The following is a 133,224-nucleotide window of genomic DNA, read 5'->3' as shown; positions in this document are numbered from 1 at the left end:
GCACGAAATCCCCCAGCCACATCTGTTAATCCTGAGCCATCCTTGTAAAGACCCTCTGAGCCTCTGCATGTGGCTTTGGGGAAACAGGTCACCCCAGCTGCTTTTCTGGCCCACCCCAAGCAGGCCGGGGGCGGGCCTTGTGCATGAAAGACAACAGAGTTCCAGGTCCAAGAGCCACCGTGGGTCCCCCAAATTTGGAAAGACCACGAAATAACAGTTAACATCTGAACAGTGCCCCGGAGTTTGCCAAAAGCATCTTATAGGACATCATACTTGATTCTCACAACTGCAGTGAAATGCAGCTCTGATTATTTCCCCCTTTCGAAAGAAAGCTGGTGAAACCGCTGTTCTTCCAGAGAAAGTAACTGGTCCAGGCTCACACAGCATCGTGTCCTGGGGTTAGGAGTTCAGTCCAAGTCTTGGATTCCAAACCAGAAGCTCTCTCCACTTCATTAAGTTGCTGTGGTATAAACACTCAGTGTGTTCCCCAAAATTGATCTCTTTTCCCTGGGCAAACAGCTAGATTACATTTCCCTGCCTTTCTTACGATTAACTGTGTCATTGAATTAAACATGTCTCCTTAGTCTGATGTTTCCACATCTGGAGTTTTAAGATGCTGGGGAAACTGCCCTCCCAGACTTACCAGATTTCTAGAGACAGGCAACTCTTCCAAGAGTATGTCTGTCACCTGAAAATTAACCTGCCCAACCCAAGCCCCTACTTTCTCTGCTCTAACACTGCAGGACATTATTTCTCTGCCCAAATCACACCAGGGCCATGTATTAGACAACTAGGGTCAGCCCCTATACCTTGAACCCCTAAAACTATTCAAAGTAGCCAATTCTAAAGCAGCTTACCCTGCCTCACCCATCCCCCTCCCCATGAAAAATACAGTTAAGGCTTTTCACTCTCCCTCTGCCTCCTCACTGACCCTGCTGCTTCCCTGTGTGGTCCCCATGGTGCGGCATAACAAACTTGACAACTATGGGCAACAAACTCTTTTCAATGGCAGCCTGCTCCTTTACCTCTTATCTCTTGGCCTCACCGATGAGATGTGATCAGCAGTATAAGATAACACACTTCCAGGGCTGATCCACCAGAGCCCCCCTTATAAGTCTCTCTCCCTCTCTCTGTCTCTCTCTGTCTCTCCCTCCCTGCCTCCCTCTCATTCCCTTCCCCTGTCTATTAGCTGGATATAGAGCATCCCAACCCAGCAGAGAGTACTTTGAGGCCCTAGGGGACGGTGGGGCTGCAAAATGGAAGGTGTTTGCATGCTTGAATTACCACATGGGAGGCCACCTGTCAGACACACATCAATACTGCGATCTAAGCAAAAACTAAACCTCTATTGTGTTAAGACATTGCAGCCTTGAGCTTCTCTACTACAGCAGCTGGACTATCCTGACAAAATATGTTGCTTCCACCTCCTACCACATCCTGGCTTCTCAAACCTCTGCCCCCTCCTCCCTATTCCCCCAAGGCCTTGAAGCTCCTCAGCTCCCCTCAGACTGTCTAAGTCTCCCTAGAAGAGCATCCAATTATATCAAGTATATTCCCCCAAATTCAGCTTCACAAATGCTGCCTAAATACCTATCCCATGCTGGGCACAGAGCAAGACATGAGACCAATGTCACAGTCCTATGAGAGGGCTGGCTATCAGCTCCTGGAGATCAGGAGGTAGGATGTGCCCCGAGGACACAGGGCTGAAGCAGAGAGTATCTGCCACCTTGTATTATAGACTCTTTGATTGCTAGGTGTACAGATCTCAACATCAAAAGAAAAGGAGAAGGAGGAGGAAGAAGAGGAGGAAAGAGTAGCAGTGCAATTGATTGAGACTCAAAGAATAGAGACAAGACCAATCAGGAGCTAAGGGGGGCTGGGGAGCAACATGAAGAACTCCAATCACAGGAAAAGGGGGCCGTAGGGGCTCTAAAAGCATAAGTAAGAACAGTGTAGACCAGCAACATTCCAGTCCCATGTGGTTCTGGAGAGGATGCTAGAGCTGTTTGCTTTCTGTCACTGAAACCAAGCCTTCCATAGGAAATCCTGGAAGCATCCACAGCTCAGCCCTCCCTGGCCTCCCCTGTCCAGTTAAGAAGCATTTGTGTCTTCACCCTGAGTCTCCGCCTTGGGCCCACCGGACTACCGAGGCTCCTCCGTCGCAGCCACACGGCACTCAGAGGCGTACATTTGCCTTTGGCAAACAGGCAGGGTCTGCTGCAAGGAGCTGGGGGTGCAGGAGGTGTGAGATGCTGTCCTAATTGAGGAGCATTTGGCCGCAAGAAACAGAAGTGCCTCGACTAAGCTCAACTACTAGAGGGTTTTATTGAAGGACGATCAAGAAAACTCAAGTAAGTACCAAGCAGGAAGTGAGTCTTTTTCACAGGAGCTGGAAAATCGTTCCTCCCATTCAGAGCTTCTCACTGCCTCCCTCTCTCCTGTTTCTAGTGTCATGACTGTGTGTCCAGTTCTCGCTGTATTACAGCTTCGTCTAGCCACCATGGCTCAGACTCACCCCCAACACAGGTTTTCCATGGGCATCCGTGTGCCGGGCCCACTCAAGCTTGGACTCTGCAGGACTCCCCGGCTCAACGCCCCAGAGCTCCTCAACTCAGCCCCTCAGAGTCCTCATTTCAAATTCTTAAGAGCAGATGTGATCACCTTAGGTCACGTGTCCACCCTTGGTCTAATCAGTTAAGGTCAAGGGAGAGAGACTGCATGGAACAAATGAGGTGCCCCTTCCAGCGACTAGGAGCCCCGTGAGATGAATAAGTAGATTACAGAGGCAGAGACACAAACCCACTCACATGTCCACTACAGACTGGCTCCAGCTCTCAAAATCCTCACCATCTCCCGGGAGAGCTTGAGCTCAAGTAGATTCTCCATCAAGGAAATGAGAGCGAGGCATCAGTCCCATTTCCCAGAGAGGAGCAATGAGTCCAAAGCAGGAAGTCCCTACGGCAGGTGAGGAATTCAGCTGGACCCTTACTGGCTCCTTATTGGAGCCATCTACCCACACTTCACACAGAACTAATCTTTGTCCCCCAGTGACAGCCTGACGTTTGGTCCACCCGGACCTGTAGCCCAAAAATAACCCCCTCCCCATCCTCAGTCCATCGTCAGAAACCCCTGCTGTACTCTTGTGTGAGCAGAATGCCAAATTAGAGGTGGCCTTCTGACCCAACCAAACAATACCATGCCCGCTCCCTAGGGGCATAAATGTCAGTACACGCCACACGAATCTAAAAGCATCTGAGATGTCACGATGTAAAAATACAGAATGTAAAGGAAGAAAAGCTATTAACAGTGGTGGCAGGAGGGTTGAACTAGAAATGCAGAGACCTGGTTGCCTGTCCTGACCCTGAAACTAGCTCACCAAGTGAAGGTGGACAAGGTCCTTCTTCACTTTGTACCTAGATGACCTCTATGGCCTGCCCTTGCAGCTTCTTTGGTGGAGGGTCATCTTGGACAGGGTTAGAGGGGTGGTGTGTAAAAAGGAAGATGGTTCATGCTTTCCCCTGCTTAGAAAAGCGTCCCTGCATGAGGTCGGGTCCAAGAATTGGTTACAAGAGAGAGGGAAGAGGGCAGTAAACTGGACAGAGTTTTCAGGCCTGGTGCCATCTGGGAGCAAGGAGCTGCATCGCTGTCATGTACATGTGGCTGAATAGCGGCCTGGTATCCTGCTGTTGAAAGATATGGTCAGTTGTTGGGGGCGCCTGGGTGGCTCAGTCGGTTGAGTGTCCGACTTTGGCTCAGGTTATGATCTCACGGTCTGTGAGTTCGAGCCCCACGTCGGGCTCTGTGATGATGGCTCAGAGCCTGGAGCCTGCTTCAGATTCTGTGTCTCCCTCTCTCTGCCCCTCCCCTCTCATGCTCTGTCTCTCTCTCTCTCTCTGTCTCTGTCATAAATAAAAAAACATTAAAAAAAAATTTTTTTAAGATATGGCCAGTCGTGAAAAAGAAGGAAATCCTACCATTTATGACAACATGGTTGGATCTTGGGGGGTGTCCTGATAGGTGAAATAGGTCAGACAGAGAAAGACAAATACTGCATAATCTCACTTATATGTGGAATCTAAAAAAAGCCAAGCCCATAGAAACAGAGTAGAATGGCCGTTGCCAGAGGCTACAAAGTGGGGGAAATGGGAGATGTTGGTCAGAGGGTACATATTGCCTATTATAAGATGAGTAAGTTCTGGAGTCTAACGTACAGCCTGGTGACTATAGTTGACAATACTGTATCGTATGCTTGAAAGTTGAAAAAGTGAGCGAGAGTAAGTGATCTTAAGTGCTCTCACCACCACCACAACAAAAAAGGGAAGTATGTGAGGTGAAGGATGGGTTAACTAACCTTATTGTGGTGATCCAATCATCACATTGTATACCTTAAACTTACACAGTGTTTTACATCAGTTATATCTCAATAAAGCTAGAACAAAAGGTCCTGATGCTACCTCGGGTCGCAGGTATGGGTATGTACAGAGAGGAGCTAGAGTAGTAGAAAGCACACATGAAGTGAAATATTTGGTTTGTGTGGTCTTCTCGGTAGGGTCTCCAGGGAGCCTACTGGCAAGTCTTCATGGTATTCTAGTGTGAGTTAGGGTCATTTCTGTCACAAGGCACAGAAACCCCACCCAAATTGTCTTAAGCCCCAGAGAGAATTTAGCAATACATGTAACTGAAAGTTCAAAAGTTCAGGGCTAGTGCTAGCTTCAGGCATGGCTGGATACAGGCGCTCAGAGTATCACCAAAATTTGGCCTTCCATCTCTGCTTTCTCTGGATAAGATCCATTCTCAGAAGGGCTCTCCTGACAGTTACCACAAGATGACTACAGTGCCTCCAGCACCACATACTTCTAGGTTCAAGGCCTACATGAAAGTGTGAGTCTACTTCCCCAGTACTGAAACCAATAAAAATCCTAGAGTTCAATCTGACTAGCCTGCCTTCAGTTATGTGCCAGTTCCTGAAGCAATTACTGTCAGCAGGGGAATGAAATGTACCCATGATTCAAGCCACAGCTTTATGCTCCACCCCTGGGGCTGGGGATGGAGTCTACTCAAAGTGGAAAGAGAGAGAGAAGTAAACCCTCAGAGGAAAATGGGAAAATGCCATTACAAGAAAAATGGGGAATGGATGCTTGAGCAGCAAGTGACTTGTGGCCACTAGAGCAAGCAACCCAAACTGGACATACTGCTAACAGTGCATTTCCACTGCAGACATAAATCCACGTGGAAAAGAATTCCATCACCGCTACTTTTGACACGTCGTAGCCTCCTCCCAAGAGCTGATTCTTACTCATCATTCTAACACCTGAAGTGCATAATACAGGATCCGCCTGGTAAACAGTAGTGCTTACCACCTGCTTCTTGAATTGAACTGAGTATCTGCAGTGGACGTAGTCACCATTAGCACTGTCTGCAACCTTTAAATAATTTCCCAAGCTCTCTTGTATCCGTTATCTAAAAACCCAGTAAAAATAGGCATTACTGGCCTTGTTTTATAGATGAGAAAACTGAAGATCAGTGAAGCTAAGAAACTTGTCAACTCTAAGTGACTTGCCCAGCTAGTGAGTATTGGAGCAGGATCTCACCCCAGGATTTCTCAGCCCAAAGTATGGGCTCTTTCCCCTCCACAGTGTGGTCAGCCAGAGGACCAAAGACAGGACACAAGGGCCAGAGTTTGGGTCCCTGCCGCCCCAGCCCAGACAGATTCAGACACGATAAACCACTTCCCCCCACCAAGGTGGCCAACAGGGCCTCCTTCCCTAGGGATGGTCCTGCTGCCATGTCATGTGGCCTGGGGACAGCAATAAATACTCAGCTGAACTCTGTGATGCCAAGTGACCTAATGGATCCTCTCTTAGTGCCCCCATCTCCTGCCACCCTTCAGGCCTCTACTGAGGCTGGGGCCAGGGCAAGGTTGAGTTATAAAGCCCATTTAGTGACATATAAAATCCAAAGGTTTGTTTCCTCAAGATTCCGCTGAGCACACATTTTTAAAATAATGACTCCAGCCACTGGAAAACATGTCTCTCCATTTGGTGACTGCCTTTGAAAGGACTGATATGCTTCTGAGCATTTGTTGACTTAATACTTACAAATTAAATTTAGAATTTTTACAGCATTGATATTAAATATGCGTCACCTATTTTGAACTGTATATAAAAGTGTTGATAAGAACTGTACGCATTTCCGAGTATTTACTTAATCTCCTAAATTAACCTTTGAATTTCTGCAAAGTGCCTCGCTAAGCAAGTCACTTTTTTTCCTCTTAATGTAGTACATAAAAATATGCACAAGAATTGCATTGTTTTTGAGCATTTATCTGCTTAATCAAAATTTGTGTGTTGGCGCATTCATTTGACTAATTGAAGGTTTTTAATTCTCAAGGAGGGTAAAGATGGCTAGCCAAATGTAACAACTCTGAGCAACCACAGAGTAACTGCTTCTACAACCTTGGAGCAGCGAAATAAATGCTAACGCTGACACGAGGCGAGGCGGGGGAAGTGAAGGTGAGCAGAGGCCTGGGGGTGGAGGGGAGAAAACGAGAAACAGAAGAGAAGACGCTGCAGAACTGCTAGACAACGAGACGTTCCATTGATAAGTATCAGTAAGTGTTACGGGCCAAACAAAAAGCATTTATGTCCTCTCCAAATTCATGTGTTGAAGTGGCACCCCCAGTGTGATGGTATGAGGAGGTGAGACCTTTGGGAGGTAATCAGGTGTAGATGGGGCCGTGAGGATGGAGCCACCATGATGGCATTGGTGCCCTGATCAGAGGACAAACGCACACCAGAGCATCTTGTCTCCACCCTATGAGGACACAGCGAGAAGGCCGCCATCTGCAAGTGAGAAAGAGGGCCCCTCACCAAGAACCAAATCTGCCAGCACATTGAACCTGTACTTCCCAGCCTCCAGAACTGTGAGAAATCAACGTCTATTGTTTAAGCTCCCAGTCTATGCTATTTTGTTATAGCGGCCTGAGCTATAATAAGCATGGTTGGGCCCAAGATAGGAAGTGTGTAACAAATAATGAGTGTCACAGTGAACTCAGACACTATTCACCTCTGACTCCCCCTGTTGCCCTCCATATTCAAAAGGACAGGTTCCTGGTTTTTTCTCAATGATCACAAACCCAAAAGAAAAAAAACTTTTCGTAGAATTTCAAATCATGGAGAATAATATGCTCTTTCAAGACCTCGGTCATTGAGCTCATTAAAAGTTATATTTGAGGGATGCCTGGCTGGCTCACTTGGTAGAACATGTGATTCTTGATCTCAGGGTCATGAGTTCAAGCCCCATGTTGGGTGTGGAGTCTATTTTTAAAAAAAAGTTATATTTGAGAAGAATAAGATTAACCTTCACAATGAGGAAGATAAAAATAACATGGTTATATTAATAGCAGGTGAGATCTGCTAGAATGAAGTATGTTTGTTATACTGGGTATGGCTCACTTCCCATCAGTCCCTGCCCCTAGAGCCATTCTCTACCCTTTGGGTCCTTCTGACAGACTTCCTGACTTCACTAGACTTGTAGAAAGGATGGCCTTGCATTCTGTCCGGGTCTGTGGGATTATACAACACATTGGACTTGGTGATTTGGATAGCCCTACCCAGCTAATTAGTTTCTCCAAGTGCTTCCCACCAACACATAACACACACACACACAAACACACACACACACACACACACACACACACACACACACACACACACCCCTAGCAACCTCAGTTCCTTCTCCTCTTCACTCCAGGAGATCCCATCCTGTTTGTATTCAAGGTAATGCTTGCTGTGATCCAAGGATTTAAGTGATTGAAGCACTATCAACCTCAAGCACCAACAGCACAAGCAGATTTATCAAGCCAATTCTTACCATTTTCACCATCATAACACTTGTGAATGATGTGAAGAACTTAAGCATGATAGAGTTTAACAAAACCCTCAAACTATTTTTCAGGGAAATAAGTAGGATATTATAGTAATTTATAATTATTCCATCAATGATTTTTTAATCAATATATAATTTTAGATCAGAGCTATAAATGTAGGCTAGAAGGGGTCTAGCTCACAGAAGTATTTCCATTAGCCTTCATAACATTTTTTTAAATATTGCAATTTTTTTTCTACCTTGAAAATGAGATGATTTCACACTAAAGGAACAATCATCTGGGCTTCCAGTTAAGATGGAGAAGGTCAGGAAATACCATCACTCTTACCATAACAACGAGAAAACATCAGGTAAACCATAAAATCGTATCTTGTAAACCCAACAAAGAGCTAAGGATGCAAAGAAATCTACATGAACTAAATTCTAAAGAGAGACAAGCCTTTAATAAGTGAACAGAGACTAGTGGCTGCTTTTATTCTTGGGGACATGGGCAGGCAGAGAAGCAAATCTGCAATAGATAGGGGAGTTTGCTGAATTAAGAGGAAATCGGATTAGCTCATAATGACCATAAAGCCTGGCATGATGGATTGGATTCTGACTGAGCCCTCACGTAGAGATGGCACTTGCTGCTCACCAATTCTCCCCCACAGGATGTTTGTCACGTGCACAGCAGCATGTGATCTGGGCTGGAGAGCAGAGCAAGAATCTCCCACAGAATGAAAATGTGAAGGCAGGAAAGGAAATCAGAGAGAGAGCTTATGATCATTTACTATTGAGATCCCAAGGAGAAGCATCATCCCATTCTCAAGGCATTTGAAACCAATGGTGATTAAACCATTATTTTACTGCTGAAGGAAGAAAGGACATCGTGTTTCTGGGGATAAACCTTACTCACCTCAGTTTCTACTGTCTTTTTACACACAATATCTAGTTTGTGATCCAAAATTACAGTGAACACAAAAGAATGACAACTCTCAGCAACAGAAAAATGGTCAATAGAAGCAGACCTATAGATGACCTAGATAATGAAATTAACAGATAAGAATTTTTATAAACATTTTAAGAAATAAGTGTAAAGTATAAACATCATGGGTAATAAGATGAAGAATTTCATGAGAGAAACAGAAACTCTAAATAAGAATCAAGTGGAAATTTCAGACCTAAAAAAGATATATATATCTGAAATGAAATCACTTCATAATGGACTGAATAAAGTAGAGGAAAGGATCAGTAAACTCAAAAATAGGTCAATGAGAAAAATTACAAAACTGAAGCACAAAGAAAAAGAATTTTAAAAACAGAATATAGCATCAAAGTTCTACAGGGAAAAAAGAAAAAGACAGTGTATATAAATACAATTATACAAAAAGAAGTAGAAAGAGAGAATTGGAGCAAAAGAAGTATTTGAAGAAATAATGGCCAGAATTTTCCAAATTTTGTGATATATACCAACCTACAACTCCAGGAAGCTCAGTGAATCCCAAAGAGAGTAAATACAAATAGTACCATTAAGCAAGTTATAGTAAAACCAGTGAAAAATAAAGATGAGAGAAAATTTTAAAGTAGCCATAGAAAAAAGGGACATTAAGTTTAAAGGAATAACCATAAGATTTACAGCAAATGTCTCAACAATGTAAATACTGCTTACAGCAAACAATGGAATGCAAAAATAATAGGATGACATTGTTTAGACACCACAAGAAAAAATGGTCAATCTATAATTCTATATGCTGTGAAAACATTATTCAAAAATGAAAGCAAAATAAAGCCATTTTCAGAAAAACAAAAGAGAATATTCATCACCAGCAGATTGCACTAAAAAAAAATACTAAAGGACGCTCTTCAGGCTGAGAAACAGATGGAGGCCCAGATCTTCAGGAAGGAATAAAGAGTACAAAAAAAGGGTAAATATTGGCAGTCATATACTACATATATGCCTATTGAAAGCAAAGAAATAATAGCACTGAACTGTGGGGTTTATATCATGTCCAGATGTGAAATACATGAAAAATAGCACAGGGGCACCTGGGTGGCTCAGTGGGTTAAGCATCTGATTTTGGCTCAGGTTGTGATCTCACGGTTCCTGAGTTCAAGGCCCACATCAGGCTCTGTGCTGACAGCTCAGAGCCTGGAGCCTGCTTCTGATTCTGTGACTCCCTCTCTCTCTCTGCCCATTCCCTGCTCATACTGTTTCTTTCTCAAATATAAAATAAACATTAAAAAAAAAAAATACCACAAATGGTGGGAGGTAAAGTAAAAGGTAAAAAGAATCATACTTTCTAAGATTCTTGCATTATTAAATGTAATAATACTGATTATATATATTATTTATTAAATATGAAAAATTAAAGATGATTATTATAATTTCTACAACAGACATTTAAAATGAATATGAGACAGGCAACAACAGATGTTGGCGAGGATGCAGAGAAAGAGGATCTCTTTTGCATTGTTGGTGGGAATGCAAGCTGGTGCAGCCACTCTGGAAAACAGTATGGAGGTTTCTCAAAAAACTAAAAATAGAACTACCCTACAACCCAGCAATTGCACTACTAGGCATTTATCCAAGGGATACAGGTGTGCTGTTTAGAAAGGGACACATGCACCCCCATGTTGATAGCAGCACTATCAACAATAGCCAAAGTATGGAAAGAGCCCAAATGTCTATCGATGGATGAATGGATAAAGAAGATGCGGTATATATGTACAATGGAGTATTACTCGGCAATCAAAAAGAATGAAATCTTGCCATTTGCAACTACATGGATGGAACTGGAAGGTATTATGCTAAGTGAAATTAGTCAGTCAGAGAAAGACAAAAATCATATGACTTCACTCATATGAGGACTTGAAGAGACAAAACAGATGAACATAAGGGAAGGGAAACAAAAATAATATAAAAACGGGGAGGGGGACAAAACAGAAGAGACTCATAAATATGGAGAACTGAGGGTTGCTGGAGTGGTTGTGGGAGGGGGGATGGGCTAAATGGGTAAGGGGCATTAAGGAATCTACTCCTGAAATCATTGCTTCACTATATACTAACTAATTTGGATGTAAATTTTAAAAAATAAAAAATAAAGTTAAATTTAAAAAATAATAAAATAAAATGAATATGAGAAAGTACAGTTTAAAATTCAAAAAAAGAATAAAATGGAATAGTTAAAAATGCTTGGTTAATTCAAAAGGCGGCTGGAAATGAGGAACAAATATATAAGAAAGAAATAGCACACATATTAAAAGGGCAAACTTAAAGCTAGGTATAGCCTTAATTATACAAAATGTAAATACATGAAACACTTCAATTTTAAAAAAAAAGAATGTCTAGATAAAGAATCAAGCTCAAATTATTCCATTTACAAGAGACAAACTTTAAATATAAGGACATAGTTTGAATGTAAAAGGATGAAAAAAGACATGCCATATAGAGGTTAATCAGAAGAAAGCTGGTATAGTTGTATTCATATCAGACCAATAGATTTCAAAACATGGAGTATCACTAGGAGTAATAGGAACATGTTATAATGATAAAAGTGTCCACTTATCAGTTAGACTTAACAATCATAAATGCATGTGCACCTAATAAGAGAGCTTCAAATTATATGAAGCAAAACCTCACATATATAAAAGGATAAATAAACAATCCACAATCACAGATGAATATTTTCATAGAATAACTAGTCAAAAAGTCAAGAAGTATAAAGATTTGGGGCACCTGGGTGGCTCAGTCGGTTAAGCATCTGACTTCAGCTCAGGTCATGATCTCACAGTTCATGGGTTCAAGCCCCATCTTGGGCTCTGTGCAGACAGCTCAGAGCCTGGAGCCTGCTTCAGATTCTGTGTCTCCCTCGCTCTGCCCCTCCCCGCCCCTCTCTCAAAAAAAATAAACATTAAAAAATTCTAAAAAAAAAAAAAAGAAGAATCTTACAAAATTAAAAAAAAAAAGTATAAAGATTTGAAAATATTATCAACTACTTGACCTAATGAATATCACAGAAAACAATATTCAACACTACAGAATATAACTTTTGTTAAATTCATATGGAACAGTCACCAAAATAACTATATGCTGGGACATAAATCAAGTTTTGATAAGCCTCAAAGGGTTAAAATCATACAGAGTATGTTCTATGACCACAGTGGATTAAAATAGAAATCATCAACAAAACAAAACCTAAAATATATAAATATGTAGGAATTAAGTAGCACTCTTTAAAACCACAATAATAACAACTCCAAGAATCAAAAAATAAATTTCAAGGAAATGAGAAAATATTTTGAACTGAAAATACAGCATACTAAAATCTGTGGGATGCAGGTAAAGCAACATTTAGAGGAAAATGTATAGCTTTAAAGGCATCTATTAGGAAAGAATGAAGATGTATAGATCAATGGTCAATGATTCTACCTCAAAAAGCTTTAAAAAAAAAATTAACCCAAATAGAAGGAAGAAAATAAATGAGCAAAAATTCAATGAAATAGAAAAGAGGGAAATAACAGAGAAGTCCAACAAAGCAAAAATGTATGTTATTTGAAATTAATAAAATTGGTTAATGTTTACCAAGAAGGAGATAAAAACACAATACCAATATTAGGTATAAAAAGGAGAGTATTATGATAGATCCTTAAGATGTTGAAAAGATAATAGGAGGATACAATTAAGAACTTTATCTTAATAAATTTGACAACTTAGAAGAAATAAAAAATATCCTTTGAAAACACTACATTATGAAACTCATCCAAAAAGAAACAGAAAATCCCATATTTGTTAGTTGTAGTTAAAAACCTTATACAAATTAAACTTCAGGCCCAGATGGCTTCACTGAGGGATTCTTTTCTTTCTTCCTTTTTTTGGGGAGTGGGGGGAGAGAAAGAGTGTAAGTTGAGAGGGGGGGCAGAAGGAGAGACAGAGACAGAGAATCTCAAGTAGGCTCCACACTCAGCATGAAGCCTGACACTAGGCTCAATGGAGGGCTCGACGCAGGGCTCTATAATATGACCCTGGGAACATGACCTGAGCTGAAATCAAGAGTCGGTCACTCAACCAATTGAGCCACCCAGGCGCCCCTTCACTGATAGATTCTACCAAACATTTAAGGAACGAAATAATAACACTATGAAGAATGTGAAAAGGTAAGCAACAGACTGGGAGAAAATATTCGCAGCACACATATCTGACGAAAGGCTTGTACTCAAAATATATGAAGAATAGAGAATAAATATATATAATACATAAATACATATATAACATAATAATAACTCATCCCAATTTAAAAAAGAGAAAAGGGAATTGAAAAGGAACTTCATAAAAGAAAACACTGAGTGGCCAATAGATACATGTAAAGGTGCTCAATATCGTTATTCATCATGGAAATGCAAATTAAAACCATAATGAGGTACCACTCTACACCCACTGGAACAGCCAAAAGTGCTGGTGAGGATGTCGAGCCACTAGAACTTTCATACACTGCTAATGATGATGTAAGTTGATATAACTTTTATGGAAAACTGTCCATTTCTAACAAAGTTTCATAGACCTATTTAATGTCCTAGCAATTCCTCTATGTAGATACATATTAATATATATATTAATATATGTACATACATACATATGTACAAATGTCCACATACAAAGTACATATGTCCAGAAAAAAGACTTATACACGAAGGTTCATAAGCAGTTGTATTCACAACAGGCAAGAAGTAAAAACAATCCAAATATCCCTCAATAAGAGCATGAATAAATAAAATATGACATTTGGTACTTCCCAGCAATAAAAGGAATGAACTACTGATAACATGCAAGATGGACAATCTCAAAAGTATTATATTGGGAAGCCACATACTGTTAAGATTTTATTCATAGGAAGTTCAATATAAGACAAAACTAACTTATGGATATAGAAGTCAGTGGTTACCTTTGGTGGGAAATAGGAAACTATTGACTTGGAAAGGAGCATAAGAGAACTTTCTGAGAGATGGAAATGTTCCCTATCTTTATATGGATGGTGATTACAAATGTAAAATGTATACATATGTAAGAATTCATTAAAATTTGTGCATTTTCGGGAAAAAAACAGTCTCTTCAACAAATGGCATTGGGAACACTGGACAGCCACGTGCAAAAGAATGAAACGAGACCACTTTCTTTCACCATACACAAAAATAAATCCAAAATGGATTAAAGACCTAAGGTGAGACCTGAAACTCAGCACCAAAAAAATCTAAATAATCCAATTTAAAAATTGGCAGAAGACATGAACAGACATTTCTCCAAAGAAGACATCCAGATAGTCAATAGACACCTGAAAATATGCTCAGCATGACTCATCATCAGGGAAATGCAAATCAAAACCACGAGATATCACCTCACACCTATCATAATGGCTAAAATCTACAACACAAGAAACAACAGGTGTTGGCGAGGATGCGGAGAGAAAGGAACCCTTGTGCACTGTTGGTGGGAATGCAAACTGGTGCAGCCACTCAGGAGAGCAGTATGGAGGTTCCTCAAAACATTAAAAATAGAACTACCCTATGATCCAGTAATCACACTACTGGGTATGATTTTTTACACAAAAAATACAAAGACACTCATTCAGAGGGTTACATGCACCCCAATGTTTATTGCAGCATTATTTACAAGAGCCAAACTAAGGAAGCTGCCCAAGTGTCCCCTGATAAATGGATAAAGAAGATGTGGTTTCTATATACAATGGAATACTACACAGCCATAAATAAGAATGAAATCTTGCCATTTGCAGCAACATGAATGGGGCTACAGAGTATTATGCTAAGCAAAACAGGTCATATGTGGAATTTAAGAAACAAATGAAATGAGCAAAGAAAAAAATAAGAGACAGACCAAGAAATGCATCTTATCAGGGAACAAACGGATAGTCACCAGAGGGGAGGTGGGCGGGGGGATAGCTGAAATAGATGATGGGGATAAAAGAGCATACTTATCATGACGAAAAAATTAAAATTAAAAAGTACAAAATTAATCATAAATATTGTTCACTTTATTGTATATAAACTATGTCTCAAAAGCAAAACCCAGCATACATCTTGTTTCTTTTGAAAGCATGTGAAACTCTGGCAACACGGAGCCCACACTTGGCCACAGTTGGTTGAGGGAGTGCACATGCCGCTTCACCACAGACCCCACCACTCTCTATTGCACACCCCCAACACATCACACTCACTTCCACTACCCACTGGGCCCAGATCCAGGCACCTTAGCACACAAGTTCAGGAGGGGAGCCTGGATGAGGACACCACAGCCACCACCCACCCAGACTGCTGGCGAGCAGGCTACTCAGACTCTAGTTGTTGTTCTGCCTGGTATTTGGAAGTAGGTCTCCTTCCTTCATACGGAGCCAACAATTCAATGGGGGCAGGAAGCCTCTAAAGGGAGAACCTGAACTTCTGAATAATAAAGACTGCTCAAGCAATTAATTGGAGAAATTAAAGAAATGTGACAGTATTTTCATTCCAACCTCGTGAAGCAGTTCGTATGGACTGCATTTTTCAGTCATTTCAGCAAATCATGCGCAAACTCTGTTTTAAGAGAAATGCGCACTCCCTGTAGCCCAGTTCAACCTCCAGACGCAGAGATCCGTCTTTGTCTAGTGGGTGTGCTGGGGAACACTACGGGCAGGAAGTCAGACGAGGAAGACAGTGGTGGGCCCGGGCATCAAGTCCACAAGCCAGAGTCACTCAGCTCATTGGCCGGGCACCTCTTGGTTGCAGACTTGTGATATTCGATTAATTCGCCGACTGGTCTGGCCCAGGCTTGACCTATCAGAACAGATTTTGACCAAGTGATGGGAACTCTTTTAGTTAATGGGCCTGTGGGAGGTCTGGGAGGAGCCTGAGGGAGAGGCCAGAGCTAACAGATCAGGAGGTCTCTTAAGGCAGGGTCTATTTACCAGCCGGTATGAAAATTTTCTAGTATTTATTAACCAAGCTTATCACACCAGTGGTGCCGGGCCGGGGCTGTGCTGTGACTAGCTCCCGTCACCTCCGGAGAGCCAGATGTGGGCACCTCTTCCCAATTCCCCATTCAGTGACACCACAGTGGCGGCTCAACACCGGCCACAGTGGGAGTGTTTACACCATGGAAATCGGCGAGTAGTACAAAACAGCACTCCCCACCGACTGCCCACACCTCCAAACACCTGTTGGCCAGCACATTGCTGGGACTAAGTATCAGCTACAACCCCACACTCGGGACAGTCTCTGGACTCACGGACCTGGTGCCAGGCAATCTTCCAAGTGCTTTAAATACATACTTTCACTTACCTTACAGCAACCCCACGGGTATGTCCTATTTAGATTCCCATTTTGCAGATGAAGAACGGAGGTGCAGAGAAGTCAAACGACTTGCCCAAGGCCGCTCAGCTACTGACTGAAACACAGCTGAGTTCAAACCTGACCGTTTGGAGCCAGAGTCTATAGGCCTCACCTGTACGTGACACGCCCTCCTTCACTTCTTCTTCCCTCAAAAGCTTAAGTGGGCTCTGGGCTTTCGGTCAGCCATGGAAGCAGAGCCCAAATTACTAGCTCTAGAAAATCTGACTTCCCATTCCTCACAGGCGGGGAAAGCCCAGGCCTCCGGAAGCACACTCCATTCCTCAAGCTGCACCCCTTAAGGAGGCTGGGAGATATTTGCATCCAATTGAGAAAAATCCCCCTCCGGCCTCCCCAACCCCAGAAATGTGCCCAATGATCCCTTCTAAAATGAGTTTCCACTGCACACACAGGTGGACCATCCACACGCAGTATTACAGGCAATGAATGGGTATCCACATCCCTGCCTGAGCTCCAGCTGCCCCGTTCCTGCCTTCCCCCTCACCAACTCAGGTAGTGGGTGCAGAGGCCCATCCAGGCCCCTTGGAAAATCCTGGCCTGGCCTAGGGCACAACGATCTTGTCCAGCCCTGGCCCCAGCCCTGCGTGGGGACCTGAGAAGGTTTCTGGGAATTCTGGCTAATGGCGCCAAGACCAGATGGCCAGGGAGATTACTACAATTTGATTTCCACAAAATCCATAAACTTGGATGAGCTAATGTTCCTTCATATGCCTTATCTTGTAATCCCAGGGAAAGCTGTGCAGAGCCATGAGTCTGGCTCCTCTCTACCTCCACAGGCCGTGGTGTGCTGGGTAATCCCTGCTCTCCTGGGAGGGGGTCATGAAGACCAAAGAGCCCTGCCAGGGGGCTGAGGAAAGCCCATCACCATGGTCATGCTGGCTCCTCAGAGCCTGGAATTTGAGGACAAGAGGAGAGGACCCTAGGTTCTCAGAGGCTGCCAGAAGGTCCTGGATCTCATGCTGAGGCCTGGCAGACTCCACATGGTGTCTAAACAAAAGCCCCAGGGGTCTCTGGCCTTTGCCTCTGGCCTCGTGTGAGGCTCAAGACAAAAGACTCCTCCTCTGGGCCTCACGACTCTAAGCGCCAAAGAGCTCCATGTGAGAGTCCGGCCAGCGCCACCTCCTGTCACATGTCAGGAGCTGCTCACCAGCTAGAACCACTCGAGGCTGCCCTGAGGCACGCGACCACCCTATTAACTGTGCCCGGTTCCCAGGGGTGGCCCTCGCAGCTCCTAAGGACTTGGATTGGAGCCCCAGCTCTGCCACTTCCCAGGTGTGTGACAAGGGTCGTGCCACTTCGTGTCCCCAGCTCTCGGCTCCCCTCGTCTGTCAATTAGGAATATTGACACGGCCCTGCCTTCCTCAGGCACATTGTAAAGCCCACATAATTGTAGGCCACTGGGCAACAGAGGATGTAGAGTAACAGTTGGCTCAAAGCAAAAATATGTTAAATTGAATCAAATACTTGTGAAAGTGTTTGGATGCTGACATTATTACTTTTTTCCTTGGCTCTGTCTTCCCTTTCAAATTTTCCCTCCCCTGGGTTCCCACAAACTCTTCATAATTCTGCCTAATCCTCATGAGCTCACTCGAATGTGTTAATGCCTTAGTTGGTGACTTCTGCCTCACCATATCATTGCATGTTTGCCTTGGCCTTCAGTGCTTTAAGTCAATTTGCAACAGGCAGATGGCTACTCAGAGGCACTCACACGCAGGGAGGCTCGGCGGAAGGACACCACGGGCTTTTGGCCCCCAGAGTCTGGGGCTGTGTATGCATTTGCATGTAGAGCCTCCCTGTGGACAACGCATGTACTGCCTGGGACCCACCCCAATCACCAACACCTAACCACCAGCCCGTGGCAACCTGAGCAGCATCGTGAATCCAACCTCCTTATGTTACAGATGGGAAAGCCGAGGTTTGCACGGAGGCATATTACTTGTTCAAGGTCAGGCAGTTCTTTTGACAAGTTGTAGACAGGAGTTAAGTGATGGGTGACAGTTCCTCATGATTCCATAAGTAAGGAAGCTAAAACAAAGAACACCTTGCCCCAGTTTCAGAACTAGGAATTTAGATTTGGGGGTCGGTGCACCCAAACCATTAGAGAAAGAGAGACACCTCCATCCTCTCTATTTATCACAGGCACTGAGAGTCCCCTTGTTTCTGAAACCATGTCTAGCCTGCTGATGCAAAATCTGGTTACACATTAGGCTCCTTGAAAGTTTCCATGACTCCACTCTCCAAATGGGCCCTGGCTGAGATATCCTGGATCCCATGAGACCGGGCTCACTGCTGTCATTTGTGATCGCCCAGAGAGGGCTGAAGATGCCCCTGAGCCACTTAGTTCAGGGATACAACATGCTCTGTCCCAAAAACCCTGGAACAGGGAGGAGAGACCGCCATGCTCATTCATTCAACAAATACTGAACACCTACTCCGTGCCAGGATTTGATCCAACAAAGATCTGAGCACAGTTAGAAGAAAATCTGTTGGCCACAGCAGAGAAAATCCTAACATGTGGACACCAGCCGAGTAGCCGTCGGGTCCAGGTAGGGAAAAGTCACCCGTGCCAGGTAGTTCAGAAGAGGGACTGTAATACAGGTGACTACTGACACAAGTGTTTGGAAAGACTGAACAAAAACAGGGGAGGGTGAAGCCACCCAGAGATGAGTGGAGGGACACGGGAAGGAGGGGGTGCTCTCTGGAGTCTTGGCCATCCTGCAGGAACTGGGATCAACAAGGAGGCTGCTAGTGGGAGGGAGTCCACAGAAGTGATGCTGGGAATACCACCAAGGCAAAGAATATGGAGAAATACATGGCCCTCCCCTTTACCCTCCCATCTCTCACCAGTACCTCCTACTGGACAAACCCAACTGGAACCCAGAGGCAAGAAGGCTTGGAAGATGCAATTTTCAGGGGGCAGCACCTGCCTCGATGCACATGAGCGCATGCGTGTGTGCAGGCGCTTGCACGCATGCAAACACACACACACACACACACACACACACACACACACACACACACACACTGTAGAGCACAGCAGGGAAAGGGTGAGGAGCAGATCTGAGAGCAACAGGCAAATGCCCGAACAAGCATGTGAGGTGAATACTCAAGTCTGTGTGTGATGTGAATGCTCAAAAATGTGCATGTCATTATCAGTTTCAAAGGTGCGTGTGTGCATGTGTGTAGAGTGTGTGTGTGTGCTAGTGTGACTGTTCGAGGGTGTGTGTGCATCAGATGGATTTCAAGGTTTTGTATAATGTGTGATAGAAGCAAGCATCCAAGGGTTTGTGTGTGATGTGAACATTCAAGAGTATGTGTATGTGTGATAAGAATATTTAAAGCTCTTGGGTGTGTGTGTGTGTGTGTGTGTGTGTGTGTGTGTGTGTGTGCTGTGAACACTCAAAGCTGTGTGTATGTGTGATGTGAATCCTGAAAGCTGTGTGGCATGATGTTCAAGGGTGTGGTGTGTGTGGCTGTGTGAGAGACTGGTGAGAAGTGGGGACAGGAAGGAGGAAGGAAGTGTACAGAAATGTTCTCAATGGACATGGGAGGAAAGGTGGCCATGTGTCTTTGTCGGGGATGGATATGCATGCAAAAATTTTCATTGTCTTGTATGCACACAAAAAGGCTAGGAGGACAGTGTTCGGAGAAGGATGTATATGAGGTGGGACTAGAGGACACGTAATTTTTTTTAGCAAAAAATAATTCTTAATTTATTGATGGAACCACACAGCTCAGTGAAGCTTTGGGACCTGCTTTCCGCCAGTTTGTGTGCCACACATAAAATCTACAATCATCGCTACAGTCGCCCCATAGTCTTAGAGGCTGAGGCCAGAATTACCTTAATCACTTAAGCACTCCCATTGCTGGCTTAAGAACTTTTCCAAAACGCAAATTTCTCTTCTTAAAAAAGAAACGAAAAGAGAAGAAAAGAAAAGGAAAAGGAAAAAAGAAAGTGCTAATTTGTCACCTTTAAGGCCAAGCCTCTTTGGGGTATGAGTTAAAACACAAGTTTTGTTGTTTAATAATGAGTCACTGCCCAGGAGATTGCTCAGGGAGCTACGGAAACAATTGGGAACCAAATAAATACGATGGAACCGCACCATATGCACCTGACTTTTAAAAATTAAAATTACTGGGGCTCAGTCAGTTGAGTGTCCAACTTCAGCTCAAGTCATAATCTCACAGCTCGTGGGTTCGAGCCCCACGTCAGGCTCTGTGCTGACAGCTCTGGAGTGAGCCTGAGATGGGTGAGGAAACACCACCTTGGATCCTGAATGCCTAGCTTTGTGGGAGCACCTCCTGATGACTGAATGTGAGTCTAAATCCCTTTTGTGTTCTTCCAAATTGCCCCAATTTGGGCCTCTCCTCAGGAGACATACACTTGACTCAATTTCCTGTTGGCAACAGGTACAGGAGTCCTAGTATTTTATTTGACCTAGACCCTAAACACAAGCCATTGGGCAATCTTAAGCTCAACCAAATCAACCATAATTGATTCCATCACTGGAAGAAACACTAGCCGTGTTGGATTCCCGTAATGTGACCTCTTTCTAAAGGATAGTTCAACAGGAACTTTGTCCATGATTTGTGCACTGACTTTACAGTTCCAGCCCCCAGGATGGATGTGGCTTCACTGTAATAAGAGATCATGGAACCCATTCTCCTGTCTGGCAGGATGGAAGTAATGAACATCCTTCCAACAATGCAACTCTTAAGCTGTCTTTAAGACACTGTAAGATAACACCCACATGTACTGCCCTCCAGCCCCACAGAACTTTAGGGCCTCTGTGGGCACCTGCTCGCTACTCCCTCCCCCACCCCAGCTCACATGCCTTTATTCTTCAGGCCTCAGCTTCATCGCGTGTGGCCCGGATGCCCTCCCTGCCCCAGATCAGGCTGGGTAACAACCACTTGTGTTCCCATGGCAGTTTCCCTTCGCTGGTGGATGAGTCTGCTTCCTGAATCCCACCCGCAGCACTAAACCATCAAGAAAACGTTGGCCAAGAGTATTTTGATCAACATTTTATTCCCGGTGCTTGGCAGTCAAACCACCTCCTCCAGAAATATTTGTTGAACGGTCACTGGAATGTTTCTGGAATTCACTTTGATGTTTAATAAGGCTAAATGTCAAGGAACTCTTCTCATGTTGTAGTCTCCCTAAAATTCCTCCTCCTGCATTTCAAGCTCACCACCTCCAATCCAAAGGAGACTGATCACCTTCCCTTGTAGAAGTAGCATGCAAACTTGAGGACCGTGACTCTTGTCATTCTCCGAGTTCAGTGGCTTCAACCTCTGCAGTCTCATTGTTCTCAACTCCAAATCCTTTCCATATTCTCCCAAACGACACCAGTTCAGGCCTTTCCAGGGCTCCACGGGTCTGCAGCAGACCGCCCCTGGGCCACAGATGCGGGAACTAGATGATGCAAAGGTAACTGTCTAGGCAGCACGGCTGTGGGTTCAATCATGGCTCCACCACACATTGGCTACGAGACCTTCACAGAGTCCCTTCACCTCCCCACGCTTTTCTGCTGATCAAAACGTGGTGAGAATACAAGTTGCCACGTAGGGGTGGGTGACAGGAGAATCCAGTGAGGCAGAGTGGGAGAACATGCCCCACATCTGTGCTGGCCGGTTGCATGTCAGCTTGAGGCTACCCCCCTGATCCCAGGGGACATGGCACTGGGGGTTCTGCAGAGCCTGGGCAAGGAGCCTCTCCCAGGTAGTAGCCTGAGGCCAGGCGCAGGGAGATTGAGGGACAAAGTGGTTGTCAAGCAAATTCTGCCACCTTGTGGCGCTCATGCAGAAGATCCAACCCCAGCTGAATCCCAAAGCCCTGCCTTACTCCTCTTCCCCTCCACCCACTCCACCTCTCCTCAGCCCCGTCTACCCCAAGACTTCCTGACCTGGAGGTGTCCTCCCAAACCCTGTACTTCCAGGATGTTCCCAATTTCGTCCACCAGTCCTGTTGTCCTCAGTGGTCCTGATCTGACTGTACTAGGGCCATTTTCCCCCTTCTGGGCCAAAGGAGAACCCGGGGGTCTCTCCCCCCTCCCCTCCCCTCAGCCCCTTCTTCAACCGCTCAGCAGCTACTTGGGGCCTGGGTATCTGATTCCTCAGCAACCAGTGGTGTGTCTGTACTGCCGGATCCCCCAAACAAAACCTGCTGCTGTCTCCTTCAGCCCATCTGAGGGTGACTTGAGACAAGGTAGCTGATGTGTGTGTGTGTGTGTGTGTGTGTGTGTGTGTGTGTGTGCGCGCGCGCGCGCGCACCTATCCCCTGCTCTGGACTAGTGCCTCCCTGGCCGTCCCCAGCCAGACTCACAGGGCACCTCCAGCTTCAGGCCCTGGGCTGTGGCAGTGATTCAGCTGTCTGGACCTATCCCTGAGCCTGTGTATACGGGACACCTCTCCTGGAAACAAGAGCAATTCCCCCCTTCACTTCCTGTGGTCTGAAGCACTGACATTCCAAGGTGGGGTGGGGGTGGGGGTGGTGACTGACAGCCTGCAGTGACGGGTTATCCCCCAGGTTTCCAGGAAACGCAGTGAAGGGGGGGTACAAGGCCACCCCAAGATTCTAGGCAAATGGCCTCTATCTTGCTGTGTGTACTTGCAGCTTAGCGACCCGTGAGCTCTTAATAACTGGGTTGCTGACCTTTTAAGCTGTGTTTTCCCCCTGCTGGGGTAAGAGGATGGGCCCCCAAGTCCACTCTGTTGTTGGTGCCCCACAGGCCAGCGCCTAGCAATAGCTCCGGATTTCCTGGCCCGGGTGGGACAGTGCTGGCATGCCCAACCAGTCACATGTGCGACCCACCCAATTTGAAAAGGGCTACTGGAATCCATTAATCTCCAATTTCCCATGTCCCTTTCCAAACCGGTCAGAAACGCTTGGTTGCCACAAGGTAGCACCTGGACAAGGTGGGAAATGGGAGCTACAAAAGCTAAAGAGGACACAGGGGGCTCCAGAGAATTCAGGAGCCTAAATACACTGGAAAGGGGAAACATTCTTAGTGTTTACGAGCCGTGCGCAGTGCTAAGTATTTTCACATGAAGTATCACATTACCTGAGAAATAATACCGTCTTCCTCTGACAGATGAGAAAGGTAAAGTCAAGAGAACTTAAGAACTAGTTTGGTGCACAGATCGGAGTTCAGACTCTGATCCCACGATGCACTAGTGAGTCACGCTACACACATTAACCAGCCCCTTGGAGTCTCCTTCCTCATCTATAAAGCAGGGATAATAACACCTGCCCTACTGGTTTAGACAGAAACGGATGCTGTGGGTACAGACACTAGTTCAGTTTCTCCACCCTGTCAACAGAGACTTGTGTAGACTTCAGGATGGAGCAAGCCAGCCTAGCTGAGAGAACGTCCTTTCAAATAGGGTCGGGGGGTGCCTGGGTGGCTCAGTCGGTTGGGTGTCCGACTCCTGATATTGGCTCAGGCTGAGCTGTGATCTCACGGTTGTGATACGGAGCCTGATTGGGATTCTCTCCCTCTCTCTCTGTCCCTCTCCTGCTCATGTGTGCAACGCTCGCTCTCTCTCACAAAATAAACATTTTAAAAATGAAATAGGGTCGAGGTGCAGGCCCGTCCTCATGGGAGAAACTGGGAACTTTCTGCCAGCTACAAGCCCTCAGCGGGGACTTCACTTACTCATCACCCCATTCTTCACTTTGAAAGGAACCAATTCAATCCCTCATTTGCATATTAACCCAAGTAATCCCAGCTAACCTAGCATTAATCCCTGTTTTGCATAAAGGACCCTGAAGGAGAGCTGTACTTGTGACCTTTCCCCTTTTTCACTCCGCCCCTCTGTCTTCCTCAGGACAGTCAGGTTTTTGACCTGAGACTGTGTATCCCAAGTTGCAGAACTAATCGCCCAAATAAAATGCCTGTTTGCTTAAATTTTCAATGAATTCCTTCTTGGCTGACACTTGCCTCAGGTCATAAGACAAATCCAAACCCAGGTTTCCTGACCCCCAGGAGGAAGTTCAACACTTAAGGGGAAGGAGGCTGATTCACTTAAAATATATTTTTTTAAGTGTGGCCATAAGGCAGTCTCTGTCCTGGGATTTGGAAGTTCAGTTAGGTCTTGGAGCCAGACATACAACTCCTTGTCTTATAAAGTGCTAAGTACAGAAGCAGGAAAGGCACAGGAGGAACTTACTCGTGACGATAAATTACCAGGAAAACAAGTTTATAAGAGTGGTAATATTTCCTCCATAGAACCAGCAAAGGTAAACAAAAATGAAGTGACTGGAAATCACTTGGGGAGCAATGACCAGGTCGGGGCTCAACTTCCAGAGAGGCTTCTAAGGGCGTTCTCACTTCTAAGTGGCATTTTCTTCTAAGGGTGCACAAACATACCTCAAACTGCAACTCCTAACCCCCAAAACCCACAGCTTAAACTTCCTCCTACCATTTTCCTGGAAGGTGCTCATCCCCTAAAACACAGAGAACACCACCTCTTGGCTCCCTGGAGATCTTGTCCCTAAGGATACACTAGGAACAATTTTCTGGTCATGTCTGGCAGCCAATGGAAGATTCAGGCTGGCATTCAGCATACACAGTCATTTCAACTCTAATGCCAAAAAAGCTTGCATTTTGTAAAATCACACTCCAAAAATAACAAGGCTTCTGGGGAAAGGGGGTTAGGGCAGACCACGCAGAAGCTATGGGATTTTGTAGCCAGAGCACAAATAAAACAGAACCAAACCGAGTGATACCGCTGCAGTTAAACTCCCACTGGCGTGTGCACTGGTTCCTCGCACCTTTACTCCCCGGCCTCATGCTTCTTCCTGACGTGCAGAGACTACTTCCATCAAAATAAAAAACATGATCCAGGAAAGGGCTTTCTCATCAGTATTGTAAAACAAAGGGGATGCCTTCCCAGCATCTTTCTTTCCGCGCCATTTCCCCAGACAGCCTAACACGGTGGAAACACTAATAGTGCTTTTTGAAGCTACTAAACCAGCCACTATTCGTAATAAAAGAAGGCACTTCTATATAATTCGTAGCTTTTTTCTTAAGGTAATTCAATCCTGTCCCTGAACACTTCAAAATATTAATGCTCTGGGGAAAATGTTATAGGAGCTAACCTAATTTTGGGTTATCCTGACACCATTTCTCTATTTACCAATTGTATATATGTTACTTCCCATTAAAGAAGCAACTTTATAACAAAACGGAGCATCTTAAGAACAGTCATTAAGATTCTGGTACCAATTCCAACGTGTGAGTTTTTCCCCAACACAAAGCAATTCCTCAGATACCAGCTGCACGTCCTACAATTCAGCTCAATTCTGATACCATCTACCTGGAGGGAACATCAGATCTCACAGGTTAAGGGCTCCATCCTACCAGATTCCCCCACCCCACCCCACCCCCTCCAATCCCTGAGATGCCAATCTCCTGTCCAGGTACTTGTGCTTCCAGACAACTGGTTCAATCAGATGTTCCAAGGACCTCCCATCTTGGGTTCCCTTAATTTGCTAGACTGGCTCACAGAACTCCAAGAAATACGTTACTTATTAGAATACTGGTTTATTATCAAAGGACCTAACTCAGGAGCGGCCAGATAGAAGAGATGCGCTGGGCAAGCTACGGGAAAGGGTACAGAAACACCATGCTGTCTTGGAGTGCGCCACCCTCCCCAAATTCCCATGTGCTCACCAACCCCAGAAGCTGTCAGAAGACCATCCACTATCCTTTCGGATTTTTATGAAGGGTTCATTTCATAGGCAAGACTGACTACATCATTGGCCACTGGTGATTGAACTCCAACTCCTGCCCTTCTCCCTCCTAGGTCACGGGGTTGGACTAAAAGTTCCAACTCTCGGTCACAAGGTTGGCTTCCCCAGCAATCAGCTCCCATCCTTAGGTTACCAAGGGGCTTTCTAAACTTCACCTCGTTAACATAAGACAACTTGATTGCTCTCAAAACCAGTAATTGCATAGGAGTTCTGTGCAAGGAATAGGTACAGAGAACAAAAATATACATTCTTATACACACGCACACACACACACACACATATAAATCATGACATCACAGTCTTAAAAACAGTCTCCACCTCACCCTGGGGATCCCTTCCCTTCTAGGCTGGAGTTCCCTGAGGTGGCAAATATGTTTACCTCTACAACTCACTCCAAATCCCAGAAAGAGAAATGCACTCCTGGTCCTGTCTGGACTTACCCTCTCCTGGTGGCCAGGTTTCACTCCCAGGGTGGCACTACTGCCCATGAAATCAGCAAGCCTCAGCTAGGGGACATCTCCATCTGCAATGAGGGGAAAGAGCACGTGCAGGAGGTACATGGGAAGGAGGGCATTGTCAGGAGGAGACACCTCAACTTTGACCTCGGAAAGCAATCTCCCTGACCCCGGGGAAGAACATAAGGCTACGTCTGAAGCAGAAACAGAAATCCCAGTCTGCTAGCTTACATCACACGGGCCCATCTGTTCAACCCAGAAGGCTGTGTGAGAGGAAACCAGGGAGCTGGGAGCCAGGACTGGGAGCCAGGGAGCCTTGCTAGTGGAACCACTATCCTGTGCAGACACAGGCAGGCCTGAGACGCTCCCTCTCTTCCACTCGTTTAGCAAATGTTCCCTGGGTGCCCTCCGTGTGCCAGCGACCAGTGATGACTCAAGCAACACAGGGAGGAATCAAGAGCCCCAACGCAGAGGCAAGAGATCAGCATTCTCCTCCTGCACCCTCAGTGCCGTTAAGACTTGGGGCCAAGTCCTGTGCGGCCAAGATTCCACCATTGATAAAAGGGAGATAAGTCCAACCTGCTTATTCACATGACTGTCTCAGAACAGATATGATTAAATTCTGCTTAAATATAAAATGTTTAAAAAAAATGAAAAAAGAAAATAAAAACCAAAAGAAAAAAACAAAGGAAGAAATTATTTCCTAGGCTAGACTTTCATATCAAGTACAAAGGGAGAAAAACACAAAATGGATAGAGGCTAAGACACTGCACAGAACTCGTTTTTTCTTTTTTTGCCTGAGCCTAGAAGCTTTCACAGACCTCAGGGCTTTTAGAAGTTCAGTTTCCTTCCCTGGGTTCTTTCTGGGCCCAGGGAGCCAGCTGATTCACTATGAAGTAACGCAACACTCAATTATCAGCTTGGACACAAGCGAAAGGCGCCCTAAGAGACGGCCCTCTCTTCACAGGGAAAAGCCAGTCGTTCTCAAAGGAGAAATCAGCCAAGACCCACACAAGAATAAACTCGTTTATTTCTGAGTTGGTTGCACGATGTTCCCTGCAAAGACGGAGCCAGCACATAGTGTCCTTGAGGCCCCGGTCGCAGGCCTGTTCGAGCACTGTCCACAGCAGCACTGTTCGTCAGAGGTCCAAGAGAAATCTCCTAACCTGGGCCAGGTACTTCGGTTTCAAATAGTCGCCCAGCTCTTCCTTACAGACCCAGACATGCTGGCCCTTCTTCCAGGCCTGGGAGAAGTCTCCTCTGGTTAGGAGCAGCGCTTTGAAGAAGAATACTCTGGCCCCGAGGCTACTCTCGGTCCGCATTGCCTGAGGGAACTTGAACTTGTAGTGGCCACAGGGGGCGTTTCCCAGGAACTTGGCTTCCACTTTTTTTTCTGAAGGGGGGGATGGGGAAGAAACAGAATTGGAAGATAAGGACACACCCACCTGTTCACTCTGGCTCCCCAAGTCACAGGGGGTCTCTGTGAGAGCCATTTCCCATGAGAGGTAAAAGCAATCCCTGGGAGTGAGGAGTGAGGAGTAAGGATGAGGGTCATTCCTGAAGAGCCTCTTCCCGTCTCCATCCAAATGCTCCTGGCCCGTGGCCTCGGGCTCCGGCTCCAGATGCGCTGGGTCCATCACACTTGCCAGGATACTGCCTTCAAACTGAAGTCAGCAATGCAGTTCAAATGCCACTACCTGGAGTCACAGCACCAAGCTTCTAGACTCAGCCCGGCCACTGTCTGCTGATAAAGGACCGAGACACTTGGTATCTGTAAAGCAAAGCTCATTAGCCTCTTAAAGGGAGGGTTACTTGAAAAGCATGAAAAAGACCCAATTTGACTTCCGTAGGGTGAAAACATAACCAAAGTTAAAAGACAAAGACAGATGGATAGATATTATCTGCAATCTATAACGAAGGGTTAACCCCAACCAAGCATTAATTACTAAATGGCATCTGGAGAACTGGCTGAAGAGGAAAAATAAAGCTGGATTCCACCAATCTCAGTCCTCATATCAAAATTGACACCATACAGATCCAAGATTTAACAACAGACATTTAACTTTCATAAAAGCATTGTTCATTCTGGATCACGGATGTTTAATACTTCCTGAATTGTTCTGTCTCTTCAAATTTTTCATTAATGAAAAAAGAAGCCAAAAGAGTACTAGAAAAAACTGTGGGATACTTTCCGTATCATTTTCGAGAGGGAAAACCCTAACCAAGACACAAAATTCAAAAAATCCGTAGAACAGAAAACTATGTATTTACATAAAATTTCTACCAGGAAAAACAAAGCATAAAAGTGAAAGATAAAAATGACACACTGAGAAAAATATTTTTGACACGCTCCACAATAGAATATCTTCAGGTGTAAGAAGTACTTAGAGATCAATGAGGAAGAAGCCAACAAATCTAGAAGAAAAATGAACTAAGCATATAAACAGGACCTTCCACACAAAAATAAATATCACTGACCTATAAACTCTTTGAAAGATGCTCAGTCTTATTCAATTAAAGAAACGTAAATTCAAACAACAACGTGTCATTATTACCCAAGTCCCAAAACTTTGAGCTATAAGCTGCCTGTCAAGGATAAGAGAAAAACCAGCACTCTCGTGTATGTTGCCAGGGTAGAAATTAGTATTAACCGTCACCTTTGATGAGAGTTATCAATTTCAAGTAGGCGTACCCTTTCATCCAGAGACTCTGCTTCTAGAACTTGATCCCCCCAGATGGCTTCTCTGCGCACATGAGCAAAGGCGAGTATTAGTGGATGCTCACTCCAGCTTATTTGTAAAAAGCAACAGACTGGTAAGGAGAACTGCGGTACAAGCCTATTATGAAACCACTGGCTGGTGTCAGAAAGCGTAAGCTATGGCTTCCCGCGCTGATACAGAGAGATGCTTACGAGCTGAGAAAACGGAGGCATGGAACCGTGTTCCTACTACTTGGAGAACAAAAACCGGACAGGATATGTATGTGCTTGTGATTTCTTTTTTGTTTTCTCATTTTTTTTTTAATATTTATTTTTGAGAGAGAGACAGAGTGTGAGCAGGGGAGGGACAGAGAGAGAGAGAGGCACAGAATCTGAAGAGGGCTCCAGACTCCGAGCTTTCAGCACAGAGCCTGACGTGGGGCTCGAACCCACAAACTGAGAGATCATGACCGGAGCCAAAGTTGGACGCTCAACCGACTGAGCCACCCAGGCACCCCTGTGCTTGTGATTTCTAACAGGATACACCAAAAAGTGTTAATGGTGTAACTGCTCTGAGACAGAAAATTATTTCTTATCCTATATTACATTTACTAGGCACCAGATATAATGAATTGCTTCTCTCAATACTAAAACCAAAACAAACAAAAAACACTATTAGCATCACATGAGGAATTTATGTATGAGGTGAGCTCACCTGCAACACACACACACACACACACACACACACACACACACACAAATGTCAGCAATGGGTATCTACCAGTGATGGAGTTATTAGAAAGTTTCTTTATACTTTCCTGAATTTTTCACTTATTTCAATGAATATGTATTATTTCTCTATAATCTGGAAAAACAGATTAAAAATATAAGCCAAACAATATGAAAAAAGAAATGGTTCATTATAAAATGAGCAAAGAATCTAAATACGCACTCACAGTGGAGCCGTGGTGCTCAGTAGGTTAAGCATACGACTTCGGCTCAGGTCACAATCTTGCAGTTGGTTAGTGAGTTCAATCCCCACATCAGGCTCTGTGCTGACAGCTCAGAGCCTGGAGCCTGCTTTGGCTTTTGTGTCTCCCTCTCTCTCTGCCTCTCCCCAACTCAAGCTGTCTCGCTCCCTCTTCCAAAAATAAATAAACAGGGGCGCTTGGGTGGCTCAGTCGGTTGGACATCCAACTTCGGCTCAAGTCATGATTTAGTAGTTCATGACATCTGAGCCCTGCACTGGGCTCTGTGCTGACAGAGCCGAGCCTGGAGCCTGCTTCAGATTCTGTCTCCCTCTCTCTCTGCCATGCCCTGCTCGTGCTCTGTCTCTCTCTCACTCTCTCTCAAAAATAACAAATAAACATTTTAAAAATTAAAAAAAAAAAAAAAATTAAAAAATAAACATTAAAAAAGTTTAAATAGGCACTCACAAATAATAAACACTTGAAATGCCAATAAACACTTGAAAACATGGTCAATCTCACTAGCAATCAGGAAAACCCTAATCCAGAAGAGATGTTTTACAAAGATAGGCAAAAATTAAAAAGAGATGATTACATATGTTGGTGGGGTCTAGACAAACAGACGCTCCACTACACCACTCCTGAAAAGGTCAAATGTTACGGACACTCTGCAGGACAACTGGGTCGTACTTATCAAATCGTTAAGTGGCCATCCTTGAGCATTTAGCCCACCTCTAGGAATTCCATCTTGCAGAAGGACTTGGGAAGGGAGGTGCCAACAAGCAGGAAATAAATGGACTCCGACTTTTACACGTACATATACTTTTATATTTCGTGAGCTTTTCTTCGCCACTTTAATCATTTTGTATTATTTACCATTTTAATAACTTCGCAATCAACACATTTTGTTTGTTATGCACCCATTTAATGTCAGTACCTCTTTTATACATTTCCCCTCACATTTAATTATTGCAACAGGAATATTAAAAGGAGGAAAGTGGGTGCCGAGATGGAAGCCTGTCCACGTGGGTCACAGGAGGCAGAGCTGAGCCAGCATCAGTCATGACTGTGTGAGAGAAGCAGAGGATCTGAACACAGTGATCCTGGCGAGAAACCCAGATGCCACCTCCTAGGTGACAGCTGAGGACATGGGAGCACAGCTAAGGTCCCCACCCACTCCATTCTGTCTCACCCCCTCTCTTGCAGATTGGGGAAGGCCCGACGGGGCTGCTGCTTCGTTAGCACATGCTTGTGCCGGTGGCAGGGCAAGTAAGGTGACTGGGAACCGATCCTGCCAAATCTACATCCTCGGTAAACACGCGAGCAGTGAGCCAGGTACCTGATGGGAGCTGGGATGATGGGGAAGAACAGATACTGTCCGTCCCTCCAAGGGAGTCAGAATTCTAGCTGGGGAGAGAAATGTGTCGATAAACAATTGCCAAGCGATGGAGGAAGTGAAAGGGCGTATTCTCCACTAGAACACAAGCTCGCACAGAGCTGGGGTAGTGTCCTGTTCGTCGCTGTGACCCCACTGCCTGAAGAGCATCCGGCAAACGGCAGGCTCAGAGTAAATGTTTGTTGCATAAAATGAATAAAGGCACACACAAATTCTATGGAAGCCTAGAAGGAGGAGTAGCTCTGTCTACCAAGGGGCTTGGAGAAGGTTCTACCACGGAAGGTACAATGTACAAGCTGAGTCTTCAAAATTGAACAGTCAGACCAGGGAGGAGTAAGCCGCTCCGGTCAGAGACCAGCATGCCACAAAACAGAGACGCACACATGACCACGTTATTCGAGGAACGCAGAAGGTCTGCTGGGTTGGAATTCAGAATATACGGCGATATGCGGCCAGATGGAAGACCGGCAACCTCAGGACCAGAGCAAACGGATTTGTGGGCCATGCTCCAAAGTCTGAACCTTTATGGGAAACCCAGGCAGAGAAGGGACAAGGGACCTGTGTCTGAACGCTCATTCTGGCAACACTGAAGAGCATGACATGAAAACAAGGGGGAACTTTCTGGGCAACTATTTCAAAGGTCCAGTGCAGTGGTTCTCAACGACCGTGACTTGACTCCCCAGGTAATACGTGGCAACATCTAGGGACATTTTTGGTTGTCATGGCTGTCACACTACGGGGAGTGGAGGACAGGCGAGTGCTACTGGCATCTAGCAGGTAGAGGTCAGGGATGCTACCGAATTCTACAACGCTCAGAACAGCCCCCACAAAGAATTACCCAGCCCCAATGTCAACAGTGCCAAGGCTGAGAACCCCTGATCTGGTGAGAAGCAAAAGGGGTGACAGCTAAAGCTGTGAGAATAAAGAGAGGAATATTCAGACCAGATAGGACTCAAGAAGCTCTGGAGGTCAGACCGAAGCCAAAGAGAACTCTGAGGTTTCTAGCTGGGTAACTGAGTTAAGTGTTGGGCCAGTAAGCAAGGCTGCCAGGATAAGAAGAGGTGCAAGCTGAGCGTGGCAGGATTCTCACTTTTGAAAGTACACACTAAAATTTTAAAGGGGGGGGGGGGGGAGCAGAGAAGGAATAGGAATGGCGCCTGCCAGCGTCCCCAGGGGGTATTTGAGCAGTCCCCTAGATTTGTGTTGAATTGAATGCTTGCCCCTCAAGCCAACTATTTGAAGATAAGCAAATAAGCCTCTTTCATAGAAAGTCTGGGTACTTTTCAATTGGCTGCCTCTGTGCTGGGCCCTGAGGCAGAACCTAAATCTGAGGGGAAACAGCTTCATCAAGGATAATACAGTCTGTCAAATACTGAGCCACCAAAATATCTTCCTCAAAATGACAGCAGACAGCCAAGGAAATGAAAAATGTCCTCATTTTCAAAGAGACACTCAAACTTCAAAGCTAATTTTAGAACACAGTGACTTAGAAACAGAGGTTCTAGAAGGCTGAGTACTTCTTCAAGATCTGAAGTATGGGCTAAAGAGTGAATCTGTGACAGACCATATTCTAAATATGAAAGAGCTAAAGACACTTCATGTCATTTAGCCTCTCAGCACAATGCTGTAGCTTAAAAAAAAAAAAAAAAAAAAAAAGAGGAAAAGATAACTCTACACAAAGCAGATCAGGAAAACATCCATCCTATGCAGAGATTAAAGAAAATCCACTTCCTCAAGAAATCCAGATTAAAATAATCAAAAATGTGGGAAAAGAGAAAGCCAAACAGCAACTCCTGATCTGTTTTATGAACAATAAATAATGAAGCTTTCAGTGGTGTAAAAACTGAAAACCATTTTACTGTAGACATTGATCCTGCAAATACTGTCTGCACTGTTAGTTTCACTGGTGTTCCAAACGGAGACAGAAATCCCACAGAAGGCAACGAGTAGGACCCACCAAGACGGCAGGATCCATCGTAGCTACCCACTACGATAAAGTATTTCACAACAGTGGGCTCAAGAGAAGATCTGGGCCAACGAAACCAGGAAAAGTACTAGAACAATCCATCCCTGTGGAATACGTAAAAGCGTGGAAACCTGAAGATGAATGTTTTATACTCTGTTGGGAAGACAATGAGTCTTACTGAGAAGCTGAAGCTCTCCGCTCTTCAGCTATGAAAGCAGTTGTTAAATTTACTGATGAAGGGCAACCACGAAGAATCACCACTTTGCAACAACGGTCCGCGGAAACAGAGGCATGCGGGGAGGAAGGACATACAACCACACTCCTGAGTTCCGCAGACGAGGTGAAGGCCAAACAACAAGATCCACTCGGCCAAGCCAGCAGTTTCTCCAACCTTCCTGGTTTGGCACTAAGACCCTCAGAGTCTTTATAAAGAAAAGGGCCACTGACTGAAACTTCAAGATCCAAACCTGTAGATGGACCTCTTCCTTTCCCTTCAGAAGCAACTGCCGGGGCGCCTGGGTGGCGCAGTCGGTTAAGCGTCCGACTTCAGCCAGGTCACGATCTCGCGGTCCGTGAGTTCGAGCCCCGCGTCGGGCTCTGGGCTGATGGCTCAGAGCCTGGAGCCTGTTTCCAATTCTGTGTCTCCCTCTCTCTCTGCCCCTCCCCCGTTCATGCTCTGTCTCTCTCTGTCCCAAAAATAAATAAAAAACGATGAAAAAAAAAATTAAAAAAAAAAAAAAAAAAGAAGCAACTGCCATGTGGATGTTAGTAGTTAGAGAATGAAAATGTAGATTTTAGGGGGGAAAAAATTCAACCCACACAAAGCGTAGAAAAAAATATATAGAGTTCAATAAAGCGAATACATTTTACAAGTGAAAGAAAGAATTGTTTCTTCTGCCATCAATAAGACCGATGTGCTATAATATAAAGAAAGAAAAGAAGACATAAGAATTCTTTCTAGCTGAAATGTTTAGAGACATCAAAGTTTCCATCAATGACCCACCTCCAACCCTTAAAGCCATCCTCGTAAGTCAGCCTGGGACTGAGTCGGAAGGGAGTCTTGTGAGGTTCAGAGGAGGGCAGAGAACTCACCTGACAGTGTGGCCAGGGTTCGCTCAGCTGTTCCTCGGAGGGTCTCCCCAGGCTGCCACTCGGCCTGGGGAAGTAGCCACACATCCTTGTCTCCAAGCTTCTCTTTGACCAATAGAACAAGGTTCCTGTCTAGCTTCCGGTGCAGCGAGGTTCTGTCGTTCTTTTCATCAGCTTCTGTGAAGAAAAGGGGGTCAAAAAAGACAAGAAGTCTGTGATCTGCCAGAACCAAGGAGAACAGAATTTTACAATCTTCCTTTGAGGCAGACTGTACCTCGAAGCCACAACATCTGTCCTCTTACAATCAAATTACAACCCTGACACATCTAATTCGTACCTCTTTCAGGGCAGGGTCTCACAATCTTGAGAAAACTACAATGTAAGAAGAGAAGACCAAAAGCTGAACTTCTCCTTTGAGGAGCACAACACAAAGTTCTTTGAGCCTTTGGAAAAGAAGCTACACCCACACTACTTCAAACCACAACTTCGCTGGGTTTGACACTATTACTGACTTCAGTAGGCCCGACTTTCTCTGTTTTTCAGTCTTCACATATGAACTAAGATAAGAGAGCTCAATCCTCTGCTTTAGGAAGGATTTCAGATAAAACACAGGAAACTAATGGGAAAGGTTTAATCTCCCTCCCGTTCTCACTCCCAAACTGGAGTTAAACTCAGGTAACATTCATGAAGTTCAACTGAGACAGAAGAGGCTATCCCACCAGCACCCTTACCTCCCGCTCAAAAATAACAAAGGCCTTTAAAAATGATATTAGCATAGATGTGAGGAACAGGGAAAATAATTTATTCTTCGCCAACCTGAAAGAAGTTTTGCAATTACTTGTTACTTACAACACAAAGTAACGGCTAAGCAAATATTCTCTGTCTGGGAACCAAAATACCTAACCACCCCCTTCCCTTGTCTCTTGCTGGCCTGAAAAGACCACACACCTGTTATGCGAGCTCCAGGTTTGAACTGTAGGAATTTCTGCTCCCATACATCTTCCAAATCCTGCACCAACAGTACATTCTGTTCATCTGCTTCTTCATCATACAAGTCAGCTTTCCTCTTTGCCAGTCGCTGGGCTTCATCCAAAGCACGAAGCTCATGGTCTGAATACATACTTCTCTCTACCTCAATCTGGGAAAATTAAAAGGACAAAAAAAGAAAACCACAGGCAGAGTCGAAAACAGAGCTATAGCACGCTTGACAAAGAACTTTACCACTCATCATAACCAGACATACAATCAAAACACCATGGAAAAAGAACCAAAGAAGAAAGGTCACCTGCACTTTGGGCTTGGGCTACATTTGCTACAATGTTAGAAGGTGACTGAAGGTCAAGCTGCTTCAAAGAACAGAAAACTGGGACAGGCATTTCCTGCCCACTTACTATGCTCCCGTCCTGTCAGTCTTCTATCAAAATCTCATCATGGGTTTTCCTGCCTCACAGAATTTGTACAGGCACTGTCCCCTCTTCCTAGAATGTTGTCCCTCGTGTTTTTCTAAGAAATCCCTGCTTATCCTTCAGATTTCAATTTAAATATCACTTTCTTGGGGAGATATTCCTTGACACCACCCATAAAATCAAATTAGATACCCCTGTTAAACCTTTTACAGTATCCTGTATCTTCCTTTATGACACTTAACAAGATCTGCAGTTATACAGTCATGTGATTATTTGGTTACTGACTTGGTCCACCTCCGCTAGACTGAATAGTCTGAAAACCAAAGGCATGTCTGTCTTACTCACTACTGCGTGCCTACCACTTAGCACAGTGTCTGTACAAAGCAGGTGGTAATGGGTTATCTATAAAATGATTAATAAAGTGTTTGCAGAATAAACTAACAAACCAAGTAAAAAGCACAAACTGAAGTTTCGAACTCTCAGTAGCCAAGACGCAAAACATCTCAGACTCTGGGAAAACAACCACCTTCAGTCAGTATCTGAGGGGATTTAAGCCCCTCACAGCCACTACACTGAATACTTGCCCTTGTTTTCTCACTTGGCCCTCAGACAGCCTTGATCGCACCATTTTATCGATGTGCCCACTGCCTTCTCCTAAAACATCACATCAGACTCTCTCCTCTCTAAATTATTGACGACCTAGGAGAGAGACGTCCGTCTTTTTCACCACCGCATACCTAGCGTGTGCAATGAAAAGGGAAACCATTCTCCAAGAGCTGCCTAACGTGACAATAAAGAACAAGGAAAACAAACTATCTTTTAATGAACGCCTTCTATGCACCAAAACAACCAAGGAAGGTAGATAGATACCAGTGCGCAGGTAAATACCCTGAAGTTCTGAGAGGAGATAAGACTTGCCCACGGACACTCGGACTAACTGGTGCCGGAGTCGTGATGGAACCCAGGCCCACGTGTCTCTATTGGTTCCCCCAAGAACCTCCTAGAAGCCGTGAGCTGCGCCTCAATCCTACCTGCTGTAGCAGAGCCGCCATCTCTTCCTGCAATGGGGTCAGCGGCTTCGAGACCAACGGTGGCCGCTGCAGGCACAACGCGCCCACCAAGCGCCATGGAGACCCGCTGCTCAAGGGTGCGGCCGCAAGGGCCAGGCTGCGAGAGCCAAGGCTACCGGCCCAGTGCCCCTCGAACCGCCGCCAGCCCTTCGCCGCCTCTAACAGAGTCCGCCTTACGGGCGCCGCCATTCTTCTGCTCTCCCACAAGGTACCGCGGCTCCCCGCGGCATCCTAGGCCAATCCCATGCTCCCACAAGGCAGCGCGGCAGCGGCAAGACGGAAAGAGCTCCGTCCCGGGACCTACTAGAACGAACCATTCCAATATGGGGGGGAGGTGAGCGAAGATATCATGTTAGACGATTAGGGAAAAGGGAAGACACTCCCAGTTGGTACTATAAACTGAAGTTATTGCGGAGTATTTAAATTGGAACAAAAAAATCTTTAATGAACCCTTCGAAGAGGAATGAGATGACTTTCCTTCTAAGCCCCCCCCACAAGCGCTCGTGGTGCTGGCGCCGCTCCAGCTACGCCAGTTTCCGGGGTCGCGCGGACGGGAGCTGACAGGGGTCAATTCAAGTCATGCAGGTGGTTCGAAAGACGGGGTCTTGGCTCTTGTGGCCTTGGGCTCGGTCACCGACGCCCGGGTAAGAATGATCACCCCCTCCGAACCCACCTCTACCCCCGCGACTGCGCTGCTGCCCGTGTCCCTGAGCCGCCCGGACTGCAGTCGCCGTTAGGCCTGGACCTCACCGAGATTTCCTTCCCCGCAGGGTCGTGGCTGGGGCGCCAGCCTCCATCATCCGCACCGGCGCCCGGCAGCTACAAGATGCGGCGGCCAAGCAGGAAGTTGAGGAGAAGGCGGCCGCTCCGGCTCCGAGCCGCAGCAGCTTCAGGTGAGCGCCATTTAAGTCTAGCCCACGGAAGACCCATTCCACCGACCAAAGTCAGAGAACCAGTCAATCCCCAACTCTGCCACTTGCCATCTTTGGGACCTTATGCAAATTAATCTCTCAGACTCAGCTTTCTCGCCTACGAATGGAAAGGATACCGAGAGACGCTGTGAGGATCACATGAGATGCTCCTGGGCACAAAGTGGATGCTCTGTTAACAGTCTGATGAATGAATGAGTGAATGTCGGAGGTGTAAAGTAGATGTCACCTTGTTTCCCTCTGAGGGGTATCCCGGCAGACTAACAATTTTCCCTGGGCTCGGATACAAAATAGAAAGCGGGGGAGCGGGGCGGGGGGTTGGGGGGACAGGAGGCTCTAGGCTGTGGTGTAGATTGTTGCGTTGGCGCAGGGTGGCTTTTGTGCTGAGCCCTAGGGATTGGCACCTTGCTTTCCATCAGTGCCACCACCCCTGTGTGCCATCACATGCATTTAACACGCGTTTACTGAAAACCTATTTGGTGCCAGGCACTGTGCTAGGTGCTGAGAACACAAATACAAAAGATCATTCTAACGCACAAGCAGTTCCCAGAGTACTAGGGAAGACAGATGTGCAAGAATTTTCAGCATAATGTGGTCAGTAGTGTCCTGGAGGTAAAAAATGGTTGCTTGGAAGTGTGAAGGAAGAGATGCCCCACTCCTGAGGAAATCAGGCAAGTTCTGCCAGGAAGATAACATGGGGCTAAGAACTGAATTGAACGGGAGTTCAACTGGACAATGTGAAAAGGATCATTTTAGGCAAAGCTAATATTCTGTGTAAAGGCATCGGTATGAAAGGACGTGGTATGTTTGGGGGCGGGGGAGAGTGATGGCAGAGGAGGGCAGCAAAAGAAGGAGTAAGAATGCTGAGGTCTTCTCTGTAACAGTGGGGCTTTCACCCTGAGCCGCTGAAAGAATTTAAGCCAGGATCCTGCTGGAGTCTTTCAGCAACATCAGGCATTGTTTGAGGTGTTGGGACACATCAGTGACCAAACACCCCAAAACCCTGCCCCCATAGAACTTAAGTTCTATTGGATAGGGGACCAATAAATAAGAAATACGTACAACACGAGGACATGACATGGCGAGAGTGTGTCTGTTGTCCAGGAGGAAGAGTAGGAAGGTCAGTGTGGAGTGAGGAGTAATGCAAGAGATGGGGGAAGGGGGTGAGTGGTGCAGCAGGCATGCAGGGCTGCATCTGTATGGCCTTGTAGGACTTCGTGAGGACTTCAGTCTTGACACTGAATGAGTTGGGAAGCCGCTGGAGAACTTTGAGTACAGGGTTGACATGATGTTTCTTCATTTCCAAGAGTCCCTTTGGCTGCTGTGTTGATATTGAACTATGGGGAAGCAAGGATGGAAACTGGGAGGAGTCCTGTAAGCGATTAGAAGATTATTGAAATAATCCAGGCAGGAAACGATGGTGGCTTGGACCAGGATGACAGCTGTCTGGGTGGAACACACAGAAAGTGACGCCAACAGGATGTGTCCGCGTAAGGTGTGAGAAAAAGAGAGGAATGAAGGAATGCTGTATAATTTTTGGCCTAAACGGCAGGAAAGGTGGAATTGTACCTAAGACAGGAAGATTGTAAGAGTTTGGTTTTGGGTGGTTATGTTTGAGGTGCTTAATTAACATCCAGTGGAGATACAGTGTAGGCTTTTAGAAATGGAGTTCAGGGGACTGCTGGAGCTAGAGACACACATTTAGGAGATTCATCGTATAGATGGTGTTTAAAACCACAAGACTGTACAAGGTCATCAAGAGTATAAGTGTAGGTAAAGAGAAGAGGTCCAAGGACTGAAACCTGGAGTCTTCTTATGTTTAGAAATTTAGGAGATGATGAAGAACCAGCAAAAGAGACAAAGAAGGACATTCCACAGAGTAGTGAGGAAACCTAGAGGGATTTTTTTTTTTTTTTAATGTAGTTCAGGGGCAGAGAGATCAGCTGTGTCAGATGTTGTCGATAGGGTAAGTCACTGTGTTGATGGCAGATCTGCTTATGGGATTTAACATCGTGAGTTGGTTAGTGACCTTGCCTAGAGCATTTTTGGTGGAGTCATAGGGCTAAAGTCTGATTGGAGTGGGTTCAAGGAGAGCAGGAGATGGAAAAAAACGGCAAGTACAGTCAGTTCTTTTAAGAGGGAATCAAGACATGGGCAGTAGCTCCGGGAGGCTTTGGGATCAAGAGGTTCTTGTCTGTTTTTAGGTTGGGGAAATGACAGCATGCTTTACCGACGGGAAGGATATGGGGTGGAAACGTTGCTGGAGTGGTGTCCTTGAGAGGCTAACACAAGTGGAGCATCCAAAGAGGAGAGAAGGCAAAGATTGTGGGCACAGATGTTTGGTAGAGGAAGCTGGCAGAAATTCTGATTGCCTGTATTTCCCTGTCAAGGTCATCAGCTGGCTGTGAGGAAACAGAAAGCAGGCGGAGGTTGAAGGAGACAAAGGAAGGTATAAAGCATCATCCAGGAGAGTGGAAGAAGGATAATTGAACTGGGGACATGCATACAGAGCCGGTCGCCAGGCAGTGCTGAGGGCCCACTTGATGTCAGAAGTCATTAAAATAAAGCGGCGGCTCTCAACTGGGGCGATTGGGCCTCCAAAAGGACTTTTAGCAGTATCTGAAGACATTGTTGATTGTCACAACTCAGGACACTGGAGGGACAGCGGGTAGAGGCTGAGGACGCTGCTGTACACGCCACAGCGTGCAGGCCAGCCCCTCACAACAAAGAATTGTCCTGCCCAAAATGTCACTAGTGCTAAAGTTGAGAAACCATGATACGTGGAGAGGCCAGTCGACACTGGTGTGTATTTTTCTCTAGTCAGCTGTGCAAATGCACGCCCAGGCTCAGAATGGCTGCAGAGATGGGTCGGCCGGGGTTAGGGTTTGCCAGGAGGGTACGATGGAGAGGAGGCAGAGGATTGAAGGGGTACGCGAGGGAGTGATTGTAATGATTGGCCGGTGGTGGAATTTACTGGAGGACAGGAGAGAAGTGAAGGCCTTGGTGGGGGGAAGCATACGAGTGGGGAGAATCAGTGGGCTTGAAGGGTTCCCGGCGTGAGGTTCTGCGGGTGCGCCTGCAGCCGGTGGCCTGAGTGGTGCTTGAAACCGAGGTGATGAGGCTGCAGACGTGGTAATGACAAAGGCCAGGTATGACCACAGGAGTAAGTAGCCAGGCTAGGATAGAGGACACAGCGTCACTGGAGAAAAGGAGGTCAAGAAACAGAAGCCGTATATACCATATATACAATTATGATAGGAGTGGTGAGCCAGGAGCTATGACCTCTGCGTTTTTCTACATTTATTTACATTTAAAAAAAAATCCTCTCCAGCCGCAATGAGAAAGTGGGCTGAAGAGCGGGAGGCCAGGCCTTCTTTATCTGGGAGCAGAACTGCAGTCTCCCCTGCCCAGGTTCCAGCACCTGCCAGGCTGTCAGGGTCAGTTTGGGTTGGTGGCATGCAGGGCCCAGCACACACCCATGCCTCAGGTGCTTGCAGTGGAAGTCAGACCCCCCGCCCCCACTTTCCAGCCCTTCAGCAGAGAGAGCAGCGGCTGTTTTCAGTCCCCACCCTTCCAAAGAGACGCCGTGTGTACAGGCCTCTCTCCCTCTCCCTGGTATGAGGACGGGTGTGAAGAGACTGCAGACCGGCACCCGAAGGCTTTGTCTTTCCTTTGTCTGGGCTTCCCTGCGGTGAACCACTCATTCATCTGTACAGTGGACCTGGTTGGCTTAGAGGCCCGATCTTGTCCGTGCCTTCGATTAAAATGGTTCACATTCCAAACCCTCCCTAGCTGAGAACCCTTGCTGTGTATAAAAGGCAGTGCACTGGTACATTCAATCTTGGGTAGCCTTAAGTTTTTGGACCCCAAGCCAGTAGGGGAAATGATGATGTTTTAAACATTGATGTCATCGCAGAGCCTCATCCACATCCTACATCCGTCTTGGCTTGTAGGTTGAAAAGCCAGTGACCTGCTGAGGGGCTGAATCACCTCCAAAGTCTGCCCTAGCAGGAGGGAGCACACTTGTAACTCTTGAATACCGTTGTGTTATTTTCTGTTTTGTTTTTTGAAACTATCTAGGAAAGCAGGTGGGGCTCCGGGGCAGGACCGTGATCCTCTAGTAGAGTATTTTCTAACCCAGCATCCACTGGATTTCAGGAGGCTGTGGGAGGTACAAACACCGTCTGATTCCTGCGTGTAGGCGGGATACAGCAGTAGGTTTACTCAGGTCTGGAATGTTGAGTCACAGCTGTGTGTGTTTGAACAAAGAAAGCACAGCATGGTGAACAGAGCTTTGAACTGAGGCAGGTCTCCTAAGCCCAAAGCCTGGCTTCCCTTGCTCACCCTGCTCCCCTGTTTGTACCTCCGTGTCTCCACCTGCAAATAAGAGTACTGACCTAGAGATGGCCAGAGGACAGATTTGACTGAGCTAGAGAAAGAACTTGAGCCCCACACAACGTCTAGGTCACTGCTCTCAGCCTGAGTTCGTATCTGCTTCACCAGGGATATTTTAGAAATAGATTCTCGGCCCCTTCCAGAAGTCAGGCGTGGGGCCTAGGCATCACAACCACGTGATTCTGCTGTTCAACCAGCTTGGAAAACTGGGCCCCTGCTCAAATCTGGCCAGTTTCCTGGTTTTTCATAAATAACATTTTACTGGAACATTGTCCCACCCATCAATTTACCGTAGTCTGTGGCTGCTTTTGTACTCCCAGCGGCAAAGCCGAGTAGTTGCAACAGAAACTTCATGGCCAGCAAACCCTAAATTGTCTATTATCTGGCCCTTTACAGAAAAGGCATGCTGATGTCTCTCATAGGGGATACTGGCTTTATTTTTTTTTTTTAATAGTAATGATATTATATTGTCTTTTTTTTATTAAATAGAGAGTCAAGATGCCACCTAAAACCAGAAATAGAGATTTTACCTTATTTTTTTTTAATTGCAGAGAGTGGCCCATAGAGAATTGAAAATAGAGATCTGATCGTACAAGAAGGGACGGGGGAGGGTCAAGAGCGTGGATGAAATTCTCTTCTCCTAGCAGAAACTCACTAGGAGTGTCCAGAGTCAGCACACAAGAAAAGACCACTGAAGCATGGTGTTCACCCATAACGGCAGTGGCACCGGACGGACTGGGGGCAGCTGCCACAGGAGCAGGTCCGGGTGGCAGACTGCTGTTCTTTGTGGTCTTAAAACAAAAAAATCAGGATTCACCTAAAGTGTTTCTTTAATTGCAGCATTTACCCTCCAGTTCCAGGACAGGAGAGCCCTCTGAGGTGGGCAGGAAAGAAATTCGAGGAGATCCCGATCGCACACATTAAAGCATCCTACAACAAGTAAGTGGTAGGAGCGCCTGGGCAGGTCTCGTGGGGGCTTCTGTCCCCTTCGTGGGGGAGGGCAACCCCGGCGGGGAGGGAGGGCCGAGTTCCACAGGGCAGTGTTGATGCACACCCCCCCCCCGGCACTCCTCCCTCCTTTTTTGGGGGGAATCCACCTCTGTCTTTATATAAAGTTTATTCAGGGTGCCTGGGTGGCTCAGTCATTAAGCTCTGACTTCTGCTCAGGTCATGATCTCACGGTCTCATGGTTCGAGTCCCATATCGGGTGAGATTGAGCGTCTCTCTCTCTCTCTGTGCCCCTCTTGGGATTCTCTCTCTCTCCCTCCCTCTCTCTGCCCCTCACTCACTTGCACCCTCTCTCTCTCAAAAAAAGTTTATTCAAATTTCACGAGAGTGTGAACTAGGTCGGGCATACTACGTTGATAAGCTTTCTTTGCCTTTCTTGGGAGTAGTATTTCCTGGTTCTGCTCCAGAGCTGGAGAGAGTGTTTATTGAGGTGTTTGTTTAGTGTTACTGTGCAATGGGGAACAGCGAATGGGTGATACATAAATGAGAGAGGCGGTTGAAGAGTATGCAATTTATTTACAAACTAACCAAAATGTCCATCTCCAAATAAGCATTGTCCCTTTGAAGTACTCGCCTTGGGCCACTGTGCGTTGACCTCTCACCTTGTAGGGCTAAACAAGAATAGTGATTTAATGTGACAAGACTAGTATTCTGAGTGGCTGACGGGTGGGTGCCCAGGGACTTCCCGGCTGTGTAATGGCAACAGAAGCCTTGCTGACGTTGAGGACAGCTTTGCAGGCCAGGCCCCCACATGGAGGTGGGGTCACTGTTTGGTCTCAGCCTGCCCACGACGCGATTCAGAGAACCACACGGAAGACTGTTGGTGGTCAGGGATGGGGCGTGGGGCACACGTGAGACGCTGCAGGATTCACCCAGCATTCGTCTGATAAGCTCAAAATGAGAGCAGCCGGATTTCTGGCTCCCCCTCTCAGGCTAATAAGGACGTGGGTTAGCTGTGCTTGTTCGAGCCTCTGTGGCCCACCCTGTCCGTCTGCTGAAGTTGTGTCGGGGGCAGGCAGCTCTCTTGCGCTCTGTTCAGTACAGAAAACCCAGGAAGCCCTGCCAGGGGAAATGGCAGTTCGTAGCCGGGCCAACAGGGTCATAGCCAGGCCAGCAAGCAGACTGCCCGAACCCGGGGCCGCCTAGGGTCCCCTGAGCCCCTTCAGGCCAGAAAGCAGAGCAGTGTTGACCGAGGGGAAATAAGTATGTCTAAGTATTTCTTTTTTTTTTTTATGTTTATTTTTGAGAGAGAGAAAGCACGCGCGTGTGCAGGGGAGGGGCAGAGAGAGAGGGAGGTCGGCTCTGCACTCACAGCAGAGAGCCTGACACAGGGCTCGAACTCATGAACCACGAGATCATGACCTGAGCCAAAGTCGGACACTTAACCACCTGAGCCACCCAGGCACCCATGGCTATTTCTTGAAGTCAGTTAGAGATGACTATAAAAAAAGTTTCACTTCTCTAAAAAAAAGTTTTTTGGTCATGGAACAGAGTGTCATTAGCATTAAAATTGTCCAACAGGAGGGTCGCCTGGGTGGCTCAGTTGGTTAAACGTCCGACTCTTGATCTCAGCTCAGGTCTTGATCTCAGGCTCATGTGTTGAAGACCCACGTTGGGCTCTGCACTGGGCATGAAGCCTACTTAAAAAAAATTATCCAATATGGTAATATTGCTCACTTTTTTAGGTATGATCATGGTTTTGTGGGATTTTTTCAAAGTCATTATCTTTTAGAACTAAATACTGAAATATTTACCGATGAGATGTTGGGTCTCAGATTTGTTTCAAAATAACCCATCGTGGGGGAAGACCAGAGTGGAAACAGGATTTATAGATGAGACTAAATTGGATATGAGTTAATAATTCCTGAAGCTGGGTGTTGGGCCCATGGGTGTTCATATACTTTTCTATTGTTTTTGTGTATATTTAAAACTTCCCCTAACAAAAGCCTTTTTTGGTTTTTTTTTTTTAAGTTACCTGATATAAAACATCTAACTTCTTAGGGAAAAAAGCCAAACAGGGATATCAAGTCTAGACACTGGCCACAGGGAAGACACTAGGAGGGAAACGTTCCGCCCTTCTGGATGACACTTGCCCACTCCAGACTGTACAGCCTGTGTTAGCTCGGCCTACTAAAACCACCACAAACAGGGGCTTAGACGGCAGACGTGGATGCCTCACAGTTCCAGAGGCTGGAGTCGGGCATCAGGGAGCCAGCGCGGTGGGGTTCCGGTGAGAGTTCCTCTGAGTCACAGGTGGCCGGCTTCGCGTTGTGTCCTCACACGATGGAAGGGGTGAGGGAGCTCTCGGGGTCCCTTTTATAAAACAGAGCACTGACCCTGCTCGCGGGGGCTGTACGCTCGTGACCTACTCACCTCTCAAAGTCCCCTCCTCCAAATACCGTCACATTTGGGATTAGGATTTGAACATGAGTTTGGGGAGGACACACACATGTAGTCCATACCTGAGCTGTCCTTAGATTCTGTGACGTGTCAGATTTTGATGGGGTTCAGGGGGTGATTGGGACCCTTCCTGACGCCTCCTGTAGGAGTTCAGAACATTCATCTGACAAGTTCAGAGGGCAAGCAGTCGAGTGCCTTTCTCTTTCTCAGCCAGGCGTGCAAGGGCCTGGCTTAGTGTTATTTCCCTGACCAGTGCTGTGTCCTGTGTGCCTCCCTGCTTTCCCAGCACGCAGATCCAGGTGGTCTCTGCCGCCCACCAGCCCCTCGCCCGCGCGTCCTGTGGCACCGAGGGATTCCGGAATGCCAAGAAGGGCACCGGCATCGCCGCACAAACAGCAGGCATAGCTGCGGCCGCGGTAAGCGTGTGTCTCTCTGGCGCCCCCTGCGGTGTGTGCTGGTTTGTGCAGGCCTGATCCCTGGGAGGGAGCTTCTCCTTGAACTAGTCCCCCAGGAGCAGTGGTGTTTGCCAACTGCTGTTCCATACCCTAACATCGGGGGCAGTTTGAAGGGACCTCTTTTCTCTCACGAAGTACCAATCTGATTGTGAACTGCTGCAGACCTCTCTAGAAGCAAATTGGCAGTGTGCGCCTATTTGTATATTTATTGACCATCTGCTGTACAGCGGGCACTCTGCTTCCATGATCCTTCCTCAGAAGATGCTCAGTATTACCCACGTTTTTAAGAGCCAGTTAAGATCCAGAGTGTGGGCCTCGCTCAGGGTAACTGGTCTAGGACCACGGCCTGTGCCCGGGCTGCCGTAGCACGGGCCTTACAAAGATTCACACTCTGCCAAATTGGAAGTATTTCCTGAAGGAAAACTTCAGCCTGCAAACAAAGCTGGATGCCCCAAAATAGTATTTGCTATGTATAAATGACCATCAGAATGTGTTAAGTGTCCACCACTGGACAGACTGTATACACTAAAATATGCCAGCGTTAACAGTGACCTCTGCGTGGCAGGTTGAGTGGACTTCTTTGTGTTTTCCAGACTTTCTATAACGAACAGCCTTTATAATCAGGAAAGAAACTTTTCAATGATAACCCTTAAAATTTAAAATAACACTTTTTAAGTGGGTTACTTAGTATTTAGGCTCAACCTTAAAAATCTGCATTCGCTCCCCTGAGAACACGGAAGCGATATCTAGAAATCTCCATCAGGTGGCAGTGCTGACCTAGGGTTTGACAAGTTCCATGCTCTCTGCCGGTGTCTGCCCTGCACTGTGGCCTTTGCTGCCTTCCCTGTGTTCTGCCTCTTCCCTGGAGCTCATAACCCTCTTGGTCCATAGCAGTAGCAACAGATCTGATGGAGCGGTTCTCTCCCTGGAGCACTGACACTCTTTCCTCCTCTCCAGAAAGCTGCCGGGAAGGGCGTGACCCACATCCGAGTGGTGGTGAAAGGCCTGGGGCCAGGGCGCTTGGTAAGTGAGCCGGGGTCTCCGCAGGGTGTGCGCTTCCTTCCTGAGAGAAACGGGGCTTGAGCGCAGAGTCAGGAGACTGGGAGAACCCTGTGGTGGATTTCCATGAGGGCTTCAGTTTCTTTCTGGTCTTCGAACCTACTAAGCTTCTCAAAAGCATGCCCAGATCACTTAGTTTAACTCATCAGACACTTATTGAGTGCCTGCTGTGTGCCAGGCACTGGGAATAGAAAGGTGCTCCCCGGGGGCTGTCACAGACGGACCCCTCGGCACAGACAGCAGGTGCCGTGGTAAAGCTTGTGCCCAGCGTGTTGGGCGCCCACGGGGTATTCCCCCAGAGGTGACATCTTTACTGACTTTTCAAGAATAGCAAGGTATTAGCCAGGTGTGGGGGGAGACAGAGGACGTTCCAGGCAGAGGAAACAACAAAAGCGTAATGCTTACAGGGTGTTGGGGTTTACAGATAGTCTTAGTTGTCAGATTCCAAAGCACACGGTGGGAAGTGGTCAGTGCACCTAGAGAAATGGAAGCATCGAGGACGTGGTTAAGGGGTTTGGTCGGGAGTCCTTTGGGAGAGATCAGAGTCAGGATTGTAGGTATGAAAGCCCCACCCCGCCCTCTCCAAGGCCCGTCTGGACATGCTGGGTCACCGTCTCTGGGACCATGCCATTCTACTGTTCCTTCTGCCCCTTCTAGTCTGCCATCAAGGGACTGACCATGGGGGGCCTGGAAGTGATCTCAATCACAGACAACACCCCCATCCCGCACAATGGCTGCCGCCCCAGGAAGGCTCGGAGGCTGTGACGGAAAGGAAGCCTGCCCCTGAACGTGACCTCAAGTCCCGCCTCCAGCTGGACCTCGTAGAAAGCACACTGTCAGAGCTCTCTCCAGAGGAGGGCTTGCCGGAGACCCTCAGGGAGTAAGACAGAGCTTTGCCCCCTTATGTGGTCTTCTCACTTGTTCCTTCGACTGGAGACCGGTACCCAGAAGTGACTCAAGAGGAGCCCCAGGGTGGCTGATGCCCAGACTCCAACCAGGAAATGCCGCCTCTGCTCTGCAAAAATAAAAATGTCTCCACACTTGCAGTGGTTCGTGCGTGCTCTCTTCCAGAGTTGCAAACAGCGTTCCCCGCTGCCTTCTGACAGTGAGAAAGTAATCGTGGATCGAGGTGAGAGCCTAGACAGAGGCTGAAAAGGGAAGTCTGAGCTGTCGTTTATCAGATAGCCTCCTCATTGGTTTCAGGTATTTCCTTTCGGGCCCCAAACCGAGGGCTTTTTGCCTCCTACCTCTGGAGTATCGTGGGAGTAGAAGATCCTACTGTTAGCAGACACGTCTAAAGTTCGCGCCCGTGGTGGAGGAGGACCCTGCCTGAGCTCAGGTTCCATAAGTGTGGACAGTCACAGCTTCCCCACAGCGAAGTCACCTGACGCCCACCCAAGCCCTTCAGCATCCCCAGCACCCAAGATTGGGGGACCCTAAAGGGAAGAGATAGAGGGGTGTAAGATGGGATTCTCTAGAAAATCGGGTGGGTGGAGGGGTGGGCAGGAGCAGGAATTGGTGGGGAGCCCAGAAGGTGTGGACACCAGTGGGCTCAGCCTGGGAACCCCAGGCAGGACTGGCTGCTCGCTGATGGGCTCTGGGCTCCCCGGATACCACGCGGGAGCTGAGGGTGAGGGGTCTGGAGACCCGGCAGGAGGGACCCGGCCTCCCTGGACAGCCGGCCAGCATCCAGAGCGTCCACACACGCCGTTTCTCCCATGTGAACAAGGCTGCAGGAAGGGCCTGCCGAGCACAGAGAGGTGGGCGCCGTGCAGTCCCACATCTGGGCCCAGCCGGCCAAGCAATGTCATCTGCCTGAACTCCTGGGACTTCATCCACAGGCGCTGTCTCAAACAGGAAAGCACCTGTGATATGCAGGGTTAGAGGGGAGAAAGACCACAGGCTGGGTGTGAGTTTAGAAGGAAAAACTGTCTCCCTACTGCCTTCTCTTCTGTCCTCGGAAGGACCTGAGGCTGACTTGTGACCCTTGACTGAAGAAACCCAACCGGAGGCTTGTCGGGTTAAGGCCATTGCTGGAAAGTTGCTGTTGTCTCAGCAAAAGCACGTAAACAGGATTCATGAAAAAAACGAGCGCTCACACAGCCCTTGAGAACGGCTCTGTGATTTGTTGGGGTTTAGCCTTTATTCAGGTGGGCAGAGGACCATCGGACGGTTTATCAGGCAGGGCCCAAGCAAGAAACAAATGGTTCCAAAGGTTTAAGAGAGAAGTTTAACGAAGGTTCTCTACAGAGGTGTGGGCGGGGTTGAGGGAACGAACACGGCCGCGTTCCCGTTCTGGCAAGAGCTGGAAGCCCTCCCACCCGCAGCTGCCAGGGGCAGGGGGAAGCACGGTTCCCAGAACCTGGCCGCGGGGACGCAGCCTCGGTCCCGGAGGCTCAGCCTCACAGGCCACAGTGGTGGTCCCCATCCTTCCTGAAGAGCAGTCCTCTGTACGCTAGTTTTAGAAAACGTTCTCTTAATCACAGCAGGGCTTTGAACAGAAGATCACGCCCAGGAGCACCTGCAAGCACAGACAGGACACCGGGGCCCTAAAGGATCGATGGTTTTGGGTCCAGAAACAGATGCCTGGCACTGCCTCCAGAGCCCACGGTCAGGGTATGCTGGAGGGTACACGCCGCGTTGGTGTGAGCGCTCCGTGCACGCCGTGGCGTGCAGGCTCTGTGAGGCCAGGCCAGGCTCCGGTGCTCTCTTAAACTGTAGTATGGTCTTGACCTCTCAAAGACCTGCTCCCCACCCCTCCCTCCCCCCACCCCCGAGAAGCCTAAAGCGCGTGCACCCAAGTCTGACTTAGTAAGGCAGTTAACCATTGACCTGAACTGCTGGCCGCCCCGTCCCCTGCGGCTGCAAACCCTTCCGAGCATCGGGCCCCACGGTCCTGAGAACACAGGCGGGCCGTGTGCTCGCACCTTCCTGGGGGCAGAGAACAGGCAGAGCTGGGCGGGGGGTCCCCACTCTGCACCAGCAGAGTGTCGGCATCAGCTTGTGTGACAACTTCCTCGTTTCCGGGCAGCAGGGCCCCCGACTGTCTATGAGGCACCTGCAGTTTTGCTCTAACCGCCTCCGAGCTGGTGGCACAGGACTGGCTCCGTCACGGAAGCCTCTCTGCTCCCACGCAGGCAGAAGGGCAAATACGACTTCTCTCCTTTCCGCAGAGACCCAGTGTTTTCCCTTTTTCCAGCCAAGGTCATCACCTGACACTGACATGTACCGTCACCGCCGAAATAAGCCTGCTTCACGCTAGAGCACCTGGACGCTGGCAGAACATCCCTGCACGTTAAGGAAAACCATTCTCCAATTACCTCTGCCTGCAACCTTGCCCTGACACGTCCATTCAAAAAAACCCACAAAACACGCGTATATGCCTTCCCCCTGGGCTCCCTTATTATTTTTCTCTATTCGTTTTTCCTCTAGTGGATAGACACACTGCTTTTTAAATCTGAGTAGTATCAGCCCCAAGCAGAAATTACCCATTCAACCGAATTAAGCAAACATAGGTTATTTTTTTTGCACAAACAGTTGGGCACCGGGGGAACAGAAATGCCATGACCGTCCTGCATGAAGCTCACAGTCTGGGGAAGCTAGACAGACACGGGGCCAAATCAGAAAGAAGTTCCAGAAAAGAGGCATGAATGGCCTCGGTGTTTGAGTGTAAGAATGGCCCCCTCAGTTTCAGGGACGGAAGGGAGGGCTTTATGGGGGAGATGGCAAGCAAGAGAAGCCACCGGACCGGACTGTGTCCTTAGGATGGAAAGCTGGCAAGGCAACACAGCCCAGGTGGAGGGGTCAGAGATCATCGGGTTACTGGGTGTAGCTTGGTTGGCATGGAGGGGGTGGTCCCGGGGTTCAGACCGGATAGGAGGACAAATGGAGGAAGAAGCTTATGGAAGGAGTCAAACACCTTGTGGCTACACCAAGAATAAAGGGTAAGTTCAGCAGATGCGGAGAAGGGGAGGTGGGTGTGGAGAAGGCAGGAGACAGGAAGGAACTCCAACATTAGGAACTTCAACGCTCGCTGTTTACCGGCGATGAAATTGGGTAGGTAGGCATCGTCTAAGATCAACTGGAAATAAGAATCCCAGAGGTTTAAGGCAGGAAACTATGAGCTGCAGACAGAGTTGTCCGTCTTAATGCTGAAGCCACAAAGGGAAGTCGGAAGGGGACAGAGAAGAAGGCTGTGAGAGCAAAGGTCCCTAAACGAAGCCCAGTGGCCCAGAGAAGAGGAAGAGCAACCCCCTCCCGTGGCTACCGCTGTGTGTGTGAGGTGCAGGGTTGGGGGAGCGGAGCTCGGGGCCAGGGAGGAAAGGGAGGGGTGGCGGGCGTCCCGAAGCAGAAAGCAGGCTGCACGCTGGGATTGGGGTGCGGGTGGGGGGGAGGGGTGCAAACGGAAGGGGCCTGTCATGCCTGGAGGAGGCAGGGACAGGGACCCACCATAGCCCCGGTCTGCACGGACAGAATCTGGGTCCAAGGTCTGCTCTGCTTCTAACCTGCTTTTATATGGAATATAAAAGGTCAAAAAGCATGAAGAGATGCTCAGTCTTCCCAGCAAGCAGGAAATGGGAGTTAAAATACATGACCTTCCTTCCCCAAATGATGCTAATCAAAGCCATGGTGGGGCAGAGACTGCCCAGGAAAAAAGTAGAGAATGAGGAAAGCAGGAGGCTGAGTTGTAAGAGTTGTAAATAGTCCAGGAGGACAAGGCTGCAAAGCGGGGGTGGGGGTCAGAGAGGCAGCAGGTGTGGTGTCTCGGGAGCCAAGGCACAAAGTGCAGGCTGTGGCTCAGAGCTCTAGCCAGGTGAAGACCAGCCAACAGCCACCTGGATCTGGCAACGCGGAGGTCACCGTCCGCCAAAGGGAGAGTGGCTGGGGGAGCGTGGGAGGTGAGGAGAGAGGCGGAGGATCCTGGTAACGTCTGTGTCGTGGCCACAGGGAGCGTGCCAGAACACCCGCACTCTCCCCTGAGAAGTGGCGGGCCAGGAGTCGGGGTGTGGAGGCGCCCCGGACCTCGGGGAGGAGAGGGAAGTGGCTCGGAGCTGGGGAGAGGCAGCCCTCAGCAAGGTGGCAGGAAGCCAGGCCTCAGGGGAGAGGCAGCCCGCGTGGGGCTCCCTGTGACAGGCGTGCCCACTGTAAGTTGGGGACAGCAATGCTTGAATGGTCACCAGCAACTGAAACAGAACGTCCTTGCAATCAGCACACAGGGAACGTTTCTCCCCCCCCCCACCCCACCACCACTGCCCGCACACGCCATACAATCGTTCTGAAGTGACATAAAAGCACTATTCCTCTCTGAGCCCTTACTGGGGGGACTAGAAATGGCTAGAGCCTCTTCAGAAGGAAGTTTGGGAGTATCTGTCAACACTTAAGATGCACAGACCTTTGGCTTCAGAATTCCCTTCGAGGAATACATCCTGGGGAGCGAGCGGCGCTGTCCCAGAGCACATTGTCCCTGTGCAATACAAATGCTCCACCACCCCCCCCCCCCCCGCCGCTGGCTTGTTGGCCACTGGCCCCATGTAGCTCTTGAGAACCTGAGATGTGGGTAGCATGACCAAGGAGCTGAATTTGGGGTTTTATTCAGTTCGGATTAACGGACACGTGAATAGAAACGTGCTGGTGGTACCTACTACCTTGGACAGTGCAGTTTAGATCCTGTTCATGGGTGTGGCAAATATATGCAAAGATACAGATTTCCTGAAGCACCGTGAGTAAAGGCCAAAAACTGCAACCAAAATGTGCATCAATAGCGGGCCAGTAAAAGACATCACGGTGCATCCATCATAATGGAGCGTTAACCCTGAAACAAGCCAACATGTATCGCTGAGTGAAAGATAAAAGGGTCCAGGGGACAGCGTGCATAGGACAGTCACTAATTTTCGTACAAAAGGGCAGGATATGGGGCTCCTGCGTGGCTCAGTCGGTTGAGCATCTGACTTCGGCTCACGTCACGATCTCACGGTTCACGGGTTCGAGCCCTGTGTCGGGCTCTGTGCTGACAGCTTGGAGCCTGTTTTGGATTCTGTGTCTCCCTTTCTCTCTGCCCCTCCCCTGCTTGTGCCTGTCTGTCTCTGTCTCTCAAAAATGAATAAACAGTAAAAAAAACATTTTTTAAAGGGCAGGCTAGGTGTACGTAAATGTATATGCATTAAGAACCTGAGAAGACATACCCCAAAATGGCAGTGTCTCTGTAGGGAGAGAAACGGTAACTGGGAAACAGGCGGAGAGGAGTCTTCACTCTTTATCTTTTTCACCCTTAGGATAGGGTGCCTTGTAAACACTTGTGCTTGTTCAGATTATTTAATGAACCAACTACAATAAAATAGAAATAAAAGACTGGTTTGTAAAAAAAAAAAAATGTATAAAAGCTGAGAAGTTAGACATTATATATAAATTATCTGCTAAAGTATGCACACAACATCATTAATGGATATTTTGACCCACTCGGACCCTGTAACGCACCCCACCCCCATCCTGCAGGTGGTCTGGTATTTGAGGGAAGACATCTGACTTGGCTCAGAAATGTGTTGTGGTAATTAATCTGGCTTCTCCCCTCTGCCTGCCTGGGTTCAAATTAAATTGTGCACACGCTCTGCGATTTAGCATAACAAGTCTTGCCAGAGAAGCCAGCCTCTGTGTCATTATTGCTGGGCTGGAAGGAGGGGGCAGACAGAGCGAAGTGCTCTGTTTCCATAGTGCCCCGTGGCGGCTTAACCACCATGGATTTGCGTAATCCCCTTGAACGGAAACGAAATGTCAACGAAGGGGCAGCCTAGTGTCCAGGGGGCCCTGGCCGGCAGAACAAATGTCATCTAGACCCAGATGAGCACTGACTCAGCACACAGGCTGTCAGGCCACACTCCCCACCCCACCCCCTCCAGACCTCAGGGTCCCCCTCAGGTCAAAGAGGGGGTGAGTGGGACGCAGCAACGGCATCCCAGGAGCCCACAGCTCATTCATGGAAGGCCCAGGTCCTGACACACTAGTGGCCACACTGAGGGAGAGCCTCTGGGGTGTGACAGAGGCCTGACTGTGTGTCCCAGAAATGCAGTTAGCCCTTCTCCCCCTAATCCCGTCTCCCAGGGGCCTTCAGGCTCCTCCAGCTGCCCGTCCCTTCCAGCCTGCTGAGGTGGGAAGGGCTCGGTCGTTGGAGACCAGCTCTGCCTCAGTCTGAACCTCAGCCTCTCCACCTCCCAGGGCTGTTAGGGGCATTCACTAAGACCACCGTGTCTGCTGTATACAGCAGGTGCTCATCCAGGGTGCCTGCGTCCCTCTGACACCTCCTGTGAGCTCTGGGCAGTGTGGGCACCGGCTGGGAACACGGTGGTGAACACAGGTGTGGGTCCAGCTTGCTGCCATCATCATTATTACTTTTTAAAAGCTTTTTTTTTTTCCTGTGATTTTTTAATCAGAAAATGTTCTGTAGGAGCCAATCACCTGTCCTCCTGCTCCCTTAAATCCACTCAACTGTAGATTAAGCCAGATTGTTAAAAATTTGCAGCCAAAAATTAAATTAAAAAGCCAAATGACTCAAGAGTCTATCCCTCAAGGGTTTTTCTTCCCTCCTTCCTTCCTTGAAAATCTATCAACACTCAGACACAATATGCCTAAAACCTGGTACCTGCCCTAAGCAGCTTTGAGGAAAAGACCATTGTAATACCACTGGTGCTACCACAGAACAGGGGCACCTGTGTGTGTGTGTGTGTGTGTGTGTGTGTGTACAAGCACGTGCATGCGGGAGCATATGTGTGACAGTAGGTATCAAGGAACACTTCCTAGAGGAGGTGACATCTGAGCTGAAGATAAGAGTAAGAGAAGGCATGGGGCGCCTGGGTGGCTCAGTTAAGCGTCTGACTTCGGCTCAGGTCATGATCTCACGGTCCGTAAGTTTGAGCCCCGCGTCGGGCTCTGTGCTGACAGCTCAGAGCCTGGAGCCTGTTTCAGATTCTGTGTCTCCCTCTCTCTGACCCTCCCCTGTTCATGCTCTGTCTCTCCCTGTCTCAAAAATAAAAATGTTAAAAAAAAGAAGAGTAAGAGAAGGCAAATGTTGAGGGTGAGGGTGAGGGGGACGTGTCGAGCAGAGGATGGCATGAACCAAGGGCAGAGTGCGGAGATGACAGCCTGCAATAAACTGCACACTGTTCAGAGCATAATGTGAGAGAGGGAGGCTGCAGGGGGCTGCATCATGGTCCCCAGAGGTATCAGATCTCAACCCTGGAACCCGCACTTGTCACCCTATATGCAAATAGGGTCTTTACAGATGTGCCAAAGGATCTTAACATGGGAAGATGACCCTATCTGGATGGACCCTAATGAGATCACATGTATCCTTATAAAATGGAGGCAGCGTTGGGGCGCCTGGGCAGCTCAGTCAGTTAAGAGACCAACTTTAGCTCAGGTCACGATTTCACGGTCCGTGAGTTCGAGACCCGCATTGGGCTCTGTGCTGACAGCTCAGAGCCTGGAGCTTGTTTCGGATTCTGTGTCTCCCTCTCTCTCTGCCCCTCCCCTGATTGAGTTCTGTCTCTCACCACCACTACAGCCCCCATATTCCATACGATTGTTCTGAAATAAAAGCAATATTCCTCTCTCCAACTCTGACTCTCTCTCTCTCAAAAATAAATAAACATTAAACAAATAAAATGGAGGCAGCGTCTGATTGCACAGACAGAAGAGGGGAGGCCGGGTGGCCACAAAGGCAGAGATTGGCAGGGATGCGGCCACAGCCAAGGACCACCTGGGGTCACCAGAAGCTCGTAGAGGCAAGGCGCAGACTCTCACCCTAGAAATGAGATGAGAATCTGGTAGAAAACAACAGCAGTTGAGACTGTCGGGCAGGGCTCATCCAACAGAGGTCCAGGAGGCAAAACTGCTATTTCCAGGTGAAAGAGGGCCGAGAAGCACCAAGCTGTCACAGGTAATGTCTCACGGAAGGGACCTGGAGGGCGGCAGTGGCCCCAGCTCCTCACAGGCACCCAGGAACAGATGGGCCCCAAGAGGGCCCTGCACTGGGGGGCAGAAGGGGCTCCCTTCTCGGGCTCTACTTCCCGGGCCCTCTGAAAATGAGCCTCAGCCATTGGGATGACCCATCTCTAGCCCCTCAGTGGCGCGAGCTGAAGACAAAGCTGCTTTTGGGGGAGGAAGGACAGTCAGGGGATCCTGACAACTGTCCCTGGGAGCAGGCACATGTTTTCGTCCTGCTGGGATTGGGATAATTGGGGCACTAACAGAAATGCATTTCTCGCCTATTTCCTGTCTGATTGAAAAGTACTTTGCGGTCATTTAGAGCCCATAATCAGAGCTCAGTCGCTCTGGCAGAGGCAGGAAACTGGGTCACCACGTGGGCTCCAGGACCTCCCAGGATGCAACACCCACAGAGTGCAGGCCCACCCACCCTCCAGACCCCCCAAGGACATGCCTAGCTCTGTGCAAGCCCTGGGTGAGGGACAGGTTCAGGAACGGGCTGGACTTGGATGGAGTCTAACAGGGTCCGGTTTCCTTTTTCTCCCATCACTGCCTCAAATCGACTATGTCAGACCTCCTTTTCTATAGCCCTGAACCCCATCACAGGAAGATTCCATGGCTTCCTGGTTACTTTTTTTTTTTTTAGTTGGCATACAGTAATTTTAGTTCAGGTGTACAATATGGAGATTCGGCACTTCCATACATCAGCCGGTGCTCATCACGACAAGTGCCCTCCTTAGTCCCCATCCCCTATTTAATTGTAAGAATAAGTCCCATTTGGGGGCACCTGGGTGGCTCAGTCAGGCATCCAACTCTTGACTTGGGTTTGGATCATCATCTCACGGTCAAGGGTTCAATCCCCACATTGGGCTCTATGCTGACAGTGCTGAGCCGGCTTGGGATTTTCTCTGTCTCTCGCTCTCTGCCCCTCCCCTGCTTGCTCGCTGTCTCTAAAAAATAAATAAAAATAAAACTGAAAAACAAAAAAAGAGTAAGTTCCATTTGGATAGTTACCACTCTCTTTCAGAGACTCAAAGTCCAGCCCAACCCATAACAAAACTTCAACCTCATGGCAGCCCAGAGCTTCTCCCCCACTCTCCACCCTGTGTCTGCAGCCTGTCTCCACTCCCCCGAGCACAGGGTTGAGGGGAATGCAACGTGGGGGCGAGGGGCTTAGAGAGTGCCTTGTCCTCCTGTCTGGGGTTCTCTTGGCCGACGCTAGCATTCACACCTCCATGACAGGCTGGTGCTTGTACAGGTCCATGGAGACCAGTCCCATCCACCCAGCCACCGATGCAGGGACCTCAGCCCTGGGCCCGTGGTGGGCATGGAGTTGTGCTGTCCAGACCCCCTCAAGGAAGGGGGTTGCCCAGCTGCCAGGAGCTCCATCAGCCTCAGGGTCGCCTGCAGAGAGCTGCCTTGAACCAGTCACACCCTTCCAAAGGCACACCCACCCACAACGACCTATCTGACACGAGTGATCGAGTGTGCACCTAGCCCCCTCAGCTCCAGGCTGTGGGGCCTGCACCACCTCTGCTCAACCCTGCTCCTCCCCTCCCTTCCACAGGCCTCAATGCTGGGCCACTCCCTAATGAACAGTTTGTACCCAGGGCTGTCACAGAGTCTGCTCCTCAGAGAACCCCAACACGACTGCTTCAGCGACAAGCATGTGCACTCCGTGACTGACCTCTCCCACCATCTCAGCACCCAGCCTCCTATGGCAGGGACCCCCCTGGGCCCTGGCGGATGAATGGGGTACCAGCAACGGTGGCTCAGGCCCAGCTCTCTCCCCAGTGCCCACTGAGCTGCAGGAACCTTGGGGATGCCCCATTTAGCCCAGCCCTACCAGATGCCAGCAGCGTGGCTTACCCAGCCACCACCCCCTGCCCCTGCCCTGCTCCGCCAGCCTCCCACCGCCTGGCTTCTCCGGCAGGAAGCAAGACTGGACACTGTTCTCTACGTCCACATATATGTTCCACCTGAGCTCCTGGAGACACATCAGTAGGTTGCTCCCAAGAACCTTCTTGTAAGACCCTGCCTTAGAGGTGGCGTGGAGCAGGTTCACAGGGTTCCTGCAGCTGGGCACGCTTCCCGCCAAGGCACGAGACCGCACCCTCCTATTCCGATAGGCACCCTGAACTCTGCAGCTCCCCCCATCACTTGACTTCAAAGCCCAGTCCAGGTCCTAGATAAGGTGTCACCAAGTAGAAGATACGGAAGGAAGATGAGGCCATCCCCTCCCCGCTGCTTTGGTTAGGGAGATACTAGACATTTTCCAGTTCTGCAGGTGTTGAGGGGTGGTGTGGCAGGGGCGGGGTCCCCATCCTTAGGTCAAGGAGAGACAGTGGTCTGAGGTCACCCACGCCTGGGCCCTTCCAAAGGCACTGTAAACACCTAATTTCCAGTAACAAATCCTTTTCAACTTAGAGCAGCCAGAGTAGTTTCTGTTTCCCGTGACTGTATACTTTTTTGAATTTCTAATCTCTTCCTTTGCCCGGATGGGGGGGACAGTTATTGGGTTGGTTCTGCTATCTTTTATTACATCCCACGTGGATGTGACTGGTCCTCCTCCAGGACCATGTGCGTGACTCTCCAGGAGACCCTTGTTAAAATGCAGGTTCTGATTCTGTCGGTCTTGGATAAGGCCCAAGAGTCTGCCTTTCGAGCAAGTTCCTGGTAACAATGCCTTTGCAGTAACCGGACCCCTGGCCTGCTGAAGGGCACAGCTGCAGACTGTGACGGAACCTGGCATCTACTGTCCTCAGCTGCGGGCCTTTATCACAATTCCAAGGCAGCAGGAAGTAGCCCCCTTACTGTCCCGCACAAGCGGGACCAGGCCAGGTGAGTGGGGGCCACAAAGGTGAGTCAGACACACTCAGGAACCTTGAGGATCACAGCCAGCAGTCTCTACTGTGCACAGAGCCTGGTGAGTGATGGGGACACAGCCGCCTGCCTCCTCCATACCTTGTGACGGAAGAAGTCTAGCTTCCCAGGCACAGGTCAGTGGTGCTTCCTGGTGGGACCGGGGTTTCCGGTCGTCAAAGGACCAGCACTGCAGAAGCACAGGGGAGAAAGCAGGCCTGCCGGCTGGGGCTGGGAGGAGGAGCAGGCAGTGACCAGGGAAGGAAGGCTCAGAGGTGGCTCTGAGCTGGACCTCTGCAGCTGTGACGGTGGAGAGCATCACTGGGGGGGACAAGGAACAGCAGAATAACTGATGAGAAACAGGGAAAGGGCGCTGGCCAGCCAGGTGCCCCCTGAGAGAGGATGGCACAGGGTGGGGTGCTGGGGCAGGGGTAAGCTGGGAATGCTGACAGGAAGGACTGAAAGGGAGATGAGGCCACCCAAAGGAAAGCCATGCAGAGGAGTTTGGGGTGCACCTGGTGGTTCTGAGCAGGGCTCTGTCAGAGGCATGACAACATCCCGGGGCAGAGGAAGGTGGCAGCCTGAGTGGCCTCCCACCAGCCCGGGTCACAGGGGCCTGGCCTCGTGGGCCTTATTAATTATATTTTATAAACAGACCCATTCATTCATCTGGCTTTCATGTTTCTTCAAAAGTTAGAATACTAAGGGGCGCCTGGGTGGCTCAGTCAGTTAAGCAGCAGACTTCGGCTCAGGTCATGATCTCGCGGTTCGTGAGTTCGAGTTTCATGTCGGGGTCTGTGCTGACAGCTGGGAGCATCGACCTGCTCGGATTCTGTGTCTCCCTCTCTCTCTGCCCCCCCCCGCCCCCGCTAGCGCTCTGTTTCTCTCTCTCAAGAATAAACAAACATTAAAAAAACAAAGTTAAAATACTAAATGGAACAGAAGTGGACATGTTGTCCGTTTAGATTGTCATAAACATGTGCCTTTGAGGGGCAAATGGAAAACACTCAGCACAGCACTCAATAAACATGTGTTGCATGTGCCAAGTGAATGAATGAATGTACAAGAGCGAGCTGCCGTGGGCGGGGGGTGTTCCAGAAGAGTCCGGGTTGCCCTGATCGAGGCAGCACCGCGTGGGACAGCCTATCCCTTTGGGACCATCCCCTCTGTTCCTGCATGTCCAGACCACACTCAGTGAAGTGGTGACCGATCACTAGAAAATTATAGATCTGTTTTTTTTCTTTTCACTGAAATGACATCTTGACCTCACATGGCCAAAATAAAACTCTTTCCCTCTCCTTGTCTTACCTAAGGTACCTGATGCACCGCGGGCCCACTTCAGGCCAAAAATCTTTGGACGCAGCCTTGCTTCCTTTTCCTCACGCCCACACCAAATCCATTAGCTGGTCCCGGTGGCCTTAGCTCCGAAACAGACCCCATTCTGACCGCTTCTCCCCATGTCTGCTACTACCCTGCTCTTGCCCGGCCCGCTGTCTTGGCCTCCTGATGGGCCTCCCTGTTCCCCATCACCCCTTCCCTCAAGCATAACCCATGTGCCCACCAGCAGCCAGAGTCATCTTTTTAAACCTTAAACCAGATGATGTCTCTGGTTTTAGTTTTCCTGTTTAGATTCTGCTTCATGGACGGGAATGTAACTCCGTGAACGTAAGGTTTGTGGATTTGGGGGGACCCAGGGTGGAAGAGAGAGCGCGCACGTAAGGAGTACTCAACAACCACTCACTGAACAAAGGCCACTAAGCCAGCATCTGGGTGGGGGGCTGGCCTCTACCTCAGTTCCCCGGGGGCTGCCCCGACCGGCTCCACACTGCTGAGCAGTACTACCCGGATGCTGACTGAGCTGTTTTCCAGAAAGATGCCATGAGAATCGTTGGAGAGCATCACGTAAAGTGGGTTTTTTTTTTTTTAAGTGGTTTTCTAGAATGTTTCTGGAGAAACATTTCCAAACAAGAAGTAGAAAGACTCTGGATTACCAACTAGATGAACAATAATACTCAGGAGTGGATTCCACAGTGTTACCTGGGATTCAAAACACTCGCCAGTGTCTGGTTCGGAAAGGGCACCACAGCAATGTTTCCAAAATGTGACAAAAGAATTTAGAAGGTGGGGGGTGGTTTTTTAAGTAGGTCCTTAACAAATATTTACTGAACGAATTGACTGCTAATGTAATACTAAAACTTATGCCCAGCATGTCATTCATTCTAAGCTTTACAGTGTAAGAAGCAGTGATCTGGAAAGGGGTCCCTAAGGGGTCCTAGCATTCCACACACACCTCTGGTGGCTTCCCCCTCGAATTCTTCTGGCCCTGAGTTATGCAAATATTTATTGTCCTATTGTTTTGAAAGCGTTTTTGACAGCTGCTTCAACCCCTCTGTGAAATGAGGCAGGAAACACAAGGGCAGACAAAACAAATGAAATCAGCAGACCAAGTTGGAGGCGGCACAGAGGCCGGGGAAGAGAGGAGAGCTGAGAGCAGGCCAGGAGAGACGGTTCACTCCAGTTACGGACTCTGGGTCCATCACTGGAGATTTACATCTTACTTTCTAGAACGGAGAAGATTCTCTGATCCAAGGTTCCCTGGCCGTCAAGAGGCGGGAGATGCCACGGCCTGAGCGATGGCCCTGTCACCTCCTGCTGCCGTGAGGACAGAGATTAGCAAGCACTAAGCTCCGAGGGCTGGGAGGCACTAGAAGAGCCAGCCAGAAGGGCCCACTCCGCGTGCCGCACGCGCTCTGTGCCTCTCCACCTGACTGTCCCTGAGGTTGCTGGGTACACCTAATCCAGCTGTCACCACCCACTCTCCCTACTCTGCAAACAACAGCTGGTCAGGGCTGGGCCCCATGGCTGCCCATCTGCCACCCGCCCTCCCTGGCCAGAGATTCATGGCTCTCTTTAAAGGCCCTTATCCCTTGGAGCATCTCTCCTTGTCCCGCTGGCTTGCATCTATGGCCCTGTTGGGGATTTTCCATCCTTCCCTCAGAGTCGCCTGCCGGCAGTGGGAGTCTCAGACACGCCTGCCGGCAGTGGGAGTCTCAGACACGCCACGTGCCCTCCTCTACCCCACGTCCTTCCCCAGGGCCCCTCACCACACGCAGGGACTAGGGAGGGACTTAGCTGCAGACTCTGAAGTCCAATTTGAATTCCGGCTCCAGCTTTGTGACCTTCGGCAACTTGCTCAGTCTCTCTGTGTCTGAGTCCCTCATCTATAAGATGGAGACAACAACAGTAGGCACTTCGGGAAGCTCAGAGGATTAGCCGAGAGGACTCACTAAGTTAACACACAGAAAGAATTTCATCTGGCTGAAGCGCCCAAGAAAATGGCAGCTGTTTTTAGCTCACCTGCATTCCCTCTGACCTTCCAGAAGGCCCCCTGGGCAGCAGATATCCCCTTTAACTCAAGCAGGGCTATCAGCTCTGTTCGTGTGTGTGCTAATAATGATGGCCAAAGCAACGGCTTTACAACCCTCTTCAGAAAGTATCCTGATACCCACGGAGGGAACTTAAGAATCTAGAGAAAGACTATAACATGAAAGGCACAGAGACCCCCATGTTATTCTTTTTTTTTTTTTTTAAGTGTATCTATTTATTTTGAGAGAGACAGACAGCGTGAGCAGGGAGGGGTAGAGAGAGAGAGAGAGAGAGAGAGAGAGAGAATCCTAAACAGGCTCTGCACTGCCAGCCTGGAGCCCAATGCAGGTCCCAAACCCACGAAATCATGAGATCATGACCTGAGCCAAAATGAAGAGTTGGATGCTCAATCGACTGAGCCACCCAGGCACCCCACCCCCATGTTATTCTTAGTTACTTTCCCATTCTATAAAATGGGAATTATTTTGCCTAATCCTCGTTACTCCAGCAGTAATTATCCAGATTCTCCATAATCGTATGCTACTCACGGTGTGCACTGCATTTGGAACAAGCAGTTTTGATAGTAAAACTTGAGTCGCTGCCCACAAGTGTGGCGGGGCCAGGGGGTGGGCAGAGCCTCAGCCGTGACACCCCTGCCAGGGGGCTGGTCTCAGCTCCCGATTGGGACTCGTGCAGTGCAGGATCCCGCAAACCCAAGAAGAGGTCCAAATGCCGCGGGAGCCAAAGAAATGACAACGTCACTCGATGGCATGAAAAGCAGAGCCGTGGGGGTGAGCCCACGACCTCACTCAAGAGTGAACGGAAGGAGGCTCTGAATTCGGTGCTGTGCGAGATTGCCCTCAGTTCTGTGACACCGAGTCCAGCCACAGCTTTGTTTTTCCTGGAGAAGAAAGACTCCATCTTCCACAGCCTCCCTCTGCACGGCCACCCCCGAGCCAGGCTTCCTGTTGTTCTGTGGCTCACACAACACCAAGCATGCACCTAGAAGGTGCCTGCGGGCTGGGACAAGCCGGCCTGTGCCTCCACAGTGGGGGGACCCTGAGGTGATGGCTTCCTATTCTCACTTCATCAATAAGAAGCAGCTGGAAGGGAAGCCAGAACCAAGGGTCATCGTCCCCCATGGTCTCTCTAGAAATGGGAAAAGCGAAGCCTTCCCTCTCATGGGCAGAAGGACGTGAAAATGCCCGGTCAACCCTTCCAACCCTCCCTCGCACCCACCACTCCGAGAGGGTGCCTTCTGCCACGTGTGTTGGGCACCGTGTCGGGCGTGCAGTCTCCTCCTTCATCCTCCTGACCCTTACATCAGTATTCTTGTGCATATTTATAGGTGGAGAAACTGAGGCTGAGAAGGGGTGGAGTCAGAATCCTAGACGCCACACTCTCAGCCCTCACTAGACTCCCTCCCTCGGGAGTGCCGGGTGAGTCTGCCCTCCAGCTCTGTCCCTCCCTCACTCTCCCCTACACTCAGGCCATCTGAACACCCACTCCCACTCGGTCTTTCATGGGGTCCTCACCTCCTTCGCTGTCTGGCCCGGCCGTGCAGGAGAGAAGCTCAGGCATCGGACTTCGAGAGAACTGGACTCACACCCTGACTTTCCCACGCACTGCGTGTGATATTTGGAGCAAGTTAAGTCTCCGGGCCTCGATGGGCTCCTGTGAAAACAGGAGTAATGTTACTTCCCACACGGCGCTGCTGTTTAGAGAGGTGGGATTGCACAGCAGGGCAGTCACGGGTGGAGCCCAGGACAGTCAGTTCTCAACACGAGCTTTGGAACCAGGCCACTCGGGCTCCCATCTCCACTCTCCCACCCAGTGACCAAGGGCCAGGGGCCGAGTGATCCGGAAATGCCTCCTAATCTCTCCTTCCTGGTCTTCCAAGTGCCAACCACAACAGTTTCTGCTTCATGAGGTTGTCATGAGGATTTAAGGAGTTAATGAACATGTAGTTTAAATACCATGCTGGGCACACAGTGACCCATCAATTGAGTCTAGCTATTGTTGTTGTATTTTCTTCTCAACAAGAACACTCCCCTGGGTGATCCTGGCCCTTCGATCCTAACCTGCAGGCTAGAGCTCTGGTTCTCCAGGCTCATTACGCACCCTCCTGTGGATGCCTCACTGGGCGTCCCACAGCCTGCCAACTGTGTCTGGTACTTTCCCTTCCACAACCGCCTCTTCCTGGGTCCCTGGTCTTGGTCGGGCACCGCCCCGTCCCACCTGCCTAACTCATCCTTACCTGTTCTTCCCCCAGCCCCCACGTACAACTGCTCACCCCCTCCCCACCCCTGGGTCACTGCCAGACCTCCAGTGCTCCTGACCACCCCCCACAGGCCACAGGGCACAGAGGCCTGGTCAAGTGTGCCGGGTGGGCCCAGGACCGGGGCCGGATCAAGCACAGAGATGGTCCTCATCTGAGAGGCAGCAACTCAGAGAGAAGCCAAGTTTTCAACCGGCTTTGCCACCCAAAAGGAGCTGTCACGGCCTGAGCGCTGACTCTGGGCCACACGGCGCCGAGCCTCCACCTGACGTTCCAGGGTCAGCCGCCAGATGTACGGAGCTAGTCAGGTGGGAGAAGGCAGGAACCAGGTGGGCAGGAGAAGCCGTGAGAAGCAGGCTGGACGCAGAGGACGGGAGGCCCACCCTGCAGGGTTTCTGCACCTATGAAGGCAGCTCTGTTCCCCGCCTGGGGTGTGACAGGGAGGACCCCAAAGAGCCCTTACACAGATATTTCACTTCCTCTGTCACCTCAACAGCCTGTTCCCCAGCCCTACCTCCCTACCTCCTGACTGCCCTCACCAGGTCAAATCCACTCTGCAGCCGGAGTGGTCAGGAAACACAAATCTGACACATGGTTTCACGATGACACTCCTCAGGGCCAAGTGCAAGCCCTCAGCAGAACCACCCCCTCAGGTGCTCTTGGCCTTGGGGAATTGAAGGTCTGCTGTGCCAGTCCCCAGGCAGGCCAAGCTCTGTGACTCCAGCCTCTGGCGGCGTCCCCTCCTCTTCCCTCTCCCCTCCTCTCCCCTTTCCTCACCAGGCTAACCCCTGTCTTCCTTCGGAATTGGGCTCAGGCAGCATCTCTGCCAGAAGCTGGCCCCGTGTGGGTCAGGCACCCAGGGTGTCTGCTCCCAGGCCCCTGGAGCACCCATCTGTCTCTCAGCTGCTTTCAAGGAATCCCGCAGCCTGTCTCCCTGGGTCTGTTCAGCCCAGCGCCCAGCTCAGCTCTGACACTCAGAAGCAGCTCAAGAAACGTCTGCGGAACAATGAGTAAATACAAGGGGGGCCCTGCAGGTGCAGCCTCCCTCACCACTGTGGGTGCAGAAAGGCGTGGGGCTCACACACACAACGGGCCGATGGATGGACAAAGTGGGGTTACACAAGCCAGCCTGTGGGCCTCCTGATGGCAACATGGCTATTTTACAAATCCTCAAAACTGTAAAAACACCACGTATGCTACATAAAGCGTGTCACTGAGCAGCACCTCATCTCAAAAACGTCCAGTCTGTGGCCTCTGCGGAAGAAGCATCTGGGAGGAACCAGGCCTCAAGTCAGGCTGCTGAGCAGCCACCTCTCAGACCCCTTAAGGAATGGCAAGTTCAGGTTCAGGGTGGTGGCTGCCACTGACCTCTATCTCCCCATGCCCTCTTCCCAAAGCCCCAGGAAAACCAGAGCAGTTAGTGGGCCAGTTGGAGTGAAGCTTTCCTTTTGCCCTTGTCCAAGATGGGGTGCTCCCAGGGCACCCCCAAGTCCATTCTGAAAGGCAGGCTCTGCTTACTATGGGGTGAGATCATCTCTCTTCCCCCAAAGTCTCTCAGCTGCACTTCATAATCCCAATGGACCTTTCTAGACCATGTTGCTCTACCTGTGTTACAGCTGGTGATATTCTTGCTGTTTGCTCTGATCATGCACTCGAAGGATGGGTGGGGTGGGCAGTTCAAGGGTCATGAGGTTTTAGCACCACATCTGGCTTTGCAGGAATAACAGGTTCAGATCATTTGCTTCTTTTAGAGAATTAGCCCTGGACCCAGGGACCCTTTGCCCCATGCCCCCACCCCAGGCTGTGACAGCAGGTGGACTGGCCAAACGCCACCCCCCACTTGTCTGGAGAGAAGCAATCCGATGTGAGCACTGCATGTTGCTAGGGAGCCACTGGCAACAGCTGGCTGCGAAATAAGTCGTGTCCTTGGGAAAGCATGTTCCTGGCTGCTAATTAAATGCTGCTGCAGCCTCTTTCTTCGGGGAGCTATAGAAATGTGCTGAATTAATGCAGGCAGGAGCAGGCAGGGAGCAGCGGGTTCACCATCCTGCTAAGGCCCCTCCTGGCTGTACAGGGAAAAGGCTCAGGGGGCTGCAATGAAATTGCCGAGCCCCCGGGGGCTAGTAAAGAAAATCCTGGCTTCAGACTATGAGGCTCAGCTAGCCCACAGAGTGCCTACCTAATACCATCCCGGCTGCTACAGGTGAATTCACTGGCTAAACGCTTTTTTTTTTTTTTAACTCTTTAAATCCCACTTCTGAGTATATATCCAAAAGAATGGAAAGCAGGATCTCAAAGATATATTTGTATACTCATGGTCACAGAAGCACTATTCACGATAGCCGAGAGCAACACGTACGTGTCCACACAGGGGTAAATGGGTGAACAAAGGGTGGTATACACGTACATGTAATGGAATATTATTCAGCCTTGAAAATGAAGGAAATTCTTTTTAATGTTTATTTATTTATTTTGAGAGAGAGCGCATGAGCAGGGGAGGGGCAGAGAGAGAGGCAGACAAGAGAATCCCAAGCAAGCTCCCCTACTGCCAGTGCAGAGCCTGACGCCAGGCTCAATCCCACAAACTGTGAGATCGTGACCTGAGCCAAGATCAAGAGTCTACACTTAACCAACTGAGCCACCCGGAAGCCCCGAAAATGAAGGAAATTCTGACATAGGCTACAACGTGGACAAACCTTGAGGACATTTTGCTAAGTGACACTCACCAGTCACAAAAAGACACCAGGAAAGGGCAAATACCACATGATTCCACTTACAGGACGTAACTAGTCATACTCATAGAAAGAAAGCACAACGGTGGTTGCCAGGGGCTGGGCGAGGGAGAAATGGGAATTATTGCATAATGGGGACAGAGTTTCAGTTTTGCAAGATGAACCAACTGCAGAGATTGATGGCACAACAATGTGAATATATTTAGCAATACTGAACTGCACGTAAATAAGTACGCTGGTAAATTTGATGGTTTGTGCTTTATTCCCCAACTAAAAATTGAACAAAACTCATTAAAAATGTTAAGTAATACGTGTTCATAGTTAAAGGATTACAGAGATAAAAGAAATAAGCTAGAGAGTAAATGTCCACATTCCCTTGCCCCCACGTCTGCTCTCCAGAAGTAATTATTGTTAATAGCGTCTTCAGTATGTTTTCAAAAGTGTTCTACGACTCCATGACTATGGATATATTTAATATCTATAGTGACCTCAATTTCAGCACAGATTTTTTTTTTAGTTTTTTAAAAAAATATGTTTTCACATTAAATACAGTTGTTCAATTACTACAGCTCAAAGAGCTTTCCAAATCAATATGTATGGACTTGCCTCATTATTTTTCACAGCTGTATCAGCTCCGATTTTATGGACAGAGCTTGTAATTCATTTTGTCTGTCCTCTATCAATGCACATCAAGTAGTTTCCACTTTTTCACAGTGGAAAAGTTACAATGAAATGGCCTTGTGCATATGTCTTGCTCACATATGCAAATGTTTTGTCCTAATGCACAGAACTTAACTGGGTTTTCAAAATATGAATATTTACGAAGACACTGCTCTTTTGTCCTTCAAGAAGTTTCAATCAGTTTACTCCCCCAACAGTAGGGGAGAGCACCCTACGCTCTTGACAACATGGCATCATCAAACACTTAACCTTCGCTATTCTGATGGGTGAAAAATGTCACATTTTTTTTTATGTAAGTCATAATGGTTTACTGATAGGATGCCACTATCATATATTCTCTTTATAGGTTATTTTGTTTCTTTTCTTGTTTTTAATTCTTTTTTTTCTGCTTTAAATTTTTTATTTTTTAAATTTACACCCAAATTAGTTAGCATATAGTGCAATGATTTCAGGAGTAGATTCCTTAATGCCCCTTACCCATTTAGCCCCCCTCCAACCTCTCCAGTAACCCTCTGTTTGTTCTCCATATTTAAGTCTCTTATGTTTTGTCCTCCTCCCTGTTTTTATATTATTTTTGCTTCCCTTCCCTTATGTTCACCTGTTCTGTGTCTTAAAGTCCTCATATGAGTGAAGCCCTATGATATTTGTCTTTCTCTCATGGACTAATTTTGCTTAGCATAATGCCCTCTAGGTCCATCCACATAGTTGCAAATGGCAAGATTTCATTCTTTTTGGTTGCCGAGTAATACTTCATTGTATACATATATACACCACATCTTCTTCATCCATTCATCCCTCGATGGACATTTGGGCTCTTTCCATACTTTGGCTATTGTTGATACTGCTGCTATAAACATTGGGGGGGGGGTGCCTGTACCCCTTCAAAACAGCACACCCGTATCCCTTGGATAAATGCCTAGTAGTGCAATTGCTGGGTTGTAGGGGTAGTTCTATTTTTAGTTCTTTGATAAACCTCCATACTGTTTTCCAGAGTGGCTGCACCAGCTTGCATTCCCACCAACAATGCAAAAGAGATCCTCTTTCTCCACATCCTCGCCAACATCTGTTGTTGCCTGAGTTGTTAATGTTAGCCATTCTTACAGGTATAAGGTGGTATCTCATTGTGGTTTTGATTTGTATTTCCCTGATGATGAGTGATGTGGAGCATCTTTTCATGTGTCGGTTGGCCATCTGGATGTCTTCTTTGGAGAAGTGTCTATTCATGTCTTTTGCCCATGTCTTCACTGGATTATTTATTTATTGTGTGTTGAGTTTGATAAGTTCTTTATACATTTTGGATACTAACCCTTTATCTGATATGTCATTTGCAAATATCTTCTCCCATTCTGTCAGTTGCCTTTTAGTTTTGCTGATTGTTTCCTTTGCTGTGCAGAAGCTTTTTATTTCGATGAGGTCCCAGTAGTTCATTTTTGCTTTTGTTTCCCTTGCCTCCGGAGACGTGTTGAGTAAGAAGTTGCTACGGCCAAGATCAAAGAGGTTTTTGCCTGCTTTCTCCTTGAGGATGTTGATGGCTTCCTGTCTTACATTGAGGTCTTTCATCCATTTTGTGTTTATTTTCGTGTATGGTGTAACAAAGTGGCCCAGGTTCATTTTTCTGCATGCCATTGTCCAGTTTTCCCAGCACCACTTGCTGAAGAGACTGTCTTTATCCCACTGGATATTCTTTCCTGCTTTGTCAAAGATTAGTTGGCCATACGTTTGTGGGTCCATTTCTGGGTTCTCTATTCTGTTCTGTTGATCTGAGTGTCTGTTTTTGTGCCATAAATGTCACGTTTTCATATAGCTGTTGACCACGTGTATGTATTTTTTCTGTGAACACTCTGCTAATAAGATTCTTTGCCCATTTTTAACTGGGGATTGTTCATCTTTTTATATTTTAAAAATGTTTTACACTAAAAAAATCAATCCTTTGGTAAGTGTGTTGTCATTTGTCATGTGATTTTGTTTTGATAATTGTTATGCAAAAGTTTCCACTTGTATATGTTCAATTTGTTTTAATGTTATTTTTGAGAAAGAGAGAGAGCGAGCATGAGCAGGGGAGGGGCAGAGACCGAGATGGAGAGAGAGTATCCCAAGCAGGCTCCATGCTCAGTGTGGAGCCCAGTGTGGGGCTCGATCTCACCAACTGTGAGATCATGACCTGAGCTGAAATCAAGAGTTGGATGCTTAACTGAGTCACCCAGGAGCCCTGAAAACCAGTATTTATCTAATGCAATGCTTTTCAGCCTTCCAAAGCTAATCCCCCTATCTGATAAGCAGGAAAATCTCATGTCCCTCCAAGATTTGGGGGAGATGTGTCTCAGTTATGAATCCATCTTCCGCATAACCTCATCAGATAAGATTTTTTTTAACTTTCTGCAATTTGTAATGTGAAAACTTACACACTTTTTCATTCTCCCAATAAAAATCTCAACTAATTTTTTCAAAATTTCTGTCAAGATTCTAACATGCCCACGACCTCAATTTTATCTGTAACCTACCCTGAGTTGATAATCACTTTTTAGATAAGCTATATTCTTAAAAATTTTAACCAAAATGGCATTAAAACATTTCTTTAAAAATAATTGACTGTGGAAGGGGTCCCTGGGTAGTCAGTCGGTTGGGTGTCTGACTCTTGATTTTGGCTCAGGTCACAATCTCATGGTTTGTGAGACCAGGTTCCACATTGGGCTCCACACTAAGCGTGGAACCTGCTTAAGATTCTCTCTCTCCCTCTGCCCGTCTCCCCTATTCACGCTCTCTTCTCTAAAATAAAAATAAAATAAAACAAAATAAACTGACTGTGAAAAACAATCTAAAGGCAATTTATTCTCAATAACATATCCCTCCTTAAGGACAGACTTCAAACCTCATAACACATGTCCCCCCGTCCCCCAAAAAACCCTTTAAAGATGAGGGAGAAGAAACTGAGTTTGAAAACCACCTTTATTTTACTTCTGGGTTCCCCCATTCAGAATATTTCCATTCCCTCCGTTTTTTAAATTTTCCTTTTAGCAGAAATATAGACCCCTCTCTGTTCTTTCAACAATTAATTAAAGCGAAGTGACAATCTCCTCTCCTAATCCTGGGAAATTAATACTAAGTTTGGAAGACACACAGTAGTTGAAGACCAGGAGATCTCTCTCTGGTCTCAGGACGATGAATGGGATGCACAGCATGGGGCCTGGGAACTCGGCTTCTGCTGGCAGGGCCAGGCGGCAGTTTTAGGCAGCTGTCCTGTGGATCTGTAAGTGCTCCCTGGGGGGGGACAGAACTGTAAGTGCTCCCTGGGGGGCACGGAACTCCATCATCAGAGTTAATAAAGCAGGACACAGAGAAGCCCGGGCTCCCACCGCACAACCCACCCCTCGGCTCCTTCCTCCCACCTCCGCATTCAGACACTGGTTATCTGGAAGCTTCCCCGATGGCACGACGACACCCCTCATTTTACGGGATCTCTCGCACACCGCAGATTTTACACGGCAACCTCATGTCTACAACCTTGTCGGCTCCATTGTTCCAGTAACATTTTGCTCACTTTGAGTCTCCGTGTCACGTTTTGGTAATTCTTGCAATATTTCAAACTTTTCCATTGTTGTCATATTTGTTGTGGCAATCTGCGATGAGTGATCTTTGATGTTACATAATTGTTTTGTCGTGTGTTCTGACTGCTCCATCAACCAGTTGTCCCCCTCTTTCTCACTCTCCCTGATCCCTGAAACACAACAATATTGAAATGAGGCCAATTAGTAACCCTACAGTGGCCTCTAAGTGTCTGTGTGAAAGGAAGAGTCACACATCTCTCACTTGAAATCGGAAGCTGGAAATGATTAACCTCAGTGAGGAAGGCATATTGAAAGCTGAGAGAAGCCAAAAGCTAGGCCTCTTGCCCCAAACAGTTAGGCAAGTTGTGAATGTAAAGGAAAAATTCTTGAAGGACATTAAAAGTGCTACTCCAGTGAACACACACATAAGAGAAACAGCCTCACTGCTGACAAAGAGAAAGTCTTCGTGGCCTGCAGAGAAGATCCAACCGGCCACAACCTTCCCTGGGGGCAAAGTCTAATCCAGAGCAAGGCCCTCACTCTCTTCACTTCCGTGAAGGCTGAGAGAGGTAGGGAAGCCACAGAAGACAGGTTGGAAGCTAGCAGAGGTTGGTCCGTGAGGCTTAAGGGAAGACAAGACACCTTCTCCATAACATGAAACTACAAGGCGAAGCAGCGAGTGCTGACGTAGAAGCTCCAGCAAGTTCTCCAGAAGCTCCAGCTGCGATCGTTAATGAAGGTGGCTCCACCAAACAACAGATTTTCAGTGTGGATGCAACGGCCTTATATCAGAAGAAGATGCCATCTAGGACTTTCTTAGCTGGAGAGAAGTCAATGTCTGGCTTCAAAGGACAGGTTGACTCTGTTGGTAGGGGCTAATGCAGCTGCTGGCTTCAAGTGGAAGCCTGTGCTCATGTGCCACTCTGAAAATCCTAGGGCCTTTAAGAATTATGCTCAACCTACTCTGCCTGTGCTCTGTCAGTGATGTAACAAAGTCCGGACAGTACTTGTGTTTACAACACGGTACACGAAATACTGCAAACCCAAACACTGTTGAGACCTACTGCTCAGAAAAAAAAATGATTCCTTTCAAAATATTGCTGCTCGTTGACAATGCATCTGGTCACCCAAGAATTCTGATGGAGATGTACGAGACTGATGTTGTTTATACACCTACTGACACAGCATCCATTCTGCAGCCCACGCATCTAGACATAATTTCAACTTTCAGGTCTTATTATTTAAGAAATACATTTTGTAAGGCTATAGCTGCCACAGATAGGGATTCCTCTGACGGATCTGGGCAAGTAAATTGAAAACCTTCTGGAAAGGCTTCACCATTCTGGACGCCAATAAGAACATTCATGATTCATGAGAAGAGGTCAGAATACCAACATGAACAGGAGTTTGGAAGAAATTGATCCCAACCCTCCTGGATGACTTTGAGGGGTTCAAGACTTCAGGAGAGGAAGTCACTGCAGATGTGGTGGAAACAGCAAGAGAACAGGAAGCGGAGCCTGAAAATGGGATTGAATTGATGAAATCTCATGATCAAACTGTAACAGATGAAGAGTTGCTTCTTGGGAAGAGCACAGAAAGCCGTTCCCTGAGACAGTGCCTCCTACTGGCGGAGGAGATTGTTGAAATGACAACAAAGGATTTGGAATATTACCTACACTCAGCTGACAGCGCAACGGCGGGTTTTGAGAAGACTCCAATTTTGAAAGAAGCTCTGCTGTGGGAAAAAGTCATCAAATGGCATCACCAGCTACAGAGAAATCGGTTGCGATAGAAGAGTCCATTGATGTAGCAAACTTCTCCGTTGTCTTATTTTGAGAAATTGCCACAGCCACCCCAACCTTCAGCGGCCACCAGTCAGCACCGTCGACATTGAGGCAAGACCCTCCACCAGCAAAAAGATTACAGTTCACTGAAAGCTCAGGTGGCAGCATTTTTTAGCGACATTTTTAAAATTAAGGTATGTGCATTGTTTTTTTGCTGCACAGCATTTAATGCTGCTGCACACTTAACAGACTATTGCATGGTGTAAATACAGCTTTTATACACACAGGGAAACAAAAACATTCATTTGACTTGCTTTATTGTGATATCCATTTTACGGCAGTGCTGGGGAACCAAACTGGCACTATCTCTGAGGTACGGCTGTATTCAGAAACATTTTCAGACCAGAAACGGTTGGGGCTATGACACGAATTCTTATATTCCTAGTTCCTGGCACTTAGCAGGTCCTCAAAACATTTTTAATACATAAATGAACAAATAAGCCAACCAACATACTAGTGTTAAGAGGGAGAAATATGTGGATTTTCAACCTTAATAAAAAATATCCTTATTGGTCATCCCCCTCTAAGGGAGGGAGTGGATACAGAGGCACTGAATCGTAAGAATTCCCTGTGAATGTTATCGGTAATCAGTGAAACCCCAGTTTAGATCTCTATAAATCCAGGATTTAAGTGAATTCTGACACAGGCTGGATTAGTTTTACCTGCTATTAACTAGTAATGATGGGCAAATCACTTAGCGTCTCAGAGATTAGTTTCCTTATTTATAAAACGAGGGTAATATGGCCTTTTTCAAATATAAGGTGTCATATTGCAAAACACGCCATTATTTATGTGTGTTCATCAGATATTGTTACATAACAAATTGCCCCCCAAACTCAGCAGCTTAAAACCACATTTATCTCACAGGCTTTCTGAGAGTCAAAAATCTGGAAGTGGCTTGGCTGGGTGGTTCTTGCTCAGGGTTTCTCATGAGGCTGCGGTCATCCGCAGGCTTGACTGAGGCCGGAGGACCCGTTTCCAAGATATCTCTCTCACATGGCTATTAGCAAGAAGCCAAGTGGGTCCCTCCAGAAGGCTGTCCGAATGTCCTCACGACAGGACAGCTGGTCTCCCCCAGAGTGAGTGGTTGAAGGGGGGGGGGGGGGGGCAGGGGGTAGAGTGGATGTAGAAGCCTGGCCCCAAGATGCCGTTTATAAACCGAGGCTTGAAAAGTGACACACTCACACTTCTGCTTGTGTCGTTTTGGTCACACAGACCAACCCAGATACAATGTGGGAGGGAACTACCCAAAAGCATGAATCGAGGAGGCGGGATCACTGCAGGACATCCTGGAAGCGGGCTACCAACCATGCGGCACTAACAAAGGAACCTAGATAATCGTACCATGACGACGCTTAGTACTTAGGACATTTTGTACTGTATTAACCGTACCTTTTATTTTCTTTTTTTTTTTTTTTTTTTTTTAGTCGATTTTTTTTTTTTTTTCAACGTTTATTTATTTTTGGGACAGAGAGAGACAGAGCATGAACGGGGGAGGGACAGAGAGAGAGGGAGACACAGAATCGGAAACAGGCTCCAGGCTCTGAGCCATCAGCCCAGAGCCTGACGCGGGGCTCGAACTCACGGACCGTGAGATCGTGACCTGGCTGAAGTCGGACGCTTAACCGACTGCGCCACCCAGGCGCCCCCGTACCTTTTATTTTCTGATGCTTTGACCGATTAGGACCTCACTGACCTTACAGGGACTGCCCCTCCCAGGGTCAGCTAACTCCTAGAGACAGCAAACAACTCCCTGGGAGTGTGCCTTTACACGCACACCAACCAATCCGGAGCCAATGCCCCAACCACCTCCTATACGGTGCTCTCACACTCTGGGCCACTATCCAGCTGCCCTAATCACCTCAGAGCCAGGTATCAGACAATTAGGGGCAGCCCCTATGTCGCAGAGCTCACCGAAATTATTCAGATTAGCCAATCCCAAGCCTTCTCAGCCTGCCTTGCCTGTTGTAGAAACCACAATAAAGGCTCTCACCCACATTTTCCCCTGGCTCCTCGACCTCCCGATTGACCCAGCTGCCTCCCCATGGGGCTTGATATGCCCTGCCCCGTTTCTAGAGACGTGTAGGTAAAACAGACTTCTTCCTTCATGACAGTCATTCCCATCTCTGTGTGTCTTACCGTATCGAGTTAAAACAAACCCTACTAGTACCCTTAAAACATATACATATTCAAAGAGCATTTTAGGCCTTCTTTTTTTTTTTTTTTGGATTTAGAGGTATTAGGGGGACACTGAAGAACATCCAGTGTCATTAGTATTTCTCATTCGACTTAGGCTCTAGTTTTCATTTTCTTCCTATTTTGAATCACGTGCCCCTGGAAGCGAATCGGCTTCTGTTCAGAGTCAGCAGGAAGTTTCTGACCAGTTCACACCTTAATGATTAGTCCTGCACTTTGCATGAATTGGTCACACAAGGCCTCTCGTTGCATTACAACTTCTTCCATTTATTCCGAGGCCTGTGACAGTCTCCCCTTCCTTCACTTGCCTTGTTGGTTGTGTGACAGGCGGTCCTTTTCCACGAAACTCAGTAGGCCAGTAAAACTTCGTTTGCCAGCGGTTATCTTTCTCTCTTAGTTCCAAAAAGCACTCGGTGGCTGCTCTGCAAAAAAATGTGGCCTCACGTTCATTCCTTCAGTGGCAAACCTTTGCTTCGCTGATACCAAAATTAACCACACTGCTCGGCTTCCGCACCTTTCTGTATATAAAATAACCTTTCAACACCAAATCCTAGGATACTCTTTTTGAAGACACTTCAAAGAGCATGGGCATTTAACACGTGTGGTATCCCCAGTGCACATTACTCAACAGCAATGAGGACAACGTGAAGAGCATGCTCAGTGTGAACCCGCACAGGCGACGACAGCGGTGACGTTGTGGTTGCTGACTGACACTGACGAGATCCCCATATTGGATACACTCCAATTTTAAAAATGCATCTCAGAATCGATGAAATGAAGGAATACCTTCCAATATAAGGTGCTTACCTAGCTCCTGACCCCAGAGTGAGCACTTAGTAAACGTTCATGATCAACAACAACAAACTGTCAGCAAACAAGGCTCCTTTGAATCCAATGTATTTGGCCGCAAAGAGGGTTAGGGATGTTCTGGTCTTCTCAGAACAGAGACTGTGGTGGCAGAATGGCACCCCCTCAAAAGCCACCGGTGTCCTGTGTAGGGGCTGGGCCTAGAGAAGGGGCAAGCTTGTGTTTCTGGATCAGCAAGGAACAAAGAGGCACCACCAGGGCTGGGTGCGGTCTCTGTGACATTGAGGCGGGGGGAGCCTCCCCCACAGGCCAGGAAATCTAGGGAGAGAATGGAAGCTAGGATTTATTGGCTACTTCCTGTATGAAGAGCTTCAACTAATATTCATTTACTGCTCACATCAGCCCTGCCGAGCAGACGTTACCCCATTTTACAGAGAAACTGAAACTCGGTAAAATTCTTATTGTCAAGCAAGCCCAAGGATACAGAGCTAGCAGGTGACAGGGACAGGCCCTACTCATAAGCCTGACCTGTTCCCATAGTTCTGTCAGGACAACGTGGGTAAAGAATGAGTCCTACTATGCATCTCTCTATCCTCCCATGTTATTTCTGCCTCTGGTAATCAAATGTTGTATGATGGAGAGAGTCTTCAGAATTTTTCCTTTCTTTGCTTTCTTTTTTTTCTTTTTTTAAACAACAGAGGGTTATAGCTATAAAGGGTATACACTGAGCAGATTGATGTTGTAAACAAAATTGCCCTCTGGAACATCAAAATCATTTAATATGCTCAATTCCTTTCGAAGCACGTATTGCAGAGAACCGTTATGCTGATTACCAATAATTATAATCCATTCATTAAGAAAAGTCTCCAAGGGTTTCTACAAAGGAACACTTCATGGCTGAGATGCAGTTACTCTGTGTACTTGAAAAATAATGAAGCTACCGTTCTTTTAAAAATTATCTAATTTAGGCTTTTCACTGATTTAATACTGTGCTTCTCTACAAGGACTCTGAATGAAAGAGACTAAATTTAAATAGAGCCTTTCTCTCAAAGGCCCAGAACGGCTTGGCCCTGATCATTGACACATCAGCCCCTGCAGAATAGGGATGAGAAGAGAGTTCCAGGCAAGAATTTAGATCTGAAAGATAAATCCCCTGAAGTCTCTGCTTTTCTTAAACATTTTTGGTTCCAAAGAGCTTGATTCTCCAAAGATTCTTGAAGTTCACTGGATATCTGTAGAAAGAAGGCACTAGAATTTACTGAGAGGAGCCTAAAATCCTTTAGAAACAAAGTTAATATAAACACACAGGGGTTGTGAACTTCATATGGCTCAAGTGCTCAATGAGCTCAGTGCTTTATCGCTCATTTTAGTTACATCCTTTTAGCTATAAGAAACACCCAGGCCAGTACAGGTATGGCTGAAGGGGACTATCAGAGAGCCAGGAATCTTACTGAAATCAGAGAACAGGAGTCATAACTGGGCCTTTTCAAACCCAACCTAATAAGATACCCAGCCAGCAGGAATTTCCTGACTCTTTCCACGGAGGACCTGCCTTTCTCTTTGCATCTATTAATTTGCTTTCAATTATAAGAAACAACAACAACAACAACAACAAATCAATTCAAAGTGGCTTAAACAGTATGGAAGCTTATTGTCTCCCAGAACCGGAAACCCAGATGTAGGATGGGTTATACGGTTGAGTGATCCAGCCAACCAACTACGTTATCTACGTTATCCGGGTTCTTTCCTCTCTACTCTGCCATCCAGTTCAGCTCCCTCCTCAAGGAATTTTGTTTTTTTTTAATTTGTTTTTACCATTTGTTTATTTTTGAGAGAGAGAGAGAGAGAGAGCGAGCATGAGCAGGGGAGGGGCAGAGACAAAGGGAGATACAGAATCCAAAGCAGGCTCCAGGCTCCGAGCTGTCAGCACAGAGCCCCGTGTGGGGCTTGAACTCACAGGCCACAAGATCATGACCTCAGCCGAAGTGGGACACTTAACCGACTGAACGTCCCAGGCACCCCTGGCTGATTCTTTTTGAATAGGATCATTGGGTGGTGGGTTGTGGAACTGTGGGCCACATGGTTCCTCACAGACATTTTCAAAAGAGAAATGTTTCCCCCACAGTTCCAGAAACCTCTACCTTACAGTATCATTGACCTGACAGAAGTCACACGACATTCGTAAACTAACCCCTTCTGCCCGCTGGTCTTGACCTAGTTCTAGTCACTAACATGGAGTAAGGGATCACCACGGTTGGTAAGGCAAAGTCAGATATGTGGGCGCTATGGGGAGAGGTGGGGGCTGGAAAAAAGGAAAACTGGAAATAGTTCCTAAGTTATTGCCTGCAGTAAATGGGTAAACGCTGAAGCCATCTGGAAACTCTGGGAGGAAAACAATGGGTTAGAGGTGGGGAGTGAGACTCAAGAGCCCAGTTTTGGAGACGCTGGTTTTGAAATGCCTATTAGATATTCAAATGAAGATGCCAGGTAAGCCATGGGATATATGAATTTGGAGGTCCAGGAAGGCATCAGGGTTGGGGTTATAATTTTGCAAATCATCAGCATATAGCTAGAATATAAAACCAGGGAAATGGACAAAATCAATTAAAGAAATGGTATACAGAGGAAATGAGGAGAGAATCCAAGGCCAAGGGCTGGGGCACTCTAGCATCTAAAGGTAGAGCCGAGAAGCCAGCAAAGGGGACCAACGAGCAACCATCAGCAAGGCAGGAAGAAAACCAGAAACTCGTACTGTCCCAGAAACCAAGAAAAGCAAGTGCTTCCTGACAGAGAGAGAAATGAATTATGCCCGATGTCGGGCTGCTGAGCACAAAAGGGATGAGAGGTGTGTGAACGGGCAACATGGAGTCCCTGGTGGCTGGGACAAGTACCGTGTCAGTGGAGGGGGGACTAAAACCCATCTGGAGTGGGCTGAGGAAAAATAGGACGTGGTGGGGTGAAAACATTTAATTTAAACAACTCTTTTGAGAAGTTTTTCTGTGAAGGGTAACAGAGAGGTGGGCAGTAACTGAAGGGGGAGAAGAGGCCAAAGCAGGAGGTTTTAAAGAAAAAAGATCTGCGGCCCCTGGGTGGCTCAGTAGGTTGATAGTCTGACTTCGGCTCAGGTCATGATCTCACGGTCCGTGAGTTCGAGTCCCACATTGGACTCTGTGCTGACAGCTCAGAGCCTGAAACCTGCTTCAGATCCTGTGTCTCCCTCTCTCTCCCTCTCTCTCCCTCTCTATGCCCCTCCCTTTCTTGCACTCTGTCTCTCTCTCTCTCTCTCTCTCAAAAATAAATATACATTAAAAAAAAAAAAAAAAAAGATAAAGAAGATCGTAAGGGTGCCTGGCTGGCTCAGTCAGTAGATCATGCAACTCTTGATCTCAGTGCTGTGCGTTCAAGCCCCTTGTCGGGTGGAGAGATTACTTAAAAATAAAATCTTTAAAAAAAGATAAAAGAAAAAAAGAACATCCTAGAGTGTATCTAATGTGCTAGTAGAAATGACCTATCAAGAGGAAGATACAGTAAAGAATAATTGCAGGAGTGAAGAAGTTGAGAAGTCTAGAAGAGACAGGATTCAGTGAGCACGGGTTGGAGTTGGCCTTTTAGGGAAGCAAGGGTTCTGGGCTCCGGAGGAAAAGCAGGCAAGGAACATAGACACAAGTCATGGGGTTGACATGGTGAAAGAAAGATAAGGCAATTCCCCCACGTGATTGTTTCCGCTTCCGTCTGGAAGCGGGTGGCAAGGTGATCAGGGAGAAAAGGAAGGTGGGCTTTGGAAGAGGAATGGTGTCAAACGGCAATTTCAGCGAGTGGGAGAGTAAACAGAGCAGGAAAGCGTATGAGAATTGCTTGGGGAGTTAGACGAGATGGAAGATAGAAGATATGACCAGGAGAATGGAGGAGTAAGGCAACAGGAAGTACACATTAAGCTTCAGAAAGGCTAGGACACCGCCCAGGGTCACAGACCTAATGGGCAGAAGGGCGGGGATTCCCACTGCGGCCCGAGTGACTCCACGCTCCCCAGTCCCTCAGGTACAGTCCAAGCAACCTGGCACAGAAGAAAGCTGCAGGTGAAGGGCTTCAACCACGGAAGATTGGTTGAGTCCCCACAAACGTGTGACTGCTTTGGGATCCTGATTTTGTCATGACCTACGAAGAATCTAGGAGAATGCTTCAGTATTTCATCCTTCCAGAAGCCCAGTGAGGTCATTCAAACCCTCCTCTTCTCCTCTGGATTACCACCACTGGCTTGTCGGCCCGCCTCCAAATCATCTTCCAGACTGCTAAAGACAGTCTTTGTGAAATCTGGATCACGTCTTCCACCGCACAAACCCTAACACCACACACAAGACTTCTCTTCATGATTCGGTCACACTCCCCTGGCCTCCCCTCAGCCTGTGCCGCAGCCATGTTCGTTACCATTCCACGGCCCTGACAACCCTGTTCACGCTTCCGCACCTTTGTGCGTGCTGGCTCTCTCCTCGAAACGTCCCCTGCCCTGGTCCACACAACAGACTCCCGTTTGTCCGGCTCCAGTGTCCCTTCCCCAGTATGGCTCTCCTCCTCCACCTCTCCTTCATCCTTCTCCACTGTTCCCAGAGAACCACTACTGGGGCTTCTGCCATTCTGCATTATAATTCTCTTTATTGGTCTATCTGTCTCATCCGCCAGATCTCAGCACGGCATCTACCCGACCCATAGCTGGCGCTCAAATCCTGTGCTGCACGCTGAATGAGAATGAATGCAGCCGTTCGATACTGAGGATGAGGAAATTAGCTGAACTGTTTGTGGTGGGACTCTGTATCTCCTATCACATTGGTTATGTTCCCAAGGGAGGTCGATCTGGATGGCGGAGGGATACGCAATCCATCTGTTCGCATCCGTGACTCCACAACCTGCTCTGAAATCCAACATTTCAAGCTGCTGTCAAAGTCAGGTGCTACCAAACAAGCTGACTTCATAAGCGGGGGATACGCTGTGCGGATGAGACAGAAGCAGCCTCACGAGCCCGCCGGAGGACACCGGCTGAGACCGCACAGGAGGAGGCTGGCTGGGGGCCAGCAGGTGTTCGGAGGAGCTGTGACAGCCGGGCCATCCAGGAGCAGTCAGTCTGATCTCTTTAGGGACACGTGGAGCCTGCCAGCTCTCACGACCCAACTGCCGTGCGTGCCACACAGTGTCTGTATCCGCTACAGCCCCAGAGAACGCATCACTCTCCCACCTGCATGACACAGACCGTGCAGATGGGAGCGTGCTTCCACATGACAATGTGCATTTATGCCCGGCCCTCCAGCTGTAACGACTACCAGGACAAAACCCCAGGGAAGACGACAATCCTGACAGATAACGGTCTTCCGTGCTGGCACATACCACTCCGCTCTCCCCAGGGCAGCTGCTGGAGCCATGGCCTCCAGTCCCTTTCACAGTCCCTCCTGGAACCACAAATGTAAAAAGTATTCGGTGAGACCGGGACAGAAGGCAGTCAGCAAACAGGATATATTTAAGTAAGAAAATACCAAGGCTTTATTTGTGTTTTCTTTATATAAAGATAGCCCTGCTGTCGGCTACATGGAAAGATGGACACAGTTCCCGTGAGCAAAGATGTACCCACTTCAGACCGCATACCATAACGCCAAAGAATGGACATGAAGGGGGGAAAGGTGTAATGCTGTCATCTTCAAATAGCAATAAAATGCAAAAAAGAACAAAAACTAACCGGACTTAATTAATGCTGGGCATTCCCACAGGGAAAGGACCAGAGGACTTGCAATCAATCAGTAGTTGGATACGATAAAAATTCCATTTGGCTGGGCCACCCTCGCTCCTCTCTCCGGCTCTCCCCAACTGAGGTATAACCATCTGGAACCAACAAAGCCGGTAGGCAGGAGCTTTTGCTTCAGAGTCCACTGAGACAAGAAGGGGGCAACGTTTCGGAAGACCAGGTAACGGGGCTCTGGTGAGGCACCTACGTGCAGCAGTGTCGCATGTGGAAGTTGACAACGTACTCGGCATTAGTCCTCTGCACGGAAATAGCAAAAGGCTCAAAAGGGTGAAAGGTGAATGCAACAAGGCGCCGCACTGTGTGGTTGATGGGGCGGCCCAGTAAGCCTGCCTGGATCTCAAACTTGAGCAGACCAGAGTCCCGGGCATAGAACCTAAACAGAACAAGGAGAGAAAGAGAGGATGGTACAGAGATATTCACCACCACTTTGCAATCCGCTCAGCACGGGAACGCAGCAACTCTAACTCAATCTTACTCACGGGATCTCCTCTTACATCAGCCTCAGGGTATCAGAATTGCGAAACCACCTTTGTCTGAGCTGCTCGTTATATGCACGGGGTCACTGTGAATTTTACTGTGCTGTCCTGAGTCACTGGCTCCTTTCTCTTTCCCAAGATAACCCTTAGTTACAGCCTTAACTCCAGCCTCCTCTTTTCCAGACACACTGCCCCAAGAGTATCTAGACCAGAGCTAGAAATGAAATGCAAGCCACGTGTACACTTTTAAATTTCCAAGTAGTCACATTTAAAAAAGGTAAAAAGAGAAAGGTGAAATTAATTTTAATAAAATATTCTGTTTAACCCAATATTAGCATCCAAAATACTATCATTTCAACCTATAATTCATGTAAAAAAATATTAATGAGCTATTTCATTCTTTTTTTTTGTATTAAGTCTTTGAAATCTGATGTGGGACACCTGAGCACATGTCAACTTGGACTAGTCACATCTTAAATGCTTAACAGCCACATGCAGCTAGTGGCTCCGATATAGGACAGTGTAGATCTAGACCCATATTTGAGTTGTTAAGAACAAACTCTTTTGAAAGGTTCTTCTTTTTCACACCCAAAAACAAAATACTAACTAGTCCGACATTTTTCATCGAATAATTCCATTCATCCCCATACTTAAATACATTTTCCCATATGCAAAGTAAGTGTCCTCTGGAATCAGGAACTAGAGATGTTCAGGGGGGTTGGGGCTGAATTAGGGTAAGTTCCAGAAAAATGAGAGCTCTGAAATAGAGAGCTCTGTAATTTCCCTTTTGGAAAACAAACATATGTACCCATAAAGATACTCATAATCCCATTTCCAAGAATTTCTATCCTCAGAATTTAATCCAAATGAAGTTAATAGTGATGTGAATAAAGACGGCTACTCTATCAAAGCTCTAATGTAAAAATGCAGACCGAGAATAAAGGCTCAGCAACAGGGGAAGAGTTAAATCAACTGCGGTGCATCTAACTGAGGGAACAATATGCTGTCATCAGGACTGCTATTCGGAGGACTATGTAACAACACAGAAAAACATTTATAAAATACAAGCCGACTACAAAGTATTACGTTAACCAGGATGACAACTTGGCACGTGCAAACCTGCAGAACGACAAAGACGAGACTGGAATACACAATACAGGTGTTCAAGTCACAGCATTTCCTCTTCCAGTGCCTCTAATATCCTTACATTTCTCATTTTAAATTAAAAATAAGTGAAAAAACCCTGGAGTCAGGGGCAATAGCCATTTCCAAATTTGTCACTTAGGTTAATCTTTTCAAATCAGAGGCAGGTCAGAAAGGAGGGGAGTGTATCTCACACTAGTTGACAATATCAAATGAGGCCCACGATATGCTTTTATGCGTGAAAACCACATTCACCTCACCCACATAGTCCCCAACACACAAAGGGCCTGTAAGCAAAGCCAGTTGTCTGAGCTTCTAAATCTAATTACCAGTTTACAGGAAATATGAGAGACTGAGAAAAATAGTAAATACTACTCCAGGGATGCGGTGAGCAAACTTCAGAATGTGGGAAACACTACAGGACAAGCAACATGGTTTCTTCAACAATTTCACTGCAAGGAAAAGAGGAAGGAAGCGGAACATATAGAATAAAACGGACTTAAGGGAGAAGCGACCAAATACAATGTATGAACCCTGTTTAGATCCTGATGGGAACACGTGGAACCATAAAAGAATATTTACAAGACAACAGGGAAATGTGAAAACTAGGTATTGGGTGGTCTTAATAAATTTTTGATAATTTTCTAAGATAGAATAATGGTACTGAGGTTGTATTTTTGTAAGTCTTTCTCTTTTAGACATTACTAAAATATATATGAGCAAAATGCTATGAAATCTGGGATTTGCTTCATCATATCAAGAGTGGCATTTGGGGCGAGGGGGAGTGGTGGTGGTGGAAAGACAAAGCAACACTGACCATGGGATGGGATGGCAACTGTTAAGACTGGGTGGTGGGCAAAAAAAAAAAAAAAAAAAAAAAAAAAAAGACTGGGTGGTGGGTGCATGCAGGTTCATTACACTCTTCCGCTTTTATGTTTAAAACTTTCTGCAATTAAAAAAAAAAAAGGTTAACTGTTTTTTGGAAACTGACTGAAATTTCCCAAAGGAAACGCCATGAATGGTGATTAATCGTACAGCATATGTTACACAGGCCTCTTTAATACACAATGAAGCCGGACTGTGAAATACCAGCTACCACTGTTTCTATGTTTCTACGTGAAAAAGAGCCTCCACTCTCCAGCCCAGGGTTCCAGAACATACCTCCCCCGAAATAACCTCACGGGTGGCGGTGGTGCCCAATCCTCTCCCTAGTACCCAATACATCACACAGAACAACACAAGCTCCCAACAGAGAGAAGGGGTGGGGGGGCGGGGGGGGGGGGAGGTTCTGTGAAGAGGACATTTGTGAGGGAGGGACTGCCTGTAAGAGGTCAGTCTCAAGTTTCTAGCAACAATACAGTATCAACATTCCAGAATTTCTTCAAGTGAGGAAGCCAGAGTTTCTCCAAAACCTGCCTGTTCCCCAAACTATCTCTGCTGGCTTTTCTACTAGATAACATGGGAGATAAAATGATTTGAGTGAAATAAATTTAGAAAGTCTCAACCTACTGCTATTATGAAATGGCATGTGGTTTTATACCCTGGATACCTTCAAAAGGGAACAAAAACTCATCTGAATTGGATGTTTTCAGGAGAAGCAAAGGGCAGAACTACTGAGACTAGCACGTACATGATCAAAAGCACTCACCACATTACAGAAACAGCCTGTCCCTCCAACTGAAGCCATGAGTACAAGCGGACATAGTCACAGTGAAATGATGTCCAAGAAGAAGAGAGAGGGGGCGGGCCACCCGTAGCCCTGAGGCTACAGTGATGGTGTACCTGATAGGGTGATCTCCACAAGTCTTGGGTCGCTCCATGACGGACACCCACTTGTCGTCGTAGCTGAAGAGAGACAAATCAAGGTAGGGGCTACCGCTGTAAGACTGGGCACTGATGGGGAGCTGCCCCAGCAGCCGGCGTACTGCCTCCGTGTGCCCTCCGTACTTGGCGTTTACGATAGTGTCTTTAAACCTAAAATAAAGCACCAGTGAGGAAGGCTGTGTTAGTGGACACACCAAGCTGCCTTGGATTTTAAGCTGATAAAACATGTCTAAAAACAACTCATTCTGTACACAGAAATCTAGGTAATGCAGGAAGTCAGAGCTCTCACACATCCCCAGTCGGCCCGGCTACAAATATTCTCAGAAACAGAAAAAAATTCGCAATAGGAACATTAAATTACATTAGAAGAGTTAACAAAGACTTTCCAAACAAGTTTAAAAGGAGTGTGACTACTCTGTGACAGCACTTCCATTCAATTCTACTTCCCCCAAATAATAGCCTAGGTTTGCATCAAGAGTTCTAGAGAGCAAAGAACCCTGTAGAACAGAGCGGCCTCTCTGTGACTCTCCGTGGGATCAGTTATAAGCCAACCTTCCATCAAAACTCTGGGGGGGGCCAGGTGGCTCAGTCAGTTAAGCAGCCGACTTCGGCTCAGGTCATGATCTCTCGGTCTGTGAGTTCGAGCCCCATGTCGAGCTCTGTGCTGACAGCTCAGAGCCTGGAGCCTGCTTCCCATTCCGTGTCTCCCTCTCTCTCTGCCCCTGCCCTGCTTGCTCTGTCTCTCTCTCTCAAAAACAATAAACATTAAAGCAAAACAAAAAAAACCTTGGACGAACTACTCGTTCTGTGTTCAAAGTTTACAAGCTAGCTACCTGTGCTCCTGCAGAAACACCAGCGTCTGAAGAACTGTAACGCGGACACAGTCGCACATCTCACTTTTTTTTAATAACAACAACCATGGGGCAATTTCTCACACTTGTAATGAATACCAAATTTAATACCCTTTGACCAAGCATTTCTCTTCTTGTGGAAATTTACCCTAAGGAAGCAATCCCATACTTAGAAAAATCTCTCTGCCCCTTTAATAAAGCATTGCTGATGATAGCAATAAATTGACAGAAAATTAAGAACCTAATGGAAAACCGTAATTTTCAAAGACTGCATAGTAACAGTGGAAACATTTATCATAATGGTAAGTAAAAGAAACAGGCTACACTCTGTCTACACAGTATGATTAAAAAAAAAAAAAAAAAAAAAAACCAGAGAAAAAAATTAGTCCTAAAAATCAGACTGGTGGTGGGGGTGCCTGGGTGGCTCAGTCGGTTAAGTATCCGACTTCGGCTCAGGTCATGATCTCGTGGGTCGAGCCCCGTGTCAGGCTCTGTGCTGACAGCTCAGAGCCTGGAGCCTGCTTCGGATTTTGTGTCTCCCTCTCTGTCTGCCCTTCTCCCACTCACCTTCTGTCTCTCTATCGAAAATAAACATTAAAAAAAAATCAGACTGGTAGAAATATGTCAAAATAATTGTGCCTGTGTAATCACATTTTGTTTTTATTCTTTTTCACTTTCCTACAGTTTCTTAGAAAGAATGTCAACCATCAGTATGTATTTCTTTAATCTCTACATCAAAGTATATCATATGGTTTAAAATGCAAAGGGAAAATAATTTAGTCCAGGGACAAAATATGACATCTCATCCCTGAAATTAATGGCATGAAAACCAAATAAAACAAATTTAAAAACTTAAACGTTCCTGACTTTGAGGAGACCAGAAAGACTGATGAGATGGGTTCTGTATTTTGTCTTCACCATTAACCTGTGATTCTAGATGGACATTAACACCTCGTTTATGAGCCTAGCTATCAATACTGCTTTTCCGTTACTCTTCTTGACAGTAATTTTCACCACCTCAGTGTAAGTCATAAAATTAAGTCTTGGGCCAAAGAGAACTTATTTCTTTCCTTTTGAAGGAGCAGGAATCATCGTTTTCAGCTCCTTGTCAGCCAAGATCCAGCATGACCTCTCACAACCCGCACCACGGCCTTGCCTGGCTCACTGGCTCCCAGTGACGGGGGCCGGCCCACGGTGAAAGCAGTGCTTTTCCAGCGGCACCACCACCTCCACTCGCCACGCTCCCCACGGACAAAAAGATGAAGCCGTCATCCCCGTGACAACTTGCAGCGTTTAAATCCTGGCTCACCGTCACTCTGTCCAGTTATGCCTCTCTCAGTTCGTGGGGATTTCCAAATTCGTAGAGATGATCCTTCCAGCACCATGGCCCCCCTGGTTCCTGAACCTCCTCTCTGCCTCAGCCCTCATTCCGAGGTACTACATCCTCAGTCTCACCATTACCCATGACTGCGACCTCTCTGTAACATCAGGGTGAGGCACCACTCTCTCCAGCCTCCTCCTCTCCTATCTTTCCAGCCCATTCCCTCTACTCCCTAGACCTACAGTCCACTGATTCTACCAGTTTTTGTCACGCTACACCTTGATCATATCCTGTGTCCTCTCTCTTTCCTCAGGCCATGCTTCAGTTCCACACTTAATCCACTGCACTCATCCTCCACAACTCTGCCTTCTCTTGCTTGGTGGCACTTCCCTGGAAAACCTACAGCCCTAGTTAAGCTCAACTCTGCCCGTTCCATGCCTGTATCTGCTCGGTGTTCTCCACGGCTGGAGGGAAACATACAACGCTCGCTTAAATGTATAACCATGAACGTCGTGGGGCCCTCCTGCTGCAGGCACTCAGGCTGCAGTCCCCGGTCCAGCCAGCCCTCCCACTCCCTCTGATGCCTATTTCGTACCTCCACCAGGCCCACCCTCACCGAACGGCATCTCCTGCTTTGTTCCGACAAACAGAAGCAAGGAGAAGAGAACTTTGTGAGGCCCCCATCGGCGATCTGCACTATACTACTGTCTGTGCTGCGGTGTGAGACCAATCTCCCCACTTGGGCACTAGGTCCCATCGCCTCTCATATGCGACATCAATTCCTCCCCACCTTTTCCTAAACCGTGAGCTCCCCCCCAGCTACACAGTCTCATCTGCACACAAACACGCCATTTCCCCCCCTCTCAGTCACAAAATAATAAAAGCACCACCACTCACCCTCTCCAGTGCAGGCACCATCTTCCAGCCCTCCCTGACAACAAAACTCTCAGAACACTTCTTACGGTACTGTCTCCAAGCCTTCTCTTCCCACTCTTCCTTAAACCCACCCCAGAGAGGCTTTCCCCACCATCCCACTGAAGCCACTCTCATGGAGTTCACTGATGACCTCCATGCTGCTAACTCCAGTAGATGATTTATCTCTCAGGAGAGACAGACCTGCCCTGGCAGAAGCATCTGACACTTCTTCCTGAGAAACTACCAGACCTCTCCACTTACAGAACCTCCAACCTTCTCCCCTGAACCTCACCCACAGCTTCACCATCACAGTTTGAGAGTAACTCTCTTTTGCAAGACAAAAACGTTAACAATCGTCTTTGACTTTGCTCTTTCCACGGCCCAAACCCCATCCTCCACTAACCTTCAGGGTTCTATTTTCAAAATACGTTGAGCACACAATTACAGCTGACCCATGAACATCACAGGGTCAGGAATACCAACCTCTCCCACAGTCAGAACTCTGCATGCAACTTTTGACTCCTCAAAAACTTAATAGCCTACCGCAGACTGGAAGCCTTACCAGCAGGAAACAAACAGGAGATTAACACATATTTTGTATGTTACACGTGTTATAAACTGTATTCTTACAATAAAATAAGCTAGAGAAAAGAAAATGTTATTAAGAAAATAAATCATGAGGAAAATACATTTACAGTTCTGTATTTACTGTGAACAGTCCACATGTAAGTGGACCCATGCAGTTCAAACCCAAGTTGTTCAAGGGTTAACTGTTCCCACGCTGATCCAAGCCAATGTTATTCAATCAACAGATAATTACCAACAGCCTAGTATACGCCAGGCATGCTTCTAGGTGCGTAAATATATAAATATATATTCCCTGTGGCAGGAAACATATTTAGCGAATCCTTGCACCAGTCTCCTAACTGGTGTCCCTGCTTCTACCCCACCCTCCTACAGTCCATTGCCAACACAGCAGCCAGAGTGACCCTGGTAAAATAACAAGTGAGAATGTGTCACTCCTTTGCTCAAATGCTACACAATCTCATCTACAGTTATTACAGCCAAAGCCTCAGAACAGCCTCAGGTGTCTGGCCCCACCTCTGACCACGTCTCCAACTACTGGGCTTCTTCTCACCCCAGCCCAGCCACTCTGGCCTCCCCGGTGTTCCTCAAATGCATGAGACCCACCTCAGGACCTTCAGAACTATACTACCTTTTTTGGGGATAATGTGCCCCCCCAGTATCCACATGGCCTGCTCCCTGACCTCCTTCAAAAGCTCTGCTCAGCTATCACCCTCGTGAGGCCCACAATGACAAGTCTACTGGAACAGAGCTAACAATCTCTTCTTGATCCACTCAAACCCACCAGACCTCCTAACAATTACAATCTTGCCCTGGACACTTGCCTCTTGGAACCCTCCACCCTCCTGCCTCCAGCTGGCCCACCTGGTGTTCTGCCACCGCAGAACTTCCCTTTTACCATCATCTTCAGAGTGCTCCTTGCTTCTCTCTGGTTTCAGACTATTTCCTGTACCATACTTTTGTGTTTTATGTGGAAAACACATCTTCCAAAAGCTTCCTTAGAAAAGGTACATGAGAAGTAATTTTTCAAGAACTTACATGTCTGAAAAAAAATCTTTGTTCCACCCTACTGGATAGAAAATTCTAGACTCGGTATCATTTTTTTCCACAGACTTCTGAAGGCATGATTTTAATGGCTTCAAGCTTTCGGTGTTATTATTGATAAACGCAATACCATTCTAACTTATTTTTTAACATGTGAAATGTATGTTCTTTCTGAAAGTTTTTACAATTTTCTCTTTGGCCTCAATGTTCCAAATTTTCATGATGGTATGCCTCCATACAGGTCTTTTTTCCATTGGGTACTTGGTGGAGCTGATGATACACTAATAAAGACTTAAGAAGTATTTATCTGGGGAAAGAAGCCATGATTTGCAGCGCTTGCCAATTTCTGTGCTGTAAATCCTACTGCTGTGGTCAGTTTCAAGGTACCAACGTGACATCACTGAATGTGGCATTGTCGAAAGATGAGCAGCAGCAGATTTTCAGTACAGAGTGTGTGTATATATATATATATATATAGAGAGAGAGAGAGAGAGAGAGAGAGAGAGAAGGAGAGAGAGAGAATATACAGTATTTTCACCACACAGAGGAGATAGACACAAATACACTCAAGACCATAAATAATAGTAAAATAGTGAGGAAATAACTAATTTTTAATAATCACCACGTTTAGCAATAGCTTGCAAAAAATTCCTGCCATGTTTAACAACTGGCCCTCGTGAGCCAGTACAAGCCAGCCCCAGCACATCACTGAAAGGTCCTGCCAACCTGGGAGTTGGGAAACTGTCTTCACTACTGGGAAACTGTCTTACACTATTTCCTCTCTTCATTTTCTCCACCCACCCTCTGCAAATAACCAGATGTTGGGCCTCCTGGGCAAATTCTGTAATTCCTTTTCATCATTTCTCTCCCATTTTCCTACTTTTATCTGTTTATTCTCCTCTCTCAACTATACCTAACAAAGTTTAAATTTCTGTTTTAGGAATGTTTCCTTTTTTATAGCTTTAATGATTTCAGTGATTGCAATACTGCTCCTTTATTCTTTACTGTTTTATTTTGGTCTAAAGATTTTCCTTAAGTGACTCATGATCCTCAGTGTTCCCCTCCTTTTTTTCTTTTTTTTTTTTTTTTAATGTTTTTTTATTTATTGAGAGAAAGAGAGACAGAACATAAATGAGAGAGGGGCACAGCAAGAGAAGGAGACGGAGAATCCAAAGCAGACTCCAGGCTCTGAGCTGTCAGCACAGAGCCCAACATGGGGCTCAAACTCACGAACTGTGAGATCATGACCTGAGCCGAAGTCCAGTGCTTAACCTACTAAGCCACCCAGGCGCCCCACCTCCTGTTTTTCTTGAACATTTGCTCTAACCTATAATGGATCCACTTTCACTTATTTTTTACCAAAAGATTACTGGAGACTGTAAAATTGAGCATTTAGAGTCATGTGTTCACAAGAAATGAAAAATAATTCCAATTTATATACACATTGTACTTTCAATGCAGCAAAGCATGATAAGATGGCTAACAAAATATATTAGGATCTATTAGGAATATATATTAGGATCTATTAGGATACAATTCATATAAAATGTTATATTAGGATACAAATACGAATTTGAAGACAAGAAGAAACAATGTGAAATTTCAAACAGTATGGGAATAACTTGCTCTCTACTTTTTATATCAAATCCTAACACCAAATTACTATTGCAACTAGGTTTCCCTGGCTATGTTCAAAAGTGTTACGTTATACACCATAAACGTATACAATGTTATATGCTAATTGTATCTCAATGAAGATGGGGGAAAAAAGCTTATAATATTTTTAAAAACGAATATTTAATATACACTGAAAATTGCATCTTCTGCAATTATTCAAATTTAATAGCAAAAAAATGTTAAGATCAACTTAAAAATTAATATGTAAGGACATCTACAGTTGTTCAAAATCTTTTGGTGGTATGATCCAACATTTTGAGAATCACAAAGCTAGAATACCACCTTTCTCTTCAAACTTTATTTCTCCCGGGACTTCTTAAAATTTCACTTAATTCCAGATGCATTCTGAAATAATTAAAAAAAAAACAAACAAAACATAGCTTCCTCTAATTACTGGGTGACTTCATTCACTCAACAAATACCTAATGAGCTTCTCCCACATGAAAGACACTGGCCTAGGTGCTATGGATATGGCAGTGAATGAAACAGACAAAAATCCCTGCCCTCATGGGAGTTTACCTTCTTTCTAGTGACTTCTTTTGATGTTTTCACTCAGCCAGCTGTACCCAGCTTTGTAATTAGTTGATAATGATCTGCCTAATTTTAAAGTTAATTTTAAAAGAAGGAAATTTGTTCCAAAAAGAAAAAAGCACAATCTGAGCCACATTCTGTCTCCAAATATCCTTCCATAACTGAACAGAAATGCTTAGAAGGCAGAAAATTTGTGTGAACCAGAGAAAAAGGAAAAGGCAAGTTAGCTGTCTGAAAACCAATACCCATTTCTAGTTGATTACTATCTTTTTATATAAAGATGATGCCACTGCATTAATGTACCTACTCTGCTCCTTTTTCCTAGTGGCAGTAATGCTTATTCTGATTCTTCTGTTCACTCCAGTGTGATCTATCTTGAAACCTAAAGCAGATCTTTTCCCTAACTGGCTAAGGTTGGGGGAGCAATTTAAAGTGGCATCCAATGAGGCACTGACTAGAGTAGGATTCAGCTTGGGCCCTTGGCCCAGAGTAACCATTCATTTCACAATAATGTTGTACTCAGATAATTATACCGGAAGCTCTGGTTCAGAGAAAACCCTGTCTGATGATGGGGGGGGGGGGGGTATTAATTTAGGGTGACCTAGGTGTTTGTAAATGTCAGTATCTGAAGGTCTCTTCTTTGGGTTGGTCAGTTTCCCTAGTGAAAAATCTCTAATCTCCTGCATAAGGAGTATAAGCCTGTCTGTCATATCTTACCTTTCAGTTTGTTGGCTTTCATTCAATTCTTGTTTTTAGCATGACAATCTCATCCCTACTCTCAGCTATGCCTCATGAACATGAAACCAGGGCCTACATGGTTCAGTTTCTCAGGAGACTGAACCTCCAGCCTTCTGCGGAGGTGGAGAAGACACAGTCAGTTGGCTAAGTAGGCTTAGAGAAAGGGGCTAAAGGGCCTGATTGCTCCTTTTTTTTTTTTTTTTTTAATTTTTTTTTAAGTTTACTTATTTATTTTGAGGGAGAGAGAGCACACACAAGCAGGTGAGGGGCAGAGAAACAAGGAAAGAGAATCCCAAGCAGGCTCCACACTGTCAGCACAGAGCCCAACGTGGGGCTCAATCTCATGCACCGTGAGATCATGACCTGAGCCTAAACCAAGAGTAGGACGCTTACCCGACTGAGCCACCAGGAGCCCTCTGATTGCTCCTTGTAAGAACTTCACCCAATCCTCTGAGTTTAAGCCCACATTACAGGTATCTTCAGAGGTACCCAGGGCCTCCAATTCTCTGACCCTTTCCAGAGTTCTCTGGTGCAAGGCAACTTGTTTCTTGATGGCTAAGCTCTGCAGTCTTGTTTCTGTTCTCTGAAGTGTGTCAAGTCAGTTACCACTCATCAGTTAGCTTCTCAGCTCCCAACACTGATTCCTATCCCGTCGCCAATCATCTCCTGCCTCTAATGTCTCTCCTTTCCCATTCTCTTTGTTTTTGTTAAAGTTACACCTTTTACTTCTTTTTGTCACTTTAATAGGATTTGGGGATGAAGCAGAGATAAATGCATGTGTTCAACACATCGTATCCTGTTTAACCATAAGTTTTAAAATTATTTCCTTAAGTCGTATCACTCCACAAATACTTAAATGCAATACATATAATAAACGTATTCATGAGAACACAGCAATAAATAGTAAAGACACAGTCTCTATCTTTCCGTAGCTCACATACAGTCTGGGAGGAATCACGGACAGTGTACTAGTAATTCCACAGGTGCTGGGAGACAGAAAGGAAAAGGTCAGGGTGACCCAAGGGTTTACCACAGGCAGACCTAACCAAACCAAGGTGGGCGGAGAGAATACAGGAAGAGTTTTTTGGAGGAAGCAACTACTGGCCTAACACCAGTGAATTGTCTAGAGAGATTAAGCCTGTTAAGCCTGAAAGAGCTTACCGGCGCTGGATCTGCCTTGCAAAATTGTTGCTAGAAGCTGAGCAGGGAAATTGGACTTCACTGTGCAGGGTGGCGTTACGGAAGAGGTCACAGAAGTTCTCAAAGAGCTCTAAAAGCTCATCGGATGTATTCTCAAACACAGCAATCACCTCTGTTGTCACCATATTGTACACCACAAAGAAAGATGCCTGCAGAGGAACAGAGAGAGCTTTGAGACAGCGGGTATGAGGCCATGCCTTGGAAACTTCTCACTTGGCTGAAAATTCAAACTACCCAAGGAAAACAAGCGAACCCTTCCACTCCTGCACTAGCACAACAACGTGGTTGCATGTGGTTCTGGGAAAGGAGGAGGCCTCGGTGGACTTGATCAGTCCAGGGCCATCAGTCATGGCCAGTGTCGCGGGATTTACCACTGGATCTACTGCTAGAATTACTGAGCTGGCCCGCGTATGTGTGTAGAAAGGTTTTCAATCTTTCATTTAAGACTGCAAATTCAACATTTTTCCTTCCTAGTAATTATTCCTGACTTGCTCTCCAACCCACCCTGAAATAAAAAGCACTTTTTTAAAATGCCAGATTTAATTCTCCCTCCTGCTGAGAAAGTAATTGGTAGCCTGTAGCTGCCTGTTGGCAAATTATTTTCTCTTGTATACGTACAGTTGAAAGTTCAATTCAGGGGCATTTATTTTCCCTCTTAAGATTTCTAACATGCAGAGAGACACCTTAAGTACACTGTGTCCTAAAACTGCCCAGGCAAGTTGTCACCAAGCAGGGAACTGCCACTGAACAAATGGAAAATCAGAGTCGCGTTTTCCGTTTCTTCCTTCACAAATGTTCTTTCAGCCAAGAGCATTTGTAAGACACATTTGAGATCTGTAGCAATTAAGATCAGAGGGGACATCTGAAAAGCATTCAAATGCCACAGGTGGCAGGGTTACTGCTTTCTCTGAATGGGCCTCTGGAGGACAGGCCCTCTTCCTTTAAACAACCAGTGCTCTCTGCTCTGCCTAACAAGGAAGCTCCAGGAATCCCTGGGTTTTGTCACAATGAATGTGGCAGTGTGAATCAATCTGCAGGCTTCCAACAGGACTCTAGAAGTTTTCAGAACATTAGGATTAGTACTCCCCCTCCTATGACTGACTTTAAGTCTCCATCACCAATTCCTGGAGCCACGTGGCCCACCTGTTTTACTAGTCATTAGTCCTTCCAGAGCTTTCATTACATGACTTTTTCCGTCACCTGGAAATTAAATACGGCTGTAAATTAAAGAGGTTGGAGAGTAACCTGAGAATAATACCCATAATATTAGCAAGGCTTTGTGTGTACATGTGCCTTTTACTCATTAACTTTATTGAAACCTATCAAATTAAACTGGGGAAGGAGGTGGGAGGACAACTAGGGCAAATTGGGTTTAAAGTTACAACCTCTGTCAGCAAAACACCGAGCTCCAGTACTGATTCTAGCTACAATTTCTTACAGCTACCGGAAATAAGTAGGTCATGTTTTTTAGCAAAGGGAAGAAGGATAATCTCAAATGCAGCTACCACAGATGACTTAGTCCTTCCAAAAGAAAAAGGTAATTATAGCTCAAACCTAAATAAAAGATTGAGTCATGTCCTTTCTATATACATGGACAACATTTGGATCATTTCAGGACTTCACCAGGATCCATCACAATTATATGAATATAAAATTACAGGGGCGCCTGGGTGGCGCAGTCGGTTAAGCGTCCGACTTCAGCCAGGTCACGATCTCGCGGTCCGTGAGTTCGAGCCCCGCGTCAGGCTCTGGGCTGATGGCTCGGAGCCTGGAGCCTGTTTCCGATTCTGTGTCTCCCTCTCTCTCTGCCCCTCCCCCGTTCATGCTCTGTCTCGCTCTGTCCCAAAAATAAATAAAAAACGTTGAAAAAAAAAAAAATTTTTTTAAAAATTAAAAAAAAAAAAAATTACACAAACCTTTACTAGGCTTGCCTCCAGGGCAGACTGGGAAATACAAGACAGAAGGGTACAGAAGTCAAGGGCTTCACTACCAACCCCCGATGACACATAAGATACACTAGATGCTCCTTCGTGATGGCTCAACGGGTGACTTCATCATTAATAGGGAAGAAGAAGAATCCAGAAAAAGTAACATCCAACCGTTATTACTCACCGCTCCCCCTCCCCGCCACCTTGAAGAATACACAGGCTATGATTCAGAAGAAAAATACTGGAAAACATTTTACCACGGATGCCTGGTAAGGTCTCAGGAAACAATGCCCTATACAGTCTCTCCTATGATAGAAGCAACTGCAAGTCAGTGGGAGATACCAGACTCAGCCCCCTTTGTGGTTTACTGGTTTGCTCTCTATTCTCAATTCCCAAACTCCTATCTAAGGAGAGATTCTGGAAATAGAACAGAGGGGCAAAGGTATAGAAAGGTAGGTATTTTACTTGATCAACACTAAAGTGGAGAGCCTCTCAAAGAGAAATGCCCAAAATACCCTGAATTTCAACATGGCGTTTCAACCCAAGAGTCTGACAGGTTTCTGTGCCCTTAACACCATTTTATTCCCATCTGAGAAATAGCTATCTCCCCTAAAGAGATCTTTTATCCAAAGTGAAAAACCCTAATACTTGAAGTCCTGATGATTCACTTGGGGGATAAGACACTCTGGCTTCCTTTTAATCTTTTCACTGCCCTACAATCTATGCATGGGCAAGGTCAGAGTAAAGTCATAAAACTAACTGCCAGATGAGCTTACCTATTAGTTACCTTCTAAAGGCTTTATGAAGAAGTATATTGACATTAACCATCTGGGCAGAAAAGAGAGGCTAAATTTTTAGAAAATGTTTCTGGTATGGTGGCTCATTCTCATTCCTAGAACTAAAGCAGTCAGACCATTAATCACAGCCTCACAAAATCAAGGCAGGATTATCCACAGGCAGTCCAAACTTCAACCCTGTAGCATTTGGGCTTCTATCTCAGGGGTACTGAAAATGCTCTGCAGAAGAATCAGGGTAATAATGACAGAGTTGACTATCCACATGCCAATGGCTTGAGATATAGCTTCCGTTTGTCCAAATGAATACACGTGGCCAGAGAAAAGTGGAGTTGTTTTGAGTTTGAGGCCTAGGAAAACAAAAACTCAAGACTACATGAAATGCCAATGTCGGAGAGGCTGGCTATAGGCAAAGACAGAAATGTTCCCATCTTCCCAAGGGGATGGGAGGAGCAAAGAGCAGGAGAGCACCGCATACCTGTGATGGATCCGTGACCCGCAGGGTGACCACGTCCTCACTAGTGTACTTGATAAACAGGTGGTTTTCGTCCAGAAGCTGCATCTTCCACATGCGCAGCTGGCGCAGCTGGTCAAAGTACTGGAAGAAGCGCCTCTTGGCCATCGCACTCCCGTCCTGCTCCGCCCGGCGCCACAAGTACACCAGCAGCCGGTGTTTGAGGGAGTTGATGAAGGGATCTCGGAAAGGACTGGCCATGCCCGTCTGGCTGTCCCGCTGCACCTCAGGGAAGACAGCTGACACGGTGAGGAGGTCATCCTCGTAGCAGAAGCGGCCGATGGTCCTCACGTCGATGAAAGTGCCTTCAGGGGTCACCTGGAAGACGTGGATGGTCTGCTGCTGCACTGACAAGATGGCCAGGATGTTTTTGTACAGGTACAGCCCCTGGTTGTGCGACAGGACCACTTTATCACACTTGAAGGTGCGCGTATCACACAGGCGGCCGGTGTGAAGGTCAATGATGTGGAGGGAATAGTCCTCCAGAGGGGACCGGGGGTTGGGGGTCACGGACTCACTGTTGCGGTACACCTCGTAAAAAGGAGGATGCGGCTCATCCGGGAGGTAGGCAGCTGAGCCCACGATGACACAGCGACAGTCGTCAGTGAAGAGGCTGCACTCCCGGTTCAGGTGCTCACCGTTGGCGGCCACGTTGGTGATGTGCAGCAGGACGAAGAAGCGTTCAAAGAGCCGGCCGCGGATGCTGACCGACCGCTGGTCATTGCCGTTGGACAGGATCTCCCCCTCATAGCCCTGCAGTAGGTCCTCGGCTGCCTGGCAGCCCTGGTACTCATAGATCTCGAGGGACGTCTGGTCTGAAGAGAAAGCAATAAAGTAGCGTCCATCAGGTGAGAATTTACGCAAGAAACAAGGAGGCTTTTCAACATTGACGACCGTGAAGTTGGGGAAGACATTCTGGTGGAATACTCGGACCTGATGCCAGTGGGTGCCTGCCTTGCCCGAGCTGATCCGTCGGCGTTCCAGGCGGTGAATGACATTTTGGTTCTGGATCCTTCGAGGTTTGATGGTGGAAACATGATGATCCATCATCACATCTCTGCACGGAAAAGTGAAGAAGTCACGAAAACAAAACAAAATTGGCCGAAATACAAATATAGAAAGGTATAGAAAGGTATAGAAAGTACAGAAGTATAGAAAGTCAAAGCTTTTCCTCCTTATGCCCTGGACCCAGGAACTCCCAAGATGACAGTGATCAGCACTTCTCCTTCTCAGATTAGAGTCAGAAAGTGGTCCCAACATTTCTGAGTCTAAAAACAGGTTTGAGGGAAGGACCTGATTCACTAGGAACACCTGCAAAGCACGCTTAGATGTTGGGAATATTCAAGAGAATAAACCTAGAACTACATCAGAGTTGTTCAGTGTTAACAGCCACATTCAGTGCACATTCATTAAAGAAATCTATTTACTGGGCTGTTAAGATGTCCATACTACCCAAAGCGATGTATAAAACACAATGCATCCCTATCAAAATCCCAATGGCGTTTTTTGCAAAAATAGAAAAATTCATCCTAAAATGCACAAGTGATCTCAAGGCACCCCAAACAGCCAAAACAATTTTGTGAAAGAACAAAGTTGGAAGACTCAGACTTCCTGATTTCAAAACATATTACAAGGCCAAAGTAATTTTTTTTTTAAGTGTGGTACCAGCATAAAGACAGACAAATACACCAATGGAATACAATAGAGAATCCGAAAGCAAACCCTCACAGATGTAAACTCAAGATTCAGAAGTTCCCAAGCGTGATAAACACAAAGAAATCTATGCCCAGACCCATCACAGTCAAACTTAAAAACGGAAACACAAAGTAGAAATCTTGCAAGCAACCAGATAAATGATATATTGTCTGGAGGGGAACAAGGCAATCATCTGTGGATTCCTTGGGAAACTGTGGAAGCCGGAAGGAAGCATAAAGTTTCTGAAGCGCTGAGCTGCCTCTGTGTCACCATTCAAATCTCAGCTAAAAGAGCAACTTCTCGGATTCTCCCTACCTTCCCATCCACACCAACTGTCATTTCACCCTATTTTGTTTTCTTCAGCCCTTCTCACTTTTTAAATTATCTTGTTTACCTTTTTAGTATCTGTCACCACACACAAGACCCCAGGTACCCTGCCCAATTCCTTGCTGAATCCCCACCACCACCTGGGGCAGAACGGGAGGCATAGCAAGTGCTCTCAAGTAGGTTAAATGAATGCATGGAACAACATTCAAAATGGGCCCTGCAGGGTAAAGAATTCACAAGGCAAAGTAAAAGAGGAGCGTTCACTTGGATGAAATACACTTGGAAGGAGAGAGGCGTGATACATTTGGGAAGAGAGATTCCAAGTGATTAGAGCCCAGGAAGCACAGAGTGAGTAATAAAAGAGAAGCTTAGAAAAGCAGACTGGAGGCAGACTAGAAAACACTTCACACGTCACGCCAGGCCACACCAATGCCACACCAGCTATTGTGGGTTTTAACCAGGAGTGACTGACCTAATCTATATTTTAGAAATAAAAACATATACACAGTGTGGTATTTATTTATACCCTGCCTCCTTCTAAAAGGGATCTGAAATGCTGTACATAAGCATAGATACTATCTGGTCCAGTGAACGATGTGCGTATCTCTATGACTGAGCAAACTAAATTTCTCAAACTGTTAGTCACAACTCATTGATGAGGCTTTGAAATAAATTTAGTGGATATACCAGACATTTTAAAAAGTGGAACAAAAACAGAAAACACCGAACTGTACCACATACAATAAGGGTAAGTACGATTTCATGAAACTTTTGTTTCAATTATACATATGAGTTACACGCACTGGGTGAGGATATAAAATATATTCCCTACTGATCTAGATTACAGCAAGAGAGCGCATAATGCCCTCAGGCCAAATCTAGTCTGCCTGCCTGTTTTTAAGTAAAATTTTATTGGGACACAGCCATACCCATTTATTTACAGGTTACCTATGGCTGCTTTTGTCCTACAGAGGCATAGATGATTAGTTGAGACCAAAGACCACTGGGCCCACAAGACTGAATTACTTACTATCTGACCCCTTGCAGAAAAAGTCTGCCAACCACTGATCTTGGGCACTGGTTCCTCACTGGAGCAACCGGAGCATCTGGAGACAATGGTTGGTTGTCCTAACTTGGGAAGGAGGGGTGTTATGAGTGTCCACCAAACAGAAGCCAGGGATGCTGCCAAGTAAACAGGCCGGCCCCCCACACTTGGACCAAGAGGTCAATAGTGCTAAGGATGAGAAACCCTGATCTACAGAAATATCTGCACGTAAATAACAAGAATGTCTGCAGCAGGACTGTTAGAAATAGCACAAACTGACGACACTCCAAATGCCCAGCAACAGAAGACTAGATAAATTCTTCCAGGCATATTCATGCAGTGGAATCTCATGAAGCAATAAATTAATGCTTAGCTAATTAATGTTAGCTACACATAACAACCTAAAGGAATCTCAGAACACAATGATGAATGAAAACAGCAAGCAGCAGAGTATTTTGTGTGTTTCTCTCCACATAAGCTTCAAACAATTTCTAGTTTAAAAGCCACCAATAGGGGTGCCTGGGTGGCTCAGTCGGTTAAGCGTCCGACTTCAGCTCAGGTCACGATCTCGCGGTCCGTGGGTTCGAGCCCCGTGTCGGGCTCTGGGCTGATGGCTCAGAGCCTGGAGCCTGCTTCCGATTCTGTGTCTCCCTCTCTCTCTGCCCTCCCCCATTCATGCTCTCTCTCTGTCTCAAAAATAAAATAAACATTAAAAAAAAATTTAAAGATGGGTATTGAGGAGGGCACCTTTTGGGATGAGCACTGGGTGTTGTATGGAAACCAATTTGACAATACACTTCATATATTGAAAAAAAATAAAAATAAAATCTATTTTGTCTGATATAAAAAAAATTTTTAAATAAATAAATAAATAAAAGCCATCAATAGATATGGAACACAAATATCAAAAGCAAAGGTATTATAAAATTAGAACAGTGGTTACCTGAGAAAAGTAAGAAACTGGATACGGGTTGGGACACACTGGCAACTCCAAGGTTACATTTTTTTCCTAAATCAGCACTCACTGTACTGTCATTCTTTAAAGATTACATATATTCAAAGTATTACCTGTACTCAGAATTTTTAATCAGAAAATAATTGTGAAGAGAAAACTAAGGTAGGACAATAAGACGAAGCCAGACGTACGCAGAAAGGCACACCACACGGACCTGCAGCACTGCCAACCGTCTCATTTGGCCCTGATTTTCTCAGCAGCCAGAGCAAAAAGGAAAACACAATCAGTTACAGAATGCACACGGCCAATAAGATACAAACTTAATAACAGATGCTTGGAAGAAGCCGGTGGGAGTTTAAAAGCAATCTCATAAGTTTTCTCAAAGACCCTTGGCATGATCAAGTGAGCAAAATCCTCCACAGCTGACCACACAGCTACTCCTTGTAACAGTGACGTTATTGATGTGGCTATTCTGATTCAGCCTTAAAAACACAGTATTAAGGTTGAAGCATTTTAAAATACCAAACAGCATACAAAACTGCCTCACTCAATCCCTGCCGAGGGCAATCCTGCCAACCTAAGACTGGGTTGGACTCAGAGGGAGACCAGACCGGGATGAGAAAGGCAGACGAGGCCCAGGAACAGGTGGAATAGGGACCAGACACCATCTAACAGACGAACTGCTGAGTCGGATAAAGTGCATACTAGAGTTGCTCAGCTAAGAAAGAGCCACTGATCATATTAAGCAAAACAGATGCTTAATTCTAAGAAAATTGGGATACACTTTGCATAGTCCCATCTGAAATTCTCCGATTTGTCTTTTATATATATACATATATTTTTTTTTTTGAGAGACAGAACGAGTGGGGTACAGGCAGAGAGAGAGGGGGACAGAGGATCCGAAGCAGGCTCCATGCTGACAGCAGACAGCCCGATGTGGGGCATAAACCACGAGATCATGACCTCAGCCCAAGTCAGATGCTTGACTGAGCGACCCAGGCGCCCCTCTCTGATTTGTCTTTTTAAGAGAAAGACACCAGTAACTGGGGTGATGGGTGTGAAGGGGTGGGGTGAGTGGAGCTGACGACCTGTTGGCTTCAGCTCCAAATCGTACAGGAAATCGTCACTGAATTTCCTTCCCTCAGCGTGCGTGCTCTCTCTCTCTCCCTCTCTGTACGTACACACACACACACACACACACAATTTTATATCACACAATTGTGATTTTGAGAGACATGGAGTCTTTCAAGGCTTTTTCAATTTGTTCTCTCGCTGTTCTGATTATAAAAGTACACGCTCATAAAAATTCAAACACTATAGAAAAAGTATGTAATGAAAGTCCCCTCAAGTCAGGGTGAGACTTAGGAAAAAAGAGAGGAACTTACGAGTGTCCTAAAATCTGGCCCTCTCCCAGCTCCCTCAGGCCAGTGAATGGCCTAGCAACTCTCCAGCTAGCAGGAACCAGAAACCTGACAGTCTTCCTTGATCCCTCTTTTCCTCAGCCCCCTGATCAGTCACCAAACTCTGGAGAGTCTACCCTCTAAACAGTCCTCTCTAATCTTCCACTTACTCCTATCACAAGCTGCCGGCACCCTTCTCCGAACTTTTACACTTTCACGTCTGCGTTACTGCACCAGCTTCCTACCTAAATCCACTCCTTTCAACAGCCAGAGTGACCTTTCCAAAATGCTTTGGTGACCGCGTCCTTTCCCCTGTGGACTAATACAGGTCAGTATCTCCCCACTGCCCTTAAAGAGAAGAATCAAGCCCTCAACATGCCAACCAGATGCTCAAAGGTCTCAGCTCTGCCTCTCCGGCCTCATCTTTTCCCGTTAATTCTAACCATTTATTTTCTTCAAGAGGGAACCTACCTCCTGTCTCGGAAGCTTGGCACCTGCTGTTAACCAAATCTAAAAAAGCTCTCCTCCTCCCTTTGCTGCGTTAACTCCCAATTCAGCCATCAGCCTCATAATCACTTCCTCAGAGGAGTCTTCCTTCGACTCCCCATTAGCTAAAATACTAACTTACTGGCCACACCTCTCCTTCACGGCACTAACCATGCTTGCAACTCTGTCCCTGCATTTTACTCCTATCTGTGGCACTAGGTGGTGGGTGTTCTGCACGCCCATCACACTACGTGACACCTCTCAAGCTTCATCTCCTGCACGTTGGACCGGCCTCACCCCAAGCTCTTTGCCAACTCAGGTATCCACAGGTGCTGTTCCCTCTGCCTAGAACGTCTTTCCCCAGGCCCTTGCCATAACTTCTCAAGTTGCAGCCTAACTGCCATCTCCTCCAGGAAGTCTTCCCTGACCATTCTCTCCAACACAGGGCTCCCCGTTTATTTTTTGTCTTCTCCACAGTAACGGCCACGACTTGAATACGCACTTGTACTTGCAGGGTTGTGCGTTTAATAATTTAGTCCCCCCACTAAACGGGACCCCCCGGACAGGAAGCAACCACGTCCACACCGGTCACCGAAGTTTTCTCAGAGCCTAGCGATGGGGCTGGCCCCTCGTGTGCGTTCGGCACGTTTTTTATGGAACGAGAAGAAAGCCTGGCTGGATAGGGCCACTAGCTCGTCGAGTGGCACTAGACCTGTCCTTTTCCTCTGCTGCGTCTCGGCTTCCCCACGGGGGCCGGTGCACCCCCCCCCCCAATTCCTCGTGACAGCTCCCAAAAACGGTAAGGGGATACCGAGGGGCGGGCACACACACCCAAGGGGGCGCCCCCGGAAAGAGAAGCCCGGGGCGGGGCCTCAATGGGAAGAGACGGCTCAGGGAGGGCGGGGGCCGCGGAGCCTCGGCGTCTGGCAGGGAGGGGGCCGCCCCGCGGCGGGAAGCCGGGGAGGCCTCGGGAAGGGCCTGACGGGCTTGGGGGCTGGGCCAAGAAAGGAGAGGTCCTCACCTGTACGCTCCGGGTTCAAAGGGCCGGGGAGACGGACCCCCCGGCCTGCTCGGCACGCGCCTCCCCCAGCCCCGCCCCCGCCATGCCTCCGGCTCCGGCGGCTGAGAGTCCCCGCTTCCGCTTGCCGCCGGAAGTGCGGCTCAGCAAGAAGTGGGGAGAGCGCGGCGTCGTCGTCAGCCGGCACCAAGAGAAGATACAGCGCACCCTGGTGCCTGGAGGGGGGATCGAAATCACAGGGGCCCAGTGGCTGTGAAGGAAAAAATTAACAGGGAGCACTAACCTGGTCACGTTGGTGAGCTCTTACGGTGAGGTCTCCGCACCTGCAGGACACGTTTGCAAAAACATGGGTAAAATTAATGTTTCAGAGGCACCTGGGTGACTCAGTCGGTTAGACGTCCTACTCTTGATTTCGGCTTGGGTCACGATCCCAGGGTTCATGAGTTCGAGCCCTGCATCGGGCTTGGAGCCTGCTTGGGATTCTCTCTCTCTCCCTCTCCCTCTCTCTGCCCCTTCCCTGCTTATTCTCTCTCTCTCTCTCTCTCTCTCTCTCTCTCTCTCTCTCTCTCTCTCTCAAAAATAAATAAACATTTAAAAATTCCAAAAAAATAAATAAAACTTTAAAAAAATTTTTTTTAACTAATGTTTCGCCTCGTAATTAGATGCACCCATTCATCGGCCAAGAAATGATCTGCTGTGTGTTGTCTCCTCCCTCACAGCGAGCACTTGGACCACTGGACTGTATTCATTTCTGAACACTCTGCCCAAAGCAGTTGCTGGCACAGAGTGGAAGTACAGAGAAGCTTCTTGCACTAACCTAGTCCCATAACCTCTACTTGGACAGTCTGCCCCCAGATTTCCCTCTCTGCCTCCTTTGGATCATTCAGTCCTCTGTGCATGAGTCACCTGATGGCTTCCTGGCTGCTTTCACTCCACTGCCACCCGCTGTTTTCTGTTAGCACTCATCACTGTCTGATATTACCTGATGTGTGTGTGTAAATTTCTTTCCTTGTTCTGTTTCCCTTCCCCCTTCTAGAATGTCAACTCCATGAGAGCAGGGATTTTGTCTTGTTTTCTGTTCTATCCTCACCTACAGCTGGGTTTAGCGTCTTGTAAGTGCCCAGTAAGGATTCAGCCCACGAATGAAGGGCTCTGCCCACATTGCTCACAGCAATCGTAGGAGGAAGGAACGTTAATTAACCTTTACAGATAAGCACACAGACTCAGGAAGGGTAGGTAGCAGAGAGGAAACAGGCTGGATTCTCTGTCCAGCCTTGACATTTCCAGACTGTGTTCTCAGGTACTGACTGCACAGTTTTCATTTTCTCTTCTGGGAAAGGAAGAGTTGCCTGCCTAGTAAGGTTATTGGAAAGATTAGAGGTGGTATACTTAAAGCGGCCTGCACAGAGCCTGGAATGTGGTAGGTGCTCATTAAAGTATTATTCTAATTACCCAAGATCAACTCCCTTGCCCACCCATGATGCAGTTGAGACCCCAACAGGTACCTGACTTGTACAAGTTCATACAAACACAAGCGGAAGAACTGAGACCATGACCCAGGATTTCCATCGCCCCTCTCCCCTCTTCCAGGGTTATCTCCTCTAGTACCAAATTCTGACTCTGCCTTTCGGGTTCCTACATGATTTTAAGCAACTCACTCACCTTCTCCAAGTCTGTATTCTTACACCTAAAATTGGGGAGGGGCGCCTGGGCAGCCCACTCGGTTAAGCATCCAACTTTGGCTCCAGTCATGATCTCACGGTTTGTGGGTTCGAGCCCTGCATCGGGCTCTGTGCTGACAGCACAGAGCCTGCTTGGGATTCTCTGCCTCTGTCCCTCCCCTACTTGCTCTCGCTCTCCCTCTCCCTCAAAAATAAAATAAACATTTAAAAAAAAAAACAAAATAAAATCGGGTAATTATCTGACTTGATTATTAGAGAGATCACATAAGAGAATGTAGTTTAAACTATCCAGTGCTACCCAGATGGAAATGTTTGGGGCCTGCTGCCTCTGTGCTGAGCCTGGTAATTAAAATTAGGAGCTTCCCTGGCAGCAGGTGTTGAAGAATAACTCAAAAGAAGCTTCACACCTCACACCATCTACAAAAACCAATTCCAAATAGACCAAGACTTAAATATAAAGGCCAATCTATGAAACTCTTAGAAGGAAACATACGCATAATTCTTTATGACCTTGGCTTAGGCAACAGTTTCTTAGGTATAACACCAAAAGCACAAGCAACCAAAGGAAAAACATAGATAAATTGAGCTTCATTAAAATTATGGGGCGCCTGGGTGGCGCAGTCGGTTAAGCGTCCGACTTCAGCCAGGTCACGATCTCGCGGTCCGTGAGTTCGAGCCCCGCGTCAGGCTCTGGGCTGACAGCTCGGAGCCTGGAGCCTCTTTCCGATTCTGTGTCTCCCTCTCTCTCTGCCCCTCCCCCGTTCATGCTCTGTCTCTCTCTGTCCCAAAAATAAATAAAAAAACGTCGAAAAAAAAAATTTTTTTTTTAAATTTTAAAATGTTTGTGCTTCAAAAGACACTTATGAGAAAGTGAAAAGACAATCCGCTGAATGGGAGAAAATATTTGCAAATCATATGTCTGATCAGGGTACAGCATCAAAAATATTTCTTAAAAAAACCCTCGCCACTCAACAACAAAAAGACAAACCAGTTGAAAAGCAGGCAAAGGACCCAAACAGATATTTCTTCAAAGAAAATATACAAATGGCCAACAAACACATGAAAAGCTGCTCAACGTCATTAGTCACCAGGGAAATACAAATCAAAACCATAGTGAGATACCATTCCTCAGCCATTAGGACAGCTATAATTTTCAAAAAGGAAAATAAATATTAATGAAGATGCAGAAAATGGGAATTCTCTTATACTGCTGGCGGAAATAAATGCTACAGCCATTGTGGAAAATAGTTCAGCAGTTTCTTAAGAACTTAAACACGGAGTTCCTGTATGACCTAGAAATACTTCCTTTAGATATATGATCAAGAGAGATAAAAACATGTCCTCATAAAAACTTGTATACAAATGTTCATAGCAATGTTATTCATGATAGCTACAAAGTGGAAACATCTCAAAGGTCCATGAATGGATGGGTGGATAAACCAAAGGTGGTATATCTATACGATGGAAGATTAGTCATGAAAGGATTGGAGTGCTGATATGTGCTATGACATCAATGGACCTTGAAAATATTATACTAAGTGAAAGAAGCCAGACATAAAAGGCCACATATTGCCTGACTCCACGTATATGAAAAATCCAGAATCCCTGAAAATAGAAAGTAAATTAGTGGTTGCTGGGGGCTGAAGAAAGAGGGGAATATGGGAATTTTGCTGATAAATACAGGGTTTCTTTACAGGGTGATGAAAATGTACTGGAATTAGATGGGGGTGTTGGTTGCACATCTCTGTGAATATATACTCAAAACCACTGAACTGTACATTCTTATTTTTTTATGTTTATTTATATTTGAGAGAGGGAGAAACAGAGCATGAGTAGGGGAGGGGCAGAGAGAGAGAGGCAGACACAGAATCCAAAACAGGCTCCAGGGTCTGAGCTGTCAGCACAGAGCTGAACGCAGGGCTCAAACCCACAAACCGTGAGATCATCACCTGGGGCTGAAGTCAGATGTTTAACCGACTGAGCCACCCAGTCGCCCTTGAACTGTACATTTTTAAATGGTGAATTCTATGGCATGCACATTATATCTCAAGTTGAAAAACAAGTGGGAGGAGCTCTAACCTTCAGGTCGTCCCCAGCTCCGTGGCTGGGGTGGTCTGTAGAGACAGCTGTGAGTGGGCTGCAGGCCTTCCCCTTCTCTATTCAGCCCCTCTTCAGAGGTCAGCCCAACCTCCCCCCCCCCCCTGCCCCTCCACAGCCCTCCCTATCCATTCCCGCCCACCATGGAGAAGGCAGGACTTTCTGGAGCTCCTCTTATTTCTTCCAGGAAAGCCTTCCCTGTGGGACAGAGTTTAGACCAAAAGCATTCTTGGACATTGAGTTCATCACAGTTTTCCCTCCATTTTTGTATATGTTGGAAATTTCCCATAACAACAGCAACAACAGCAGAGAGTAAAAGTCCCCTCCACCCTGTCTGGCATCCAGGCAGCCTGTGTCTCTCTTCACTGATAAGCTTACTCTCAGGCTTTGCCTACGTGAAGACAGAGCAATAGAAGGAATTCCCTTCCCCTGGAATGTGGACTCCTAGTGCCCTGTCCCTAGCATAACACTGCATAGGGACAACAGGACAATAGGGCCTTGCCTTCTTTTCTCTGCTGACCTCTGGCATATAAGTTTTCCCCAAGAGAAAAAGGGGGTGTTAGGTTGCAGTGAAACTGGTTTCATTTGACCTCCAGTACTTCCTACTTACTTACTTAACCTATCTGCACCTCAGTTTTCCCATCTGTAAAATGGAGATAGTAATTGTAGTACCTATATTATAAGGTCAGCAGGAAATAAAATTAAGTATTGCATTTAAAGCTCTCAACACTCTGCCTGGCACATCTTCCATGACTTTTAGTGGTGTTACACCCAGATAAACCCATCATGAGTTGAAAATATAAGTTGAGGGTAACCTGGGTGTCTTGGTCAGTTAAGCATCTGACTCTTGATTTTGGCTTGGGTCGTGATCTCATGGTTCGTGAGATCGAGCCCCACATCAGGCTCTGCGCTGGGAGTATGGAGCCTGCTTGGGACTCTCCGTCTCCCAATCTCTCTCTCTCTCTCTCTCTCTCTCTCTCTCTCTCTCTCTCTCTCTCAAAATAAATTTAAAAAAAGATAATATGATAAGTCAAAAATGCACTGGACAGCATAGCTTAGCCTTGCCTACTTTACACGTGCTCAGAACACTTACATTAGCCTACAGCTGGGTAAGATCATCTAACACAAAGCCTACTTTATAACAAAGTGTTGACTACCTCATGTCATTTGTTGAACACTGTGCTAAAAGTCGAAAACAGAATAATGGTCATTTGGGCACAGAATGGTTGTCAGAATATCGGTTGTTCACCCTCATGGTCCCATGGCTAAGCACCACCAGAGAGCATCGTATGGCATGGCGCTGACCTGGGAAAAAACAAGAAGTTAGAATCGGACGTGTGCTTTCTACCGAATGCATATTGCCTTCCCGCTGTCGTAAAGCTGAAAAATCTTGAGCCCAACCATAGTAAGTCGGGACCATCTGCATTTAGTCTCCATCAGTGTTAACATGGTAATTTGGCTCTCACCATGCTGGGCCACCTTGTCTTGGAACCTTGCAAATTTTCATCATCAGTGAGGCTGTAAGGCCCTTGAAGATAAAGATTGTTTCCTACTTCCGTGTGCCTACCCCAGGCTGACTGCTCTAATTTCTCTGTGAGTATCGGCTTCATCCTGCAATCCCGCCACTGGCTTGTTGTGTGGCTTTGGCAAGTCATTTCTCTCTGCCTGCTTTCCCATCCGTGAAATGGGTATACTGGGGGGTTTGGATGTGGGAAAGCCATTGTGTTTGTAAAAGAGACTTAATGTTTACATGAATTTGTAAATTCAACCAATAATATACAAATGCATTTGTGCACAACTTGTAATTACAAAAATAATACACAAACACAATTCTCTGGTAAAAGTCTGGCAAATGATGTCAGAAGAGAGTAAAAACTGGAACTCGCCTTCACATCCTCAGTCCCACCCCTTCCACCTCGTAATTACACATCTATCCTTCCGGGCCTTTCTATGCATTATTGGTACAAATGTATGAACAATCAGAGATCTATAAATAGGATTTCGCTTCACTTTTTTCTTTAAACATGAATGGATATTGCCTTGCGTATCGTTTTGCAACTTGCCTTTTGCATTTGTCAGTAATATTTTTGAGATTGTTCTAGGTCAGCACCTAGAGATCTAACTCTTTCCACGCTATGAACGCCCTTCATTTAACTATATTCCTATTTATGGGCATTTAGGGTTCTTTCAATTTTCACCTGTATAAGCTGCCTCAATGAATAATCTTTTACCTATACCTTAGGGCACAAGCATAAACATACAAGACATATATTAAACATTAGAATTACTAGGTCAAAAGTTAGCATATCTTTTTTTTTTTTTTTTTTTTTTGAGAAAAACAGAGAGACAGACCATGAGCCGGGGAGGGGCAGAGAGAGAGGAGACACAGAATCCGAAGCAGGCTCCAGGCTCTGAGCTGTCAGTACAGAGCCCCATGCGGGGCTGGAACTCAAGAACGGTGAGATGGTGACATGGGCCGACGTCAGATGCTCAACTGACTGAGCCACCCAGGCGCCCCAAAAAGTTAGCATTTCAAAAGTCAGAGTGCTAATTACAAAAAGGTTGTATCGGTTTGTATTCTCATTACTCTGCACCCTCGCCTGTACTATGTGTCATCAATCTTTCTTAGTTTTGCCCATGACATTAGCAGCAGATGACATTTTATTGTCTTAATTTAGATTTTCTTGATTACTGATGAGGTTGACTAATTTGTTTTTTCAGATGTTTATTGGCCGTTCATGCTTTTACGCTGACCTGCCTTTGCATACCCTTGGCTCATTTTTCTCCTGGGATACTTTTCCTTATTGATTTGTAGGAACTATTTATATATTCTGGAGATGGATCCTTTAGTAAGACTGCAAACACCTTCTCCCTGTGTGAGGCTGGTCCTTAATTTTTAACTTGTATTTAATATCTATTTATAGGGATGTCTTTAAAAGGCTCTGCCTTCCCATGACTGATTCTTGCTGTTTGTCAAGTTAATGCAGAGTCCCACGTGGGGAGGCTATCACACTGTGCTTCCAGGAAAATCTGCCAGGGGTAAAGGAGGCCCAAGGTTCTGTTTCTTCCCTACCTCTTCCAGGAAGTGGATTTCGTTTTGTTGCTCTCAGAGTCTGATGTTAAAGAGGCAACCAGAGGCAAGACTAGGACTGCCTTCTAAGTCTTTGCAAGGACTTGCCTTCAGTGCAGAATGAAATAAAGAGCAACAGGAGGGCTCTGAGCAGAGGAACAGCTTAAGCAGATTTGTGTCTCAGAAGATTCACTCTGAGGGCGCCTGGGTGGCTCAGTCGGTTGAGCATCCGACTTCGGCTCAGGTCATGATCTCACGGTTTGTGAGTTCGAGCCCTGCGTTGGACTCTGTGCTGATGGTTCGGAGCCTGGAGCCTGCTTCAGATTCCATGTCTCCCTCTCTCTCTGCCCCATCCCCACTCATGCTCGGTCTCTCTCTGTCTTAAAAATAAATAAAACATTAAAAGAGAAGAAGAAGGAGGAGGAGGAGGAGGAGGAGGAGGAGGAGGAGGAGGAGGAGGAGGAGAAGAAGAAGAAGAAGAAGAAGAAGAAGAAGAAGAAGAAGAAGAAGAAGAAGAAGATGATTATTCACTCTGGCTGTCACAGGGAGAGGAGACTATTGAGAGACCAGCCAGGAGGCTACTGCAATAGACCAAGCAAGAGATGATGGTCGCCTGGATTTGAGTGAGAAAGGAGGTATGAAGTGGTCAAATGTGAACTATATATTGAAGATACATTGCCAATGGCTTCGATAAGCAGTGAGAGAGAGAGACAGAAAAGAGGCAAGTATATTCCAAAGTATTTGGCCTAAGTAGCTGTGAATGCTTTCACTCAGAAGGTAATAGAGGGGCGCCTGGGTGGCTCAGTCGGTTGAGGGTCCAACTTTGGCTCCGGTCATGACCTCACAGTTCGTGGGTTTGAGCCCCGCGTCAGGCTCTCTGCTGTCACTTCAGAGCCTGGAGCCTGCTTCCAATTCTGTGTCTTCTTCTCTCTCTGCCCCTCCCCCTCTCACGTTCTGTCTCTCTGTGTCTCAAAAATAAGTAAGTGTTTAAAAATTAAAAAAAAAAAAAAAAAGATGGGGCGCCTGGGTGGCTCAGTCGGTTGAGCGTCCGACTTCAGTTCAGGTCATGATCTCACGGTCTGTGAGTTCGAGCCCCACGTCGGGCTCTGTGCTGACAGCTCAGAGCCTGGAGCCTGTTTCGGATTCTGTGTCTCCCCCTCTCTCTGCCCCTCTCCCACTCGTGCTCTGTCTCTCTCTGTCTTAAAAATAAATAAAAACATTAAAAAATTAAAAAAAAAAAAGAAACTAACAGAGTATTTGGATTCGGCTACATTTGAAGTCATCACCGTGAAAACAGGAACCATTTCTGTTTTGCACCTACTGATCCCAGAGGCCTAACACAGTGGCAGGCATATGGGCATGCAATAAAGATTTGCCCAGTGCTGATACCAGCCTTCTGTACAGGCAGGGCAGTGCCTCAGATGACACATGTGATATTTCCGCAGCCTTCTGCCTGCCTCTCCCAGATGTTCCAACTTCTAATTGCCCACCGCTCCCTCCCGCTGTGCTCCCAGCCGAGGAAGAACATTGAGTCCTGAGCCCCCACGGCAGCCCGTACTCCTTTGTCCCTCTTGGGAGTCCTAGTGCACACAGGGTCCCCAAGTGAGTGGGATGATGGAGTGCTAGGGAGGGGGGCCTGGAGGACCTGAGAGCTTCCTCTCTGGTCACTTCAGTCCTCCTGTGGCTCTTCTGCCAGGGCTTTTAGCAAATCTGCTCGGTATGTGCATTAGCCACGAGAGGAGGAGATGGGAACAAAAGCAGGATGAGAGGCTCTTGTTCTTTCTCCTATTCTAGAAGAGGCTGGCTGCGCTCTTTTCACCTCTATATTCAGTGGCACACATTTCTTACCCTAAGTATTATACCACTGCCGCCATGTTATTATCACCATCATTATCATCATCAATCTTTTCATGAAGATCATCTCACCGTCTCCATTTAGCACATACTTACTATGCCAATCATTTCACCTACATTATGTCATTGATCCCCTGGGACTTAGAGATTGTTATCCCCACTTTACAGATGCAGAAACTGAGGCTCAGTTTCACTTGCCCCTCGTTGAGATCTGCCACTCTATTCTCGCCCTACAAGGCTCACATCTTTATAGTTAAGTCCTTTATTGCTAATTCCAGGAAATGCTCAGTTTCTGCTTATAGTTCCTCAGCCTTCAGATTCCAAATCCAAATTCTTATCAACTGTTGGAAGATGTACCTTCCCTCCATGCTCTCGGCAAAATGCTTCCTGTCCCCACAGTGGTTTTTCTTTATCTTCGGTGACCCTGCAGCCCTGTCTTTCTTGGACAATCTTCCCACTGTCTTGGGTACCTATGCTCAGGCAACAGGATGAGGGTTGCTCTGGCCAAAAAAATCTCTCTCTCTCTCTCTCTCTCTCTCTCTCTCTCTCTCTCACACACACACACAAACACACACACACAAACACACACACACACACACACACACACACACACACACACACACACTAGAGTTTTCTTTTGACTTAGAAATGTTTAGGGAGAATTGCTCCTGTTCACTGGCAGAGAAGAAGAGTATGGGCTTCAGAAGGAGGACTGCCCTGGGGCACCTGGGTGGCTCAGTCGGTTAAGCGTCCGACTTCGGCTCAGGTCACAATCTCGCGGTCCGTGAGTTCGAGCCCCGCATCGGGCTCTGTGCTGCCAGCTCAGAGCCTGGAGCCTGTTTCAGATTCTGTGTCTCTCTCTCTCTCTGACCCTCCCCCATTCATGCTCTGTCTCTCTCTGTCTCAAAAATAAATAAACGTTAAAAAAAAAAATTAAAAAAAAAAAAAGAAGGAGGAGGACTGCCCTGGGTTTAAACAGGCCATCCCTTGCTGTGTCTGAGCTGGGACTCCTGGGCAGCAAGAAGGGGGCTGAAATCTTGTCCTTGCTCTGGCTCAGCCAAGCTGGGACCCTGGCACAGAGCTGCAGCAGCCAGGGATGGAGTGTCTTTTTCTCACTGGTCCATGCAGAGGCTTGCCTCTTTTTGCAGTCCATCCACTCAGAGAGGGAGCTTTGTCCTAACTCACATAAAGGCGCCTAACAGTAACAACAACTGTGGTTCCAATCTCATTTTGACCCCATGCTAGCAGTGCAACTTTAGACAAGTGACTTCACCCATCTGTTATTTTCAGCCGATCTTTCTAGAATTCTGGCTCTGTACCAGGCTCTGGGTGGCACGTGGCAGGACTGGGGCGAATGAGTCACAAGTCCTGCCGTGGAGAAGCCTACCGTCTAGTTGGAAAGACACTCACGCTCACAGCTAATTTCTGTATGATGCGGTGAGCACTCAGGTAGAGGTCTGTGCAAGGTGGCTAGATGGGCACTCAGCTCAGCACTCTGAAAACGAATGCTACAGAAGATGGCGAAGGAGAGGCAGGGATGGTGTTCCAGGCCGTGGGGACCACAGGGGCCAAGGTCTGAAATGCAAAAGAACCTGGTGTCTGCGGTTCAGCAGTACTGAATCACAAAGGGTAAAGCAGGCAGTGAGAGGAGGGAGGGCTACAGGCTCTGAGGTTCACTTGTCTCCTCTCTGAAACAAGGATAACAGTATTACCTCCAACAGTGCTGGATCCGATCAGCTATTCAATCTACAACCGTCTCTATGTCCAGGCAGATTTGAAATTTCTCAAAGGCAGCTACCATGTCCTAAAATTATGTCTATGGCCACGCCTCACCTGGGAACTGTGCTGAATAAGCCTGTGTTAAGTAGTCCTTGATTGCCAACTGCCTACTACATATTAGAGTCCTAACGAGTATTTGTTAAAATGGTGAATGAATGAATGAATGAATGAATGAGTAAAGCCAAACCTGAGCTCCACTGCTCTCCTCCTTCTAGATGTGCTTGAGATCCAGGGTCAGAAGAAGGTCTTTGGGGAGGAAAGAGAGGTAAGAAACCATCAGCACCTTCTCTCCTGTTTCAGTATCGGTTTCAGCCACAGAACAGAGCCCCATGGAGTGTGTCCCTCAAGCTGGGGGTCCCGGAAGGGCCTGAGGGCCTTCCTGTCCCACCCTCCTCTCTCTCTCAGGGCAGGACAACTGTGGGAGAATGGCTGAGGAGTGCGTGGCCAGGGTAGGGGTGCGGGCAGAGCTGGGGTGGGGGGAAGGATTGTTCATGATGCTTGTTGGAAATGAGAAGAAGCTGGGGGCCGAGGAGGCCAAGTCCAGGGAAGGTGAAAAATCTTAGCTGCAGGGAAAAGCACTCTTCTTCCCACGAAGGCAATGAAATTACAGGTAATTGTGAGACACAGAGATTCAATAAAACCTAGGGAGGCTATCAGGTGAGGGGACCAAGGCTGGCTGGTCTTCCCCTCCAGCGCCGGTAATCACCCCTCTGTTATGAAGACTGAACAAACAGTCCTTCCTGGCCCCTGTATATGGGGGCAGCTGGGATGGCTGGAAGAGGGGGGTGGCCTGGCCACCCACAAGCACAAGCCTCCTCCCCATCCACCACCTAACTCCTGGGGTCTGGCAGCCCAAGCACCGGGGAGTGGGGGGAGGGCCTGTTCTGAGGGCAGGTGTGATGGGGTGGGCGAGCTAGAATGGACCTCCTGTCTACCTCCACCAGGCACCAGAGGGCCTGGAGGGAGCCAGAGGGCAATCTGTGGGAGGTGGACCGGGCCTTCCTTTTTGCCCTCGCCCCCAACCTCCTCCCACCCCCCACATTGCCCTCCCTTTCATCCACTGAGGATCGACTGGTGAGTAACTCACACTGTCAAACAGAGAATGGGTGTGGAAGCACGGGGCCATGTGGCTACACACAGCAGATGACAGCAAGCCCAGGCACTCCTTTGTCGGGGAAGGTCTTCAAGAAGTAACCTCTAACTGGGTCTGGTGAGCAGCTGCCGGGGGAGGAAGCAACAGAAGGGAGAGTAGGTGAGAAAGCACACAGAGAGAGACACCTTCTAGAACACGTATTTCCCTTTGGGAGGCAGGTATTGAAGGAAATTACTGAAACATAGAACCGGTGATAAGCATCTTGGAGGAGAGCACCATCACTCTGACCAGGAATTATTATTATTTTTAATGCTTATTTATTTTTGACAGGGAGAGAGACAGAGCGTGAGAGGCGCAGAGAGGGAGGGAGACACAGAATCCCAAGCAGGCTCCAGGCTCTGAGCTGTCAGCACAGAGCCCACCGCGGGGCTTAAACTCATGAACTGTGAGATCGTGACCCGAGCGGAAGTTGGATGCTTAACCGACTGAGCCACCCAGGCGCCCCTGACCAGGAATTATAATTACAGTTCTTAGGAGAATGGAAGCATCCTCACCAGACTGTTCATCACAACCAAGATGCCCTGCAGCAGGGCAAGGACTGAGAAAACTCTGTACAGCCCCCTCAAGGAATCTAAAGCAGCTTCCAAAGCCAACAGTCAGGACAACTGACTCCTAATATGGTATAAGTTCATGGTGAAATGAGTGTCAAAGGAGGATCCAAATTGCCTACACCCTGAGTCTAAAATGTTTTAGCAAAAACATACGGGAAGAGAGATGCCCAGAAGTAACTATGGCCAAATAGTTGGGTGAGACACAGTGAGTGAGTGCTGTTGCTTTTTGTTCCCATTTTTTTTTTTCATGAATTATTTCTAGAATGTACTTTTTCACAAACTAAAAGTGATACTTAACAGCTAGAGTTGGGAACAATGTAACAGTCGACCAAGAGGGGACTCTGGTTTAACAAAGGGAGGTGGAATATCAGACAGTGGTTACATGAGATGAGTTTTGTGTCAACTGGAAAGCACATTCATGACTATGGTTCATTGATGACAAGCGGTATGCAGAGCGTGGACCCATTTGAGGGAGAAAAGAGTTTACACAGATAACAAAAATTCAGCAAGTTTAGACATGGATCTGTTGACAATGGTTATTCCTGGGCAGGGTAACAGAGAGAGATTTACTTTCTACTTCATATGTATCTCTGGATTTGTTTGTTTGTTTGTTTTTTACTTTATTTAAAAAAATTGTTTAATGTTTATTCATTTTTGAGAGACACAGAGCGCAAGCAAGGGAGGGACGGAGAGAGAGGGAGACACAGAATCCGAAGCAGGTTCTGGACTCTGAGCTGACAGCACAGAGCCTGACGCGGGGCTCGAACGCACGAACCATGAGAATATGACCTGAGCTGATGTCAGACGCCTAACTGACTGAGCTACCCAGGCGCCCCTATATTTCTGGTTTTTAAGACTTATTAACGAACATGTTTTATTTTAATGATCAGCAAAATCAGTACAGATATTTATGCTGAACGTATTCAAAATAAAACACAAATAACGGCCAAAAATGGTAGGTTGAGAAAAATGCTTGAGCTTTCAAGCTACTTATAATCCGCCTTTTCCCCTCAGAATAGGCCATCTGTGGCCAGAACAGCTCAGCAAGGACAAATCATGTTTCCTTCATTCTACAGCCCAGAGACACCGCTCAGTTCAGCAAAAGGAGCCCTTTATGTGAGCATCTATGCACGGGTCCCCTGGCCAGGCACTGGGGGTGGAGAGGGGGTGCAGGAAGAATAAGATGAACTCCTACCCTCAGTTTGACCAGAGTATTAGGGCCAGGAGAGGAAATTCGTCTAGACAGAAAAGCATGGGGATCTGTTGGAGAGTCTCCACAGCTGCTCTTGGTCTGCCGTGGAGGGCAGGGATTGGAGTGACAGGGTTGGAGGCAATCCCTAGGAAGATCAGCTCAGGGCTGTGGAGGACAGGCAGGGAGGGTGGAGACAGGGCCATGAGGGAGGGAGACACTGGCCCACCTTTCTAGGTGATGAGGGCCCAGGCCAGGGGGTGTATCCAAAGAGCCCCCTTATTGAGGGGAAGGAAAAAAAAAGAGAGAGAGGTTAGAGTGGGAGAGAGCCAAAGCATAAGAGACTCTTAAAAACTGAGAACAGGGGCGCCTGGGTGGCTCAGTCGGTTAAGCGTCCGACTTCGGCTCAGGTCACGATCTCACGGTCTGTGAGTTCGAGCCCCGCGTCGGGCTCTGTGCTGACAGCTCAGAGTCTGGAGCCTGTTTCAGATTCTGTGTCTCCCTCTCTCTCTGCCCCTCCCCTGTTCATGCTCAGTCTCTCTCTGTCTCAAAAATAAATAAACGTTAAAAAAAAAAAACTGAGAACAAACTGAGGGTTGATGGGGGGTGGGAGGGAGGGGAGGGTAGGTGATGGGTATTGAAAAGGGCATCTTTTGGGATGAGCACTGGGTGTTGTATGGAATCCAATTTGACAATAAATTTCATATATTAAAATAAATAAATAAATAAATAAATAAATAAATAAATAGGGAAAAAAAAAAAAACAAAGAGCCCCCTTATTGACCAGCAGCCTTCTCTCTGTGGGAACAAGCAGTGAATGGGCTGATCACCCCTTCCCCAATGTCGGAACAGAGTGTGTCCCCTTGATCAGCGGTTCTCAACCATGACCCCCCCAATGAATGCAGTTAGGGAGCTTTACGACAGCTGGGTCCCAGGTCCCCTCCCCAAGTATTCTGATTTCATCGCCCAGGGGTACAGCCTGCGCATGGGGTATTTCTGGGGATTCTAGAGTGTCGTGGAATTTGAGGGTCGCTGATGCAGAGCACCATCAGACACAACAGGAGCCCCAGGGGTCTGTCCCCAGAGGAGCTCTTCCAGCTCCTCCTAGAATAGAGGTCAAGCAGCTGGCCACTCCTTTCCTCGGACTCTGCATTTGGAGCTTTTCCTGTCCTCTGGCAGCACTGAGAGTGTTCAGCTACTGCTCAGTATTACCCATGAGTTTCTTCCTTCTGGAAACTGTTAGTCACTTAATGCACGGTTGACCCTCTTCCTGTTTCCCTCGTCATCATGGGTACCCTCTGTACATGGGTTCTTCTCTATATCCCTGGGATTTGGAGTGAGCAGGAGGGAAACACATGTGTGCAGGGGGCCACCCTGACCTGGAGGCTCCTTTCTATCTTTTATGGGAGCAGGGGTGCCAGGAAGGATTGTGATCCTGGGGACATCTAGCCTCCCTAGTCTCCAAAGGCTGAATATAGGCAAAGGACATAATTTTAGGTATATTCAGAAAGAACTGGGCTCTGTCCCAAGATGGCCGGGGTGGGCATTTGCAACTGGAGATTGACACTCGTGATATGTAACCAATAATCAGAGTAGTTGGGATGTGAAGCTTGGCCACTTCTTCCACGGGTGAGGCCACCCAGGGTTACTCTCTTCTCCCCTCCATCCCACTGATAAAAACTGAAGCCTGGAGGCTCGGGGCTCAGTGCAGGAGGGCAGAGCAGTCAGGCCGTGGTAAGATACGTCCCCTTCCACTCAAACAGGAATCCTACCTCACAGCCAGCCACGGAGTGATTTGTCACACGTGCCAGTCCATAACTGGTGAGTTTGGGAGACAGCCAAGGTCCTTGTGGGGACCTGGCCAGCAGCCTCTGGGGACAGACTGACAGTCAGCAGCTAAGAACCAATGGATGGCCTTGCGACCAATGTGGGACAGTTTCAAGAGATGGGAAGAGGGAAGGGAGGAGTGGGGACACTTTCTCTTGCTGCCTTCACAAAACATCACTGTCTGCTGAGGGCTGGGCCCCTCGGGGCATCTGATAAGGTTGTTAAGTCAGCTGGAGCACCTGCCCAGCCATCTGGCACTTTCCTTCTCCAGACATGGCCACCCAGGCCTCCTTGCTCACCTCTTCAAAGCCAGGGGGCGGCAGGGGCCCCACACACCTGCCAGGGAGAATGAACCCCACCCCCCCAAGCTTCAAGGGCTATAAGGCAGTGTTCTCAGTTCCCAGGTGACACTTCGGAAATTCTCGTTTGACTTTGTTAAGAGATGGGTTTCTATCAATCACTCACCTTCTCTAAGGTTCCCGGTAGTTTAAACACGAGTTAATTCTGACTTCGCTGAGATAACAGAGTAGCCTGGTTGGTGGGGGGCGGGGGAGTGGCTGGAACAGGGAGAATTTAAACAAGGCTGCCCTCTTTCCATATCAGACTAAAAAAGAGCGCAGCCCAGGGACCATTAATCATCTCAAATGCTGGGCTTCAGGATCTTATCTGCTGTACAATTGTCTCATCCCCTCCCCTTCTGAGCTCTGGAAACCATAGCGTTTGCAGAGAAAACACAGCACCTATGTTAGCAAATCTTGTTAGGGTCTATCTAGTGGCACATGACCCACTAATGTATATATTTAGCTGTTCCGATAGAGTTCTGAGTTGTGTTAAGAAAAACACACAGGGGCTGATGGAAGTGTTCTGTATCCTGGCCTGGGCGATGACCGGACAGGTGTATGCATTTGTCAAACGTCATCCAGCTATTTGCCTAAGTGCCCTTGATGCACATGCTCTCTCTCTATTATCCCTCTACTTACACATTTACTGTATTTCTATTTGATTTTTAGAGAGAGAGTGTGTGAGCAGAGGAGAGGGGCAGAAGGAGAGAGAGAGAGAGAGAGAGAGAGAGAGAGAGAGAGAATCTTAAGCAGGCTCCACACTCATCGTGGAGCCTGACACGGGGCTCGACCCCATGACCCTGGGATCATGACCTGAGCCAAAATCAAGAGTCAGACACTTAACCGACTGAGCCACCCAGGCACCTCATCTGCTTATACATTTAAAAGAAAATGATCTATGGGGCGCCTGGGTGGCAGAGTCAGTTGGGCATCCAACGCTTGATTTGGGCTCAGGTCATGATCTCACGGTTTGTGGGTTTGACCCCTGAGTGGGGCTCTGTGCTGATGGTACGGAACCTTCTTGGAATTCTGCCTCCCTCTCTCTCTGCCCTCCCCCCATTTGCTCTCTATCTCTCTCTCAAAATAAATTTTTAAAATAAACTTAAAAAAATAAAAGAAAAATCTATTTTTTTCATGGAATGCACAACTGAGTGATGTTAAACTCTCAGGTTTAACACCCCTACGACCAAGGGATCCAGGCTGTGTGTGCACAACTGTAGCTTTAGTGCCTGATCCCCACCCACTCTGGGGCAGGGGTGGGGGGTGGGGGATGGCGGCAAAGTGGAAAGAGATAGAATTCGAAGGAGACACAGCTGTATTTGAATCTCTGCCGTTTCCTAAGTCACTGAGGGCAAGTCACTTGGCCACTCTGTGCCTCAATTTCCTCCCCTATAAAGTGGGGATAGTATTTCCTGCCTTAGCAATTGTTGATGAATAAAGATAATTAAGTGGAAAGCCCGTGGCACATCACAGGCACACACCAAATGGCAGTGCTGGTCCCCGGGTAACAGCTGGTCCCTCAAGAGCCTTTTCCTGCTTCCTTGTCCCTGTCTCAGCTTCACGCTCGGTATCTGAAATGAGCTTCCACGTCACTTGGCATCAACTTCTCCCTCTTCCCTGCCCCATCACGAGCTCCGTGATTTTCCCAGCCTTACTCCCACTGTGGAAGTCCCACTCGTAACCCCTGCCCCGTCCCCCGCTCACACAGCTCCTGCCCGCTTTGGCAAGAGTGGGCCAAGCCTTTCCACCGTCCGTCCCACGAGACTGACCCAACTCACTCTGTGTTCAGTGCCCCCAGCAGCAGCCTCGGCCGCAGAAGCTGTGGCCCCAACCAGAGCTGTGGATTCAGGAGATCTTGGGCTGAAATTCCCATGGTGTATGAGGAGGATGTCAACAGCATACCCAACACCTGGCAACGGAGACCGGAGGACGGCCGGTTCTCGGAACTCGGGGTACAGGTGGGGCAGACTCGGTGCCCACACTGAACCACCTGTGTCCACTCGGGAGCACAGACCCACTGAAAATGGGGTGTCATAGCTGGAGACCGACACATCAGAGGCTTCAGTGCTCACCTGTGCACCGCCTCTCCTCAGTGTGCATCCCTGTGTTGCAGGGAGCTCACTGCCTCCCCAAGACAAACCCTTTCCTCTATCAATGACTTACAGCTTTACAAAACCACTCCATCCTCATGGGCGCACGTGTGCTTCCCTCTCATGCCAACTAGAACCAGACTAATCCCTTTTCTGCACTCTTGGATTCCAAATATGTAAAGACTTCCATATCTCCAATCCTTCTTTTTTTTAATATTTATGTATTTTTGGGAGAGCACAGGTCGGAGAGGGGCAGGGAGAGGGAGACAGAGGATGCGGGGCTCGAACTCACGAACCACAAGATCATGCCCTGAGCTGAAGTCAGATGCTCAACTGACTGAGCCACCCAGATGCCCTCTTATTTTACATTCTTGTTAATTTTGCTTCATGTGATATAAATTTGGTATCATTTTCTGGATGTGTGCATTCCTTTAAAAATTTTTTTAATGTTTATTTATTTTTTGAGAGAGAGAGACAGACAGAGCATGAGCAGGGAGGGGCAGTGGTACAGGTGGAGAGAGACACAGAATCCAAAACAGGCTCCAGGCTCCGAGCTGTCAGCACAGAGCCCGACGCGGGGCTCGAAATCACCAACCACAAGATCATGCCCTGAGCCAAAGTCGGACACTCAACCGACTGAGCCACCCAGGTGCCTCCCAATCTCCAGTCCTTCAAAGGAGTCTTCTCCAGATTCGAGGTGCCCTATTCCTTCAACCGTAGCTCAGACTCAAGCCTAAGAAGTTCCCGCTTGTTATAAGCCCTGCCCTCGGTTCGTCATGGAGGCAGGAAGAGATAAAATGAAGAAATGATGGCTATTTTCACACTGGGCCCTCCCCTGTGCTCTTCACACCCTTTTACCATCCTGCACCACCGCTCCCAACCCCTCCATGATTGATTCCCTGGTTCACACTAATTAGGCCTTGCTTGCGCTGTAAGGGAAAGAGAGCGTTGCCATTTTCTTCAAGGAAACCGAGAGAGAGGCCGACCTGCTGGTGGTTGCCAGGCAACCTTGATGGTCCTACAGGAAAGACAAACTCGGGAGACACTGAGCCAGAGGGCCTAGTTAGCAGCTATTCAGCACCGGGCTTTCTGCTCCACGGAGAGGCACAAGAAAGGCCTGGCACCCATTAGTTCAGCTGTCTTTTTAAATGGAATGCACAAGAGTGTGTGTGTGTGTGTGTGTGTGTGTGTGTGTGTGTGTGTGTGTGTGTTGGGGGTGCACACACAAAGTGAGCTGGGAAAGAATAAAGTAGCCTTAGTCTTTAAGGTGGAATCATAATGACAGATGCCATGGCAAAATAATTTATGAGATATCACCCTTTATCTGTTTACCCTTAAATTTTCCTTTCTGTCTCCTCAACTCTGGGAGACAAGCAGGACTTGGAATTCCTTACCTCAGAGTAGGACAGAAAGCAGACACAGACTATAGGCAAAGGCCTTTCCCCTTTTATAAAGTATTAAACCACAGAACAAGGGATAAGATGAGGAGTCTTGGAGGGAGCTAGGGAAGACGTGTGGTGCTGGGGAAGGGGGGTTTCCAGGGGTCGGGGAAGGAGACAGAGGTCTATGACCCTAAGGACCTGACCTAGGGTGATGGTAAGATTTCAGTGGGTCTGAGCACCTGCACTCCCAACCTCGTCAAAGGGCTCCTTAACCTATGCCTGGCACAGGGCTCCCTGCAGGAAGGAAGTACATAGGTGCGGTGGGGAGGGGGGGGGCGGGCCCACTGGCACAGCACACGGCTCCAGGCAAACCCACGGGAGCCAGAAGCCAATGCCTTAGCATCTCTGACAGCCCAGAACCTTTGCACGACCCTGATGGAGGGAGAGGAAACAATGGCTCAGACTGCCTTTCCCTGTCTCTGAGGACACATGGGGACTCAGAGCCCAGTGGGTTGGATAGAGAGCCATTAAAGCTTTTTCAGAAAATTGGGTGTCTGGGCTATTAAAGAGTCAGGAGAACATGCGACTCTTAATCCCTGGGTCATGAGGGATCCCTGGGTCACTACATCAGGTGTAGTGATTCCTTAAATAAATAAACTTGAAAAAAAAAAGCTTTTTAGCTGACCAACGTGGTAATATCTACCAAAGTTTTAAATGTCACACCCAGTGGGGCACCTGGGTGGCTCAGTCGGTTAGGCATCCAACTCGGTTTTGGCTCAGGTCATGATCTCATGGTTCCATGAGTTCCAGCCTCTAATGGGGCTCTGCACAGAGCATGCTTGGGATCCTCTGTCTCCCTCTCTCTCTGCTCCTCCCCCACTCACGCTCTCTCTGTCTCTCTCAAAAATAAATAACCTTTAAAAACTTATTTCACTAAATGAAATAAGCCATACAGAGAAAGACAGATACCATATGTTTTCACTCTTATGTGGATCCTGAGAAACTTAACAGAAACCCATGGGGGAGGGGAAGGAGGTTAGAGTGGGAGAGAGCCAAAGCATAAGAGACTCTTAAAAACTGAGAACAAACTGAGGGTTGATGGGGGGTGGGAGGGAGGAGAGGGTGGGTGATGGCTATTGAGGAGGGCACCTTTTGGGATGAGCACTAGGTGTTGTATGGAAACCAATTTGACAATACATTCTATATATTGAAAAAAATAAAAATAAAAAAAATAAAAACTTTAAAAATATAATAAATAAATGTCACACCCAGTAATTTCACTTGTAACAAGAAGTAACATTTGTTGTACCTCTCTAACACAGCTGCCAGGCAATGAACGTTCTAGGACCTTTCATACATGCTTGCTATCATGAAATGTTACCAAACTTTCAAAAATGTTGATCTGTTATTGGGAAAATGGCATCTTGTTGCTGCTTTAATGTTATAAAGCTGAGTAGTGATTTTCCACTTCTGCTTCTGTTTGTTTGCTTTTTACCCATGAGACATATTTATGTATCAACTGGTGGTAAAATTAAAGTAAATAAAAATCATGATCCTTTATGCTCTTAAGAACATGGCTTTGGAATATAGAGAGCAACAATGGATAGAAAAACAAGGTGAAATTGGGGCTCGTGGGTGGCTCAGCTGGTTAAGCATCTGACTCTTGACTTTGGCTCAGGTCATGATCTCACAGTAGTGAGATCGAGCCCCACTTTGGGCTCTGTACTCACAGAGTGGAGCCTGCTTGGGATTCTCTCTCCTTTCTCTGCTCCCTACCCATCCCACTCACACTCTCTCTCTCTCTCAAAATAAATAAGTAAACATGTAAAATAAAGAAAATCAAGGTGAAATTAATAAATCTACATGGTGGAAGGTTTTGGCCACATCTCTCAGATATTAGGTAAAAGTAAAATATTTGATAACGTAATTAAAATTGATCATATATAAATTTCTATTACATATGTGAATACATACCCATAAACACAAATACACACAAAATCCAATGAAAGTATGCGCACACACACACACACACACACACACACACCATGCAGGGAACAGTCTCAAAAAATGGACCCTGATTTAAGCTACAAAGGAAAACTCAACAAACTCTAAAAATAGAAAAATCATAAAGAGGTCACAGTCTGTGAACACAGTAAAATAATATTCAAGATTAATAATATTAAAAGGACAACTAAAACATTATCTGCCTAGAAAAATAATTAAAATACAGGGGCACCTGGGTGGCTCAGTCAGTTAACTGTCCAACTTCGGCTCAGGTCATGATCTCACAGTTCATGGGTTCAAGCCCCACCTCAGGCTCTGTGCTGATGGCTCAGAGCCTGGAGCCTGCTTCAGATTCTGTCTCTGTCTCTGTCTCTGTCTCTCTCTCTCTCAAAAATAAATAAACATTAAAAAGTTTTAAAAACATAATTAAAATATTCTCCTAAATACTCAAAGAAAAAAAAGGAAAAAATCAAATTACGATGTATTTAGAAATGAAAGACAACCAACTGGTTTAAAGATTTAAATGTAAACAAACACTAGACAAATTATGAGTAATTAAAATATAATCTTGGCATAGGAAAGGGCCTTCTAAATATAACACAACCTTCAGAAACCCCAAAGACTAATACATTCAACTACTAAAAGTTAAAAAAAATTAAAAAAAAAAATTTGTCTATATGACAAAAACTACAATCAGCAAAATCAAATCATGAACTAGGAAAGGATATTTGCAACTTATATCACCAAGGGCTAATTTCCTAATATATAAACATCTTTCATAAACCAAAAAGAATAAAGACTACTAGCCCAAGAGAAAAATGTCCAAGGGATATGAACCATGAATTCACAGGAAAAGGAATTTAAGAAATGGCTGTTAAAACATATGATGCGATATTCCATTGCACATAAAATAAATTTAATTGCAAAACAAGACTACACTGAATTATAGAAAGAAGACTCACTAGGGGGCACCTGGGGGGCTCAGTTGGTTGAGCATCTGACTTGGGCTCAGGTCATGAACTCACAGTTCGTGGGTTCAAGTCCTGTGTCAGGTTTTGTGCTGACAGCACAGAGACTGCTAGGGATTCTCTCTCTCTCTCTCTCTCTCTCTCTCTCTCTCTGCCCCTCCCCTGCTCTTTCTCTCTCAAAATAAATAAATAATTTAAAAAATGTTTTAAGAAATAATGTGTCTGTAATAATACTTGTTGCAGACAAGATAGAGGCTAAAATCAGGGGACAAAAGTTTGAGAAGAAAGAGATATTAGCATCATTTCAAAGTAGCTCTCCCAAGATATTTATCAATTACAAAGGGAAAAATAACTTTATAGTGGAGAAATCTGGCAGACACTGCTTTGTTAACATCATCAGTAATAAGAAAACGTCATGTACCTTCAGATAGAATCCACTGAGAAGGACACACGACCTCTTCTGGAGGATTCTTCCCAGGAATGCATGGCCTCAGTCCAGTCAATGAGAAAACACCACACAAAGTCAAATGGAGAGATAGTCCACAAAGTTAATGGAGAGATATTCCACAAAGTTATTGACCAATGCTCTTCCAAAGTGTCAAGGATGTGAGAGTCAAGGAAAGAATGAGGAACCACCACAGATCCAAGAAGACTGGGGAGATAGGGCAACCAAACACAATGTGAGATTCTAGAATAAGAAAAAGGGGCATTTGTAGGAAAACTTGCAAAATTCAAATAAAGTCTGTAGTTTTATTAGTAGTATTGTAAAGATGTTAATTTTCTGGCCTTGGTAACTGCCTTGTGGTTATATAAGTAGTTGACATCAGGGGAAGCTGACTAAGAGATATACATTAATTCTCCCTTTTATTTTTGCAACTTTTCTGTAAGTCTAAAATTATTTAAAAATAGGAAGGAAGGAAGGAAAGAAGGAAGGAAGGAAGGAAGGAAGGAAGGAAGGAAGGAAGGAGCAGAAGGGAGGTTGATAAAACGTAATAAACAGAAAAGGAAAAGAGCTGAAAATGCTCCTTTGGTATCTCTGTTTGGTGAGCAATGTTATAATTTCAGAAAATGACTCAGCCTACTGGGAGTTTTATTTGATTGTAAAGATAGAAGTAGGGTTTTTGTTGTTGTTGTTTTGTTTTGTTTTCCCAGCAAATGGTGCTGTATCAACTGGACGTTCACATGAGTGAATCTAGACACAGACCTTATAAGCTTCACAAAAATTAATGCTAGACCTAAGTGTAAAACACAAAGCTATAAAGCTGCTGGAAGATCACACAGGGGAAACCTAGATGGCCTTGGGCAGGGTGAAAACTTTCTCACAACACCAAAGGCATGATCCCTATGAGAAATAATTGATCAGCTGGACTTCATTAAAGTTAAAATGTTCTCCTGTGCCAAAAATACTGTCAAGAGAATGGGAAGACAAATCACAGACTGAAAGAAAATATTTGTAAAAGAAACATCTGACAAATATTTTCTAAATGTCTGATAAATATCTGTATATTCAAAATATAAGTGAACTATTGGGACTCAAAAATAAGAAAAGGAGAGGCGCCTGAGTGACTCAGTCGGTGGAGCGTCTGACTCTTGATTTTGGCTCAGGTCATGATCGCACGGTGGTGAGATTGAGCCCTGCGTCAGGCTCCGTGCTGGGCATGGAGGCTGCTTAAGATTCTTTCCCTCTCTCTCCCTCTGCCCCTCTCCTGCTTGCACTCTCTCTTTCAAACAAAAAAATTTTTTAATAAGAAAAGGGAAAACCTGAGCAGACACCTTATCAAAGAAGATACACAGATGACCAATAAGCATATGGAAATATGACCCCATTGTATGCCATTAGGGAAATGCAAATCAAAACAAAAATAAGGACGCCTGGGTGGCTCAGTCAGTTGAGCGTCCGACTTCGGCTCAGGTCATGATCTCACGGTTCGCGAGTTCGAGCCCCGTGTCGGGCTCTGTGCTGATGGCTCAGAGCCTGGCGCTTGTTTCAGATTCGGTGTCTCCCTCTCTCTCTGACCCTCCCCCATTCATGCTCTGTCTCTCTCTGTCTCAAAAATAAATAAACGTTAAAAAAATTTTTTTAAACAAAAATAAGATACTAATACACATCTCTTTGAATGGCTAAAATCTGGAACGCTGACAACACTAAAGGCTGGTGAGGATATGGGAGCAACGGGAACTCTCATTCGTGGCTGGTGGGAATGCAAAATACGGAGCCACTGGTTGAAAATAGTTTGGTGGTTTTTTACAAAATGAAACATGCACTCACCTTAAGATCTAGCAATCATGCTCTTTGATATGTACCCAAATGAGTTGAAAAGTTATATCCCCACAAACCTGCATACAGGCATTTAAAGCAGTTTTATTCTAGTTGCCAAAACTTGGAAGCAATCAGGATGTCCTTCAGTAGTGAATGGATAAACTGTGGCACATCCAGACAGTGGAATAGTATAATTCAGCCCTAGAAAGAAACAAGCTATCGAGCCATAAAAAGACATGGAGGAGGGGTACCTGGGTGGCTCAGTCGGTTAAGCAACAGACTCTTGATTTCAGCTCAGGTCATGATCTCATGGTTCATGAGTTCCAGCCCCACATCGGGCTCTGTGCTGACAGCTTGGAGCCTGCTTGGGATTCTCTGTCCCCCCCTTCCCCTCCCTGGCTCTCTCTCTCTTTCTCTCTCTTTCAAAAGAGATAAATAAACATTTAAAAAGACACAGAGGAAACGGAAATGCATATTGCATATATAAAGAAGCCAACCTGAAAGCTCTACATATACCTGACATTCTGGAAAAGGCAGAATTGTGGGGACAGTAGAAAGACTAGCGGTCGGCGGGGAGGGAGAAATGAACAGGCAGAGCACAGAGGATTTTTAGGGCAGTGAAACTATTCTTTGGGATACTATAATGCAGGTCATTATGCATTTGTCAAAACGTACAACACAGAGTATACAACACCAAGAATAAACCCTAACGTAAACTATGAACTTTGGGTGTTAGTAACGTGTCAGTGTAGGCTCATCAGTTGTAACAAACGGCCCCTCTGGTGGGGAATGTGGCTAGAGAGGAGGAGGCTGTGCATGTGGACGCAGGGGAGATCAGTGAACACCGTGTACCTTCTGCTCAAGTCTGCTATGAACCTAAAAGTGCCCTCAAATGTAAAATCTATTTTCAAAAACTTTTACATTTAATACAAATTCTGAATGGTTGGATGGGGCTCTTGGTAGTTACAGAAGGAGTCCCCACTTCATCATGTAGGTCAACTAAGAGATTATATGTAAACGTCCTGCAGTTCACCCCTGGGCCTCCTTGAGGCAAAAGCTCATGAAGGTCATTGAGCCCAAGTGCATGGAGCTAGAAGACTTTGTAGAGGAAATGTTATTTTAGAATGAAATCCCAGCTAAGGTGCCAGGGGCTGTGGAACACAAACCCGTAAAACCAAGCTCCTTGGAGCGCTTAACAAGATTTCCACCTGATGATGGGAAAACAACGATTTTACTGAGATTTGTCTAGGAAACTGGTTTCTCCCAATCTACCTAAAAGGCTGAGATCATTTTAGTAATAATAATGCGATTCAGAAGCAGTTGGTTTCTTGCCCAAAGGTGGGAGAGATTGAGCTGCTCACAGGCAAGTGTTGCTGGCCTTCCTGTCCCAAGAATGCCAAGAATGCACCTGTATCCTCTCTCCAATGACTCCCCTCTGTGACTAACTAATCACTTCTAATTGCTGGCTTCGATTGCTGCCTCTGGCATTTTCCACTAAAAGGCCCCTCTGATAGATGGTCTGGTAGATTGCCAAAGGAGTGATTTATGCTTACAGTTAAGCGCAGGACCTTCTCACCTGCCTCCCTGGGAAAGCAGCCGTTATCTGCACTGCTTAGAACACCCTGGGGAAACATGAAGGGGAAATGGAGTACCTTCTCTTTATCTATAACCTAATTCAAAATTAGTGTGTGCTCTAACTGTAAATCTCAGACTGAGCCGTTCTTAGCTAATTATGTTTTTGCCATTTCATTTTATGTGATAACAATAGTATCAGCATTAAGCGGAATTTATAGTTTTCCAAGTGCTCTCTCGAGTGTGGGTGTATCTGATGCTCACCCAAACCCTATCAGGTAGCAAAAGAAGGGTCACCATTCTCATCTGAGGAAAGAGAATTTCTGACCCAGGAATTGAACGGTTCCCCAAAATCAAACATCAATTTCTACCATCAAACAACCTTGTGCAGGGATTGTGTCTACTTTAAAAGCAAATTGTTAAATAGTTCAAAGATATGTATAATACAGAAAATACAGAAGATAGCCACTTATCTATTTCCTGGTTTTAACAACTTTTAACCTGCTTGCCTCAGATGCTTTTAAATCAGAAAGAAAATGATACAGGGGCGTCTGGCTGGCCCAAGCAGTGGACCATGCCACTCTTAACCTCAGGGTTATGAGTTGAAGCCCCACATTGGGTGTAGAGATCACTTAAAAAAAATAAAATCTTTTAAAAAATGATACAGATACACTTCCTCTCTTCCTTGCTAGAGGTGATTGTCATCCTAAAGTTGTGTTATTAAACCCATCCTGGGGGGTGGGAAGGAGGGGAGGGTGGGTGATGGGTACTGAGGAGGGCACCTGTTGGGATGAGCACTGGGTGTTGTATGGAAACCAATTTCACAATAAATTTCAAATAAATAAATAAACCCATCCTTCTGTCTGTTATTTTTTTTTTTTAATGTTTATTTATTTTTGAGACAGAGACAGAGCATGAATGGGGGAGGGTCAGAGAGAGGGAGACACAGAATCCGAAACGGGCTCCAGGCTCTGAGCTGTCAGCACAGAGCCCGACGCGGGGCTCGAACTCACGGACCACGAGATCATGACCTGAGCCGAAGTCGGCTGCCCAACCGACTGAGCCACCCAGGCGCCCCCTTCTGTCTGTTATTAAGCATTTACCGCATCTATATTTGGTCATGATAATCTATGGCATTACGTATGCTTTACTTCTGATATTCACTTTATAGCTTCTGAATCTTTTTGTAACTTGCTTTTCTCCCTGAACAAGTTTTCTAGACATCCAAGATGATAAATATGGAGTTATAAATTAATTGATCTATGTATTTTTTTTTTTACTGAGCTAGTATTTCATTGCACAAATAGGCCACAGCTTACTTATCCATTCTCCTACTGATGGATTTTTAAGTTGCTTCCAAGATCAAGGGTTCCATGGTCTCCCAACTGAGCCAGCCAGACACCCCTATGTCTTACTCTTCAAACGGTGCTGCAGTGACCATTTTTCTCATGCTTCCTTGTGACCAAGTATGAGAATTTCTCTAGAGTATGTACCTAGAAGGAGAGTTGTTGGGTTGAAGGATAGACACACCTTCAAATTTATTAGATGTTGCTAAATTACTCTCCAAAGTGACTATAGCAATTTATACCTCCAACAAGTGTCTAAAAATTCCTGTCTCCCCATGTCTTCACCAACACCTGGAATTATTACTCTGGTTAATTTTCCAATTTGATGGTTGTGATTGGTTGTTTTAATTGTTTTCATTGCATTACCCTCATGACTAGTCAGTTTGGGCATCTTTCATAAGTTTATTGGCCATTGGAGTGCCCTTTTCCTTAAAAAAAAAAAAAAGTTTATTGATTGATTGATTGATTGATTTTGAGAGAGAGAAAATGAGGGAGAGGAGCAGGGAGCGAGGGAGAAAGAGAATCCCAAGCAGGCTCCATGCTCCAACGTGGGGCTTGATCTCACAACTGTGAGATCTTGACCTGAACTGAAATCAAGAGTTGGATGCTTAACCAACTGAGCCACCCAGGGGCTTGTGGAGTGCCCTTTTCTATGAATTGCCTGGTTATGTTCTTTGCTCAGTTTTCAATATTTTTTTTATCTTTTTCTTACTTATTTATACAAGTTCTTGAGGGATTCTAGATATTAATTCTTTCCTGATGATACACTTTGCAAATATGTTCTCCCAATTTTTAAATTGATTTTAACTTAGTTGATATATTTTGCCTCTACTAAAATTTCAAAGGTAAATGTTATTGAATTTTTTTCTTTTTTATTTGTGCTTTTTGGGTCTTGTTTAAGAAATCATTCATTGTCTGTGTGCCTGGGTGGCTCAGTCGGTTAAGCGTCTGACTTCGGCTCAGGTCACGATCTCACACCTCGTGAATTCGAGTTCTGCATCGGCTCTGTGGGGACAGCTTGTAGCCTGGAGCCTGCTTCAGAGTCAATCTCCCTCTCTCTCTGCCCCTCCCCTGCTCATGCTCTGTCTCCCTCTCTCTCAAAAATAAACATTAAAAAATGTTTTAAAAAAAGAAAAAGAAATCATTCACTGTCATGAAATCATAAAGATATGTTTCTATATATTTTCCTATTTTTTCCAAAACTTT

General features: G+C 46.7%; 3 protein-coding genes and 1 pseudogene across 10 annotated transcripts; 2 read left to right on the top strand and 2 right to left on the bottom strand.

The window, feature by feature from the left end:
* Window positions 1-27,484: 27,484 nt before the first annotated feature.
* On the bottom strand, window positions 27,485-37,309 carry MRPL46 (mitochondrial ribosomal protein L46). The gene is made up of 4 exons (XM_060617704.2): window positions 37,027-37,309; window positions 35,538-35,727; window positions 34,593-34,766; window positions 27,485-27,865 (listed from the first exon to the last, which is right to left on the bottom strand). Exons 1-4 carry the CDS (start codon window positions 37,252-37,254, stop codon window positions 27,612-27,614), a joined length of 846 nt encoding a protein of 281 aa, XP_060473687.2. The 5' UTR covers window positions 37,255-37,309; the 3' UTR covers window positions 27,485-27,611.
* On the top strand, window positions 29,403-33,962 carry LOC144616496 (tudor domain-containing protein 3-like; annotated as a pseudogene).
* Window positions 37,310-37,583: 274 nt separating the features above from the next.
* Window positions 37,584-48,357, top strand: MRPS11 (mitochondrial ribosomal protein S11). The gene is made up of 6 exons (XM_060617705.3): window positions 37,584-37,709; window positions 37,836-37,958; window positions 43,230-43,328; window positions 46,084-46,213; window positions 47,210-47,275; window positions 47,969-48,357. Exons 1-6 carry the CDS (start codon window positions 37,645-37,647, stop codon window positions 48,074-48,076), a joined length of 591 nt encoding a protein of 196 aa, XP_060473688.3. The 5' UTR covers window positions 37,584-37,644; the 3' UTR covers window positions 48,077-48,357.
* Window positions 46,902-104,971, bottom strand: DET1 (DET1 partner of COP1 E3 ubiquitin ligase). Of its 8 annotated transcripts, XR_013556436.2 has the most exons (9): window positions 104,857-104,953; window positions 97,892-98,984; window positions 94,653-94,840; window positions 85,788-85,979; window positions 64,051-64,189; window positions 59,252-59,470; window positions 57,075-57,237; window positions 53,494-53,635; window positions 50,145-50,599 (listed from the first exon to the last, which is right to left on the bottom strand). XR_013556436.2 is itself a non-coding variant. In XM_078449000.2 (6 exons), exons 2-5 carry the CDS (start codon window positions 98,975-98,977, stop codon window positions 47,742-47,744), a joined length of 1,512 nt encoding a protein of 503 aa, XP_078305126.1. In that variant the 5' UTR covers window positions 98,978-98,984; window positions 104,857-104,953; the 3' UTR covers window positions 46,902-47,315; window positions 47,717-47,741. The 8 variants fall into 8 exon arrangements, 6 of the variants coding, with proteins under 6 accessions (XP_078305126.1, XP_078305125.1, XP_078305124.1 ...); XM_078449000.2 differs by lacking the exons at window positions 50,145-50,599; window positions 53,494-53,635; window positions 57,075-57,237; window positions 59,252-59,470; window positions 64,051-64,189 and adding exons at window positions 46,902-47,315; window positions 47,717-47,787; XM_078448998.2 differs by lacking the exons at window positions 50,145-50,599; window positions 53,494-53,635; window positions 57,075-57,237 and having other exon boundaries at window positions 59,241-59,470.
* Window positions 104,972-133,224: the final 28,253 nt, after the last annotated feature.

Source organism: Panthera onca, chromosome B3 (assembly GCF_046562875.1).
Source record: "Panthera onca isolate mPanOnc1 chromosome B3, mPanOnc1 haplotype 2, whole genome shotgun sequence".
Taxonomy (NCBI): Eukaryota; Metazoa; Chordata; class Mammalia; order Carnivora; family Felidae; genus Panthera; species Panthera onca.
The sequence above is the reverse complement of the archived record's forward strand: the minus strand, read 5'-3'. Positions and strand labels throughout refer to the sequence as shown.

Excerpts from the sequence above, each read along its gene's own strand:
- MRPL46 (XM_060617704.2), bottom strand. The coding sequence starts at position 37,254 with ATGGCGGCGCCCGTAAGGCGGACTCTGTTAGAGGCGGCGAAGGGCTGG. Across the intron at positions 35,728-37,026 it reads TGGCGGCTCTGCTACAGCAG|ATTGAGGTAGAGAGAAGTAT; the intron begins GTAGGATTGAGG and ends TAATTTTCCCAG. Across the intron at positions 34,767-35,537 it reads ACCTGGAGCTCGCATAACAG|AAGCTGATGAAAAGAACGAC; the intron begins GTGTGTGGTCTT and ends TTTTCTTCACAG.
- MRPS11 (XM_060617705.3), top strand. The coding sequence starts at position 37,645 with ATGCAGGTGGTTCGAAAGACGGGGTCTTGGCTCTTGTGGCCTTGGGCT. Across the intron at positions 37,959-43,229 it reads CCGAGCCGCAGCAGCTTCAG|CATTTACCCTCCAGTTCCAG; the intron begins GTGAGCGCCATT and ends CTTTAATTGCAG. Across the intron at positions 43,329-46,083 it reads ATTAAAGCATCCTACAACAA|CACGCAGATCCAGGTGGTCT; the intron begins GTAAGTGGTAGG and ends CTGCTTTCCCAG.
- DET1 (XM_078448996.1), bottom strand. The coding sequence starts at position 98,977 with ATGATGGATCATCATGTTTCCACCATCAAACCTCGAAGGATCCAGAAC. Across the intron at positions 94,841-97,891 it reads GGGTCACGGATCCATCACAG|GCATCTTTCTTTGTGGTGTA; the intron begins GTATGCGGTGCT and ends GTTCCTCTGCAG. Across the intron at positions 82,760-85,787 it reads TGTGGAGATCACCCTATCAG|GTTCTATGCCCGGGACTCTG; the intron begins GTACACCATCAC and ends TGTTCTGTTTAG.